Here is a 129,106-nt window from a genome sequence, read left to right as displayed (position 1 = left end):
CCACTGTAAGTCTATGGCTGTGTACAACTTCAAGACAATATTTGGCCACTATACTGTAATCCCCCATAAAATTAGAGATGAGCAAAAACATAGTCGTACTACCTTGGTCCGGCTTTACCTTCCATGTCCGGCACTCGAATGCTGACATTCTGGGCTCTTCTTGATATAGCATGAGGTCTGGTCATAATGTCATGCGGTCCTACAGATCCTAAGAAGCAACTTAATTTCCATAAGGATAATGTACATTATAGACCAGGGTGGGAGGAGCCCACCTGGTCAGCAGCAGCTCATGATGACAGTTATATGCAAAGGAGAACAATGAGCAAAAAATGCTGAATAAAAAGACTTTTTTTATTATTTATAATCAAAGTGCACAGTGCATAGATTATTTATAGAAACGTAATACAAGGGATGTATGCAAGAGGACAAGGGGATCAAACAACTGGACAGTTGTAATAAAGTGCAATTCTGCTATAAAGATAAAAATCCAACCCTTTTAGGGTTAAATGGGTAATTGATAACATACACATAAGAAAAAACATGGATCAGTACACTATCAGGGTGCAGTGGCTAGGAAAATCCAAATGCCAAAAATGTATAGAGAACTGGTCCAAAAAATCAGCAATGTGGATACATGAGAGGAAAAGTAACAAACAGGGGGGATCTCCCGAAGGCAGAACCATCTAAAGGACACAAAGGGTAATAAATAGCAGAGAGGCACATATAAAGGTAGTAACTAAATAATCAAGACATTACCGTTGTGTGGAGCGCACTGTGCACTTTGATTATAAATAATAAAAAAAGTCTTTTTATTCAGCATTTTTTGCTCATTGTTCTCCTTTGCATATAAAAATACTAAGAAGCACCTACAATTCCAGCATTGGGGTGACATAAAACCCATCCTATCATAATAATATTCACTTTGGGTCCCAAGATGCAAAAATATATAGCATCGGATAGCTGACCAGTTGTCACCAGTTTTATTCATCTATTTAAAGGAAACCTTTAATGTTGTACCTGGTGTCTGAGCAGATTAATATATACACCCCGATTCATCAAGAGTGATGTTTTGTATGCCAGTCTAAAAGTGAACACTAGTGATGAGCGAGCTCTACCATGCTCAGGTGCTCTGTACTAGTGATGAGTGAGCACTACCATGCTCAGGTGCTCGGTACTAGTGATGAGTAAGCACTATCATGCTCGGGTGCTCAGTACTAGTGATAAGCGAGCACTACCACGAATGGGTGCTCAGTACTAGTGATGAGTGAGCACTATCATGCTTGGGTGCTCAGTACTAGTGATGAGTAAGCACTACCATGCTCGGGTGCTCAGTACTAGTGATAAGCGAGCACTACCACGAATGGGTCCTCAGTACTAGTGATGAGTGAGAACTATCATGCTTGGGTGCTCAGTACTAGTGATGAGCGAGCACTACCATGCTTGGGTGCTCAGTACTAGTGATGAGTGAGCACTATCATGCTTGGGTGCTCAGTACTAGTGATGAGCGAGCACTACCATGCTCGGGTGCTCAGTACTAGTGATGAGCGAGCACTACCATGCTTGGGTGCTCAGTACTAGTGATAAGCGAGCACTACCATGCTCGGGTGCTCAGTACTAGTGATGAGCGAGCACTACCATGCTCGGGTGCTCAGTACTAGTGATGAGCGAACACTACCATGCTTGGGTGCTCAGTACTAGTGATGAGTGAGCACTATCATGCTCGGGTGCTCAGTACTAGTGATGAGCGAGCACTACCATGCTCGGGTGCTCAGTACTAGTGATGAGCGAACACTACCATGCTTGGGTGCTCAGTACTAGTGATGAGTGAGCACTATCATGCTCGGGTGTTCAGTACTAGTAATGAGCGAGCACTACCATACTCGGGTGCTCGGTACTAGTGATGAGCGAACACTACCATGCTCAGGTGCTCAGTACTAGTGATGACCGAGCACTACCATGCTTGGGTGCTCAGTACTAGTGATGAGGTAGCACTACCATGCTCGGGTGTTCAGTACTAGTGATGAGCGAGCACTACCATACTCGGGTGCTCGGTACTAGTGATGAGCGAGCACTACCATACTCGGGTGCTCGGTACTAGTGATGAGCGAGCACTACCATACTCGGGTGCTCGGTACTAGTGATGAGCGAGCACTACCATACTCGGGTGCTCGGTACTCATAACGAGCAGTGAATGCTCAAATGGACTTGACTCGACCACACAAATATAATGGAAGTCACTATACTTACTTGGGAAATCTACAAGAAAAAAGCTAGAGTCACCCCTTGACTTCTATTATACTTGGGTACTTAAGTCGTGCCTGTGACGACATGGACTCTCATGGGTTAAAGTTTCTTAACATTCCGCCAGACAGGATGATAGATTGTTTATAGACGGGGGATAAGTCACTCATTGTTTTTACAAGACTCTTTTGGACTCATGTAATTGTGTTGGCCACTGAAAGCCAGACGTATTGTTTCTCCAGACTTTTCCAGTAATCATTGTATTGTAGTTGTGTATTGCTAATGTGATTAACTTAGTAGCCATTGTCTAGTCGGTGACTCCCAGACTACATGTATACCCTCAGTCTTTCTGTAGACATCATTTGGATGAACATTGTCCATGCAGCTTGAGATTCATCCAATGGGAGAGGCGCTCTTGTCCAACCAATCGATGAGGACGCAGTGTATCTAAGTGGAAGCCTGTTGCTATAAAAGGGACTTCTTTAAGCCACCAGGTGGTTGATGGATGCTGATGGATCCAGTCTAAGCTCTCAGGAGCTGACTAGAGGATCAGGATATCTTATAGATTCAATCTAGGGGCTCCGGTTCCAGTTGGAGACCATATCCACAGCCTAGGGATTTCGACTCCGGCTGCCAGGATTGTAACATCATTCCAGGACTACCTAAGGAATACACTCAGGTTGGGACAGTTCAGTCACCTGGCTACAGACTTTGCAGACCTCACACAGCTTCCTAAATCTGGCGCTATTCCTTTCTCGGTGGGTGCCCGCCGAAAGCAGGGTGCTGCTGGATTGGAGTAAGCGGCCCTGGAAGCTCTGAGGCACGGACATTCTGAATCCCTGGTGAGCAGCGGAAGGGTGAAACTCTGTTGCCTGTTACATTTGTGTGTTTTGCTGGTTATGTTCTATGTGCCGTTAATTGTTTGGGGATCCAATAAAGTCTAATTATTGTGGTTCCCTCACCCTGTGTTGTCTGAGTAGTGTTACGCCCACGGTTAAGGAGGCCGGCGTTCAGTTGGGATGAGCCCTGAGCTACGCTGTCTTTTTAAAGGCGGCGGGTTTTAGTGGACGAGAGCACCCACTGAGCCCCGTATCTCCACAGTGCCCATTGGAGCATCCAACTGCTCTTAGCGAAGAGCACCGAGCACTCAAGCATGGTAGTGCTCGCTCATCACTAGTATCCAGCACCTGAGCATAACCGAGCACCCAAGCATGGTAGTGCTCAGTCAACACTAGTACAGAGCACCTGAGTATGGTAGTGCTCACTCAACATTAGTACAGAGCACCTGAGCATGGTAGTGCTCGCTCATCACTAGTACAGAGCATCTGAGCATGGTAGTGCTCGCTCATCACTAGTACCAAACATCTGAGCATAGTAGTGCTTGCTCATCACTAGTACAGAGCACCTGAGCATGGTAGTGCTCTCTCATCACTAGTACAGAGCACCTGAGCATGGTAGTGCTCGCTCATCACTAGTACAGAGCACCTGAGCATGGTAGTGATCGCTCATCACTAGTACCAAGAATCTGAGCATAGTAGTGCTCACTTATCACTAGTACAGAGCACCTGAGCATGGTAGTGCTCACTCATCACTAGTACAGAGCACCTGAGCATGGTAGTGCTCGCTCATCACTAGTACAGAGCACCTGAGCATGGTAGTGATCGCTCATCACTAGTACCAAGAATCTGAGCATAGTAGTGCTCACTTATCACTAGTACAGAGCACCTGAGCATGGTAGTGCCCACTCATCACTAGTACAGAGTACCTGAGCATGGTAGTGCTCACTTATCACTAGTACAGAGCACCTGAGCATGGTAGTGCTCACTCATCACTAGTACCGAGCACCTGAGCATAGTAGTGCTCACTCATCACTAGTACAGAGCACCTGAGCATGGTAGTGCCCACTCATCACTAGTACAGAGTACCTGAGCATGGTAGTGCTCACTTATCACTAGTACAGAGCACCTGAGCATGGTAGTGCTCACTCATCACTAGTACCGAGCACCTGAGCATGGTAGTACTCGCTCATCACTAGTACCAAGCCTCTGAGCATGGTAGTGCTCACTTATCACTAGTACAGAGCACCTGAGCATAGTAGTGCTCACTCATCACTAGTACAGAGCACCTGAGCATAGTAGTGCTTACTCATCACTAGTACAGAGTACCTGAGCATGGTAGTACTCGCTCATCACTAGTACCAAGCCTCTGAGCATGGTAGTGCTCACTTATCACTAGTACAGAGCACCTGAGCATAGTAGTGCTTACTCATCACTAGTACAGAGCACCTGAGCATAGTAGTGCTTACTCATCACTAGTACAGAGCACCTGAGCATAGTAGTGCTTACTCATCACTAGTGTGCAGGAATAAGATTTGCCAAACTCATTAAGTGGTGCATTACACTTAATGAATTTGGCATATTTTAACAGCCGTGTGCATCTCCTTGCCATCACTTTTCATTAATTTGTCAGCTAGTCATTGCCACACTCCGTCTCTCCCCAGCTCCTCCAGACCTACATCCAATTTAGCGGAGCTGGCCAAAAATGTAATTAAAGCCCTAAAAGTAGCAAATTCTTTTCACATCTTTTAAAAATTGCAACATTTTTGCTTAATGCAAAGTGTTTTATGCTAGAAACCTGAGGTAAACTCTTTGATGAATCGGGGCAATAGTTGTGTGGGATACATCAAGTTTGACTTGTAATTTTGTAATGTAAATTCTCGCTCATTCTGCACTTTGGAGTCCAGTGGACGGTCAAACTCAGTGATTGACAGCCTTCCCTACATGAGCATGCACGGAGGCAGCTGTCAATCATTGGGCAGGAACACCTACTTGACTCCTAAATCTAAAATGAGTCTGGATTTAATTCAGTATATTATAAATTCTACGGGCTATTTTGCCATAAATCTTTTGTAGATATTAATCCTCTTATCTCCCTACTTTTTTATACTCTAGCAGACTGGACTGCATGTTCAATGTGACCAATTCCCTAAACATGGGGTTTCTATTGTAACAACTTCCTCCACTTTATATTACTGATCCGTTACAGAATCTTATTACACAATACTTGAAATCAGAACAGTTGAGATAATGATCCTATTTCACAGCCCGCTCCTGCATTCTTCACATCAGAAGATACATTTTGTTATATCAAAGTATATACATAAAATGCTAATTATAAACAATTATGGTGCACATAATCTTATTATTTGCTGTGTAAGATCTTTAATACCCCCATCCAGGATACTCTACACTGAACATTTATTAGCGCTCTCAAATATCTGTTTGCATCCCATTAAAAAAAAAAAAAGGAAAATAAAATGCTGAAGATTTTCCATCAGACTTGCAAGAAGAAAATCCACAAAAAACAGATTATATTACCAGCAGATTTTACAAAATCTCATCCAGCTGCTGCGTAAACATATACACACGTAAATTGATTGTTGTATTCAATTCAAATTTGCATTGTGTCATTTAATTCACGGATGCTCACAGGTCTGTGGTAGAGCTTCTCAATGGAGTTCAGTGGGAATCAAAAACCATATCAAGCTACAAATGATGCTGACTTAGCTGTGGATTATTGGCTTTTGTATTTAGCTAAAAAGAAAAAAAAATAATACACCCCCAACGTTTGTCCTTCTAAGTCATGCAATACATGTCATCTCAGTGTATTGAGGGAGTTGAGTTTAGTAATTTGCAGAGCTCCGTAGCTCTTCGTCTTAAACTGTATTGTAAAACTTTCTGTGCAACTTGATTGGAGGATGGCTGACAAGGTATCAATATTCAAGAAGAGTAAGAAGGTGGATCCAAGCAATGAGATCCAAGACAGCAGAGGGGGGACAGATTGACAGGTAGTACCCCACACTGAGAGAAAGGAAGCAAAAGGAAGGCCATATTTGTAATAATGGTGTGAAAAATAAAGTGAACTTTCTGGTTGGCTAAGCGAGCTCTGGTGTTGTGTGTGATTCTGACTTGCTATGATGAGAATGGGGTGAAGGACACCGGCCTGAAGAAACCACTAATTGTTGTGCACCCCCTTCCCACGACTTCCCATGAGCACCCAGAGTCTCCATAGAGAAGGAGTGTGGTGCCTGTGTTGCCAGAGGTTGACACCTTCCTTCAAGTGGTGCTGCGAGCAGGGTCATTTCCCACATAAGCCGATAAGAAAAGCTGCAGGGATGCCTAAGAGTAAAGGACATTTGGCTGTGAAAACAAAGATGGCAGCACAGCATCTGGGACAGGAAATGAACCTCACTCATTGTGGGTGATACAGAGGAAAAAGAGCACGAAGCTTGACCCTGGGGATATAGAAACGCCCCTTGTTCAGTGTTGTCCATCTCTAGTGCGTGTACCGAAGAGAAGAGAACCCCTTTTCCCAGGATGCTTATGGGGAACGGGTGAGAGCTCTGAAAAAATGGGCGAAAGATCCAGAAAAGGCCCCACCCTGGAGGGTGTGGCCCAGAGGATTGAGCCGCCCCCAACAATTTAGAGTAGCGACATTTCAGTGGACAATGGAGAGAGAGACGAGTCAAGAGGTAGACATGCAGCCATTCCTAGCTAGAGATGACCACTGGTACGGGTTGCGCACCCGTAGTGGCCGCGGCCACTCTAGCTGATCCGATTGGGTCACCCAGATGACTGTAGAGGCGAAATGAGGTCAGCCGGGAAGTCTGCAGATGTGGAAAGTGGTTTCTTGAGAGCTAGATCTGTAACACTAGCTGGCAGCTGCTGAAGACTCAGTTTCACCATGTCCAATGGCGGTCTCCTACCAGGAGGTACCCCCGACACAACGGTCACCTCTGAACACATTGGCCACGCGTGAGTCCCCCAATAAAGCGACCCCACCCAGAAAGAATGTGGCCGAAAAGCCCCTGGCTTTACATCCTACAGAAGTTAAGTGGGGAAGAAGACGCAGGAGGCCGGGGTCTGGGCTCAGCTAGCGCTCCCTGGCAGTGGCCACATTACCCATGGGGTGATCCATCACCTTCCCTTTGAGCGGGAATACAGCTTCATCCGGGAGAAGGTGACTGGCATTAAAGTGTATGTTAACATCAGATCGGTGTGCAAAGGTCTCATTCTAATCTGGGGAGACCGCGTCCACTTTGCAATGGATGACAGACCCCAGGGGTGGTACGCTGTGGCAGTCGTACACACCATGGCAGAGGGAGCCTTTCGGGAGGTGCTGTGTCTCGAAGAACCCACACCGAGAGACACTACCTCGATGAAGCTGACCCTACGGACCTGCCATCCTAGCGGGGAGACGGAGACCAGTTTCCCCAGTGCCGCACTAGAGTCCCGACCCGAGGAAGTCCTGGCCTGGGGTCCCGAAGGTGGTGAGCACCACGGCGGTGGTAAAAATCACACAAGGGGCCCACCCAGCTGTATACATTATGATGGCTGAATCAAAGGCCACCTGGGTATGAGACCGGCCACAGTCTGTGTGGATCTGAGGATGTTTTTTGTGAACTGCCCTGCAGTTGTACTTGTTGCACCAGGATGTAAGCCACTGTTTCGTGTTCTGTGTAGGGGCAATGGATCAGGAGATCCAGCCCCTTAAGTTGGACCAGAGTGGCCGGAGTTTATGTTTGTTTTCGCCTCCCCCAGTTATTTTGCATATGTTGTGGCCCAGTCTGTTGGTAAGCAGAACCCTGAGGGGTGAGAGGACTGCCAGCCCTGCTATGCCAAGGACACTGCTCTTGTTCTTATCCCATAGACTTGTCCCCTACCCAGATCTAGTCAGCCAAGTTCTACAACAGTGGACTGGTATCTGCAAAGAGGGGATGAGGAAGAAAACTGTGGACCCTGGAGAGAGGGTCGCAGACTGCCATGCGGCCTGAGGCAGCCAGATGGATGATGCCGCCGACGGCAGAGGGAGACTGTTGCCTGTGAGTGACCACTTGTTTTAAGATTGCGCCCTTGTCCAGTACCCGCACAAGTGAAGTGAACTCTGGCTTATGGCCGAAACATATGCGGACTTTAAGGAAAATCACAACAGTTTTTATTATTCATTTTAAAATGCATTTATATGTTTGTATTAAAATTTATGGTCAGGGACTACCATATTTAAGCAGGGTCGTGTGTAGGAGATGGTTGAGCCCTGCAATGTGAAGTATATGGTTATGTAGAGTGCAATGTGTTATATCTATTGCTAAATGTGTATGATGATATGTTTTGACGCTACACTGTTTACCTATCAGATTAATAATTGATTTTGTATTTTTATATATTGGGCGTTTCTGAATGTGGCAATACCAAATATGTGTATATCTTTTCTTTTTTAACCCTTTAATTTTCAATGGAGCAAATGGGGGTGATTTGAACTTTAGGGTTTTTTGTTTTTTTAACTTTTTTTAACTGTTTTGTTTATTTTACTAGTTCCCATAGGGGACTATAAGGATCAGCAGTCTGATCGCTGGTTCATTTCTGTAGATCACAGCAGCATCACTCTGATCTGCAGAAAAGCTGCTCTCCTCTCACACATGGTGCTCTGCCGGCTGTAAGAGGAACTGACTCGTGATAGCTACAGGAGTCATCACATGACCCTGTGTTACCATGGCAACCATCGGCTCCACGTGATCACGTCACGTGACTTCCGATGGAGCCAGGTGAGTGAATGTTTACCGCGGCTGGGATGTACACTGCACTGTCACATTTTGACAGTGCGGTGTAATGTGTAACACGCACGAGTGGAGATCGAATCCACTTGTGCCTGATAACACCATATGTCAGCTGTTAAAATCAACTGACATGTGCGGAACTCACCGCCGGCTGCCCACGGCAGCCGGCAGTGAGTATACCGACATGAGGCAAGACGTACCCAGTACGTACAATGTCGGTAAGAGGATAAACAAGCCTTTCCTGGCTTAAAAAGAACGGCAGGCATCGCCACATACTATGGGCTTCCAGTACATTACTAGTCCATAGTGGAGGTATAGCCGCTTCCACATCCTGGCTCCAGCTGAGGTTTCTTCCTGCAGCCCCAGCACTCTCCAGCGAGGCTGCAGTTTCCTTCTAGTCTCACCCAGACAGACCAGTCTGTTTAAAAGTCCATTATGGAGGTACGGCAGCCTCCCCGCACTGGCTCCTGCCAGTGTATTTCCTTCCAGCAGAGGCTCATCCTTGCAGCCACAGCACTCTCCAGCCTGGCTGCAGTTTCTCCTCAGTCCTCACCCATACTGACTCCAAACACTCTCTGCCCATCTGAAAATAGCAGACTCCATTATACCTGCCATATGACATATCAGCCATATGTCAAACACACCCATGGCGGGGGTACGTAGGTAGCCAGATCTTTCCATCTCTCCATCCACCTGTGAACCTCACCCTTGTGAACACTGAAGCAACAAAAACTGTGGAACTACAAGCCAGCATTCCCAAGGCTCACACCACCCGTGTGGTACATACCTGCCATTAATGACATAATAAGGTCGCCTTCTCACATACCCTCCCCCTCTGCCCAAAGTCATGGGCTTTGGCACTTTGATATGTCAGACAAGAGACCCTACTCTGTCTATGTATATATATATATATATATATATATATATATATATATATATATATATATACATATATATATATATATATATATATATATATATATTTATATATATATATATAAATAAATATAAATAAATATATATATATATATATATACATATTTATAAATATACACTGTGTGCAGAATTATTAGGCAAACGAGTATTTATTTTGATCACATGATGCTTTTTATACATGTTGTCCTACTCCAAGCTGTATAGGCTTGAGAGCCAACTACAAATTAAGTAAATCAGGTGATGTGCATCTCTGTAATGAGGAGGGGTGTGGTGTAATGACATCAACCCCCTATATAAGGTGTGCTTAATTATTAGGCAACTTCCTTTCCTTTGGCAAAATGGGTCAGAAGAGAGATTTGACAGGTTCTGAAAAGTCCAAAATTGTGAGATGTCTTGCAGAGGGATGCAGCAGTCTTGAAATTGCCAAACTTTTGAAGTGTGATCACCGAACAATCAAGCGTTTCATGGCAAATAGCCAACAGGGTCGCGAGAAGCGTGTTGGGCAAAAAAGACGCAAAATAACTGCCCATGAATTGAGGAAAATCAAGCGTGAAGCTGCCAAGATGCCATTTGCCACCAGTTTGGCCATATTTCAGAGCTGCAACGTTACTAGAGTATCAAAAAGCACAACGTGTGCCATACTCAGGGACATGGCCAAGGTAAGGAAGGCTGAAAAACGACCACCTTTGAACAAGAAACATAAGATCAAATGTCAAGAGTGTGCCAAGAAATATCTTAAGACTTATTTTTCAAAGCTTTTATGGACTGATGAAATGAGAGTGACTCTTGATGGGCCAGATGGATGGGTCAGAGGCTGGATCAGTAAAGGGCAGAGAGCTCCACTCCGACTCAGACGCCAGCAAGGTGGAGGTGGGGTACTGGTATGGGCTGGTATCATCAAATATGAACTTGTGGGAACTTTTCGGGTTGAGGATGGAGTAAAGCTCAACTCCCAGATCTACTGCCAGTTTCTGGAAGACAACTTCTTCAAGCAGTGGTACAGGAAGAAGTCGGTATCGTTCAAGAAAAACAAGATTGTCATGCAGGACAATGCTCCATCACATGCATCCAACTACTCCACAGCGTGGCTGGCCAGTAAAGGTCTAACAGATGAAAAGATAATGACATGGCCCCCTTGTTCACCTGATCTGAACTCCATAGAGAACTTGTGGTCTTTCAGACCTTTACTGACCAGTATATGATCCAGCAAATATGATAACAGTGAGCACTTCCTACCCGAGTGTTAAAAGGAAAGAAGTGTCCTCTATCTCTAAGGCTGGAATCACACTTATGCTAGAAAGTAGCATGAGCTCTGTTCACGTTATGATCAGTGTGCAATTTAACTGCAATGCGATTGTGTGATTTTTCTCATGGTTGTAGTCCGTGTGCAATCCGTGTTTGATGCGTATGGGATCCGTTTTTATTCCCAGCAGCTATCAGCGGTGCCATCACTGAGGTTACCCGTGGCCACAGCTGAAGTCCTCCAGCTGAGATCTGTGGCCGCGGGTAACCTGAGTGACGTTATCGCTGATAGTGCGACTCACTTCAGTCGCTGCGGGGAGCTCACAGAGAGCGGTCATGTTCTACTGCCGCTCCTATCAGCTTCTGATGTAGCAGAGCTGAAAGCGTCGTGGGACCTCTGTGGATTACGTCGGACCTGGAGGGCTATTTGGGGACTTTAATAAAATGGTGAAAGAGGTTGTTGTTTTTTTTCATTTATTACAAATAAAGGATTTTTTTCTGTATGTGTTTATTTTCTTTAACTAACAGGTTAATTATCTTGGGGAGACGCCTGCCATGAATAACCTAGGACTTAGTGGCAGCTATGGGCTGCTGTTATTAACTCCTTATTACCTCGATTGCCACCGCACCAGGGCAATTCGGGATGAGCCGGGTACAGTCCCGGGACTGTCGCATCTAATGGCTGCGACAATTCCGGGCGGGTTCAGGCTGATATTTTTATGGTGGTGGGCTCCCCATAACGTGGGGTCCCCATCCTAAAAATACCAGCCTTCAGCCGTGTGGCTTTACCCTGGCTGGTTTCAAAATTGGGCGGGACCGCACGTCGTTTTTTTTTTTAATTATTTATTTATTTTACTTCATGATATAGACCCGCCCACCGGCAGCTGTGATTGGTTGCAGTGAGACAGCTGTCACTCATCGTGGGGGCATGTCTGACTGCAACCGATCATAGGTGCCGATGGGCGGGGAAAGCAGTGAATACTAGATAGAATAATGAGCGGCTGGCTTTTTCAAAAGAGGAACAGCCGCCGGAGCAGTGTGAACGCTGTGCAGCGCTGCGCCGGTGATCGGTGAGTATAAGAGAGGAGGTGAGGGATAGACTGACAGAGAGATGGACAGACAGAGAGAGAGAGACCGACTGACAGAGAGACCGACAAAGAGACCGACTGCCAGAGAGACTGACATTGACAGACCTCACTCATTTGCAGTGTTTTCTGCAACATGCGATAAACGTATTTATAAAAACGGATGTCACTAGGATGGTGTGTGTGCCGTCCGTGTGACATCCGTTTTTTTCACGCACCCATTGACTTTCATTGGAGTGACTCACGCGTGAAACTCACCAAAATGCAGCATGCTGAGATTTGTTTGTCAGTCCGATTTGGACTGAGAAAAAAATAGCCGATGGGAACTGCCTCATTGATTAACATTGGTCCGAGTGCAATGCGAGAATTTCTCGTATTGCACTCCTGCGAGTTAATCGCAAGTGTGAAGCCGGCCTTATATGAAGTAACTTTATGCACCGATTCTGCAGTAAATCTTGGCATCCTGTTCTAGAAGCGACTTTGTTTAGTGATGACACATCTTTCACACATTTTTGCATTGAATGTTTGCAATAGATGTTTATTCATTGGAGATACGTCTTTCTGAAGCCGAGGCTTGTGATGCTTACTCCTTTATACCAGCACAACTGCTTAAGATCCCAACTTAAGTTAAAACATCTGCCTGCGGAGACAGTTGCAGAATGTGAGTGCTGGAGAGATGCCCAGTTTTAGAAAAGGGAAGGGTGGTGGTGGGGGCTGAGATTAATATGCCTAGCTAAGTTCCCTTCGACGTGTGGTTTGGATGGGTGTGGGGTGGGAGGGTATAGGCTTCCATCAACTTTTAGCAGAAAGGAGGAGTGCTGTAGTGCAAACACTTCATGTAAACTCCCACTGAAGGCATCACTTCTATGTGAACAGAGGGCTACAGTGCTAAGGAGAAGAAGGCAGGAGAAGATCATCTCCTTGGAAGAAGTTACATCTTAGAGGTAAGATATTTACTATTTACATTAATGATTCCTTAGACCCGGCTTAGTCTCACGCTCTTCATTATTATTTTTCTGTAATTTCTTTCTAAGAAAAACAGGTTTGAGGTATTAAGGCAGAAGAAGCAAAGTTTAAGACTAGATTGTCTTGTAAAGAGAAATATAAAAAGTAAAAAAGTGACTTCTGAAGAGCAGACAGATGTTGGAGGCGGTTTTCTTGTGGGGCCCTGAGATGTGGAGGGAGAAGAGAAATGAACTCCAGGCTTGTAATAGAATGAACATGTGGTTTCTATCTTTTGCAGAAGTCAAGGCGCTCATTCATTTTGTCTGTTGACCATCTTGGTCCACGCTGACATTCTTTCCAGTGGTAAAACTATTTGTGCGTTCAAATGACTACAAAAAAATGATATGCGCCATACAGGATGAAGAAACATAAAAGGATGGCGTGTCTGCTATCCACATATGGTTCTGCTCAAAACTCAACTCTGAAAGAGGAATTTCAGTCTTGAAGTGTCATAGGCAATTCACTAAGATCTGCCGTAATATTATTATCAGAGGGGTCTGACCTCTGGATTTGTGTATGGAAGGACTACTGGACAAACAAAATGATGACCCTTTATTTGGGGCATCAGAAGGGTTCCCTACAGAGGAGACGCCAAAAATCAGGAAACGATGACATGGACTAATGTTCATACTGTGTTTCCCCCAAAAAAAGCCTTACCCCGAAAATAAGCCCTAGTTGCAGTTAAATAATGAAGTGTCCAGGCAGCTAGAAAAGTTAAAGAATACAGCAGGACATGTCATTAAAGAAATCAGATATCCCCCAAAAGAGAGAAAACAGACCCCACAATCACACTCACCAGACCCTGAACAGCTACAGCTGGCCGATGTCGATGGTGGATGAGCTCTCCCAAAGATCTGTGTCGCTGTCCGGTCTCTCACCGTTCCGCACACACACACACACACACACATCAGGTCCAGGATCTCTCCGCTCTCACACACACATATCCGATCGTAGTAATGTCACACACAACACATATCCGGGATACCGTACTTCATCTGACTGGCAGGGAGACCTGGAATGATGTGGAACACATTGAGGACCTGCGTTGGAACGCATTTGGATACGCGGTGGAACGCATCGGGGACCTGCAATGGAATGCATTGAGGAGCAAGTCTTGAATGCATTCCACTGCAGGTCCTCAATGCATTCCACAGCATCCCAGGTCCACCTGCAGCTGTTAGCAGTACAGTATCACCGGATGTGTGTGTGATGTTACTGCGATCGGATTTATGTGAGTGTGTGGCGTATGAGAGCAGAGGGATACGGGCAAGAGGCAGGGGAGGACTGCTGTGATACACAGGAGGACCTGCTGGGAGCAACCACTATTGGTCGCTGAAGGTCCTGGGAGTGACGCAGATGTCCAGGGTCTGGTAATTGTGATTCTCCTGGGGGGTGTCTGCCTTTTTTGCGGGCCCATGCCCCTCAGTCATTCATGGAAAATCCACAAACAGTGAGCATACCACTTTAATTCAGGGCTCAACTCATCAAGCAGTTTACGATAGTTTTCTGGCATAAGTGCTAGAAATTTTGTAAACATTATATGCAAGTCGTATTTGCAGAATTTGATTTGCAGCTGTGGGTTTTTACCCCAACTTTGGCCACCATTTGAAAAGTAAACCAAAAAGGAGGTGAAAAATGCACCCCATAAGTCATATATATATATTTTTTACAGAAAGTGACCCCAGTCACTAACTGGAGTACATGTCTTATGCTGCATCATGCCAGCTGAAAGGGAATCTGTCACCGGGATTTTGTCACCTAATAAAAGAGTAGCATAATGTAGCAACAGAGACCCTAAATTCAGAGATGTGTCACTTATTGGGCTACTGTCACGGGTGTGTCATGGTTGACAGACAGTCCCGTGGTGTCCAGCTGTAGAAGGTCACAGTGCTTGGCTACACAAACTGCTCCTTGACACTCTATTCTTCCTGCTCTGGTGTAAATGGTATCCTATGTATTTTCTCTGCTTGGGGTTTATCCATTTCCTTTTAGGACCCTGCGGATATCCTTACCTTTCAAGTTGCTAATCATCATTACTTTCCCTTGTGTACTTAAACTCACATTTTCCCTGGTTGTTTGCTGGTGATAGAGTTATATTCCTATACAGGCCTTGGATGCAAGCAGTCAGCTTGCAATTATGTGAAGAAACATCATTGTTTGTTGCAGTTCCTCTCCCTAAGTCTTCTTGGAGATAAGTTATTTGTTCACTCCTCCTGTTTGTCCTCCCTGTGTCTTCATTACACTTTAGTGGGGTTGACTAAGCGCTCATCCCATCCATTCCTTACCTAAGGCCCAGTTCACGGTCAGTCAGGGCTAGGTATCCTGCTCGATGCATAGGTGCGGAACCTATCCAGAGTGGTCAGTGAAGCCAGAGACCAGCAGAAGATTTGGTCAGAGATCACCATCTCCCCCTTCCATAGACACAGGGTCTCACTACCCTGTCACTATACTTACTTCCCCATATCTAGCGTGACAGCTACTTGCTGTAGTTTTGATAAAATCAATGTTATATCTGCAGGAGATTATTTAACCATTACAGTACTATTAAACCTGCTGCCATGTACTTGTTATGGAGGTACTTGTCATGATCTCTGTATAACCCCACCACTGATTAGTAGCTTTCTACTAATGCACAGTGTTCACAGAAAGCTGCCAATGAGTGGTGTTGGTGCGATTATATGTCGCGGGCGGAGGGGACGCGCTCGCCACGCTCGGGTCCGGGGCTTCTGCTGCTGCTCGATGGCTCCAGCGGTGGGCTGGACGCGGGGACTCGAGCAGCGCTCCTCGTCCACGAGTGAAAAGGGAGTGGTTTGTTTAGGGAGATCGTTCGTGACGCCACCCATGGGTCGTGGTGATTATTAGTACCACCTCTGCTGGTGACGGGGATCCCGGGAAGGATGGTAGGGAGCAGCTAGGATGTTGTCCCCTCCGTGGGTAGGGGTTGGTGATCCTGGGGCCCGGTGGTGATACGGGGAGGCTGTATGGTTGGGGGTGCAGTGTTCCAGGGACAGCGCAGTGCGGTGCCGGATGGCACTGGTGTACTCACTCAGACAGTCAATGACAGAGTCTATGGTAAACCAAACGGCTGGATGGACGGGTCCCACAGCTGGCTGCAGTGTTGTGCTCTCCCCGGACGGCTGATAGTGGCTGTCTTTCCCTGCACCTGTTAGAATGTTCTGACTCCTGTGGTTGCCCACCGGTAGTCCGCTCCCTGGTGTATAGGTGCCGTAGGAGCCCGTTTTGCCTGCAGGCGCTGGCCCTTGGATCTCTAGCCTATGGCGGTGGCTGTATATCTTCTCGGTGTGGACTGTTGCCTTCTGTCGGGTCTTGGTTGTTGGGAAACCCCTGGGGTTCCTGTCACGCTCGGATTTGACTATTGTCGGCGGCTCCAAGCCTGGTCGGGGTCCGATGGCCCTGCCTGTGTGCTTAGTTTCACTCCGCTCCCCGGTTCGGTACTGGTGGGCCAACGCCCGACCCCGGTCCTACGGCTCTGCAGAGATTCACTAACTCCTGCAGATGGCCACCACCGTCTGCCAACCTTGCTGTCAGTGCCTGGGCTCCGACCCAGACACTTGCAGTTTCTGACCTCTCACTTTCACCTCCAAACTCTAACTCACTGCTTTTTCCGCCTCCAGGCCTGTGAATCGCTCGGTGGGTGGGGCCAACCGCCTGGCTCCGCCCCACCTGGTGTGGACATCAGACCCTGGAGGGAGGCAATAAGGGTTTTTGTCTGACTGGTGAGAACTATCCAGGGGAGGGGGTGTGTAAGGTGTCATGTCTGTGACTACCTGGCTAGTCCAGGGCGTCACATTCCCCCTTGGCGAAATGCAGACCATCCGCGGGCTGCCCGACCATCACCGGTTTTATTTTTCTGTAAAAGAAATTAACATATAAAATATTCAACATAAGCATACTTGTAGTTCTTCCCTTACGGGAGGCATGGCACTTTAACGTTTCAAACATTTGTAAATACTTTTATTACTAATGGACGGGTTCATGGTCATCCACTCCCCCACCCAAGCAACCTAAACCTTGATGCTGCCCTAAGAAATGGGCAGTACCCCTTTACCCCAGTCCTGGTCCAGGTTACCCAAGCGGGAACGGGTACGGTATCTCGCACCCGGCTGTCACTTCAGGGGACCCCACGTCCAGGGGGACCCCTGACCCCCGGAGGATGGCCACCGGTCCTGGTGGTGGCCGGACCCCAGCCTGCTCCACTGCGGGTCCTCCCTCCAATCTGCCTCTCCGGAGGCGACACGGAAAACGACCCACAAACTATTTACAAGCCCACAAGTTTGTGGGTGGCCTGCAAGTTCTCAGCCTTGTCTCTGAACGGTCACTCGCACAACAGGGAACGAGGCAACAGTGGTCCCAACAGGGACGGGGCTCTTCATAGCCAACGGGCTACCACAAACAAAACTGTAGGGTCCCAACGGAGACTTGCTGTAGGGTCCCAACGGGGACTGTCAGTTGGGTCCCAGGGGCTATCCACAACACCTGACTCCGGTACAGCTTCCTCCTGCAGCTTTCCCACAGTCCACCACCGGACAGCACGAGCCCCCAATGCCACCCTCACTCAGGGGTGACACTGTCCCACAGGACTCCATTTTTAGCTGCCGGCGGTGAGGGTACGACTGCTCCTCCGACCGGATTCTTTAATCTTGAGGACCAACTGGAACATCAACATTGTCCCGACGGGGACCGGCAGCAAGGTAGCCGGGAACCACTACCGCATCAGCATCCTTTTTCTCCAAGCAGCAGTCTTATGGCACAGCTGCCGTAGCTGCCGCTCCGGGTCAGTCGGTGTGGGGGATGGGCCCAGCCGGAGTCCCTCCGTGCCGGCTGCGACCGGCACCTTCAGTACGGAGGGGCCCCGCTGTGACATGTCCTGCTCTGCCGCTTGGCAGCTACATCCCCGCGGTGCCTCGGCCGAGGCTGGGTGTCTGGGAGCGGTCAGCGTGACTTGCGGTGCTGGTGTCTGATTGAGGATCGCCTCCGTTGCAGCCAGGATGAAAGTCGGGACGGGTGCCAGGGCGGTGACAATGGTAGGGTCCAGGCCTTCTCCCACAGAAGCTGCTGGCTCTGCTACCGGTGACAGGGGTAACGGGTTGGTCAGGGCGGTGACCGCGGGCGTGGGCAGTGAGGAAGGTGGCGTAGTGGATGGCAGCAGGCCGGGCCCCTCAGACACAGCGGCCATTCCCTCGGGGACATAGGGGCGTGGGTCGCTTACCCGCTCCTCTGAGACCACCTCCACTCTAGATGCCCGCACGTTTGCGACCAGGCCCTTCTTCTCCGATGTCCACTCCGCCTTCATGGGATGGACCTTGGCCTGGAGCTCCTGGCACATCTTGCTGCTGGATCCAGGAACGTGTTCCGGCAGAGTCCTGGCGTCCGTGCACTCTGTAGCGCTAATTACATGCGGTTGTTAAGCACCGCCGCTCCTGCGGCCAGCGCTCCTCTGCCGGCTCTGTCAGGCGCAGACATCTTTTTCCCGTCCCACCTTGTTTTTTTCTAGCACTTCCTCTTTGGGGGCGGGGCTTCACTTTTGCGCCTTCCCTGTTCGGGGAAGACGCTCGAGCGGGAAATCTTCGCGCCAAAGATGGCGGCATTTCAAATTTTTCGGCCGGACGCCGCTGGCGGGGACTGCAAGGCGCACTTCTACCGGTAGGTAGATTGGTTCTATCCTGTTCGCAGACGCCAAGTTTTCGCGGGAGGAGGGGACGCGCTCGCCACGCTCGGGTCCGGGGCTTCTGGTGCTGCTCGGTGGCTCGAGCGGTGGGCCGGACCCGGGGACTCGAGCAGCGCTCCTCGTCCACGAGTGAAAAGGGGGTGGTTTGTTTAGGGAGATAGTTCGTGACGCCACCCACGGGTCGTGGTGATTATTAGCACCACCGCTGCTGGTGACGGGGATCCCGGGAAGGATGGTAGGGATCAGCTAGGATGTTGTCCCCTCCGTGGGTAGGGGTTGGTGATCCCGGGGCCCGGTGGTGATACAGGGAGGCTGGATGGTTGGGGGTGCAGGGTTGCAGGGACAGCGCGGCGCGGTGCCGGATGGCACTGGTGTACTCACTCAGACAGTCAAAGACAGAGTCTCTGGTAAACCAAATGGCTGGATGAACGGGTCACGCAGCCGGCTGCAGTGTTGTGCTCTCCCTGGATGGCTGATGGTGGCTGTCTTTCCCTGCACCTGTTAGAATGTTCTGACTCCTGTGGTTGCTAACCGGTAGTCCGCTCCCCGGCGTATAGGTGCCATAGGAGCACATTTTGCCCGCAGGCGCTGGCCCTTGGATCTCTAGCCTATGGCGGTGGCTGTATATCCTCTCGGTGTGGACTGTTGCCTTCTGTCGGGTCTTGGTTGTTGGGAAACCCCTGGGGTTCCTGTCACATTCGGATTTGACTACTGTCGGCGGCTCCAAGCCTGGTCGGGGTCCGATGGCCCTGCCTGTGTGCTTAGTTTCACTCCGCTCCCCGGTTCGGTACCGGTGGGCCAACGCCCGACCCCGGTCCTAGAGCTCTGCAGAGATTCACTAACTCCTGCAGACGGCCACCACCGTCTGCCAACCTTGCTGTCAGTGCCTGGGCTCCGACCCAGACACTTGCAGTTTCTGACCTCTCACTTTCAACTCCAAACTCTAACTCACTGCTTTTCCTGCCTCCAGGCCTGTGAACTCCTCGGCGGGTGGGGCCAACCGCCTGGCTCCGCACCACCTGGTGTGGACATCAGACCCTGGAGGCAAGGGTTTTTGTCTGACTGGTGTGAACTATCCAGGGGAGGGGGTGTGTAAGGTGTCATGTCTGTGACTACCTGGCTAGTCCAGGGCGTCACATATACAGAGGTAAACATTAAGAGAATTGGTAGATCTTGGAACTGGCAGCTTTCTACCTTTGCAAATCAGTAGAGTGTAAAACAGATTTTATGAATATAGACAACTACATGGCAGCAGGTTTACTAGTCCTGTAATGATAATCTCCTGCAAATAACATGATTTTATCATGACCATTGAGGAAGGATTCTCCAGTCGTGCTGTATGTGTGTTACCCACCAATACCATCTGTAAATCATACACGAACTGCATGTGACTTGGTTTAAAATTGGCCACAGCAGCCTTTATTACCTATTATTTACATACTAACACAAGGGGGCGCCGTCCAACGGGCGACCCCAACAAATAACAATAGGTAACACAGTAACCAATACAGTAAATATACAACCCTGAGTAGGCCCAGTCCAGGAACCACTTCTCACCCCAGTATCCCTGGCCGCAACACACCGACCCAGAGATGAGGTATTAATCACCTACGGATTAACCCCCCAACTTTGCAGAACCCCGTGCCTGCAACATCCCGGAACATGGAGCCACCATACCAAGATGGTGTCTCTCTGTCCAGTTACCATTGCCTTCAACCGCCTCTGGACCAGACCTACCGCCCGCTGCTGTGACAAAGAAACAACCCAGACCAAATTCCCCTCGGCATTAAACACAAGGGAGGGTGGGCGGGGATCGTTCCATATCCGGAAGTCAAGAGAGAGGGGGTAAGTCAAAGTCCTTTACTTACACCCCTCAACTGTCCCACCTCTTCCTCCAGGGAACTCCTCCTACCCACCAATCCCTTTACTCTGCCTTATAAACAAACCATTCCTGTTTCCATTAACCCCATCACTCCTTCCCTTCCCTCTAGTCATGTCGCCCCTCCACCCTATGGGTTCCATGGCTTTCTTGACCATTGAGGAAGGATTCTCCAGTCGTGCTGTATGTGTGTTACCCACCAATACCATCTGTAAATCATACACGAACTGCATGTGACTTGGTTTAAAATTGGCCACAGCAGCCTTTATTACCTATTATTTACATACTAACACAAGGGGGCGCCGTCCAACGGGCGACCCCAACAAATAACAATAGGTAACACAGTAACCAATACAGTAAATATACAACCCTGAGTAGGCCCAGTCCAGGAACCACTTCTCACCCCAGTATCCCTGGCCGCAACACACCGACCCAGAGATGAGGTATTAATCACCTACGGATTAACCCCCCAACTTTGCAGAACCCCGTGCCTGCAACATCCCGGAACCTGGAGCCACCATACCAAGATGGTGTCTCTCTGTCCAGTTACCATTGCCTTCAACCGCCTCTGGACCAGACCTACCCCCCGCCACAGGACAGGGCACGTGACTCCTTACGTGGCCTGGACCCGCCACACACCAAAAGCTTGTACCACACCTCCACGCAATCCCAGCGTCCACAAAACAGCACCAAGCACGTGAAGATGCACCCCCATCGCATCCCCAAAACCACCAGTTCAGCGCCACCAACTTTTGGCGCCGCCCCCCCAATAAGGCTCGATTGATACTGCCTATCGCACGAGCCACACGCCATTCCAACCTGGTCACACTATCAAAACTACCCTACGATTAAGCTCAGGTATGTCTTACACAATGCAACAACCAACAATTTTTTTTTTTTTTTTTTTTTTTAAAACATTCATAAATAACTTCTCGAGATACCAAATCGCTGCCTCCAATTTACTGGACCAGTACCATCGACCCGTCCAGACCCAACTGGCAACATTCAGGCGAGCCTCAGACCGTCGAGGCCCCGAGAACCAACGAATGCCCAAATATCCAAATGAGGCACACCCTCACCACAAAAACCCAGGGGTTATAAACCCACAGATAACACCAACCTGTTACGCCAACCCATTCCACTCCCAAAAGACTCAAATGCCCCCATTGCCTTAACCCGATAACAACTGAGGCCAAACGTAACACCGAAACAAGAGGACTCCCACCTCCCAATACTTCTCACAACCCCTTTTCTGAGCCCACCGAGGGGCCTCCGTGGCAGCCCAATCCAGAAGGAATACGACCCATAGTATTCCGGGCGCCCACCCCCGCCACCTGCAATCAAGTCTGCAGCACTGCCACAAAATGGTACCTTAACAAACGCGACACAATAATGAGCCTGGCCGCCCTCACAACATAATTCCGCACCCGGGACCGCGTATAACAACACCAACCTTCACCACCCGCCTAATCTAATTCGGTGAGCGACAAAGCCGGCGCTCAACCCACTGCACCACCTCGGACACATCCTCCAACATCCAACCTCCGCTCTTGACCGTAGATGGGCTGACCAACCCCACAATCTCAAAGCCCCCCAAAAGGCTAACACAAACCGTTTTGGACAAGGGAAACAAAAACCCGCTCGTGCTCAGATGAACATAGCCGCCACAAACCACTCACCAAACCCTGCCACAAAACAACGGAGACGGACCCTTGTATCCCGCTCCCTCACACCCTTACGACCAAACCCTTCAAGGCCTGCCGCGCCCTAAGATCCTGCGAAAACATCTCTCCACATCTAATCCTTAACAAGACAGCCACAGCCGCCACCCTCTGCTCCACTGCGGACGCCGGCCTAGCAGCCTGAAAACCGTTACTCACCACTGCCAACGCCACCATCAAATACTCCACCGGGCCTTCCTCACACATTGTCCCAAACGTTATCCGCGCCACCCATACTTCTGAATATCAGCCCCAAATAACCTCAGTCACTGGGCACCGAGCCGCTCCCCAACACAGCCACACCAGACTCCACAAGCCCTCCGGACACACCGTGCCCACCTCGTCTGCTACCCGGCCTCAACTCCCGAGACCTGCAGAACTGGAAGGAAACACAGCAGCTGCTATTCCCTTGGCGAACCCCAGTACTGGTTGCGCCACGCATAACATTTTTTTTTTTTTTTTTTTAAAACACATCCAATTGAGAAACCAACTGTCGCAAGTACGCCACCCTTGGCCCCAGGATTAGCAAACCAACTATTAATCGAATTCTCCACCAACTGATAGCCAGAATGACAGCACACCTTCCTCTTGGAAAAAACTGCCAACCTCCACCACCCGACCACTACCACCGATTGGAAGCGCTACCCCACAATGCCCAACCAGAAAACAACTGGACCCGCTGCCTCCGAGTACCGCAGCTACGTTCCATCAGGTAGCACCTTACCCAGCCACAATCCGCGGCCACTAAATCGCCGTAAGAAAAAACCTCCTACACCATCAGATCATCATTGATCTCCCTCGTGACCACACACAAAGGATCCGATGGCTGCACCCTTGGCGCAGCCATCGCCAGCCGTCCAGCAGACACGCACCCCAGCGGCGTAACTCTGCACCCGTGGTTCGACCGCCCCTGCAAAGACTGCACCGCCTGAAACCGCACCGTCTTAGCTGACCTAACTGCCTCTATCGCAGCCCATAGGACCACACCATTACCCACGAATCCTACCCCTCTGACCATAACATCAAACTTTATCCCCACAAACCGTATCACTGGCGTTGGACCCTCAGTCTTCGCCTGCGCCAACAGGCCCAAAAGAGTATCCACCACCATCTGTAATAAAACAATCAACCTCAACGAATCATCAACCCGCCAACCCGATGTAAAGAGAATCAACCTATAATGAATAAGAGGTGTAAGCTGGGACACACCACGCACAAACCACTCCACCAAGAAATAACCGCCTCCAAAGGAACATAAAATGGGACAACAACCCATTAGCACCCACCGATCAACATAATAATAACTCCCCTCCCCACCGCAGCACCAGAACTGCTAGCTAGCAGGGTGGACCAGTAACAACCTAAATGCCGCCTCCAAATTTGCCTTTGCCATCAATGCTCCCCGGCTCACCGCCTTTACCAAATCCCACCCTCTGTCAAACGACACATAATAAACCGCCGACAATTCTGGAGCCAAGCAGGCATACACCGATGACTCCTCCAGATAAGATACGTTTTGAACAAGCCGAAATATATACATCTATATACGGCTCATTTCCGGCACTACCCCCCAACAGAGAAACCCAATCGTGACAAGGAGGGCCCCGAATGGCCCACCCATCCTGCCCAACACCACTTCCTGACCCCTCTTTCCACTGACAACCACCAGGTGTCCCCTAGCCCAGCGCAAACTTCCAATAAGGAGGCAAAGATCCACCAATATAAATAGAATGACGCAGAATTACTATGTTCCTTACCACAACCCAACACTTATGCTTAAGACAACCGTCCGCGCCAAATCTGCACCACCCATCCTTCTATTCCCCCCAAAAAACCCTCATCGTCCGTGTCGCCGGGGTTCCAAGCCCCGAACAGCCAACTACCCCCCAAAAAGGGGGGGGGGGCTGACTAGGAGCCGCCATCCACTGCAGCCATAAGGATGTGCCCGTATGATCCTACCGCATACTGGCACGCAACACCTTCCCTTGCTGAAATTACTCGGCGTACTGAAGCCAGACTAAACCGCCATATGACCTAACAAGCCACCCCAAATGGATCCATATAACCGAACCATGCCGAACCAATTACCCAATTCCTTCCCCCGATACCCTTGCCAAAAAACGCAAATGCCCGCAGCCACGTTGCAAATGTACGAGGGTGAGCCTCCACCGGCGCTCCCCTCCCTCTACTTATCCTTCCTGGAATCACTTGGCTTAACCTAATCCAGGTGAAACTGTTCCCGGGGGAGCAGCGAAACTATTGCTACACGTTCCCCCATTCAAATCTTATCCCTCACATCCTCCAGCAAGTGAGCCCCCCCAGCGGGCCTTTGAAGCACCCATACCTCTCACACTTGGCCACTGTCAGCCAGACGCACCACCTCATCCCCCTCTTCGTTCCTCACCACTCACTCTGTCACAGCCCTTGCCGCCTCTGCCCGAAAATGCTCCCCTGCCGCCTCATGCGCCCTCACTCTGCCTGCCGCACCTGCGCCTACTAACCACCGATCCCGTCCATGCCGCCGGCGGTGCATGCGCACTCTCCACAACCGTATACACCACTTCAGTAAACCCCATACCTGGTCAAAACACCAACCCACTCGGCGCTGCCGTGTCCGCAGCCGCCCCCCCCAGCCCTGCCAAATCCACGGCCGTCTCACCCGACCCGGCATATCCTGGAATAAAAATCACGCCATCCGGACGTCTGATTCATCCGTCGCTGCTTCCTCCTCCTCCTCGCTGGAGCCGACCGCCTCTGGCTCATGTAATGCAGACGCCGCCGAAGCGCTGCCACCACCACGGCCGTCCTCCTGGTACGCCGCGTGGGCACCATCCTCCAAGCTCCATCTTCTGTCCCGCGGCGACAACCCTGGAAACCGTCCCGTCCTACGGGCTGCCACCGCGGGCCTTATCTTCTGGCCTGACCCCCCCTTGCTACCTGCAAGGACAGGGGGTACCTGTGGCCCGACCCGCTGCCAGCAGACTCCCATCCAGAGCCGCCAGCCTCCTGCCCTCCTGGGCCCAGAAGGCATCCGTCCGCCGGGCCCTCCCCCCCTTGGGGGAGACCGCTGCTGCCGGGAGCTGCACGCCTGCTCTGGGTGACCAGGCGGGGACCGCAGGGCCCCCGCCGTCACCCCCACGTACCGACGCCTCCCGGGCATCCGTCGCACCATGCTCGCCTGCCCTGGTGCCGGACCCCTTGCTGGCTGCAGCCCCCCGGCCCCCCCCCCCTCCACCCGCGGGGGGGGGTAACGCTGGCCTCCGTCCTCGCCGGGCGCTCTCCTGGCCAGGAGCCGCCGCATCCAGCCCTCCTGGGCCCCATGAAAGCCTCTGTCCGCTGGGCCCTCCCCCTCCTGGGGGAGACCGCCGCGGCCGGGAGCTGCAACCTGATCTGGGTGACCAAGCAGGAACTGCAGGGCCCCTGCCGTCACCCCCACTCACCGACGCTTCCTGGGCACCCGTCGCCCCAGGCCCGCCTGCCCTGGTGCCGGACCCACCACTGGCTGCAGCTCCGCGGCCCCCCCCCCGCCTTCCGCGAGGGGTAAAGCTGGCCTCTGTCACCGCCGGGCGCTCTCCCCGTCCGGGAGCCGCCGCATCCAGCAATCCAGGCCGCGGCTCGGACCGGAAGTAGGCCGCAGCCAAGCCACGCCCCCCTCCCGGCTGCCGCGGCCCGGACGGAGATTCCTCCCGCGGCCGGAGCAGCAGCTGAGTACTGCCCTGCCCACGTCCTACCGCGGAGGGTCCCCGAAGGGGCTCTCGCATCTCCTCCTCGCTCCCCCCGCACACGGCAAGTACCTGAGATATGAGGGAGGGGGGACGCCGCCCGCAGCTGACAGGGGAGCGAGGGGAAAGTGCCAACGGGTTAACCCCCAGCAGCCAAGACGTGGGACCGCGCTGCCAGGGGCCCGTGCACTGCCATGATGAATCCGCTGCTCCCGGGTAGCAGCCATCCTGTCGCACGTCCGGATCGTTCCATATCCGGAAGTCTGGTGATGTGAGGGGCTGGGGAACATCCATCATGACGTCCTTGTACAGATCTTTGTGTCCTTCTAAATACTCCCACTCCTCCATGGAGAAATAGAAGGTGACGTCCTGACACCTTATAGGAACCTCTCCAGTCAGATCGTTCCATATCCGGAAGTCAAGAGAGAGGGGGTAAGTCAAAGTCCTTTACTTACACCCCTCAACTGTCCCACCTCTTCCTCCAGGGAACTCCTCCTACCCACCAATCCCTTTACTCTGCCTTATAAACAAACCATTCCTGTTTCCATTAACCCCATCACTCCTTCCCTTCCCTCTAGTCATGTCGCCCCTCCACCCTATGGGTTCCATGGCTTTCTAAACTGCAGCAAGCAGGTCAGTAAATAATACATCGCTAGAATCAGGGTCTTTGCTCCTACATCATGCTGCTCTCAGATGGTGACAAGTTCCCTTTAAGAAGCACATGCCTCTCAAAAATTTGGCACTTCTTACTCCAGTGCACACTTCATCGACAGCAGCATACCAGTACTGATAGATCCAGGCCTTAACAGTTCCAAAAGTTCTTACTAGTAACACATTTGCCTAGGCTGAAATGGGCTCAGGGACTTGTGGTTTCTTGCACTGAGGTCGTGATGTCACCCCTGCAGCTTGTAAACAATCACCGGGAGCAGCGGCAGAGAGCCGGCCCTGGAGCAAAAGCTCTCACTACACTTTCATATACAATGAGAGGAAAGGAATGCCAATTTGAAATTGGCCAAGCATTTGCCAAAGACTCTTTTGATGTTCAATGAGTGTGTTTATAAGATGCCAATAACCCAACTAATATCATCAGTATGTTTTTGGAGTGTGTAAAGTGCAGTCGGCCATTGCCTCTACCGTTGGACGGTAACTTGTTTTTTCACATTCATGTTGTGATAATGTTTATTTGCAGATTGATTTAATGCTTGTCTTCTTGTTGGGATAAACCACATTGTGCCTTTTTATGAACAAGCGATTATAAGTTTGGATTCTGCTGTCGGTCAGTGTGATCCATTGTGGATGTAGTTGTGACGTTTTGTCCTCCACGCAGGAATTCTGGCCAACACCCTAGATAAATAGCGGTCGTCAGTGGTAGGATGGAGATCCCAATAAAGTTGTACTGGTAACCATGGACTCCAGTTTTTGCAGTGAAAAACATAAGTTTTATGGCTGAATCATAATGTAAACTTTCAAAATGATCAATATGGATGGCCAACATTTCGGTCCTCCGGGAACTTGATCATAAACTATCACTGCGTGAGGTATTGTCATCTGTAATCGCCGACAGCGCTCTGGTCTTTCAGGGCATGAGGAGAATTTGGTCATAATGGGAGACACATCTTCCTATCCCTTACCCAGCTGTAAGTTGATGCCTGGGTTAAGGGTCCATGTCTGAGATGAAATGACAAGCTAAATGGAGGGCTGCACCGAAGTATACTCTATTGTCCTGTAGATAGCCTGTGTTGCCTTCAACAGTGAGATCATGATGGCCGAGTTGTTATTGAAGGGTCTATGTTGCCCGTGTGTACCAGGATGCACTTGTCTGATTTTACCTAGTGGATGCACACACTGGTGTTGCATCTCTGTCAGCAGCCTAGAGACTCCACCACACCGGGAAAGGCTGTGAGTAATCCCCAGTTATCCCAGAGAACCTTACATGTGGGAATAAACCATAGATCCCAGAGGAGACCCACACAAATATACAAACGAACATGGTTTAATTCCAACCTAGGACACTAGCATTTACCACTAAGGCGGGCTTTGCACGTTGCGACATCGCAAGCCGATGCTGCGATGTCGCACACGATAGTCCCTGCCCCCGTCGCAGGTACGATATCGTGTGATAGCTGGCGTAGCGGAAATTATCGCTACGCCAGCTTCACATGCACTCACCTGCCCTGCGACCATCGCTCTGGCCGGCGGCCCGCCTCCTTCCTAAGGGGGCAGGTCGTGCGGCGTCAGAGCGACATCACACGGCAGGCGGCCAATAGCGGCGGAGGGGCGGAGATGAGCAGGATGTAAACATCCCGCCCACCTCCTTCCTTCCGCATAGCCGCCGGCGGCAGGTAAGGAGATGTTCCTCGTTCCTGCGGCTTCATACACAGCGATGTGTGCTGCCGCAGGAACGAAGAACAACATCGTACCTGTCACAGCACCGGCATTATGGAAATGTCGGTGAATGCATCGATGATACGATAACGACGTTTTTGCGCTCGTTCATCGTTTCATCTAGCATTTATACAGTACGATGTCGAAAGTGATGCCGGATGTGCGTCACTTTCGATTTGACCCCACCGACATCGCACGTGCGATGTCGCAACGTCAACGTTGCAAAGCCGCCCTTAGTCTCCATGATGCTCAGATTAGGTTACATAACTTACTTTTCCTATCCATTCCAGAATTTTTACTTTTAATTTCCCATCTAGAGTGGTGCTTAAAATCTAAGTCCCCTGCCCTCTGTCTAAAGCCCACTTTACACGTTGCAATTAGTTGTACAATCGCATTTGCGATGTGACACGCCCAGGTTGCATACGGGATCTTATGAGATCACACGTAGGTCGTTCATTTGCTGTCACACGTGCGTTAGTAGTCTATGTTAAATTGGTCAATTTTGTGTGCGATCCTTTAGATCATGTGTTCTGTGACGTATGCATTGGGCACCTTTTTTTTTTTTTTATTTATTGACTTGCCAAGCGTGTGTAATGTGTAGGGATGCGTTTTTACTATGTCATCTGCCATTCAGCTCTGCTACATGGCCGCTAAAAGCAGACACAGACAGCCATGTAGCAGAGCTGAATGTCAGATGACAGCAGACACAGACAGAGCCGCACTGTCAGAATGAACTCGGGTGAACTTCACCCGACTTCACGGTCATGCTGCGGCTCTGTCTGTGTCGCGCCTGATTAGCGGTCACCATTGAAGGACTCACCGGTGACCGCTAATCTCCTAAATTACTGAAGTTAGCAGCCCTCTCTCATATACTCACCAATCCCCGATCCCCGGCGCTGCACGGCGTTCACACTGCTCCGGCGGCTTTTACTGTTTTGAAAAAGCCGGCCGCCCATTAAACAATTTCGTATTCCCTGCTTTCCCCGCCCACCGGCGCCTATGATTGGTTACAGTGAGACACGCCCCCACTCTGAGTGACAGGTGTCACACTGCACCCAATCACAGCAGCCGGTGGGCGTGTCTATACTGTGTAGTGAAATAAATAATTAAATAATTAAAAAAAACGGCGTGCGGTTCCCCCCAATTTTAATACCAGCCAGATAAAGCCATACGGCTGAAGGCTGGTATTCTCAGGATGGGGAGCTCCACGTTATGGGGAGCCCCCCAGCCTAACAATATCAGCCAACAGCCGCCCAGAATTGCCGCATACATTATATGCGACAGTTCTGGGACTGTACCCGGCTCTTCCCGATTTGCCCTGGTGCCCATAGCTGCCAATAAATTTTAGATTAATCATGTCAGGCGTCTATGAGACACCCTCCATGATTAATCTGTAAATTACAGTAAATAAACACACACCCGAAAAAATCCTTTATTAGAAATAAAAAACACAAACATATACCCTGGTTCACCACTTTAATCAGCCCCAAAAAGCCCTCCATGTCCGGCGGAATCCAGGATGCTCCAGCGTCGCTTCCAGCGCTGCTGCATGGAGGTGACCGGAGCTGCAGAATACACCGCCGCTCCGGTCACCTCCACGCAGCTAATGAACACAGCCGCGCGATCAGCTGCTGTCACTGAGGTTACCCGCTGTCACTGGATCCAGCGGTGGCCGCGGGTAACCTCAGTGACAGCTCAGCTGATCGCGCTACTCACCTCAGTTGCTGCGTGGAGGTGATAGGAGCGGCGGTGAGTAGCGCGATCAGCTGAGCTGTCACTGAGGTTACCCGCGGCCACCGCTGGATCCAGTGACAGCGGGTAACCTCAGTGACAGCTCAGGTGATCGCGCGGCTGTCTTCATTACCTGCGTGGAGGTGACCGGAGCGGCTGTGTCTGCTGCAGCTCCGGTCACCTCCATGCAGCAGCGCTGGAAGCGACGCTGGAGCATCCTGGATTACGCCGGACATGGAGGGCTTTTTGGGGCTGATTAAAGTGGTGAACCAGGGTATATGTTTGTGTTTTTTATTTCTAATAAAGGATTTTTTCTGGTGTGTGTGTGTTTATTACTGTAATTTACAGATTAATCATGGAGGGTGTCTCATAGACGCCTGACATGATTAATCTAGGACTTATTGGCAGCTATGGGCTGCCAATAACTCCTTATTACCCCGATTTGCCAACGCACCAGGGTAAATCGGGAAGAGCCGGGTACAGTCCCAGAACTGTCGCATATAATGTATGCGGCAATTCTGGGCGGCTGTTGGCTGATATTGTTAGGCTGGGGGGCTCCCCATAACGTGGAGCTCCCCATCCTGAGAATACCAGCCTTCAGCCGTATGGCTTTATCTGGCTGGTTTTAAAATTGGGGGGGACCGCACGCCGTTTTTTTTAATTATTTAATTATTTATTTCACTACACAGTATAGACACGCCCACCGGCTGCTGTGATTGGGTGCAGTGTGACACCTGTCACTCAGAGTGGGGGCGTGTCTCACTGTAACCAATCATAGGCGCCGGTGGGCGGGGAAAGCAGGGAATACGAAATTGTTTAATGGGCGGCCGGCTTTTTCAAAACAGTAAAAGCCGCCGGAGCAGTGTGAACGCCGTGCAGAGCCGGGGATCGGGGATAGGTGAGTATATGAGAGAGGGGGATAGACTGACATGGACAGAGAGTGAGGGACAGAGATAGTGACCGACTGACAGAGATTAGTGAATGACAGACATTGTGAGGCGCTTCAGAATGCAGCTTTTCAGCTGCACTCTGAAGCGGACATTTTTTAAGGTGCGGTGCAGAGCGCACACCTGCGCACATAGCCTCAGACACCAAAATCGTATGAGGGATGTCACACGGTACAATTGACTAGGTTCGTGCAACAAAATGCTCAATTCTAGACAAAGATACGATGTGTTTGCGATCAACGGTTTTGCGTTCAATCCTGATCGCACGTAGATGTCACACGCAGATACCTCACAAACGATGCCGGATGTGCGTCACTTACAACTTGACCCCAACGACGGATTGTGAGATATATTGAAGCGTGTAAAGCGGGCTTTACACTTACCTGCCACCATCTTCACCTGTTTCTAGCTTTGCTCTGGTTGCTCTCAGGTGATTTGTGACTTAGCAGCAGCTCCAGTGTTTCATGGAAGGCGCTGGAGGTCAGAAATCAATACAAGTCTATGAGAGCATCATTCTGGCTCTCACAGAGTTTTATTGAGATCTTGTGACGTAACCTCTGAGTTCCAGCCAGTCAAAAGTTACGGGTACAAGATGGCGGTGCAGGACTGGAGTGGTGCCAAGAATAGGTGAAAATGCCAAACGGTGAATATAACACTATGGTAAGAGAACTTAGGTTTAAAGCAGCACTCCAGGGCCGAGAAAAGAAAAATGCCAGAGTGCTGCTTTAAAGGGGCAGTATGGTGAAAACAAGTTGTCACTTATGCACAGGATCAGTGATAACATGTCATTCAGTGGTGGTCCAACTGCTGAGACCTGCATCGATCAGCAGTATCCACAGGATAGGTGATAACATCTCAATCAGTGGTGGTCTGACTGATGGGACCCGCACTGATCAGCAGTACCCATAGGATAGGTGATAACATGTCACTCAGTGGTGGTCCGACTGCTAATGTGGCGCCCCTGACCTGGTCAGGCACCACTGAGTACTGCACCCATGCTGGGGACAGTACAAAACAGGTAATCCAGAAGGCTGACCGAGGTGTGACTACACAGGCGCATAGTGATCAGGTCTCACACATGTACCTTTGGGAGGACCCCTGGGGATCCCAGGAGGGGGCGAAGCCTCCATCTCCACTCGAGGGGTGTGGTAGAGAGCCTGGTTGCTAGGTGACGTAGGCAAGAATAGGAGAGGAGGGAAGAGTGAGCCGAAGACAGTTGAGTGGTGAAGTTCAGGGAGAGCAGAAGCAGACCCTGTAGCTCTACACAATTCTGACAACGTACGCGCAGTGACTACCGACGGGGGAGAACAGTCACCTGGTAGTGCTGCCCGAAATCCACCCACGACTAAAGAGAGAGCAACGGAGTGGAGAGTAAGGAGACTGTCATGGAGATACCAGGCCCAAACGGGTAGCAGGTCCCAGTGCAGGGATAGATCCACCTGTCCTTTGCCAAACCTGCATGAGGGGGCACTTTACACCCCCAAGACAACACCACAGAGTCCGCAGCCACGTAGCAAAGTGAGGGCCCATAGCTCACAGGAGGCAAGCAGCCGGAGTGACCTGGTCCAGGCTACAAGCAAACGGGCCAAAAGGAAGGGGAGAGAGGCACCAGCAACTTCCCTGGGCGACCCCAGCAGGGCTTCAAGCAGGGGTTACCCCAAAACACAAAGGGCTAAGGAAGGCGAGTCGGTAGCCACCCTCATCAGTCAGCCTGAAGGACACCTGGTTCCAGCCTGGTTCATCCCAGCTACGCCCGGGTTACTCACCCTGCCACCATCAGTGAGTAAAACCCCTGAAAGACATCCTGCTTGTGCGTGTGAGTCATTCTGCGACTTGTAGTTCCACACACCTACACGGGGCCCTGGGGCATGCCTCACTCTCAGGAGGCTATTACACCTGACTGCACCCACTATCGGCCCCAGGCACCCCTAACCTGCAGTGGCGGTCTCCACTGACCGCAATTCTGAGAGTGGCGTCACGACAATCAAAATAGAGGATTTCCTACCTGTGACAAGATCCAGCCGCGTGGAGTCCCTGAAGGTAATGCACAGCTGCACCGACACCGCACCTCGGGGCCCCACACTAAGACCCGCACTGATCAGCAGTATTCAAAGGATAGGTGATAACATGTCAGTCAGTGGTGGTCCGACTGCTGGGACCCGCATTGATCAGCAGTATCCATTGGATAGGTGATAACATGTCAATCAGTGGTGGTCCAACTACTGGGACCCGCACTGATCAGCAGTACACGGCACTTTTATTCCCGTTGGAGTGGAGCGGCAGGGCACAGCTTTTTCCGGTAGCCCTATCGAGAATGAATGGAGCAGCGATTGAGGGTCCGACTTGACATGTCATTTTGTCATGGGTATAAAATTTCCCTGTTTTGCAGATCGGTGCACCCCCTAGCGGATATGTTGTTTTCATTGGACACCCCCATTAAGGTCCAATGCTGAATGCAAAGATTGGATAATTCTGAGTAACTCCTGATGTTTTCTATGGACGCTACGCTTTGTAGATAGTCATACTAGCCGATTATCTGTTTTATCTTTTGGTTGTTATCTCTTGAGATTTTGTGTGATTTCTCAGCTCTATGTTGCTAGGAAATGTCAGATGGAAGATTAAAGGAGTTTTGTTTCAAGTGGTCACCGGTATTCTGTGACTACAGAGGAAAAGCAGAGTAATAACGAAAGAAATGTGCAATAATCAGATTTCATGGACAAGATGGAGATAAACATGAAGACGCCGAGTGATCTTAGCTGTTGATTGTTTGAGAAATAGTCATTGGTTCACCATGTGAGTGCAGCCCTGGCATGTGGGCAATGGGTTAAATGGATCATGGCAGTCACATGGCTGACATAAAAGGTGAAGGAGATGAATGGTAGGAGCGGCATACAGTCATTGCAGTCACAGGGCCGACATCAAACGCTCAGACTGATGTGCTACATGTATTAAAGTACCACTACAACTTTTTTTATTAAATCGCTGGAGTGGTACTTTATATGTAAGTCCCCTCACCCCTGTATTATACACACCTACTGCCATCTTCATCTGTTATTGTGATCTGCCAGCAGCTCCGGTGTTTCATGGAGCGCGCTAGAGGTTACAACTTAATACAAGTCTATGAGAGCCTCGTTCTGGCCTTCATAGACTTGTATCAAGAGCTTGTGACATAACTTCTATGGGCAGGAGCAGTGCCAAAAAAATATTAAGTATAAGACATGGGTCAGGGGACTTAAGGGGGCTTTACACGCAACGACATCGCTAACGAGATGTCATTGGGGTCAGGGAATTTGTGACGCACATCCGGCCTCGTTAGCAACGTTGTTGCGTATGAAACACACAAATGACTGTTAAGGATCAAAATTACTCACCTAATCGTTGATCGTTGACACGTCGTTCTAATCCCAAATATCGTTGCTGTTGCAGGATGCAGGTTGTTCGTCGTTCCTGCGGCAGCACACATCGCTATGTGTGACACCCCAGGAACGAGGAACTACATTGTACCTGCGGCCGCCGGCAATGAGGAAGGAAGAAGGTGGGCGGTATGTTACGGCCGCTCATCTCCGCCCCTCCACTATGATTGGACGGCCGCTTAGTGATGCCGCTATGACACCCAACGAACCTCCCCCTTAGAAGGCGACGTCGCTAGGCAGGTAAGTATGTGTGACGGGGACTAACGATGTTGTGCGCCAAGCGATTTGCCCAAGACTCACAACCGACGGGGGTGGGTGCTATCACTCATGACATCGCTAGCGATGTCGCAGCGTGTGAAGCCTGCTTTAGACTTAAAGCACCACTCCAGAGGTGAAAAATCCCCAAAACACTGGAGGGGTGCTTTAAAGGGAACGATCATCTGGTTTATTCTGCCCAAACCACATGAGATCTTGGCTCTACAGTTATTTGCAGGAATATTTTTCTCTGAAATGATCTGGAGTTTTAAAGACACTATATTTCCTCCACCACTCCAGGTGATTGACAGCTCTGTCCCGATATACATAGACTGATATTTAAAGGGTTATTCCCATCTCCAAGATCCTATCCCAATACGTAGTAGATGTAATAATAATATTATTAGCAAATTCCTTCAATTAAAAATGTAGATTAGTTCTTCTGATTCACATTGCAGGACATTAGGTATCCATGGTTAAGACCACAAGAAACAAACTAAATAACTGTCACTATATGCGTGGTCGAAACTATGGATACCTAAGGTCCTGCAATGTTTATCAGAAGAACTATACTACATTTCAAATTGGAGGTATTTGATAACATTATTATTATTATTACACCTACAACATATTGGGATAGGATCTTGGAGATGGGAATATCCCTTTAAGTTGCAAGAAATGCAAATCTACCAGACGTCTTGCCTCTAGTGTAATATGGTCTCAGCAACTTAAGAATCGCAACGCAAACCACAATCACATTCATTATGTTCTGATGCACGTTGCCATATTGAGGTTGTTGGCCAAGCAATAATGATCAAGATCGCTGTGTAGCTCCGGCTTTAAAGGAATTGTCTATATCTTTTTTATTATTTATAAAGGATCTAGCAAGACGTAAAGAAAAATAAAACATTGATTTTATGAAGATTATCTTTACCTTGTTTTTTACTTCACCAGTCGATATTATTTTTGCATAGTTGTCCACGTACAGAGATATCTGATTGCTATCGGATTCTATTTCCATTAGTACTTTGCCACAAGGAGATTTTTGCAGGCATCGCCAACTGTCATGGCGGCGTCAGGTTCTGTGGAAAGTACAGATTCTATCACTCTGCCTGCTAAGTTCTCTGAGGGTTGTGATCAGCTCAGGGAGATGCGAGTGTCAACCCACAGACTAAAGGTGGCTTTACACGCTACGACATCGCTAAAGAAATCTCGTTGGGGTCACGGAATTTGTGACGCACATCCGGCCGCGTTAGCAATGTCGTTGTGTGTGACACCTATGAGCGATTTTGAATCGTCGCAAAAACGTTCAAAATCGCTCATCGGTGCTAATAATCGTTGCTGCGGCAGGTACAATGTTGTTTGTCGTTCCTGCGGCAGCACACTTCGCTATGTGTGACACCGCAGGAACGACAAACATCTCCTTACCTGCCTCCACCGGCAATGCGGAAGGAAGGAGGTGGGTGGGATGTTCCGGCCGCTCATCTCCGCCCCTCCTTTTATATTGGGCGGCGGTTCAGTGATGCTGCTGTGACGTCGCTGTGACGCTGAACGAACCACCCCCTTAGAAAAGAGGCGGTTCGCCAGTCACAGCGACATCACAGAGCAGGTATGTGCGTGTGACTCTGCCGTAGCGATAATGTTCGCTACGGTAGCGATCACCACATATCGTGCCACCGACGGGGGTGGGTGCTATCGCACTCGACATCGCTAGCCGATGCTAGCGATGTCGCAGCATGTAAAGCACCCCTTAGACAAGCTAGTAAAAATTAATCTGTGCTTGGCTGTTTGTTAGTCTTTTTGATCACATGCTGTGAGGTAGCCAATTACGTTTGTCTCCTCCTATATGTGCTGGCTGGACTATTTCAATATTGCCAGCTATAGTTTACTGGTCTTGTGAGGTGTTGTTATCAAGACTTAATGGTGATTGTTGTGCTTTACTGCTGTGGGCGGTTGTGTTGTCTTTTTGTTGCTACCTTCCTACTCTTGCTTTTCTCCTTAATCTATTATTGTTTGTTCCTGCGAGTTTGCAGTGTGTCTGAGTTGTGGTTTACCCCTATCTGTTTAATCTGTGTTACCATCACACTCTTGCCCCTTCCTTCGCTGTGGGGGAGGGAGGTAACAGATTAGATCTGGTCAGGAGAATAGGCAGGCACGGGACTCCGGCGTTTCCATCATTCGAGGTAACCCTGAAGTTTTGTATAGCCTAGGGTCCCTTAGTATGAGGGACAGCATAAGAGACCCCTGTCCCATGGTATTCTGCAGTCACCTCGTGATATACTTTTATGCTTCTTTTGGTGTTTTACGAACCTACAGACTTTGTGTACCTTGTTTTCCTATGGAGACAGACTATCTTTACCGCTTCCACATTTGCACTGCTCATCATAGCGCCGCTTGTGTTGTCTCCACAGGCAACAAATACAACATTGACTAATATTGCTGGAAACTACAGAAAGAAGTCTGAATTATAGAAAGTCATCTTACGGTACAACGTGTGGGTGAAAGAACAGATTACTCACGGTGGAAATCCCTTTTATAGTGATGAAATGATTTATTCATCATACTTCCAGAATGACCAAAAAATGATAGAAGCAGATGAATGTGTCTCTGGCTTTCACTTTTTTTTGCACCTTCATTTGAGAAAATTCCTCCTGTATACATGTGGCTGCCTTGCTCCATGTAATGTGTGAACACTGCTTTACTTCTGTGGGTGCCGTAATACACATGTGGCTGCCGCTCTCATAGACTGTGAATGAAATAGTGGTCACACATGGGCACCACTCTTATAATCATGAGGATCCTGTGTCCCCAATGTGGATAATGTACATTTAACACCTATCCCAATGATATGTGATACTTGTTTGAGTGGGATAACCCATTTAAGTACATCTACCTCTTACTCGTCTTTCACCACAATTGCCATACTTTGATGTTTTGAGTTTGTCGATGCAGCATGGCTGACATATGGAAATGGAATGTGAAGACTACTGTATAGAGGTGGTGCAAGGATATTTTGGCATGATACTTTATCATAAGGAAGAAAGATAAGTGCAAACCAGGACACAAGCTGATCTTTTCTCCGTGCACCTATATACAGGTGACTAATAACAGACATATGATAGTCAGTTGGCATTAGATTACTAACACCTGTGATCTACACAATCATGGATGTCAACATTTCAATGCTTCAAATTGTCATAGAAAGGGGTATTCTTGTATTTAATTCAGTTAAACAGCATGAAAATAAGCAAGTTTGCATTTGACTTGCTTTTTCTGTCTGCTGTTATTCTCCTGCTGAGAGAGCTTTTATCTTACATAATGTACAGCTTGTTTCCAAGGAGCTTGGACATAAAAGGAGTAGTTACTTTCCAGGTTGAGAAAATAACTCCTAAATTCCCAATCAGCTCTCTCCAGCCCATAAAATCTAACACAGCTGTTAGCTGCTCACTTCCCTCTTCTTCCCTCTCAGTGTTGTGAATGTCATCCCAGGGGTTGATGGTTTGGAGCTTCCTCTGGTGGGCAGGACTGGGGGTGAAGCTGACTGTGCCTCAACAGGTGTGGGAGTTAATTGGGAGTTTGGGAAGCCCAATTACAGATCAGCCTTGGTTATACAGTAAAGCAGTGTCTGCTGGCTGGGGCCGGTGATAGATGTTTTTCCTCAGTCTCTGAATTGGCTTGGAGTTGTCCTTATATTTTTACTGTGCCTGTCCCATTCCAGATAAGTTGCAATTTATTTGCTTTAGTGCCTGATCCACACCTAAGGGTGTTTGTTTTTCTTTTTGTTTGCTTAAAGTCTGTTTTCTTGCAGGAGAGGAATTGTCTTTCTGTTTTGATGAGCATGGGGGTTCTCCCTCTGCAGGTCCCACTGCAAGAAAGGAAGATTCTCTGTTCTTTTTGATTATTTGCACTTTTGTATTTTTTGTGGGGTTTTTTTGTATTTTATTTCTCCCATTATTTACAAGAGTACCTGATATAGTGGGGAAGAGTCCAAATGTTTCAGTATTTTTCTTATCAGGAGATTGGTATTTTTCCACAGGGTTTTTGCACTGACCGCAATCAGTTATCTGTTCTATCCTATATAGAAAGTCGGGCCTCGCCTTTGCTAATCTATATTTCTTATCTGTGTATTGTGTTTTCTTACATCACCGTTGGCTTTATATGTTGGGGGCTTGCTATTCCTTTGGGGACTACTCTGTGGCAAGATAGGTTTCCTCATTTCTATCTGTGAGGTGTAGTAAGTTTCTTCGGCTGTGACATGGCTTCTAGATGTGTTTAGGAATGCTCCACGGCTACTTCTAGTGTGGTCTGACAGATAGGGGATTGCAGTCAGCTCAGGTTCCCTACTCTTGTGTTTATTCTGCTGATGGGATTTTTGTGATCATCCACGGTGACCATATCATAACACCAAGCTTCTGAGCAGTTATCAGACCTGTAGAATCACAATCACTGACCCCTGCGTCAGCAGTTTCCAGATCAGTTCCCCTAATCATAGCACTTGTTCAAAGTCGCTGTTATTTCTGTATGTAAATATTGTATTGTCATAGCAATCAAGACTCAAAACAGACAATGACACACCATTAATGTAGAGTAGCAGGATGAAGTTCTTGGACCAGAACTGTCATTTGAGGTCCAATCAACCAGGAAGTAAGGAGACTGCATAGTTCTGAGTTGCTCAAGAGATAATTTCAGATTAGCTTTTTAAATCCTCTCAAGAAAATATAAGGGATCACCCGAAAAGCCCAGAAGCACTCACTCGTGGCTAAGGTTTACATAAACCTAACAATTTGGTTGCACGGTTTGAGGGATTGTCCTGACAAAGTGTGACTGTTTCCAAAAAACATAGCTAAATCAATAAACAAGGCTGAACTGTAATACGAGACACAGATATACTCACATGGATAGAAGCAACATACAAAGAAGAAGCGCTCCATGGTGTAATTAGTCCACATCACCGAGACAAACTAAAAGTTCCAAAGATTATGCTCGTCAATGGCGCATGTTCTATCTCAGGCACAACTCGGTAGTATGGAACTCAGAATAAACCTAACCAGAGGGATCTTGAACTAAAGGAGATTTTGCTTAGGCCTCCAATGCACCAAGAGAAAAGCAGAGCTATCAACAGATGTTGTTACTGCAAGTAAATCCCAATCCAGGTTCCATCTCCAGTAATATTCACCTATTTATTCTCATACGTTTGTGCAGCGCCCTATGGGACAAATGGGTAACCTACTCATTGTCGGGCCGTTGAGGGTCGGGTCAGGCAATGTCACAGGTGGCCTTACCCGGTTCCGTTGCCCCGAGGCATGCAGCAAAAGAAAGGGAAAAAAGGGATGATTGGGAAAGTTTGTCATGACGCCACCTGTGGTATGCGGCCGGGATGGTGTCGCTCCCCACAGTCAGAGCAAGCCCCGGGTGGGATGATTCGCGTTGGCAGTCCCTTGGAAGTGCCAGAGCACGGGGCGATGGTGTCGCTAAACACAGTCTGAGTCAGCAACTGCGGTTCCAGGTTCTTTTACTCACTGATTTAAAGCTGCACCCAGGTGCTGGTCTCTGCCGTCATGGGCTCCGGTCAATCAAAAGCAAGTAAGGGGCCACCACCGGTGTTTGAAGAGAGAGAGAGTGTCCTTTTCCTAGGATGTCCCCCTCAGCAGTTAGGAACCCGGACTGAGCTCCCGCTCCAAGCTCCGGGCCTAGTGAAGTCCAAGAGTTCCTGAAGTGTCTTGTCAGAACTATGGTCCCCATTTGTCTGTCTGTATGAGTGGGTTGCACATACCTCCACCCACAATGGTGCCCTCCCCCTGGCGGTTGCCCAAGCGACTGGAAAATCCCATGACTCAATATGGCCACCTCCCCGTCTGCCCCAAGACAGCTCCCCAGTGGGAAGCACCTGACTGCATGTGAGATGAAATGTGGTGACACCGATGGTTAACCCCCCCCCTTACCTGAGATGGATACCATACCTTAACTGAGGCGCAGTACCCTGTGGGGACCAGAGCCTCAGGGGCACCACATTTGCATTGCAACAAATATTTAAACTTTATTGGAGAAAGAACTTGGACTTTTATTTGGATTGACCGTGGCACTGATACCCCTGCTTGTCTCCGGGTGCACTACAAACCTATACAAAATCTCATTATGATCTTATCGATGTCAGTGCCTCTACTGTGGCCATAAGTCTCTACCATCAATAATATAATCTCTTAGAAAATCCTTCAAAAGATGTTTACATGAGAACACAGGCTGCTTGTCTTCTTGCATAACCAAGAAGGACCCTTGAAGCTTTCCTTCACCCTTGTATACTATTGCAAAACTGAAGTCTAATTTATTTGTACTGATTGGTACAATTTGGAGTTTTAAGGTGGCTTTACACGCTGCGACATTGCTAAAGCGATCTCGTTGGGGTCACAGAATTTGTGACGCATCCGACCGCGTTGCAAAAACGTTCAAAATCGCTAATCGGTGACATCCCCCCTAATCTCAATTATCGTTGCTGCTGCAGTAACGATGTTTTTCCTCGTTTCTGCGGCAGCACACATCGCTCCGTGTGACACCGCAGGAACGAGGAACCTCTCCTTACCTGCATCCCGCCAGCAATGAGGAAGGAAGGAGGTGGGCGGGATGTTCATCCTGCTCATCTCCGCCCCTCCGCTTTGATTGGGTGGCCGCTTAGTGACGTCGCTGTGACGCTGAACGAACCGCCCCCTTAGAAAGGAGGCGCTTCGCCGGTCACAGCGACTTCGCAGAGCAGGTATGTGCATGTGACGCTGCCGTAGCGATACTGTTCGCTACGACAGTGATCACCACATATAGGCCGTACGATGGGGGCGGGTGCTATCACGCTCGACATCGCTAGCATCGGCTAGCGATGTTGCAGTGTGTAAAGCGGCCTTAAGTGAAGTTTAAGGCCACTCATATATGTATGTCCTTAATGCACATAGCTCCTCTGGACATCCAGTACAAGAAACACCACAGAGATTTCAAAAAAGAAGAGTTGCGGCCAAATGTTGCTCATAATTAAAGAAATCTATAGGAATAGTGTCTATAGCTACAACTCTACAATTTTATAATACTGTAATCAGCATGAAGATGACTCATGGGTAATCATTAGTGATGGCGATTACCTAGTGATACTGCTTATAATAGTCCATCTCTGTGCTATTAATATACCACTTATTACAATGCACTGCATCATATGGTCTTTACATTCAGCTGTATTTGCCAAAAATGGTGCATGGCACGAATTCAATTATTAAGAGAAGCCTAGAGCCAGGTTGCCAGTGCCAGCTGGCATAACACTGGAATTTACTAGGAACTGAGATTTACATCATCAGTTTTCATTTGTAGGAACTTAGGGTATGTGTACACAACATCATGCATCAACAGAACCCCATAAAATGAGCAAAGTGCACAGCAATGTCAAAACCGCATTGTTGTGCATGTTTCGTATTATGTCACTTCTTTCAATTGCCTCAGGGTTCGGAAACCCAGAAGCAAGCAAGAAGAATTGACAAGTTCATTGCTCCAAAGGCTTCTGCTATGAAGCTGAGAGCTCTACAATGTGTGCAGAATTATTAGACAAATGAGTATTTTGATCGCATGATAATTTTTATACATGTTGTCCTACTCCAAGCTGTATATGTGACGCCCTGGGCAAGCCAGGGGTCACAGGTCACAACACCACCACACCCCACACCCCAGGTAGGCACATCACAGCTAAACTACAAATGCTTGTTGCCTTCCTCCAGAGGCTGATGATTCACACCCAGGGGTGGGCCAGGCGGTTGGCTCCGCCCACCGAGGAGTTCACAGCTCTGGAGGCGGGAAGAACCAGGCAGTTGAGCCCAGGCAGGGCAAGAGTGAAGGAGAGTCTAGTCAGAGAGGGCTAAAGTAAACAGCTAAGTGAAAGGAGTGAAAGTAGAAAAGTGAAAAAGGAAGAAAGCAAGTGAGGTGACAGTAAAGAAAGAAAGCCTGAAGGGTCCAGCTTTGTGTAGGACCAGATCAGCAAGGTCAGCGACGGCGGTGACTGTCTGGAGGGGGACCGTTTGGAAGTTCCTGGAAGGACCCCGTTGGCTGTGTGCCCGTTGGTCTGGAGCAGTGTTCCGAAGGACAGTCAGCACCAGGGCAGGGGCCTCTCGGACCCCGGCAAGGCTAGGAGTCGCCAAATTTGCCAAATCCGTCAGTGAAGGGGACGTAGATCCCCCAACAACCAAGTCCCGATTGAAGGCAACAGCCCAACCGGAATAGGAGAGACACCGCCACCGCCACGGCACCAGTTTCTCAGGGCCAGCGCCTGCGGGCAAAGTGTAGGGCTTCTCCGGCCCAGATTGAAGCCGGGGAGCGGGTAACCGGAGGGAATCCACCGCTACCACAAGTCAACCAAAGGTGCAAGGAAGAGGGACATCACCGTCACCTACCGGGAGTGCAGGTGCAGCCGTCCGTGGGACCGTCCTACCAGCCGTTTGGTTTACCGTAAAACTGTGTCCACGTCTCAGGCTGAGTGAGTACCACAGTGCCGCAAGGCACAACGCTGCCCCCCCGCGTCCCTGCGCCCACCAGGCCCCGCACCTCCCAAACCATCACCGGGCCCCGGGATCACCAACCCCTGCCCACGGAGGGGCAACACAACACCTGGCTGCTCCGCATCACCATCCCCGGGATCCCCGTATTGAGCAGCGGTGGTGAAATCACCACAACCGTGGGTGGCGTCACGGACAATAATCATCCCCACACCCAACAAACCCCCTTTCACTCACGGGCGAGGAGTGCCGCTCGAGAAACCCCCCGGGACCCGGCCCACCGCTCGAGCCACCACTGAGCAGCAGCCGCCGGACCCGAGCAGAAGGGGTGAGCGTAGTGTGCTGACACCCTCCTCTCCGCCCGCGACAACTTGGCGTCACGAACAGGATCTTACCGCTCTGCCGTCTGGTGGAGGTGCGCCTTGTTACCGCCGGAGGTATCCGGCAGAAAAATTTCAGAAGCCGCCATCTTTGGCGCGAAAAGTTCCCGCTCGAGCGTCTTCTCGAGTAGCAGAGGCGCGAAGGCCAAAACCCCGCCCCGAGAGAGGAGGGGCCGGAAAGAGCTAAGGGGGACGCGATGGTGGCTGGCCGCATGTAGCCGCCGCTATAGAAGCAGGGACGCCAGGACCCTGCGGCCATTGACTGGTTCCTGGAAGAGGCCGCTGCTAAAGATGCTGAGTCCGACCAGCAACACCGTGGTCCCCGCGCCTGGCATTGCAGCGCGGGTGGAAGTCCGGACCGTCCAGCTAAGCAGCCGTCTGCAGGTCTGCATGCAGCTCCTCCTGGAGGAGTGGGAGGCCGACATGGTGGAAGTGGTGGCTGCTGTGCGGAGATGCGAGGTGGAGGAAGATTTGGAGGAACGGGTAAGAGACCCACGTCCCTGTATTCCCGAGGGATCGGCCGCTGCGGCTGAGGGGCCCGGCCTACACCCGTTCGCCCTGCTGCCTCTCCCGCTACCCGCGTTAGCTGCTGCTGCCCTGCCACTAGGCCCGCTACCACCACCACCGGTAGCGGTACCCTGCCAATCCGCCCCGGCGGACCGACCTGCAGCAGAAGCTCATGACCACCCTGAACCGCTTCTATGGAAGAAGCCAAAGGCTGAGCCCGTCAGCAAAGATGCACCGGAGGCACGGCGGGGATGCAGCTGCCAGGAGGCAGAGGAGGCCATGTCACAGCGGGGTCCCTCATTACTGAAGGTGCCGGTCGTAGCCGACACGGAGGGACTCTGGCTGGGTCCGTCCCCCGCACACGCTGAACCGGAGCAAACAGAAAGTACTCCCGGCTGGGAGCGGCGGCAACAGCAGCTGCGCAGGGAGATCGATGCCCGAGAGGGGTGTAGAGCGGATGTGCATGCCCGCATGAATATGGAAGAAGATCGCCTGCAGCGAGCTACCATTGGGGTCCAGAGCGGTGCACCATGTGAAGGTGGCACTAGAGCCCCACGAGTGAGAATGGACTGTTAAGCCGCAAAAGGGCAACGGAGCACCGTTGTCCAGTCCCCGTTGGGACCACCTTTGTGAGTGTTGTTTAAAAGTTGAAAATGAAAAATGATTGATCCAAGAAGAAGTTACCTGATTGTCTGTAGTGATTGAACCGGCCGGAGCCGGCACCGTTGTCCCTGTGGGGACCGTTTAAAGTTTTGCATGGAGGACTATCCATGGACAAGCCCGTGAACTTGCAGGGCACCACAAACGTTAAGTGGCTTGTAAATATGTTGTTTACCGTTACCGTTTTTCCGCAATGCCGCCTCCGGAGAGGCAGGTTGGAGGGAGGGCCCTCAGCAGAGCAGGCTGGGGCCCAGCCACCAAAGGAACCGGTGGCTACCCTCTGGAGGGAAGGACAGATCCCGCTCGGGTACCGTGTGCTGGACTGTGGGTCAAGGGGTGCTGCCTGGGCTTTAGGGGCAGCATCAGGGCCAGGTTGCTTGGGTGGGAGAGAGCGGAAACCGTAACCGTAAACCGTTTGCAACGTTAAAAGAAATGTGCCTCCCGTCTTGGGAAGAGTTATTATTAAAAATGTATATATGTTAATTTCCAAATGTTATCTTTTTCAGAAAAATAAAACCGGTGTAGGACGGCAGCCCGCGGACGGTCTGCATTTTGCTAAGGGGGAATGTGACGCCCTGGGCAAGCCAGGGGTCACAGGTCACAACACCACCACACCCCACACCCCAGGTAGGCACATCACAGCTAAACTACAAATCCTTGTTGCTTTCCTCCAGAGGCTGATGATTCACACCCGGGGGTGGGCCAGGCGGTTGGCTCCGCCCACCGAGCAGTTCACAGCTCTGGAGGCGGGAAGAACCAGGCAGTTGAGCCCAGGCAGGGCAAGAGTGAAGGAGAGTCTAGTCAGAGAGGGCTAAAGTAAACAGCTAAGTGAAAGGAGTGAAAGTAGAAAAGTGAAAAAGGAAGAAAGCAAGTGAGGTGACAGTAAAGAAAGAAAGCCTGAAGGGTCCAGCTTTGTGTAGGACCAGGTCAGCAAGGTCAGCGACGGCGGTGACTGTCTGGAGGGGGACCGTTTGGAAGTTCCTGGAAGGACCCCGTTGGCTGTGTGCCCGGTGGTCTGGAGCAGTGTTCCGAAGGACAGTCAGCACCAGGGCAGGGGCCTCTCAGACCCCGGCAAGGCTAGGAGTCGCCAAATTTGCCAAATCCGTCAGTGAAGGGGACGTAGATCCCCCAACAACCAAGTCCCGATTGAAGGCAACAGCCCAACCGGAATAGGAGAGACACCGCCACCGCCACGGCACCAGTTTCTCAGGGCCAGCGCCTGCGGGCAAAGTGTAGGGCTCCTCCGGCCCAGATTGAAGCCGGGGAGCGGGTAACCGGAGGGAATCCACCGCTACCACAAGTCAACCAAAGGTGCAAGGAAGAGGGACATCACCATCACCTACCGGGAGTGCAGGTGCAGCCGTCCGTGGGACCGTCCTACCAGCCGTTTGGTTTACCGTAAAACTGTGTCCACGTCTCAGGCTGAGTGAGTACCACAGTGCCGCAAGGCACAACGCTGCCCCCCCGCGTCCCTGCGCCCACCAGGCCCCGCACCTCCCAAACCATCACCGGGCCCCGGGATCACCAACCCCTGCCCACGGAGGGGCAACACAACACCTGGCTGCTCCGCATCACCATCCCCGGGATCCCCGTATTGAGCAGCGGTGGTGAAATCACCACAACCGTGGGTGGCGTCACGGACAATAATCATCCCCACACCCAACAAACCCCCTTTCACTCACGGGCGAGGAGTGCCGCTCGAGAAACCCCCTGGGATCCAGCCCACCGCTCGAGCCACCACTGAGCAGCAGCCGCCGGACACGAGCAGAAGGGGTGAGCGTAGTGTGCTGACACCCTCCTCTCCGCCCGCGACATATAGGCTGAGAGCCAACTACCAATTAAGTAAATCAGGTGATGTGCATCTCAGGAATGAGGAGGGGTGTGGTGTAATGACATCAACACCCTATATAAGGTGTGCTTAATTATTAGGCAACTTCCTTTCCTTTGGCAAAATGGGTCAGAAGAGATATTTGACGGGCTTTGAAAAGTCCAAAATTGTGAGATGTCTTGCAGAGGGATGCAGCAGTCTTGAAATTGCCAAACTTTTGAATCGTGATCACTGAACATTTAAGCGTTTCATGGCAAATAGCCAACAGGGTCGCAAGAAGCGTGTTGGGCAAAAAAGGCGCAAAATGCCCATGAATTGAGGAAAATCAAGCGTGAAGCTGCCAAGATGCCATTTGCCACCAGTTTGGCCATATTTCAGAGCTGCAACGTTACTGGAGTATCAAAAAGCACAAGGTGTGCCATAGTCAGGGACATGTAATGTGAGGAAATGGCCTGGCTCAACTGCAGGGGTGCTCAGGAGAAAACAGTAAGTACTAAGCAGAAATAAACTCCGGCACTCAATATGAATGTAAGGAAAAAAATTGGAAGTCCAAAAGCTGTGGTGCTTAACGGAAATAGTTTTATTCAAATAATAATTCAGTCCAATATGAAATAAGGATGTCGAAGTCCAACAAGATACATGGCCAAGGTAAGGAAGGCTGAAAAACCACCACCTTTGAACAAGAAACATAAGATAAAACGTCAAGACTGGGCCAAGAAATATCTTAAGACTGATTTTTCAAAGGTTTTATGGACTGATGAAATGAGAGTGACTCTTGATGGGCCAGATGGATGGGCCAGAGGCTGGATCAGTAAAGGGCAGAGAACTCCACTCCGACTCAGACGCTAGCAAGGTGGAGGTGGGGTACTGGTATGGGCTGGTATCATCAAAGATGAACTTGTTGAACCTTTTCGGGTTGAGGATGGAGTGAAACTGAACTCCCAGACCTACTGCCAGTTTCTGGAAGACAACTTCTTTAAGCAGTGGTACAGGAAGAAGTCGGTATCATTAAAGAAAAACATGATTTTCATGTAGGACAATGCTCCTTCACATGTATCCAACTACTCCACAGCGTGGCTGGCCAGTAAAGGTCTAAAAGGTGAAAAAATAATGACATGGCCCTTTTGTTCACCTGATCTGAACCCCATAGAGAACCCATGGTCCCTCATAAAATGTGAGATCTACAGGGAGAGAAAACTGTACACCTCTCGGAACAATGTCTGGGAGGCTTTGGTGGCTGCTGCACGCAATGTTGATGGTAAACAGATCAAGCAACTGACAGAATCTATGGATGGTCGGCTGTTGAGTGTCATCATAAAGAAAGGTGGCTATATTGGTCACTAATTTTTTTTGGGTTTTGTTTTTGCATGTCAGAAATGTATATTTCTAAATTTTGTGCAGTTATATTGGTTTACCTGGTGAAAATAAACAAGTGAGATGAGAATATATTTGGTTTTTATTAAGTTGCCTAATAATTCTGCAAAGTAATAGTCACCTTCATAAACAGATATCCTCCTAAGATAGCCAAATCTAAAAAAACCCACTCCAACTTCCAAAAATATTAAGCTTTGATATTTATTAGTCTTTTGGGTTGATTGAGAACATAGTTGTTGATCAATAATAAAAAAAAATCCTCTAAAATACAACGTGCCTAATAATTCTGCACAGTGTAGTCCGCATGTAAAAAGTTGCAGCACGCACTGCTTTGATCAATTTTTTGGATCAGACAATAGATGTACCATGCATATGGCATCTACTTTTTATGGATCCATTGCAACTATTAACATAGGAAACTATATTTTGCATTGTATTATTTAGTGCTTATTTGTTGATGTTACACCTGGATTCCAAAGGGATGTAAAATACGGACTTACTGATTGCATATAGATGGCAATATGGATGAAAAACCAAGGTGTATAACTCATTGATCTTTAAGGAACAACTTCTAAATTTGCATGAGATTTTGGGAAAAAAATTCCTAAACACAAATATTCGATGGATATGTTGTAGGCGGCATTATTACAGTGCCTATAGTCTTCTATGGGGCACTATGACCTATATTTCATGAAAGCGCTAAACGACCCCAGTATACAAACAAGGGTGTGCTCATATTGCATAGTACCATGAAGCCTGGTAATAAAATAATCTAGAAATCGAATTTTCGAGCGTGAAGCACATGGTTTGGGACGGGTCCCTGGCTGCGGTCAGATGACTCACATCTGCTTTTCATTTCAGCAGAACACAGGCACATTTTTGTGTAAGTCACAGGAAGTTAAATTCTATATTTTTTCACTATCTCTTTCTCCACATGCTGTGGGTTTATGAACATCCATTCATCTGAGTTTTCAAATGACCAAAATAAATCTTGTTGCCCTTTTTGCTTTTGGGTGGCCTTTGGCTGTAGTGCAGAATTCTTCAGTGCTGCTTGGGATACCCTGACATTGTGCACATTCCTGTCTGCGTCTAGAGAGGGGGGCACTGCGTATAGCAACCACAACAACTGTTACACCCCTGGATGATTGGGGGGGAGGGGTATGGTGTATGCTTTAACCATGACACTAGGAAATGTTTATTTCCATTTGTTTTAGAAGGAATGATTAACAATGTTTTACATCTCCCTAATTAAGTTTCCAGAATAGTTTGCAATGGAAAGACACAAATTGTGGAAAAATAATGGAGCAGTGCCTGGGTGAACTGTCCAGAAATGTTAATAGGATTATTATGTACAGGAGCATCTCAATAAATTAGAATACCATCAAAAAGTTCATTTATTTCAGTAATTCAATACAAAAAGGGAAACGAATATATTATATAGAGTCATTACACACAGAGGGACCTATTCCTATATATTATATAGAGTGATTACACACAGAGGAATGTGACACTTGTAGACCATGTCCTGGATACGTCTGTGTGTGGTGGCTCTTGAAGCACTGACTCCAGCACCAGTCCACTCCTTGTGAATCTCACCCAAATTTTTGAATGGCCTTTTTTTAACAATCCTATCAAGCCTGCGGTTATCCTGGTCACTTGTGCACCTTTTTCTACCACACTTTTTCCTTACACTCAACTTTCCATTAATATGCTTGGATACAGCACTTTGTGAGCAGCAGCTTCTTTAGCAATGACTTTTGTGGCTTACCCTGCTTGTGGAGTGTGTCAATGACTGCCTTCTGGACATCTGTCAAGTCAGCTGTCTTCCCTATGATTGTGTAATCTACTGAACCAGACTAAGGTACCATTTTAGAAGCTTAAGAAGCCTTTGCAGGTGTTTTATGGTAATTATGCTAATTTTCTGAGATAATGACTTTGGGGTTTTCATTGGCTGTAAGCCAAAATCATCAACATTAACAGAAAGAAACACTTGAAATAGATCCCTCTGTGTGTAATGTTTCTGTATAATGTATGTTTCCCTTTTTTTGTTGAATTACTGAAATAAATTAACTTTTTGATGATATTCTAATTTATTGAGATGCACAAGTATATACACATCAGTGAGCCAACTAATTAGGGGGTCAGGTACCCACTAATAGTGGTCAAAGTTAAGTAACATCACTTTTTCAAGTGTCATAGGTGATAGGTCTCAGGTGTATAAAATGGCCTGAGGAGTGGGCGAGAGATTGAGTCTGGACGCCCCGACACGCTACATGAAATACGTGGTTCCGCTGGGTGTGTGGACTTTGACCATGTGGGTTTGCCCATATAGGCTGCATATTGACGCTGATCAGCTGGCCATGACCAGATGATGACTCACACTCAAAAGGAGACCAACAGCTCTCTTTTAACCACAACTCTTTACTGGATAATTAATTATTGCTCATCACTGTCACTCCAGATAGCGGGCACATATCTTCCAGTACATTACATTTTCACTTTGCAACAGACAAGGGTTCAATTTCCCTCTGGGTTGCATTTGCCCTAACTGAACCGGTGATATTTAGTGCAAACCAGTCCTGCATTAGAGCACAAACATTGGACAGTCACCTTCCTTTCCTGCAGTACCATTCCAAGTCTCTTCAGGGGTCCCATAATGACAGGAGTAAAACTTTGCACACATGAACTTCTAGCAGGACACCACTCGGTTGGTGGACTACGTCACACGCCAGTAGAGGCTAACCCGGTACCTTTACGGTTAAGGGATCTGGCCATTAGAGTCCTGCACCAGTAGAAGTCACCAGTAGAAGATACCTTGACGGTTAAGGGGCCTGCATGCTATGGTTCCGTCCTCTGGCTCCTATCGTCTGGGGTCATTCCGTTCGAGGTTCGGTTTCTAGTTACAATGCTGTTCCTAACCTGTGTCTCTGGCCACACTTGAGTGTCACGCTATTTTGCCTTCTATCTCCTTTGCTCTGTTGTCCCAAACTACTCACTTTATGCGACCTTCACGACTGACTGACCATATGTGACGCCCTGGCAAAACCAGGTAGTCACACACTAGGCCCCCGCATAACACCATCCCTCACCTAGGTTACATACAGCCGACCTGAAACCCTAGTCACCCCCCACAGGGCAAGAAAGGCACACCAGTGGGCGGGACTAGGCATTGGGGAACACCCACCTAGGGGTCTAGACAGCCCGGGGCGGGAAAACAAACAAGCAGTTCAGTCTGAGGTAGTTGAAGTCTGTAGTTCAACTGGAGAGGAGTGTGGGCTGGAGCTAGGTGTAGCTCCAGCAGAGTAGAAGTTCAAGTTGGACGGTGCCGAGGAGGACCGGAGCAAGGTTGGAGCCTGCCGGTATCGACACCGGAGACCCTACCGGAAACCGTGCACAGAGGGGGTACTCGGACCCTGAAGCCAGGACCGGAACCAACGGCCTAGCTAATCAACCGATTGAGGGCAGGATTATAGGTCCTGTCCCAACCAAAGTCCCAAAAGGAGACAACCACCCACAGAGCGGGATAGGGCAACCGCCAGACCCATAGATCCCACGGGTCAGCGTCAGTGAGCACGGCTCTTCAGGCACACAGAAAGCCGGGAGCGGACTCCCGTGTTCCATACCGGGAAGTCTAAAAACACAACCACAACTAGTGCAGAGGAGAAGACGGCAACCAACAGCCCTGGTGGGGGACCAGAGTACAACCGGCCTCGGCAGCCAGCCAACAGCACCTTGGTTTACCAAAAGTCTTGTGTGATTCATTTAACTGTGAATAACCAAACATCCCCTGGTCCTTCCGGGCACGCAAGCCTCTGCCATCGCCATACCCTGCGCAGAGACACTGGGCCCCGGGGCAACCATCCCTACCCACAGAGGGGTTAACATCTGGCTGCCATCACATCTCCCCCGGGTATCCCACAACAGCAGCGGTGGTGTCCCACTTCACCACACACCGTGGGTGGTGTCACGAACCAAATACGGTCAAGGCTGTACAACTACGTCCCCCTTTTCATTCGGCATGTCCGCGTGACCCCCGGGTCCGGATGATCCATCGAGCCACACAGAAGGTCCGGATCCGAGCAGCGCCGGCTGCTGACACGGGGGCAGCACACATACACATTCTCTAACTAGGCCTTCACTGACTCTTTCTAGAATTAATTGTTCTTTCCCTGTCAGCTGACCCCTCCCATGGAGGGTTAGTCCCAACACTTAACTGTTTCTGTCCCTGTGGTCTGTTGCTGGGAAGATCTTTCTTAGAAAAGATTCTAACATAAAAACTGTATATTTCACATTACATTACAATTCACATATCACACTATTTACAAAAGACATGACATTATTTACATTACAAGACATGAATACGATTGCTGTTTTAAGGGTATGAACGTGACCACTATTGTCTACCACTCTTACATTCCTCCCCTCTTTAACCATGGTTGGCCTCGACCATATATCGACCTGGAGGACACCAACCACATCACACAAAACATAATATCAGTCGCTGCTTTGGGAGGTGAATGATGTCCTCTTCTTCTGGGTTGGCATGATCCCTGTCCCACTGGGTTGGGAGCCCGGAACTAAGTGTCCAGGTCCTACAACAGGGTGGCCCATTGGGCAATGCAACACAAAGCCCTCACGGTCTGAGGGCGAAGTACATAAGGGGATAAGTCCAGGATGGGGCATGGCAGAGTCCATGGAGTGCAGTATTGGGACACAGTCCATGAGGCATTGGGGCACAGTGTATGGCTGGCTGAGTAAGACCTAGGGAAAAGGGTGTGGGACCCTCTCATGGCTCAGAATCCCTCAATCCATCATGAAAAGGTACAACGCACAATAGAAACAAAGGAAGGGGTCACACAAACTTTGGACATCTGCTGACAACATTATTCACATTACAAGACAAGAATGCGATTGGTGTTTTCAGGGGTAAGAATGCGACCACCATTGTTTACCACTCATAGAGGGGCACCACATTAATGCCAGGCAGCATAGATCTTTACATGAGTGCACTTACCTATTATTTCCATTTATCAGAATCTTGTCTGTCAAGACGGCTGTAGGCAAAGCTTTTATGAAAATCACCTAGAGTTTAACCCTACCAGGCGGATCAGTTTTCCTTTTTGTCGCTTGCAGTCTTCCGAGAGCCATAATGTATTATTTTCCATAGGCATAGTCATATAACTGTTTGTTTATTGTGACGTGAGCTATCATTGTCAAAGACACCATTCATTTATGAGACTGACAAATTTTTAATTTTCAAAAAGATTGCGCTTCATTGTTTTTAGATCTTTTTGTTAGATGCGTCTATGGTTTCTTAAGTACAATTATCAGCATTTTCTAAGTTTTCTTGCCAAATACATCAAGTTTATGAAAAGACAGACCACAATTGTTCAAAGTTTTGATGCCAGAATTCTGGTGTAAAAGCCACAAAATTTAGGCAGAGTTGCACCTACGGTAAAGTTTGCAACTTTTGACATCTTTGCCCCAGTTTCTCCCCCTCCACAGTACAATCTCTGTAATTCCTGCAAAGTTATCTGATTTAAGCCCTGTGCGCACACTGCGTTTTTACCCGCGGTTTTAGCCGCGGTTTTGCTGCAGAAATTTCTTGAGAAATGTTTGTAATCTTTCTGCAGACATTTCCCAGCAAAACCTGTGGGGAAAAAAATAGCTGTGCGCACACTGCGTTTTTTTCTCTCTGCAGAATTTCTTGAGAAAATTTCTTGAGAAAATGTGCATGTCACTTCTTTTCCGCAGGTACCTGCAGTATTTCACTCCTTTCACTGTAATGTAATCGTAAAATACCGCAGGCATACCGCAGGTAGCAAATGATGTGCGGTATACCCTCGGTATAGTCGCGATTTACCTGCGGTAATGCTCATCACTGCCTGCGTTTTGCAGAGAAGTGATGTCATTATGACAGGAAGAGGAAGCTGAGCAGAGTAAACACACAGATCACACTTCCTGGACGCTGCACGGAAGCACTTCCGTGTGACCTCCGTCGGGTGCTCGTGCAGTCTGTGTCCCACTCCAGCCCCGCAGCTGCCCGCACTGCAGTGTCAGTGTCTGCCCGCAGTATCAGCAGCTTTTCACACTGCAGTGCTGGCAGCCGAGGGGATGACGAGCGCTGCTGTCAGGTTAAATGAGATCATTACCTGCTGTGACGATCTCCTGTACTCCTGACGTCACCGCTGTCACTGCCTTCTATGCTCGTCTCTCGGGCGGCCTGAGACTGTTACTAGCGGTGACGTCAAAGGCTCCTGCGATACTGCTGAGAACGCGGAGGGCATAGAAGTCAGTGACAGTGCTGACGTCAGCAGAGCAGGAGACTGTCACTGCAGGTAATGATCTCATCTAACCTCCTGACAGCAGCGCTCGTCATCCCCTGCAGTGACCTGGCCTGACCTATTGATGTTAGCTCAGGACACTGCACGGCTCTCCCAGCCAATAGGGAACATTTTGTTCTTCATTGACTGGGACATTGACTATGGTATGGATCGTCAGGGGACCCCTTATTGGATTACGCCAGACCTGGAATTGATTGTTCTTTTCAATAAATTGGTGAAAGAGGGAATGTTTTGAGGAGTGTTTTTTCAAATAAAACTTTTTTTGTTGTCTATTTTTTATTGCTTACTGACTGGGTTGGTGATGTCGGGTATCTGATAGATGCTTGACATCATGAACCCCAGGGCTTGATGCCAGGGGACATTACACATCTGGCATCAACCCCATATATTACCCCGTTTGCCACCGCACCAGGGCAACGGGATGAGTTGGGACAAAGCCCCAGGATTGGCACATCTAATGGATGCTCCACTTCTGGGGCGGCTGTGGCCTGCTATTTTTAAGCTGGGGAGTGTCCAATAACGGTGGACCTCCCTAGTCTGAGAATACTAGACCACAGCTGTCCGCTTTACCTTGGCTGGTGATCCAATTTGGGGGGGACCCCACGTTTTTTGTTTTAAATTATTTATTTAATGTAAAATAACAGAGTGGGGTGCCCTCTGTTTTGGATTACCAGCCAAGGTAAACCTGCCAGCTCTGGTCTGCAGGCTGCATCCATCTGCTTTACCCTAGCTGGCTACAAAAGATAGGGGGGACCCCACATTGTTTTTTTTAATTATTTATTTAATTTTTGGCTAAATTCAAGGCTAAGCACTCTTTAGGGCCACATGAAAGTCACTGAAGGGTGCCAGCTTAGAATATGCAGGGAGGTGGGACATTATATAGGTCTTTCTCATCTATTATCTATCTATCTATCTATCTATCTATCTATCTATCTATCTATCTATCAATATTCTATTCATCTATCCATATTTCCCTCTATCCATTATCTGTCTGTCTATCTATTATCTATATTATTTATTGCAGTTACAGCATAAAAAACCGCAGAGACCAACCTGCGGAAAAACCGCGGCAAAAATGCGGCAAAATCGCAGCAAAAACGCATGCTTTTTTCCTGCAGTTTTGGTGCGGTTTTTTACCGCAGGTGCGGTAATCTTCAACTCCCAGAAGTTTTTCAAAAAATTTTCTTGAGAAAAATCACTTTTCTAGTGCGCACATAGCCTTATACTGTTTAGGACATCTGATAGAATGATTGTCCAGAGAAAAAAGGTGAGTGTTTCCATGAGTCCTATGCCATGCCAAGAGGAAAGTATCCTAGAACTATTCATGTGTGGGTGCTTTCATCCATAAAGGGATTCACTCACAAATTTGCTTAAGAACACTGCCATAAATAAAAAATGGGATCTAAATGTACCGCCCCACGGCCTCGGCTGCGGCCGCCGAGCCGCTCGGATCCGTGCTCCTGTGCTGCGGGTGGTGGCTCGAGCCTCTTATGGACCCGGGGGTCACGTCGCTCTGAAAGGAATCGTGGCGGTGCACGCAGGGGTTTGGGTGATTGTTTGGTGGAATTGGTAAAGTTCGTGACGCCACCCACGGGTTGTGGTGATTGTTTGGTGGACACCACCGCTGCCGTTGACTAGGCCTCCCGGGGACGGTGTTATGCAGCTCGGTGTTAACCCCTCCGTGGGCAGGGGGCGATGGTCCCGGGGGCCCGCGAGAAGGTGAGGGCCGGGGTGCAGGGCGCAGTGTTGCAGTGCAGCGCGGTGCGGTGCCTGACGGCACTAGTGTACTCACTCTGACACAAGATAACGGACGGTAGAATGGATGGGGCCCACAGCTGGCTGCGGTGTTCTCCCTGGACAGGTTGGTGATGGCTGTCATTTCCCTGCACCTGTGTTATGTAGATATTGACTCCTGTGCCTGGACACCAGTAGTCCACTCCCCGGCGTGTCAGTGTCATAGGAGCCCATTTGCCCGCAGATGCTGGCCCTTTGGATCTCTTGCCTTTGGCGGTGGCACTTATCCTGGATGGTTGGGCTGATGCCTTCAATCGGGACTTGGGTGGGAATGAACCCCTGAGGTCCAGACTGCAATCAGTAAATTTAACTATCAGGGCGGCTTCTAGCCTAGTCGGGGTCTGAGTACCCTGCCTGGTGCTTGGCTCCAATCGGCTCCCCAGTTCGGTACCGGCGGGCCACTGCCCGACCCCGGTCCTACGGTTCCACCGACCATACACCAACTCCTGCAGACGGCCACCACCATCTGCCGACCTTGCTGGAGGTGACTGGGCTCCGACCCAGACACCTAAACAGTCCGTGGCAGGCCTGGTCCCAGGTCTGCCCTTGACCTTCCTTTCTCACTCCACTGCTCAACTCACTGACTCACTGTCTGACTCCTGTGTTTTCCCGCCTCCAGGCCTGTGAACTCCTCGGTGGGCAGAGTCAACCACCTGGCTCCGCCCCACCTGGTGTGGACATCAGACCCTGAAGGGTGGCAATAAGGATTTTTGTGTGATTGTTGTCACCTATCCGGGGAAGGGGTGTGTGTGTTGTTGTGTCTGTGACTACCTGGCTAGTCCAGAGCGTCACATAAAAATACTTCAATAGCAACTTCTCCGAATGGTCCAGGAGCAATTTGGAGATGAAGAATGATTTTCCAGCATGATGGAGACAATGTCACAAGTCAAAAGGGATAAGTGTCTGTTACACGGAGTTCTGCACAAACTTTGCTGACTGTCATGGCATCGGGCTCTGTTCGGATTGCAGATTCTGACACTCTGCCCTATGGTTTATCTGGTGTCTGGGATCAACACAGGCAGACTCGGGCATTGGCCTGATTCATGTGTGGGGATTCGTAGGAAGGCTAGCAAGAGTTAATCTCTGCTGGTTTGTTTGCTTCATTGATGATATGTTGTGGGGAGGCCTATCACATCTAATCCCCTACTATTTATGCTAGTTGAATCCTTCCACCCATGCCAGCTATAGTTTGTTATATGTTGGTCTGTGAGGTTGTTGTGTCCCAGACTTTCTGGTGAAAGTTGTGTTCATTACTTTGTGCAGTTGTGGAGTTGACCTCTGTAGTTTTGTATGTTCCTTCCTGTTTTTGTTTTTCTTCCTGAATATCTTATTTTTTTTACCTTTGGGTGTGAGTGCTGTGTGACAGTTTTGGTTTTCCCATGTCTGTCTTTATCTGTGATTTTATCACATTCCTATCCCTGGGGGAGGGGGAATCAGATCAGCACTGGTCAGGAGCAGAGTCAGGAAGGAGACTAAGGCCTCTTCACCATCAGGAGTATCCTTGAGGTTAGGGATAGTACAGGGCCCCCTAGCTTGAGGGACAGCTTAGGAGCCTCAGTTCACCGCTATCCCATAATCGTTGAGACAGTGACTCAGTGAACAAAACATTGAAATGTTAGGTCCACAGTCAGGAGGAGACTCCCCAGATCTCAGTCAAATTAAGAACCTTCAATCAATTCTCACAAGCAATAAATAAAAACACAGAAATTGATTTAAATTCCAAGCGCTGATTGGATAAGAATCGGTCATCAGTCATAATTTGGCCCAAAAACTGATATCCAGCTGCAAGGGTGAAGGGCAAAATTCTAGAAAAATAAGGATCAGTAATTTAAATATTAAGTCTTTACATAAACACTTGATGCATTTGTCAATAAAAGTGTAAAAACTTGTTAAATTCTGATAAGTGTGCTTCAATGATCACAGAAACATCTGACTTATAGATCTAAAAACACTAAAGTAGTTAACTTTGTGAAATCCAACATTTGTGTCAGTCTCAAAACTTATGGCCACCATTGTAATGTACTAAACAGGGAAAAAAATCCAAGTGGGGGTGAAACAGTGAAAATAAAATGCAATCCCTTTATTGTTTTTTGGAACATATTTTTACAGCTTTTAGTGTCCAGTAAAAATTACCTAGCAGCTTGATATTTCAGGTCAATACAATTAGAACAATACCATACTTACATTTTAGAGGTTTAAATAAAAAAAATAATCATCATGAAATAAAAACCATCGCGTCATGAGAGAAACATTTAGTAACACGCTTGTACCGCCCCGCGGCCTCGGCTGCGGCCGCCGAGCCGCTCGATCCGTGATCGCATTCTACGGGTGGTGGCTCGAGCCTCTCATGGACCCGGGGGTCCCGTCGCTCTGCAAGGGGGGTTTGTGCTACGCGCGGGGGATGCGGGTATTTGGTTTTGGGATGATTGTTCGTGACGCCACCCACGGGTTGTGGTGATTGTGGACACCACCGCTGCGGTGAAGGTACGGGGACTCCCGGGAGCGGTGTAGTGGCACAGCTAGGTGTTGACCCCTCCGTGGGTAGGGGATGTTGGTCCCGGGGCCCGGGTGGCGAGGGCCGGGGTGCGGGGCGCAGTGTTGCGGTGCAACGCGGTGTGGTGCCTGAGGGCACTGGTGTACTCACTCTGATACAAGAAACTGGAGGCACTGGTAAACCAAACGGGGTGATGAACGAGGCCCGTAGCCGGCTGCAGCTTCTCCAGTCTGGTTGGCAATGTCCGCCTTTCTCCTGCACCTTGTGTATGTGTTTTGACTACTGTGCCTGGGCACTGGTAGTCTGCTCCCCGGTGTATAAGTGTCGTGGGAGCCCGTTTGCCCGCAGACACTGGCCCTTTGGATCTCTGGCCTTTGGCGGTGGCTCCTATCTGGACGGGTTGGGCTGTTGCCTTCAATCGGGACTTAGGTGAGAATTAACCCCTGAGGTCCAGACCGCAATCAGTTGATTTGACTATGGTGGTGGCTTATAGCCTAGTTCGGGCTCCCTGGTTTGGTTCCGGCAGGCCACTACCCTGTCCTGGTCCCTTACGGTTCCACCGGTCGTATTCCTGGTCTCCTGCAGGTGGCCACTACCGTCTGCCTGCCTGACTGATCGGGGTTCCTAGGCTCCAACCCAGGCCCCACGCAGAACTGTACTCCTCTCACTTCCAAACTTAATCTCGATCCGCTTGTGTTTCCTGCCTCAGGCCAGCAGACTCCTCGGAGGGCGTGTCTATCCACCTGACTCCACCCACCTGGTGTGCCTGTCTGACTCTGAGGGAGGCAATTAGGTCTTTGGTTGACTGATGGTACCTTACTAGGGTGGGGGTGTATGTGGTGTGTGTAGTGACCTGTGACCCCTGGGTGTCCAGGGCGTCACATGCTCTTCTCATTACCTGAATGCTGCAGCAGTGCTGTGACTTCCAAAAGAGGTAGCCATTGCTTCCAGACCTGGCACACGCCTCCCGATTCCTGAGCAGCCTGTATTGGTTCATGGGGGCCCTGGAAGATGAGAATAGCTCTGTTTTTTATCATTAGTCAATCCATGCCTAAAAAAAGAGATTTTCTGGTGGACAACCCTTTTCTAAAGTGATATTCCAGTCTAAAACAATTATTATTTATCCACTGAAGAGATGATAACTGTCATATCAATTGTAACACCTGTACCGGCATAGTTACACTGTCCTGACCCTCTTCCCTGATGCGAACACCGCCACTCTTATCTTCCCAGTCCCCAAGCGGTGACTGACCCGTCCTTGGCTCCTACCACCCACACCCGGTACTTGCATACACTGCACAGGTTTCCTGGGAGTTTCCCTAGGGTGCGTTTGTGGACACGTCCCCTTTCTTTAAGGGCCAGTACACCCTAACCCAGAAGTACATCTTGGCAATTATCAGGTATTTAAGGCATCTTCCTCTTCAGGGAGGTCCCTGGGAAATGTGTTCCTAATGTTGCTAGTTCTCAGATCCCTTTGAGCTGGAGCTGCTGTTATTGTGCTGTGTGCTGTATTGCTGATGCTCGTCTGTGTTCCAGTGCATGATGACTCCACTGCTGCAACTATCCATACCTACTATTGCTTCTGCTACAATTGTCCATATCGGCTACTCCTACGATACCTGCCACCGCTGCTGCAATTACCCATCTCGGTCGCCGCTGCTGCAACTACCCATCTCAGCCACTGCTGCCGCATCTGTCTCTACCATACCTACGATATCAGCTGCTGCTGCTGTTCCTACTATCAGAGACTATTTGTGTAAATACCAGTGGCACCTGGGTACTCTGGGGCTGCACTTGTCGGCTACCTACCAGCGTGTTAACCCATCTCCACCTCCAGTTGCTTTAGTAAAAACTCGGTAGCCATTCACTTACGCTCCTCCAGGTCAGTGATCAGTGACTTGCCCACTGGATCCACTCACCCCATAAGCATTGCATCAATAATTGTCTCTTTGCGAGAAGCTCCAGCAATGGCCAGAACCGGAGACTTATGTGGGATAGCAGACAACAAATAGCAGCCGGGTATTAGATGTGAGGACATTTGAAGATTGTTTTCTACAAAGATTCTCCAAACTGCCTACCATACATGACTTGCTTTAAAACATAAGATCGGTTTATTGATTCACCTATTTTTTGGTGCCATGTATGAGGGGCTGCTGAAAAGTCTTTGGCTTTACCCAGAAAGAAACGAGATAGGATGATGAAACCTTACATTTATTCCACACACTCTCCACTGATGTCAACAACACACTTCTTACATCGGTATTCCAAGTTCTGTAAGCCTAACAAAAAGCAGGATTTCGGTTGTGCCTTAAACCAGCCATCTGTAGCAGCCATGGTATCAGAAATGATGTGAAGTTCGATACTCTTGAGGTATTTCTTCAGGTTTGGAAACAGATGATAGTCGGAGGGAGCTAGATCTGGTGAATAAGGTGGGTGGTCAACCAGCTGTAAGCCCAGGTCTGACAGTTTTGCTGTGGTCGCTTGTGCAGTATGAGCGGAGGTGTTGTCTTACAGGAACAAGATTCCTTTGGATAGCTTTCCACGCCTTTTGACCTTTAGAGCTGCCTTTATTTGGTCCAAAAGTTCAATGTAATACCTTGTATTGATGGTGGAACCCTTTTGAAGGTAGTCCACTAGCAGCACTCCCTCCTTATCCCAGAACACAGACACCATCACCTTAGTGACTGATTATTGCACCCTGAACTTTTTTGGATGTGGAGAACCACTGTGCCTCCCCTCTTCTGACTGCTCCTTGTTTTCAGGGTCATACAAATAAATCCAGGTTTCATCCATAGTGACCAGTCAATCCAGGAAGTTTTTATCAGTCCAGAAACGCTGACAAATGGACCGGGAAGTTTTCACTTGCATGCTTCTCTGATGTGTTGTCAAACATTTGGGGACCCACTTTGCAGATCGCTTCCTCATGTCCAAATGTTCATGGATAATGACACACACGTTCACTGGAAATCCCCATGATGTCTGCTATTGCTTTAGCTGAAATTCTCCAGTATGAGGTTGTGCACAGCATTGAGGATCTCCGGAACAAGAACTACTCTCGGTCGTCCAGGATATTACTCATCATTGGTGCTGAAGTCGCCCGTTTTAAATTTGGCAACCCAGTTCTTAACTATGGAAAATGAAGGGCATTGATCCTCTAATGTCTGCGACATATCACCATAAATATCCTTTGTGGACTTTCTTTTCAGAAACAAGAATATTATCACTCCTCTGCTCTCAGTTGCTGTGAATATTGCATTAGACTCTGCCATTTTGTTTTCCCGCTTGCGTAGAACACTGTTGCCATAAGCAACAAACACAACATTTTGAAAACATATATTAGACAGATAAGGCTGCTTTCACACTACGTTTTTTTAACAAGCGTCATGAGCGTTTTTTTGCTGTTAAAGCGGATCCTGTTTTTACAAAGAAAAACGCATGCAAACGCAAGTGTTATTTTGCAGGATCCTGTCACTTGAAGTTTATGGGCGGGCATTGGAGTCATGTGATCGGGAGTGAGGGGAACTGAACGTGACAGACTGCAAGTCGGCATCTGACAGCTGCAGACACTCGTAACCAAGGTAAACTTCGGGTAACTTGCTTGGATACCCGATATTTACCTTGGTTACGAGCGTCTGCAGCTGCCAGGAGCCGGGCTCCCTGCACACGTAACCAAGGTAAACATCAGGTATCCAAGCAAGTTACCCGATGTTTACCTTGGTTACGAGCCTCCGCAGCTCTCAGGTGGAGGAGAGAGAGAGGAGAGCGAGGGGGAGAGAGGGAGGGGGGAGAGAGAGACTGATCACACCAGGCTGGTTTCTGGGCATGCTCAGTAGAGCAAGCAGGATCCTGTCTATCAGCATGCCAGCGTTCACATACGTTTGCGTGCAGTATAGTCAGGATCCAGCAATTTGCAGTATTTGGACGCAGCTCAAAAATGCTACAAGTAGCGTTTTTGAAAAAAGTTAAAAAACTGCAAGTCGCTGGATCCTCACTATATCGCACGCAAACGCAGGTGAATGCATGTTGACGCGAGTCCATTGCAAAGGCATTGAACTAAAAACGCATTTGCACTGGATCCGTTTTTGTGTTAAAAAAAACGTTCAGGACGCATGTTAAAAAAACGTAGTGTGAAAGCAGCCTAAAGGCTGCTTTACACCAGACAATCTATCGTGCGATAGATCGTCGGGGTCACGGTTTTTGTGACGCACATCCAGCATCGCTGGCGATGCCGGCCTGTGTGACACCTCCTAGCGACGCAGTATCGCTCACAAATCGTGAGTCGTGTACTGCTCGCTAGGTTCCATAATATCGTTTAATTTAGTTGTTCATCGTTTCTGGGGTAGCACACGTCGCTCCGTGTGACACCCCGGGAACGATGAACAGCAGCTCACCTGCGTCATGCGGCCGCCGCCGGCAATGTGAAGGAAGGAGGTGGGCGGGATGTTTACGTCCCGCTCATCTCCGCCCCTCCGCTTCCATTGGCCGGCGGCCGTGTGACGTCGCTGTGACGCCGAACGTCCCTCCCACTCCAGGAAGTGGACGTTCGCCACCCACAGCGAGGTCGCACGAGAGGTAAGTATGTGTGACGGGGGTTACTGACTTTGTGCGACACGGGCAGCGATTTGCCCGTAACGCAAAAAGGACGGAGGGCGGGTATGATCGATTGTGAAATCGCACAATCGGTCGTACCATGTAAAGCAGCCTTTAGTCTTTCATGTGATGTAACATTCGTTACCATTGAAAAAAAAAAAGATTACAAAGCCAAAGACTTATCAGCAGCCCCTCGTAGACTGGACCCACATGTTCCAATTCTAGATGTAAAATGTGTACTGGATTTGTGGGGCGTGTGCCGAGTGCCAGGGGGCACCAACAAGTCATTCTGCTGTGAACATAGTTTTTCTACACTGAGCTAGGGCAGTGGTAAACAATATCTCTGCCCTCAGTTAATGCCTAGCTAATAGTGATGAGCGAGCATGCTTGTCACTACTCGGTACTCGCACGAGTATCACTGTACTCGGGCTGCTCGGCGGGGACCGAGTAATCTCGCGATACTCGTGCTTTACTCGTGGTCTTCATTTCTGCATGTTGGCGCTCTTTTGAGAGCCAGCCCTCATGCAGGGATTGGCTGGCAGACCACTGCAATGCCACAGCCCTGTTAGTTGTGGAATTGCAGTGATTGGCCGGCCTGCACAGCGTCACCGAGCCTTTATATAGGCCGGCGCGCTGTGCTCTGCTCACAGCTATTCTGACAGTGAGTGTAGGGAGAGTGTCGCTGATTCAGGGAAAGCTTTGCGGCCCTTTATAGCTTTTTCAGTTGCAGGGCTGCAAACAGTGTGACCAAAAGTCCTTCTCAGGACTATTCTAGTTGTATACAGGCAGGCAGGGTATAGCCAGGTCGGAGTACAGTAGCAGAGTCCTTCTCAGGACTATTGTTGCTATATACAGGCAGGGTATAGCCAGGTCTGAATACAGGCTAGTGACCAAAAGAGTCCTTGTCAGGACTATTGTAGCAGTATACAGGCAGGCAGGCAGGCAGGGTAGTGGTGACCGTATACCAGCCTTCATATCTGGGGCTGGTGTACACAGTGTAAAACAGTCCAGATAGTGTCTGACTTGTCTGTACTGTAATTGTCGCTCCCCAAAAAAACCTGTTAGGTTATTATTGCGTCCGTGCTTGGTTTTTAAAACCGCACGTGTGTGCCTGTTGGTGGCAGCGTACAGGTGCACTGGTGTGCGTTTTTACCAAACTATTATATAACGCACAAGTGTAGTGTATAATACACGTCAGTCAGCAGTGGCTGATAGTGTCAGAGTTCTTAATTTTTGCTCCTAAAACCTGTGTTAGGTTATTATTGCGTCCGTGCTTGGTTTTTAAAACCGCACGTGTGTGCCTGTTGGTGGCAGCGTACAGGTGCACTGGTGTGCGTTTTTACCAAACTATTATATAACGCACAAGTGTAGTGTATAATACACGTCAGTCAGCAGTGGCTGATAGTGTCAGAGTTCTTAATTTTTGCTCCTAAAACCTGTGTTAGGTTATTATTGCGTCCGTGCTTGGTTTTTAAAACCGCACGTGTGTGCCTGTTGGTGGCAGCGTACAGGTGCACTGGTGTGCGTTTTTACCAAACTATTATATAACGCACAAGTGTAGTGTATAATACACGTCAGTCAGCAGTGGCTGATAGTGTCAGAGTTCTTAATTTTTGCTCCTAAAACCTGTGTTAGGTTATTATTGCGTCCGTGCTTGGTTTTTAAAACCGCACGTGTGTGCCTGTTGGTGGCAGCGTACAGGTGCACTGGTGTGCGTTTTTACCAAACTATTATATAACGCACAAGTGTAGTGTATAATACACGTCAGTCAGCAGTGGCTGATAGTGTCAGAGTTCTTAATTTTTGCTCCTAAAACCTGTGTTAGGTTATTATTGCGTCCGTGCTTGGTTTTTAAAACCGCACGTGTGTGCCTGTTGGTGGCAGCGTACAGGTGCACTGGTGTGCGTTTTTACCAAACTATTATATAACGCACAAGTGTAGTGTATAATACACGTCAGTCAGCAGTGGCTGATAGTGTCAGAGTTCTTAATTTTTGCTCCTAAAACCTGTGTTAGGTTATTATTGCGTCCGTGCTTGGTTTTTAAAACCGCACGTGTGTGCCTGTTGGTGGCAGCGTACAGGTGCACTGGTGTGCGTTTTTACCAAACTATTATATAACGCACAAGTGTAGTGTATAATACACGTCAGTCAGCAGTGGCTGATAGTGTCAGAGTTCTTAATTTTTGCTCCTAAAACCTGTGTTAGGTTATTATTGCGTCCGTGCTTGGTTTTTAAAACCGCACGTGTGTGCCTGTTGGTGGCAGCGTACAGGTGCACTGGTGTGCGTTTTTACCAAACTATTATATAACGCACAAGTGTAGTGTATAATACACGTCAGTCAGCAGTGGCTGATAGTGTCAGAGTTCTTAATTTTTGCTCCTAAAACCTGTGTTAGGTTCTTAGTGCGTCCGTGCTTGCATTTAAAAACCGCACGTGTGTGCCTGTCGGTGGCAGCGTACAGGTGCACTTGTGTGCAATTTCCAGAAACTTTGATATAACGCACAAGTAGTGAATATACACGTCAGCAGTGCACAGCATTGCAAAATGCGCAAGGGCATTGGCAAGGAACAAGGAAGTGGACGTGATGGTGGTGCAGGCAGAGGCCGAGGTCGTGGGCAAGCTCTAATTTCGCCACAACAAAGGGCCACATCTAGTCGCTCGCACGTCCTGTCCCAAATTCTTGGGGACCGCAGCAGTACACCGCTCTTGAACCAAGACCAGTGTCAACAGGTTGTTAGTTGGATAGCGGATAATGCTTCCAGTCAGATTGGCACCACCACAAACACTCTGTCTTCCACACGGTCAAGTGTCAGTAGCCGTGATACTGCACCGCACATTTCTGAACCTGATCCTCCTTCCTACCACCAGGCTGAGTACACGTCCTCCTCGGACATTAATGATCCCACACTTGGACACTCGGAAGAGCTGTTCACGTTTCCATTCACACATTCTGGCCTCTCGCCAGCTCATATTGAAGTGGGTCATGAGGAGATCGTCTGTACAGATGGCCAAATATTTGAGCAGCCACGTTCTCACGAAGTTGGCAACGTGTCTCAACAAGTGGTGGACGATGATGAGACACAATTGTCAGCAAGTCAGGAGGAGGAGCAGGGTGCGGAAGAGGAAGACGACGTGGTGGATGATCCAGTAACTGACCCAACCTGGCAGGAGGATATGCAGAGCGAGGACAGCAGTGCACAGGGGGAGGGAGGCGTAGCATCACAACAGGCAGTAAGAAGCAGGGTGGTGGCCCCAGGCAGAAGTCAGGCAACCGTTCCCCGGAACAACACGACGACACAAGGTGCCTGTACAAATGTTAGGTCTTCACGAGTCTGGCAGTTTTTTAAGTTGGATCCAGATGATTCAAAAAAGGCCATTTGCAACACCTGCCGTGCCAGCATCAGCAGGGGTACCAAAACTAGCAGCCTGACCACCACCAGCATGATCAGGCACATGTCAGCCAAGCACCCGACTTTGTGGGAAGTACAACAGAGTCGAGGAGCAGTGCTTGCTGATGTCACTGCTACGTCTTCGCTGGTTGTGCATGCGAGCCAATCCTCTGTCCATGCTGCCTGCGAACAAGCCTCCTCCACTCCTGCACCTGCAGTTGCCTACGCAGAAAGAACACCATCATCAAGCACGTCCTTGTCCCAGCGCAGCGTTCAGTTATCCATTCAGCAAACCTTTGAACGCAGGCGCAAATACACTGCCAACACCCCACATGCCACAGTTCTAAATGCTAACATTTCGCGACTGCTTGCGCTGGAAATGTTGCCTTTTAGGCTGGTGGAGACAGAAGCATTCCGTGACCTGATGGCGGCAGCTGTCCCACGTTACTCGGTCCCCAGCCGCCACTATTTCTCCCGGTGTGCCGTCCCCGCGTTGCATAACCACGTGTCACAAAACATCACACGTGCCCTGAACAACGCTGTTTCACCCAAGGTCCACCTAACCACAGACACGTGGACAAGTGCTTGTGGGCAAGGCCGCTACATCTCGTTGACGGCACACTGGGTTAATATTGTGGAAGCTGGGACCCAGTCTGAGCGAGGGACGGAACACGTCCTTCCCACACCAAGGTTTGCAGGCCCTACCTCAGTCAGTGTTTCACCCACACTCTACAGCTCCGGAATGTCATGCTCTTCAGCCTCCTCCTCCTCCTGCGCATCCTCATCCACTGTGCCCTCCACACCAGTCACAAGCTGGAAGCACTGCAGCACTGCCTCGGCGAAGCGGCAACAGGCTGTGCTGAAGCTAATCTGCATAGGTGACAAACCCCACAATGCAGAAGAGCTGTGGACAGCTCTGAAACAGCAGGCAGATCACTGGCTCACACCTCTGAACCTAAAGCCAGGAAAGGTCATTTGTGACAATGGCCGGAACCTGGTGGCGGCTTTGAGGCGAGGCCAGCTGACACATGTTCCATGCGTGGCCCATGTGCTCAACCTCGTGGTTCAGCGGTTTATAAAGTCATACCCAGAGCTGTCTGATCTGCTGGTAAAAGTTCGCCGCCTGTCTGCACATTTTCGAAAGTCACCTACTGCTTCAGCCGGCCTTGCCGGCTTTCAGCGCCGTTTGCATCTTCCGGCTCACAGACTGGTGTGTGATGTCCCCACGCGTTGGAATTCAACTCTGCACATGTTGGTCAGGATATGTGAGCAGAAGAGGGCAGTTGTTGAGTACCTGCATCACCTAAGCCGTCGGGAAATGGGTCAAACTCCACACATAACACCTGAGGAGTGGAGATGGATGTCAGACCTATGTACCATCCTCCAAAACTTTGAGGACTCCACCAAGATGGTGAGTGGTGATGACGCCATTATTAGCGTCACCATACCGCTACTCTGCCTTCTAAAACGGTCCCTGCTGAAAAACAAACATGATGCATTGCAGGCGGAGCGCGATGAGTTGCAGCAAGAAACAGTAGTGGGTGTGGGTGATAACACACAGCCCAGCCTCGTCTCATCACAACGTGCAGTGGAGGACTATGACGAGGAGGAGGATGAAGACATGGAGCAACTCTCCGGCCAAATTGAGGATATGACATGCACACCAGTCATATCCTCGATTCAGCGTGGCTGGCCAGAGGACAGGGTAGATGAGGAGGAGGAGGAGGAGGAGGAGGACAGCATGTTCAGTCATCTTGTTGGTCAGGCTACTGAAGTCCTGGCTGTTAAGAGTCTGGCGCACATGGCTGACTTTATGGTAAGCTGCCTGTCTCGTGACCCTCGCGTTAAGAACATCTTGGCCGACAATCATTACTGGTTGGTAACACTGTTAGACCCACGCTACAAGGAGAACTTTTTGTCTCTTATTCCCGTGGAGGAGAGGTCAACCAAAATGCAGCAGTTTCGGAAGGCCATACTCACGGAAGTAGGCAAAGCATTCCCCTCACAAAACGCTAGCGGCATAGGTCAGGAATCAGTGGACAACCGAGGCGTACAGCCGAGAGAGGCACAAGTCCAATCCGCCAGAGGTAGGGGAACAGTCTTTAAGATGTGGGACAGTTTTCTCAGCCCCTCACGTACCACAGCCCCTGAGGTGCGGGGTAGTGCCACAAGAAATCCTAAGTTTGCCCAGATGCTGAAGGAGTACCTTGCAGATCGAACAACTGTACTCCGACATTCCTCTGTGCCTTACAATTATTGGGTATCCAAGCTGGACACGTGGCATGAATTGGCTCTCTACGCCTTGGAAGTCCTGGCCTGCCCTGCTGCTAGCGTTTTGTCAGAGCGTGTTTTTAGTGCCGCAGGTGGAATCATTACAGATAAACGCACCCGCCTGTCAACTGAAAATGCTGACAGGCTGACTCTGATAAAGATGAACAAGGGTTGGATTGGGCCAGACTTCACCACACCACCAGCAAATGAGAGCGGAATTTAAAGTTTGCCATGTACCTCCACTCACCCATGGGTACACTTCTCGACTTTGGATAATCGCTGGACTGCTCCTCCTTCTCCTCATGCGCCATCATGATGACCGTTACAATAGTTAGGTCTTTGTTTCAGGTATACCCCCAGTGGTAAATTTTTTCGCCCATTCTTTGCAGAATGGACATTACAACGACAGGAGACCCGCTCCTTTGCAATGGGAACAATGTTTTGAGGCCCTCATGCACGTCTCTACCCAGGGACAACGTGGAGCCTCCCAATTTTTGGCTGCCCTGCCTAAGGGCTATACTGAAATACACCCACTTCCTTAAAATGGACACTTAATGTTTTGAGGCCCTCATGCACGTCTCTACCCAGGGACAATGTGGAGCCTCCCAATTTTTGGCTGCCCTGCCTAAGGGCTATACTGAAATAGACCCACTTCCTTAAAATGGACACTTAATGTTTTGAGGCCCTCATGCACGTCTCTACCCAGGGACAATGTGGAGCCTCCCAATTTTTGGCTGCCCTGCCTAAGGGCTATACTGAAATACACCAACTTCCTTAAAATGGACACTTAATGTTTTGAGGCCATCATGCACGTCTCTACCCAGGGACAATGTGGAGCCTCCCAATTTTTGGCTGCCCTGGCAAAGGGCTATACTGAAATACACCCACTTCCTTAAAATGGACACTTAATGTTTTGAGGCCATCATGCACGTCTCTACCCAGGGACAACGTGGAGCCTCCCAATTTTTGGCTGCCCTGGCAAAGGGCTATACTGAAATAGACCCACTTCCTTACAATGGGCACTTCAGGTTTAAAGGCCATCATGCACGTCTCTATCCAGGGACAATGTGGAGCCTCCCAATTTTTGGCTGCCCTGCCTAAGGGCTATACTATAATACACCCACTTCCTGACAATGGACACTTAATGTTTTGAGGCCCTCATGCACGTCTGTATGCAGGGGCATTGGTGAACCTCACAATTTTGGACTGCCCTGGCAAAGGAAAATACTACAAAGACTCACTTCCTCAAAATGGGCACATTAGACTCAAGAGGCCTTCATGTACGTCTCTTCTCAGGGACATCGGAGTGCCACACAATGTTTTCACGTAAAATCTTTCATGTATTAATCTCAAAAAGTAACATACACCAGATCTATCTCACTATTGGGTATGTGCCCTTAACATTTCCGCCATGAAAAATCATTTTGGGGTCATTTTGGAAGGTTTTCTGGTGAGTCCGTAAAAATGGCGTAAAACGCGGACAAAATTGTTCACAGCTGTGACTTTTGAGTGATAAATGCTTCAAGGGGTCTTCCCCATGCTGTTGCCATGTCATTTGAGCACTCTTCTGAGACTTTTGTGCCATTTTTAGGGTTTCTCCATGCTGCCGGGAGGTCATTTCACAAAAATACTCGGGTCTCCCATAGGATAACATTGGGCTCGTTGCTCGGGCCGAGTACACGAGTATCTTGGGAGGCTCGGCCCGAGCTTCGAGCACCCGAGCTTTTTAGTACTCGCTCATCACTACTAGCTAAGTCTCTGCCTAAATGCATTGGCATCCCTACAGTGTCTCTGATGAAACCATTAAATGTAAATTATATATGGTGAGTGATGGCATTTTTTAAGAAGAGTTTATGTTCTGTTCGTCAGTGATGAATGTAACTGTGAACCCTGAAGATTCTAGCAAACGTCTCTGCCTTGGGCACATTTGGTTTCATCTGGCTCGGGATCAGGGAGGCATTCCTTCTTCATTGCAGTAAACAGTGGAGCAATTGACAAATAGTCATACTTTCCTTGCATGAAAACTGTTAGGTTTAGAAACTCCCCTGTTCCTCCACACAGCTACCATTCACTGAACTGCTCATGTATGCCAGTCATATTTGGGTTGTGAAGGTGCAGAGAGTTATAAATTAGTGCCTAGTTATGCTACAGATACAAGGCATCTGCTGGGTGCTAATACTTTAGATTTGGTTAGTAAATAGGGAACAATATTCCCCTAAATATGTATATAGATGTTTATTCCCCCTGCTAACTGTAGTATTTTGTTCTTTTTTTTATCCACCATACATTTCTAGAGATATATGTATTTGATCGTAGAGATGTGGTACAGAGGATCCTCGGGGGCGTGTCTTAGGCTGCTCTGCATTATTACCCTGTAAGCACTTCACCATAGTAAAATCTATAAAAAACACAAATAGGTAAAAAATCCATATCATGGAACCATATGGCAAGTTGAAAAGTACAAATGTCACGGGTGCGTCACGGTGACAGACGTTTGTGGTTTCTGGCAACAGAAGGTCATAGCGTTTGGCTGCGCAAAATGCTTCCTGACTTTCTATTGTATTAGGTAGCTTTCCTGCTGGGTTTTCATCTCTACCCCTTTTGGATCCAGTGGAGCTCTCCTTCCATCCAGTTGCTGATTATCAATATTCCCCTTGTGCTTAAATTCTCCTGTCTTCCCTAGACTGGTGCTGGTGATATTATTCAGTTCATTCTATCTCTAGTTGCAAGCAGGTGGCTTGTACTCATCTGATGCATCATTGCTGACAGTTTGCTGAACTTCTACTTGAGTCATCTGTGGATAAGTAGTTCATGCATTTTTTCCCGTGTGTCCTTTTGTGTCTTTTCTAGCAATTAGTGGGGTTGACAAAGAGCTAATCCCACCCGTTTCCTGTTTGGGATCCAGCACTAGGGATACTAACAATCAGGTAACTGGCTTGACGCATAGGTGTGGAACTTAGGGTGGTGAGGTATCCCAGGAACCAGCGGTAGGTTTGGTCAGGGGTCACCATCTCCCCCTTCCCTTTCACCATTTGCTTGGTACTTCCCCGTACCTAGCGTGACAACAGACCACCCACAAAAACTTTGGGCAACAGACACTATTCACTCATAAACTGGTGACAGGTCCTCTTAATGGATCTTATGATCACAAGAAGTACTACTATATCTCTAGAATGTCATTTATTTCTTAGTAGAAGTCTGACCTCTCCATCTATGCTGCTCACTGCAGTCCTTTTGGCTTCTCGTAGAACAGCGACACTCCAACCAGCCTGATTTGGGGGATTCCAAAACAACTCAACTTTGGTGAAAATCTGTAACAAAATCACATGGCTTAATGCGACCCACCACGCTTGCACTGAAAAGTGTCTATGCATTTGTCATGTATAGTCACACCTACATAGGGTCCTCTGTTTGCATCCCATTGCTTCCTCCTCCCAATTCCAAGACTAACATTCCAGTTCTCCTGCATCTAAGATGGCCACCAGAGCAACATGAAGAGTGCATTTCTAAGAGTAGACCATGTCTTCGCAACACAGGAAAGGCATGGCTCAACATGGTTTAGACTTACTAATGTGTGGCTTATGTTAATGCGACCGCCATATTGGATTCAGGGAGATTGTAACGCTGGTCTTTGTTGAGAAGGCAGCAGGAAGCAAACAGAGTGCACCAGAAGAGATGATCATTCATGTCAAATGAATAGTAATTTTTCAGTGCTGAGGGGAAGGGTTGGTAAGAAGAGGTATGTAATCCACTCCAGCCTTGATGTGTGTCATCCATACTATGTTTGCTCCTCCTGTGCTTGCTTGTTTCCACCTTGGCCTTGCAGTGTACAGAAGAGTCCAGCGTTTGTATGATCCGGCAGAGCTTGGCATCGATGCAGGGATAGAGTTACGAAAGTGAAATAATACAACATCAAGCGTATCAAGGTTCACACCAAATGTTACCAAATCCCAGGTAAAAGTAATAAGTGTAAATGAGAGGTCATCAATGGTCCATAGCCCATGGCACTGAGATGGAGGGGAGATTTCAGGATGTGAGGATAGTGTGGCTCTGACCTTTTGTACAGCCAGAAAACCTGCTCCCAGGGCTGTGATAGTACAATGGACTCTTCTACCCTCTAGGATAGTGCTTTGTGAGGTGCTCCCTAGTAGTTGGTAGGGTTCTGCAGGAGGATCAGTAATCACAAAAGGTGTTTAGTACTTTCTCTGGATGCTGCTGTCTCTAGTTTAGCAACATTATTAAATCACTGAATATATATTCTATATTGATATAGTTCAGGAGACATATGAAAAATAAATTGAGAAGTATTTTCAATTTTGGAGTAGATTTCAACCACTAATATGAGGCATAACCTTGGTTTATCTGGTGAGGGCCGAAGAGAAAAAGTTTGAGAAGCCGTGGTTTAGGAGATACACAAAAGTCACGTGAAAGACAACTGCTCTTAGTACAGTGAAAAAAAGACATTGGGATGAAGAGTTGGTGATGGTCTCCTAGAGTCTGCTGATTAGGACTGACAGAAATTAAGTCAGAGGTTTTCCACTTCTAATTTCACCTCCTTTCATTTGTCCTAACTCTTCCTAACTAACACTTTCCTAATATACTTCTACTACCTGCCCTTCTCCTGTTAGCTCATCTTTCTATGGTTCCTATATGTTTCTGTTGTAGTTCTGACTCTGCTACCTCAGATCTGGGGAATGGAATCAGACGAATTGAGCAGGGCCAGTGGTGGGGGTAAGGCTGCCTTTGTGAGTGTCAGCAGTCTGGGCACCCATGTTCAGATCAGACTTCACTCCTCTCAGCCTGGAGCTTGGTTTGCAGTGTGGTGTTTCATCTGACAAGCGCTGCGATGTTCTGATCATTAGATAGTATATCACAGGGTTTGTCAGCTGAAGGCGGTTCAAGGCATCATTCGGGCAGAGGAGAGTGAAGCCTGATGCGTTTGCCAACTGAATCTGCTGATAGTCTCTTCAAAGAGGAAGAAGACTGGAACTCTCGTGCCACCTATTAAACCTTGCAATCATAAAAGTCAATATTGACCCTTTAATAGCCCACCCATATGACTTAGAATAAGAACCAGACATTCCATTTGTAGACATGTGTTTTACCCTTGTCAGAATAAAGCATTGCATGGCCTAGAAGTTTTTTTTACACTGGCTTGGCACTCTACTCAAGGAAAAATGTTCCCCCTTAAATCTCCTCTTAGAGGCCTCTCACCAAGCTAAATAAAAACATCTTGCTTTGCACTGATGAGGGGCAAATCCTCCAAAACATATGTCTGCAAATGGAGGGACTTTTAGGATTTTTACATCCAATAGGTGGCATTTCCTCTCCGAAGAGGCAATTTGCATACTTAAATTCCCAGAGGAGCATTGCACAGCCTATAAGTCTCTTTACGCTGTCTGTAGACTCTCCAGTTGTTCTCTCATTTCTAATAGTGAAAACCGTCCTTTTTACAATAGTGTAGATGATATTAAAATCCACATTATGATCTTAAATTTACATAGAATTTTCCTAAACCCCATTCATATGCATCATCATATTGTACTGCAGATTTAATGTGCGGAATTTGTTCCAAACGTCTGTAGTAAATATGTGTGAATATGGCCTTACCACTTCTCCGTGAGATTCTGGAGTAGTTCAGTCATTTATCATAAGTTATTTCAGACTATCATGATCTCATGCTGTGTTTATACTTGTGGGCAGAGGGGTGTGACATTGGCATAGAATATATAAAAAAAGGAAAACACATTTCCAAAGGGATAAACAGGACCAAAGAGAAGAACTAAGAAGTAGGAGAGGATACACTGAGGTGGCCGAGCAAGAATGTGGTGAAAATGACCACTAGAACTTCCTAATCCGGACATGTGGGCGCTTTGCTATGGTTAGTGTTGTGTATGTAGATGTAGAGGAGAGCCATCGGTTGGCCGGCAGGGACCCGTTCTAGTTTACTAAACTGAGCTTAGGTATGTAATCTGCCCTGGCTTGGGGGTGCAACCCTTACTTGATTCTTCAGGGGTACGTCCACCACCCCACAACTTGTCACCATCGTAGATGTAGCAGGACAACACTTCCCACACAAAGATCCTTTACAAAACAATAACTGTTTTATTTGTTCTTCAATGTTCTGGTCAGACATGGCCATACATTCCTGTTCTGCTGCCGCTGTTTTTTAGGGTACGTTTCCTTTCTAGTCGTCACCCTGAGTATTAGCCTTCCAGCAGCCGAATCTAAACTTCTGTTTTCCCTTGTTTCTTGTCTCCACGGCTTGCCTGGTCCGCTCCACTACCTCAGACAGCTTTTAGCCTCTCAACTTGTAAATGGGCCCTCTGGCGGTATACTTACTCCAATGCCCAACTGGTCCCTGGACTCTTTTAAGCCCGTCACGAGGTGAGCCATTGGCTCCAGACTGTTGGAGGATACCTCATGGTTCCGTGATGGACTCTAGTACAGAGCTCGTTCGTTATGCTCATATATTCTGTTCATAAATTGCACAAGATTAATTGAATTTTATGGGTTTTTTAGCCTTTTACTGTGTAATCTTGGATTTATGTTGTCTAATAGAAAGTGACATTTGTAAATCTGACTGTGTTAATCTCCATAGATTAAAACCAGGCAGTTTAGAAAGTTATATATGAGATTACATTATCAAGTGATTGGTATTTTACTGATATTGTAATATTTGAAGGATTGATATAAATAGAAAAAATAATGTTTTTAGTGTAAGTCTGTGTCCTCTAGCAAAAAATACTCTAAAAGCCACCCAACCTTCTATACAAAACATGTAAATTTACTACTCTTAAAAGGAGTTTTTCAGTAGGATTTCACAGCCTAAACTAGTTATGTGTGACAAGTCCACAATACATGACCAGTCCATTCCTAAAGTATTTTGAATTATGTTACTGAGGCTGAAGAGATATTTGTATATCTGAAGCTTCTGTCACTCCAGCTCTATTCCCCGCTCTGTGCCTCCTCCTCCTTGGTTAATTGTCAACCTAAATACTGTGTGATATCAGGCAAAGGAGTTGTCAATCAAGCAGGAGGAGATGGCACAAGGTGTGGAATAGAGCTGGAATGACAGAGGCTTCAACTCTGCATATAGGTCTTCAGCCTCATTTGCAAGCAACTCAAATGCTAATTTCTCAGTAGCGGAGGAACAGACTGGCCATATGAATGTAATGCTGGATTTGTCTTTGAAAGAAACTCACCGAAAAGGACGTCAAATTAAAAAATTTACCAAAACCAAGTCACAATATTAATGCACTATAGGATGCAGCAGTACACTGGTGGACACAGACAAAAAAGGGCCCCTGTGCAAGAACAACATATGGACCCATTTCAGGTCAAAATCTCATCATAATACACAATTCCTCCTACTTTGGAAGTAGAAATGGACCCCCTTACCTCTTGGTGGGCCCCTGCAGTGCATTAGTATTGTGACTTGGTATGGGTCACTATGGCTGCATTTTTTCTGTGATTTATCTTTGCTACATGGACATATAAATAGTATGGAGTGTGAAATCCTGCAGACTGATTCCCTTTAAATGAGTTGTCTCAAGAAGGAATTCCAACCCCCTCCAGCGATCAGCTGCTAACACTGGGGGGGGGCAGCATCTGGGTACACATACTACACTACACATTCATGTTAATAAACACACAAGCGGTCTTTTTGTAGGAGGACACTTCCATTTCATAACAGTATTAATATTGTGAAAAAATATCTGTCCATAACATTTTTTCAAAAAGGAGCACAAACGTCCCAAGTAATAAATAATCTTTATTTAATCTATTAAAATCTAAACAGACAATAAAAGGGATGTATACAGAAAAAACACAAAATAGCAGCATAATAATATTGCACATCAATTCCACAATGGGTTAAAGTGACGAGTACTGTGCAAATATCTGCAAGACCACCTCCTCCCTAATTCAGTATAAATAGCACTGTTTATTTAATTCTATACTGTACATATAATAAATAGCATAATGCCCATTACAACAAATATAGAAATGAAGGTAGATAATTCACTGAAATATTGCTGGTTATAATAGCTGTTCAGTCACTAATCCTCTTGTGCACAATATCCCAGCTGTGAGTGAGAGGGGGATCAGTAACTGGGTTGCGTCCTGTTCAAGCGCTGTACCACGCCTACATGCAGGACTGTGTATACAATGTAACTTAGATAAGGATCCACCGGCCACTACTGACAACTCCCACCGGTCGGAGAAATGTAATGCCAACCAGGTGCCGTGTGGACCAAATACCCAACCCAATCCTCCAGTCACTCACAGTATGTTACCTGGGTAAATCAAGCAATAAGATGCTGCTATCCGCTTACCCCGACGTACGTTTCGCCTGATCGCTTCAACGGGAGGCAAGTTATTAAATAAAGATTATTTATTACTTGGGACGTTTGTGCTCCTTTTAAAAAAAATGTTATGGACAGATATTTTTTCACAATATTGATACATTCATGTTAATGCCTTGGATGCCATGAATACCTGACCATGTAATTTTTGTACAGGATATATCAGTCTGTATGTCTGTCTTCTGACTAATGGAGGCAAGCCCTGAGCAGGGGATCCCTCTTTGGTGGTAGTATTTTCCTGAAAAGCATATATGGACAGGGGTTGCCATTAAAGACAACCTTTTGACTGTATTTTTTAAATTTTAATTGACTATCCCTCCAATTGGTGTTGATTCACTGATTCTGGAACAGTTTTTCTTTTTTTTACGTGCCCCTCTATTCCAAAGTTATGCCCCCTAGAAATAAAGGTGTAAAGTTTCCCCTGAACAAACTGGGCGTATACCAGAGAACTTCTATGGGTGTTTGCGATTTTTTACTCTGACTCTAACCAATCAAAGCATGGCCACGCCCACAGAGGATTTCTGTGGTATACGCCCAGTTAGTTGAAGGGGAAATTTGAACTATTATTTCCGGGGGTCATAACTTTGTAATGGAGGGGCACAGAAGAAAAAGAAAAACTGTTCCCGAGTCAGTGCAGAAGCAACAATCGGATAACTTACTCAACTTAAATGTAAAAATCCAGTGGAGGGTCCCCTTTAACTAAATTGTTGCATCATTCTATACACATGATTTAATGTGTTATGTTAAATAGTTTATGTGATAATCATTTAATAAGCAATAAACCTTAGTGACAAGGTATGGACTTGAATTTAGTAAAGGTTCTCCCCTCATGAACCTTTGGGGCTTATAATTATGCAAGCTCATCAGGCCATCAGATGATGATTCTCTGGTAATGTTTGGGCAGCACGGTGCTCAGTGGTTAGCACATTTGGTTTGCAGTGCTTGGGCCTCCTGGGTTCAAACCACAAAGGACAAAATCTGCAAGGAGCTTGTATGTTCTCTGTCACACAGATGTGTTTACTAACTTCGCCAATTGTCATGGCAGTGCCGGATCTGTTCAGATTACTGATTCTCAAACTCTGCCTCATAACTTCTCTGATATCCGTAATTAGCGCAGGCTGATTTGAGTGCTGACTAACAGATAGATAGTTCATTGGCAGGCTAGCAAGATTCTGCTGGGATGCTTGTGAGTCATCTTTGATCACATGCTGTAGGGGAGCTTAGCACATCTGCTCCCCTCCTATATATGCTGGCTGGACGCTTCCAATAGTGCCAGCTATAGTTTATCTTAGCTGTTCTAGTGAGGAGTTGTGATCCAGATTAAATGGTGGCTGTAGTATGTGTTGTTGTGTGCAGTTGTGGAGTAAACCCTTGTTGTCTTTTGCCGATACCTTCCTGGTCTTGCTTTTCTCCTGAGTCTCTCATTATTGGTTACTGTGTTTTTGCAGTATTTCAGAGTTTTGTTTTTTTCCCTATTTGTTTCCATTTCTCCTCCATCTTCCTTCCCTGGAGGGAGTGGGAAATAAGATCAGTTTTGGTCAGGAGCTTAACCAGGCACGAGACTCAAGCATCTCCACCATTAGGGGTAACCCTGAGGTTAAGGATAGCATAGGGACAGCATTGGAGCCCCTGTCCCTCACTTTCCTACAGTTGCATTGTGATATTCTCCCCGTGTTTGAATGGGTTTCCTTTCACGCTACAAAAACATCTAGATTGTGAGCCCTAATGGGGACAGCGATCATAATGTCTGTAAAGCACTGTGAAATATGATGCATGATAAATAGGTATTTGCTTGTAATTTTGTCAGGAGAGATAAAACACATGGAATTAAATTTCCCCCAGTTCCCAATCTGAGCTATTACATGGATCCCTCAAAGGGAGAAATTCTAATATTAGAGAATAATTGTATATTCATTAATATTAAGTAGGAATATTCACTAAATTAAATTGTTAAATTTAAATTGTGTTGCAATTATAAAAAATTGTTTTTCATGTATTTTATTGTATCTTTAGCCACTAGCAAAGAACACAAGACTTTAATTTAATCAGATGACTACCTGACATATAGCCATGTATTATAATAATAATAATAATAATTATTATAATAATATAGTAATAATAATAATAATCCTTATTCATATAGGGCCAAAATGTTCTGAAGCACTTTTTGAATCTGTAAAATGTGATGGTGACAGCACATATACGTATAGCAGCATGTAAAAGTTTGGGCCACCCCATGGTCAAAGTTACTCTTATTGTGAACAGTTAAGCAAGTTGAAGATGAAATTATATTTACAAGGCATAAAGTTAAGAGATGATACATTTCCTTTGTATTTTAGGCAAATAAAAATGGATTTTCATCTTTTTCCATTTTAAAATTAACAAAAAAGGAATAGGCTGATCTAAACGTTTTGGCACCCTGCATGATTAGTGCCTAGTAGCACCTTTGTCACAGGTGTGTCACAGTTGACAGACAGTCCCGTGGTATCCAGCTGTAGAAGGTCGCAGAGTTTGCCTACACAACCTGCTCCCTGACATTCTATTCTTTCTGCTGTGGTGTAAATGGTATCCAATGTATCTTGCTTGGGGTTTATCCCTTTCCTTATAGGACCCTGCAGATATCCTCACCTTTCAGTTACTAATCATCATTACTTTCCCTTGTGCCCTTAAATACCCATCTTTCCCCTTGGTGTTTGCTGGTGAAAGAGTTATATTCTTATGCAGGCCTTGGATGCATGCAGTCAGCTTGCAATCATCTGAAGAAATATTGTCTCTTTTTTCTGTTTCTCTCCCCAAGTCTTCTTGGAGATAAGTTATTTGTTCACGCCCCCTGTTTGTGCTCCCTATATCTTCTTTAGAGCTTAGTGGGGTTGACTAAGCACTCATCACATCCATTCCTTAACTAGGGCCCAGTTCAGGGTCAGCCAGGGTCATGTATCCTGCCCATCGCATAGGTGTGGAACCTATCTAGGGTGGTCAGAGAAGCCAGAGGCCAGCGGAAGGTTTGGTCAGGAGTCACCATCTCCCTAGACACACGGTCTCCCTTCCCTGTCGCCATAAGCCTGGTACTTCCCCATATCTAGCATGAAAACCTCTTTTGGACAGTATCACAGCTTGTAAACGCTTTTTGTAGCCAGTCAAGAGTCTTTCAATTCTTGTTTGAGGGATTTTTATTCATTCTTCCTTGGAAACGTCTTGCAGGTCTGTGAGATTCCTCAGTCGTCTTGCATGCACTGCTCTTTTGAGGTCTAGCCACAGATTTTCAATAATGGGACCTGAAATGGTCATTGTAACTTGCTTAATTGTTCACATAAACAGTAGTTTTCACCAGGGGTGCCCAAACTTTCATATGACAGTATATACTCTCTGTTTTATGTCTGAACGTGTTCCTTCGTGATTTTTACCTTGTGTAATAACTGTCACTGATCATTGTTTTTCTGCAGGTTTCTTATAAAAGATAGGAAGATGAGTCTTCTACTTTTTGGTATAACTGCCCTACACATCATCATCTTGATCATTCTCTTCGTTGCCACCCTTGACAGTGTAAGTAAATCAATCAATCTAAACAGAATCAGCCATCTTTCACTATGATAAATCAGTCAGATCGAGCTGATCACAGACCCCGGGTGAAAGGAGAATCTTCAACAATCCTTATTTCCATTGAACTATACAACACGTTTCTACCCCTTATGGGGTCTTCATCAGTGCTAGTGGGCACAAACAGCCAGAAAAAATGTACTTATGATTTGCTCATTGTTTGAGTCATACGAGACTTGGTTCATAACTTCATATTTTATGGTTCTTTGCAAAATATCAATGAAGAGATTCAAGTGGTGTGAAGAATCTTAGTCTTGAGCTGCTGTCTTGCATTCCATATTTAATACAGTACTTACAGCCATTTCATAACACACTCAGTGGTTGGTGTTACTGTAAAGGTTTTGTTAAAACATTTATGTAAAGCATCTGGAGTATGCACCGTCATACTGTTAATCATTGCTTGCAATACAGTTACTAGGTGTCAGGTATCCGTAGACTTTAATGGTATTCTTGTATTCCGAGTTGTCCTCCATTCACAATTATCTTCCAAAATGTTGTCCATTTAAATACAAGAAACATATTCAAAATGTTTGACATGCTTTATTACTCTCATAGTCTGATGTTGTATAGTGACTGAGAAGGCAGAAAAGTCAAAGACTATAGGCAAGTTGTGATATTATATAGACATATCCATAAGGCCACCTTCTACTGTACAATATGGTGCCACATGAAGCCATCATAATATGAGAGAACAAGTATAAAGCCCTTGAGTGGTCATCAACTGGTTAAAATAATTAGAATGTAAGAACATTAGAGTACATTTATTTCTTTAGAAGTGGACATGGACTTGTTTTTAAGCATTAAACAAGAAAAATAATAATGGAGTGGTCCTTCTTCATAGTTACATAGGTTGAAAAAAGACCTAGGTCCATCTAGTTAAACCTTCCCCCACCAGTTCTACATTTCTCCATCAAGTCTTGATATAAAGATGTCAAAATTGATCTATACAGTACAATAGACTCCCATGATCAAAGTTCTATCCGTGTCCGGCTGTCCTGGTAAAAATCGGTCCCGGGTTTTGTCAGCTCCACTTTTGTGTTGAGCTCAATGCAGGAGAAGGCTTTCTATGTCAGGCCCATTCCAGTAGGAGTTGTCCGGGACTTTGCTTATTTTTCTCTATAGGGCTAAGAACTTACAGGCAGGTAGTTGTTAACTACATGCCTGTTCTCCCTGACACCTCTCTCTTCCGGCTTAAGGTAGTTATGGACTGCTCCTGCTGCCAACTGTGATGCATTATTTGACCTCATGTCAGTAGAGCAGCGTCTTCTCTTCCTAGCTGCTCTGTCAATGGGGTGTCATTGTTGATGTCATACTGATTGACAGGTGGCTACCCGCAGTTTGGAAGTGTGAAGATGGCTGTAAATCAGCATGACATCGGCAGAGATGCCAGGTCGATAGAGGAAATCAAAGGTTGCCCTGTTGATGAAGCATCATAATCTCTGGCATGAGTGGTCCATGACCACTCTGAGCTGGCAGAGACTGGCAATGTCACGGATGTGACTAGGGATCCAGGGGAGACTATATTGGCCCTAAAGCTGGAGTCCATGCACTCACCCTAACCCTGAATGATAGGGAAACCCTTAATGGTAAGGAGGTCCAGGTCATGAACCTAAGCCCTATGTCCTGTCCTCATCCCTGATGTTATGACCCCCCTAGACAACCCACCACCCAGGGGGAATGGGCAATAACAGGAGCCAACACCCCACCAACAAATATAGACCAAACAGGGGTAGCAACAACAACAAAACCTACTCGTACACACGGCAGTCACACACAAAAGGAGCCTCTAAAAGTGCATGAGGAGAAACCACATAAACAGGGAGGAATAATTCCAATGTTGCAGCCAACAGAACAACAGAGAGTAAATACACAGCTCCTTCCACCTCCTGGCCAAGCTTCCTAATGATAAAAAATAACTGGCAACCTCTGTTGGATGTAGAGGGTATTTATAGAACCTGGGCGTGGTCCCCTCCGGAAACACCTGACAAGGAGTCAGGAGCTGCTGGAATTAACCCTCTCCTCCCCAAAGGAAAGGGAATTCATCTCATATGCAGAGTCCCACAAGACAAAGTGAGACTCTGACCCAGAACATGTCACAAACTCCGCAACAGGGGAAAGTCCGTGACAGGCACCAGTCAGAACAAGGCGTTATTTAGCAACTCCCTGCCTGTGATTTCTTGGCCCAATAGGAAAAATTAGCAAAGTCACAGATAACCCTTTAACTAATAAAATGAGCAAATCAGTCAGTCCTTGATATACATCACAAATTATGTGGCAAATTCGGAAGCTCCCACATGTGTTCAGCTGAATGCAGAAATGGATCTGCACTGACAGTATATTAGTACATTGTACAGTGGTGTTAAGGCTCCTTTATTATCAAAATATTCAGGCTACATGTTTCAATACCAAATTGGTATCTTCATCAGGGTTAAGCTTAACACATTTGGAAACGTTTTTAGTATTTATACCACATGCATATGGATTTTTACTGTACTGGGCCTGATGAAGATACCAATTCGGCGTCGAAACACATACCTCAATATTTTGCCATTAAAGGAGCCTTGGCTGTATCTTCAATAGCAGTGTCCATGTCCTGCAATATTTTTCTACATTGTGTAATTTATTCTAGTGATCATTGAGAGTCTTAGAGTTCTGAACCTTGATGATACATTTGTCATATGCCATCAATGTGTAAAGTGATACAACCCTTTTAGGAAGACTAATGCCTATGTTATAACTTAATTCTGCTTGGCTGCTATTAGAAATAATTTGAAAAAAATGGCATGTATGAAAGTGAAGATGCCGTGTAACCTGCCGTCTTTATTATTTCTCCAGTCTTGGTGGGTGCTCTCACAAGATGAGACTCTGAACCTATGGCATGACTGCATCTATAACAACAGCTCGGAGAGCTGGATGTGCACCTCAGTGTCTACAAACGGTAAGTTTACCTGATACACATCTTGATATATTTGTTTGAAAACTATTCCAGAACTACATCAAATATGGAGGCATATAGAACCTAATTTTTCATTTTTACATTTTTTCCTGTTATTGATGATGATCAAAGAACATTTAGCTCTAAAGAAAGTAAACTCCTATGCATTAAAAGATTAAATAACGGTTCAAGTGACATTAAAAGGGTATTCTTATAATGTTCTGATCATTCGGGATGAAACCACTAGGGCCCACGGTCACGCCAAGAAGAGGTGTCTAAATCCGGAAGCTGGGCTCTGCAGATATTCATCCTTAAAGGGAATCTGTTAGCAGGTTTTTGCTATGTAATCTGAGGACAACATGCTGTAGGGGTTTAAAAACAAAAATCAACTGTGCCTCTCTTATCAGTGTGCGATTGTTTACTTAAACGAAAGGCTTTATGACCAAGTGATTATCATTGCTGGACTACAATGTCACGCGCACAGCAGTCTGGCATGCCCCCTGCTATGATCGACACCTCATTGTCAATGCTCAATGTCTATTGAGAGCTTGATGCTGGTGGGACAGCTCACTCAGCTCTGCTACATGGCTAAATCTAAAATTTCTGAGTGTGTCAGAATGGCTGCAGACAGTAATCTAAGTGATACATCATTGGATTTAAAATCTCTTTAAAAATTCTGAATGTGTCAGAAAGGCTGCAGATAATAATCTAAGTGCTACATCGTTGGATTCAGAATCTCTCTAAAAATTTCTGAGTGTGTCAGAACGGCTGCAGACAGAAAGCTAAGTGATACATCATTGGATTCACAATCTCTCTCAAAATTCTGAGTGTGTCACAACGGCTGCAGCCAGTAATCTAAGTGCTACACCGTTGAATTCAGGATCTCTTTGCCTACATCATGCTGCTCTCAGATGAGATAGCAAAAAAAGATTACCTTTTTCTAGAATTTGTCCTTTCTTGGGGTGCAAGCCTGCAGTCACTCTATGCAACTGCAGACTTGTGCACCCTTAGAAGCGCGAAGTCAGGATTCAACGGTGCCATTTGTGGACAGTCAAGTGACCGCATGTAAGCGATATGCCACCAGAGAATGAAAGGAGGCCCCAAAGAAGCAGAAAAGTCCAAACTACAGCCGACTGTGGTACACTTGATACTAGGTTCATTATATAAAGGGAGGAAGTTAGTAGTCCTATACAAGTGTTACATAGCCTTGTACGCGGATCCTCAGATTATTGGTTCTCAGCCACACAATAGTTTTGTAGTAAAATGGTCACCGTAGCAGTAATAAAATGAGACATTCATCTTGAATAGTCTTTACCTGGTCTTTAGTGGCAACAGCAAACGAGCAGAGATTTATAGACGGTGGAAGAAATAAGCCCTCTGGTCTGTATACAACAACGCAAATCAGCCATAGCCTTGACCTCACCATCAAAGCTGTTGGTTTTCTATATATTATGGGATGACTTTGCATCTGTCAGACTTCCTAATATATCCTGTATGTAATACGACCAAGAAGACTGGGTTCTCGGAATCATTTCCTGCGATGGAGATACAGAACCTCAGTCTGACACTGCTGGGTACAGACTTTTTTCATGGGAAAACTCCAACCAACTTTTTTGTAATCTTCGCAAGAACCTAGTAAGATCTGTAACCATGCTACCCACCCTACACTGGGAGTAACATACTCTTACTTATATAGGACAAAAAAACACAGGTCCATTAGGTTCTACCTTTCTCCCCCAGTTATACATTTTCTATTACTGGATTATCTATAACCCATAATGCCATTTGTTGTGAAAGAAGCTTCCAGCTCTTTTTTAAATGTTGTTTAGTATCTGACATTACTACTGCTTATGGTCGAGAATTCCACAGTCTTACTGCTCTAACTGTAAAGAATCCTTTCCTATTTCCTTCCAGAATAACATTTCCTAAACATGAATGCCTCCTAGTACTTTGTATAGTCTTTGGAAGTAATAAGTCAGGTTAATGGCCGCCACCCCATGAAATAATCTAGCTATCTGCCTATAGCTTTTCAATATTGTTTTTAGAAAGTGGAGCACAAGACTGGATCACATATTCTAAATGTGGCTTTACAAGTGGCTTGCTGTATAGAGGGGTAACAATACGTTGGGATCACAGGATTTGACTTTCTTTTTATACACCCTAAAATCTTGCTTGCTTTACCAGCTGCTGCCTGACATTGAGTGCTGCTGCTCAACTTACTTGTAGCCAGAGTACGCAAGTCCTTCTCCTGTTCTGTAGTCCTGAAAATATTTCCATTTATTCTATATCAGAAATAGAGTTACTCCAACCTACTATACCTAATTACTAGATGCATTACTCTACATTTATCAACATTAACCCTCATCTGCCATGCATTTGCCAATGCAAACATCTTAGCAAGATCATTTTGTAATATTGTACAGTCTGACTCAGTTTTTATTATCCGACATAATTTGTAGGATGTGTCATCATCAAAGACTGACTCTGAATGCCATCTACAAGGTTACTAATAAAGAAAATAAAATTAATTGGTATTTACACTGATCTTTGCAGTCCCCACTGCTGATCTTTGTGGTCCCCACTGCTGATCTCTGTGGTCCCAACTGCTGATCTTTGTGGTCCCCACTGCTGATCTCTGTGGTCCCAACTGCTGATCTTTGTGGTCCCCACTGCTGATCTCTGTGGTCCCTACTGCTGATCTTTTTGGTCCCGACTGCTGATCTCTGTGGTCCCTACTGCTGATCTCTGTGGTCCCTACTGCTGATCTATGTGGTCCCCACTGCTAATCTCTGTGGTCCCCACTGCTGCTTCATTTGGTCCCCACTGCTGATCCTTGTGGTCCTCACTGCTGATCTCTGTGATCCTCACTACTGATCTCTGTGGTCCCTACTGCTGATCTTTGTGGTCCCCACCTCTGATCCTTGTGGTACCCAATACTGATCTCTGTGGTCCCCTCTGCTGATCTCTATGGTCCCCACTGCTGATCTCTGTGGTCCCCACAGCTGTTCTTTGTGGTCCCCACTGCTGATCTCTGTGGTCCCCACCTCTGATCCTTATGGTACCCAATACTGATCTCTGTGGTCCCCTCTGCTGATCTCTATGGTCCCGACTGCTGATTTCTGTGGTCCCCACTGCTGGTCTTTGTGGTCCCTACTGCTGATCTTTTGTAGTCCTCACTGATGATACTTGTGGTCTCCACTGCTGACTTTATCTCATTTAGAGAATGTACCTTTTACAACAGCTCTTTAATTCTTGTACCTTAATTATTTCTTTACCCATCTGCATATAAAGTCCCATAGTTTTTCCTTTTGAAGCTTCAGTACAAGGCTGTTGAGTGTGGTCCAATATCAAATACCTTTATAAAGTTCAGATAAATCGTATCAGCCACATGTCCATATCCATATTTGCACTTACATCATCATAGAAATGCAACATATTTGTTAGTTACGACTTGTGTAATGAGGACTAACAAGTTTAAAACAGATGATTACAGAGAAATAAAGGAACAATTTGCTTTTCCATTTATTGTGGCTAAATTATGTTTTCACTAGTTTGAATTTAGGATGGAATTCAGCCATATTTGTTACCAGATTCAGGAAAACTCTTGAGATTTGCTTGAAATCAATATCAATAGCCAAAGTGTCCTACACTAACCCCCCAGGAATAGTGCAAAAAGTTCCCACTAAGAGGGTCTGAGAGTGTAACATATAACAATTAGTTATTACATTGAGCACCATATACAAGTGCATCTCAATAAATTAGAATATCATCAAAAAGTTAATTTATTTCAGTAATTCAATACAAAAAGTGAAACGCATATATTATATAGAGTCATTACACACAGAGGGATCTTTTCCTATATATTATATAGAGTCATTACACACAGAGGGATTTATTCCTATATATTATATAGAGTCATTACACACAGAGGGATCTTTTCCTATATATTATATAGAGTCATTACACACAGAGGGATCTATTCTTATATATTATATAAAGTCATTACACACAGAGTGATCTATTTCTATATATTATATAGTCATTACACACAGAGGGATCTATGCCTATATATTATATAGAGTCATTACACACAGAGTGATCTATTCCTATATATTATATAGAGTCATTACACACAGAGGGATCTATTCCTATATATTATATAGAGTCATTACACACAGAGGGATCTATTTCAAGTGTTTATTTCTGTTATTATTGATGATTATGGCTTACAGCCAATGAAAAGCCAAAAGTCATTATCTCAGAAAATTAGAATATTATATAAGACCAACTAAAAAAATTATTTTAAACTCAGAAATGTTGGCGCCTACTGAAAAGTCTGCACAGTAAATGCCTCAATACTTAGTCAGGACTCCTTTTGCATCAATTACTGCATCATTGCGGCACTGTGGCATGTAGGCGATCAGCCTGTGGCACTGCTGAGGTGTTATGGAAGCTCAGGTTGCTTTGATAGCAGCCTTCAGCTCGTCTGCATTGTTGGGTCTGGTGTCTCTCATCTTCCTCTTGACAATACCCCATAGATTCTCTATGAGGTTTAGGTCAGATGAGTTTGCTGGCCAATCAAGCACAGTGATACTGTGGTTATTAAACCAGGTATTGGTACTTTTGGCAGTGTGGACAGGTGCCAAGTCCTGCTGGAGAATAAAATTTCCATCTCTGAAAAGCTTATCGGCAGAAGGAAGCATGAAGTGCTCTATAATTTCCTGGTAGACGGCTGCGCTGACTTTGGTCTTGTTAAAACACAGTGGATCTACACCAGATGACATGACTCCCCAAACCATCACTGATTGTGGAGCTGTGACACCCTGGCCTATCAGGTCGTCACGGGGTATTGTGCAATCTGCCCTTCGGCACAGTATCCACCCTCCTTGGTTACGGGTCCTGGTGCTTTAGTGTTGCTAGCAGCTGAGCCAATCAAAACCCTAGGAACACTTTACACTGTACCCACCAGACACACTATTGGGGGGCCTGAAGGGAATAGGGCTGCCCACATGGGGGGTTGGTAGGGGAGATTGGGAAAGTGAAAGGAGAAGTGAAGTGGTAGTGGAAGGAGAAGGAGGTGAAGTGACTCTCATGAGGAGAGGTCACAGGTGGAGCAGGGCTCCTGAGTACTAGGTGGCAGACGTTGGTCTGGGCCTGGTAGGAGCTGGAACCCCGGTCACAGTGGATAGTGTCAGGGGAAACGGACTGCCGAGAAGGCCGTCCGGCAGCTTTGAGCTATCACCGGGCAGGGGCCAGGGCACGATGGGGTACGTGGACCCTAGGCCGGGAAGTAGCTTCATGCGTCCTGGTAATTTACCCGACGGAGGTGAAGACTTCAAGTGTCATCCCCAACCCGCTACAAAATCGGGGTACTAGCGCACCGATGGGATAGGACTTTCCCAATACAGTCCAAAGAAATCCTACGCATGAGCCCTGAGAGCAAGCTCACTCCGTTAGTCATACGGGTGAGCGGGACCCGAAAAGTTTCAGACTTGAGGGTCCAAAGAAGAAAACACAGGTGCCAAGGAAAGGGTCACAGACTAACCGCAACACCAAGGACACGGACCCAAGCGTACTCCTTCCCAGCTGCAGTGGTGCTCAGAACTCTGGTTTACAACCTGTCGGTGTGGTTATTTCTGGACTGAGTGAGTACACTGAAAAACCCTTCAATCCCCAACCGCACCCGTACACCACCATCACTGGGCTCCCTGGGCAAAAACCCCCTACCCCCGGAGGGGTTAAAACACCTTGCTGTCATACCACCGCCACCAGGTGTCCCCAACAGCAGCGGTGGAACCCTATCTTACCACGCACCGTGAGTGGCGTCACGAACTTTCCTAATCCCGTGTATATACTCCCCCACTCCTTTTTAATTCGACTGTCTGCGCGGACCCCCGGGTCCGGAGACCCCTCGAGCCACCACGGCTCCGGATCCGAGCGGCTCAGCTGCTGCTACAGGGGCGGTAAACCTCCTTCACACTAGACCTCAATTAGCTTGGATTGTGGCCTCTCCACTCTTCCTCCAGACTCTGGGACTGCGATTTCCAAATGAAATGCAATATTTACTTTCATCTGAAAACAACACCTTGGACCACAGAGCAACAGTCCAGTTATTTTTCTCCTTGGCCCAGGTAAGACGCATCTGGCATTATCTATTGGTCATTAGTGGTTGACACAAGGAATGTGACACTTGTAGACCATGTCCTGGATATGTCTGTGTGTGGTGGCTCTTGAAGCACTGACTCCAGCAGCAGTCCACTCCTTGTGAATCTCCTCCAAATTTTGAATGGCCTTTTCTTAACAATCCTATCAAGGCTGCGGTTATCCCGGTTGCTTGTCCACCTTTTTCTACCACACTTTTTCCTTCCAATCAACTTTCCATTAATATGCTTGGATACAGCACTCTGTGAACAGCCAGCTTCTTTAGCAATGACCTTTTGTGGCTTACCCTCCTTGTGGAGTGTATCAATGACTGCCTTCTGGACATTTGTCAAGTCAGCAGTCCTCCCTATGATTGTGTAGCCTACTGAACGAGACAAAGGGACCATTTTAAATGCTTAGGAAACCTTTGCAGGTGTTTTGTGGTAATTATTCCAATTTCTTGAGATAATGACTTCTGGGTTTTCATTGGCTGTAAGCCATAATCATCAACATTAACAGAAATAAACAGTTGAAATAAATCCCTCTGTGTGTAATGACTCTATATAATATATAGGAATAGATCACTCTATGTTTGTAATGACTATAATATATATATATATATATATATATATATAAATAGATCTCTCTGTTTACAATGACTCTGTATAATATATAGGAATAGATCCCTCTGTGTGTAATGACTCTATATAATATATAGGAATAGATCCCTCTGTGTGTAATGACACTATATAATATATAGGAATAGATCACTCTGTGTGTAATGACTCTATATAAAATATAGGAAAAGATCCCTCTGTGTGTAATGACTCTATATAATATATGCGTTTCACTTTTTGTATTGAATTACTGAAATAAATTAACTTTTTAGATCCCTCTGTGTGCAATTGTGGCACCCTAAACTAGCCAGGTCGTCACAGGTAACACACTCCCCCCCCACACGCCCCAGGCAGTTACACTAGAGAAACACAAAACCCTTGTTGCCTCCCTCCAGGGTCTGATGTCCACACCAGGTGGGGCGGAGCCAGGCGGTTGGCCCCCGCCCACCGAGGAATTCACAGGCCTGGAGGCGGGAAAGGGAGGGAGTTGATTTGAGGAGGTGGAAGTGAGAGGAGTAAAGTGGAGAGTGTCTGGGTTTGTGGCCCAGGCACTGACAGCAAGGTTGGCAGATGGTGGTGGCTGTCTGCAGGAGTGGTGGATCAACGCGGAACCGTAGGACCGGGGTCGGGTGGTGGCCCACCGGTACCGACCGGGGAGCGAAGTGAAGCTAGCACACACAGGCAGGGCCATCGGACCCCAACTAGGCTTGGAGCCGCCGTCAACAGTCAAATCCGAGTGTGACAGGAACCGCAGGGGTTTCCTAACAACCAAAGACCCGTTAGAAGGCAACCGTCCGCACCGTGAGGGTATACAGCCACCGCCAATGGCTAGAGATCCAAGGGCCAGCATCTATGGGCAGAACGGGCTCCTCTGGCATCCATACACCGGGGGGAGTGAACTACCGTTGGGAACCCATCGTGGTCAAGACAGTACACAAAGGTGCAGGGAAATACAGCCGCCATCACCTGTCCGGGGAGAGACACTGCAGCCGGCTGCGGGACCCGTCCATCCAGCCGTTTGGTTTACCGGAGACTTTGTGCCTCTTTTGCTGAGTGAGTACACCCGTGCCATCCGGCACCGCGCCGCGCTGTCCCTGCAACCCTGCACCTCACCAACCCTGCCTCCCCGTCACACCACCGGGCCCCGGGACCACCAACCCCTACCCACGGAGGAGGAAAACAACATCCCAGCTGCTCCCTACCATTGCTCCCGGGATCCCCGTCACCAGCAGCGGTGGTGCCCATCTTCACCACAACCTGTGGGTGGCGTCACAAACTAAATCCCCAAACAAACTAACCCCCTTTTCACTCACGGGCGAGGAGCGCCGCTCGAGTCCCCGGATCCGGCCCACCGTTCGAGTCACCGAGCAGCAGCAGCGCCGGACCCGAGCGTTAGTGAGTGCAGTGCCCCGCCGCCCACGACAACTTGGCGTCACGAACAGGATCCTACCCATCTACTTACCAGTAGAAGTGCGCCTTGCAGTCTCCGCCGGCGGCGTCTGGCCGAAAAATTGAAAACGCCGCCATCTTTGGCGTGAAAATCTCCCGCTCGAGCGTCTTCCCCGAGTAGGGAAGGCGCGAAAGCGAAGCCCCGCCCCCAACAAGCATAAGTGCTGAAGAAAACCAAGGGGGGACGGGAAAAAGATGTCTGCGCCCGACGGAGCTGTTGGAGGAGTGGCGATCGCAGCCGCAGCAGCACCCGTAGATGGAAACGGGATAGCCCATGCTCTGGCCGCAGGAGCGGGGGAGGCCGCGGGCCCAGCGGTCGCCCAGGTGATGCCATTCTCCCTGCCTTATGTGCCCAGTGCTACCTGGCTACCGCAGTACGATGGGAAGCCTGATGCTTTGCAGGTGTTCTGGAAAAAGATTAGCCCGGTCCTCGATTTATATCCCTTGACTGATAGGCAACGGGCAGCGGTGGTGCTAGGGCAGCTAACCGGCGCGACTGAGCAGGAGACGGTGACCTGGACCGACGCGGACCAGGCCTCAGTGACTACCATTTTTGAGAAGCTACAAATCGCTTTTGAGACCTGCACGGAAGCGGAGCTGCGGATGCAGTTCTATCAGTGTCGACAGCGGCCTGCGGACAATATAAGAGACTATGCCTTGCGTCTGCAAACAGCTCTCCATACGCTGAAGCGGGTGGATACTATTAATGATGCGGATAGCAATAAGATGCTAGTGGAACAATTCCTGCAAGGGTTGGGGTCTGCAGAGGACAGCAAGCAACTATGGCTGTGGGCACTAGAACACCCCAATCTGGACTTTGCAGTATTGAAAGAGCGGGTCATCAAGGCCCTGCAGGCCCCAACACCAGACACTCCTGAGGCGGCCTCATGGCCGGCTGAGACCGCTCCCATCACAGTGCCCTACCGGCCCCAGCAGCGCCCGTCGGGATTATGGAGGAGCTAGCTGCCCAGGTCCGCCGCATGGATGGAGACCTAGCCAAGATCCTCGCCGCCCTCCAGCTTCTGATGAGAGTCAAGCCCCCAGGAGGGATCCAGCTCGCCGACAGCCCGGAGGACGTCCCTTGGATGCAGCAGAGAAGGACCAATGACTTACGGTATGGGCCTCCTATTTCTTACAGGTGCAGCAAGCCTGGCCACTACTCTAGGTGGTGCCTGTTAAACGAGCAACCCCTGGGGCCAAGGGCCAATCCTCAGGAGTAGACACCAACAGCCCCCCCGATTGGCGAGACCGGTACGTCGGAGCTCGCCCCATCATTCCTCTGGCAGTGGATGGCATCCCGCTCATTGCCCTCTTGGACACAGGATCAAAGGTAACCACTATACCATACACACTGTGCCAACAGTATTGGGGTACTGACGAACTTGCACCCTCTGATGATAGCCTGACCCTTGTCGCAGCTAATGGACTCACGCTAACCCAAGTGGGATACAAACAAGTGACCCTGACCGTGGGACGTGCGGAGTTAAATAACCAAGGGATGATTGTGGTGATGAATGAACCCAGTGACCATAACCCAAAAGTGATCCTAGGGACCAATGTGATGGAGCATTGTATGAGTGAGGTGCTGAGACTGTTGCAGCAGTTGGCCGCCACAGCAGCAGGAGGCAGACAGAGGGCTGTGCAGCGTGAGATCCGGGCCCTTCTGTATCGGCAGAAAGTGAACTCAACCGGTGGAGAGATTGGTGGAGTATGGGTGATGGATGTGGCCCCCTTGGTAGTGCCACCCCGAAGTGAGATGATGATTTGGTGCAAAACAGCAGTAGGCCCCCAGGGGCACGACTACGTGGTGATGGTGGAACCCACGCCTTCTGAGCACTGGCCCACGGTGATGGCAGCCAGAGGGGTGGTTGACGTTAAAAAGGGGAGAGTGCCTGTAAGAGTGCTGAATTGTGGAGAGGAGGAAGTCAGGCTCCCCCGTTACGCTACCTTTGCCAAGTTGCTCACCCTAGATCCTCGCACTATTCACGAAGCCGTCCCTCCTACCTAAGCATCCCCTGCTAGTAACCATACAGCCCCTGAACAGTTAGAGGAGTGGTGCCAGGAACTACACGTAGGCACTGACACCATACCCACGCATCACAAAGAGGGGGTATACAGGGTGGTGCAGGAGTATGAACAGGTTTTCAGCAAACACCCGTTAGATTTCGGGAGGATTAAGGGAGTTAAACACCATATCCCTACAGGCCTACATCCACCCATCAAAGAGAGGTATAGGCCCATTCCGCCAGCACACTATCAATGCGCCAAAGACATGTTGAAGAACATGAAGGAGGCAGGGGTCATTCGGGATAGTTGTAGTCCCTGGGCAGCCCCACTGGTGCTGGTAAAGAAGAAGGATGGCACCATGAGAATGTGTGTGGATTACCGGAAGATCAACCAGATCACGCATAAAGATGCCTATCCTCTCCCCCGTATCGAAGAGTCGCTAGCTGCGCTGAGAACTGCTAACTAGAGTTGAGCGCGGTTCGTGGTTCGAGGTTCTCCAGTTCGCGGCTCGAGTGATTTTTGGGGGCTGTTCTAGATAGAACTAGAACTCGAGCTTTTTGCTAAAGCTCGATAGTTCTAGATACGTTCGAGAACGGTTCTAGCAGCAAAAAGACCAGCTAATTCCTAGCTGGCTTTCCGCTGTAATAGTGTAAGTCACTCTGCTACTCACACTATTATGACATTTCAGTGTATAGTGTGCGGGAACAGCGCATTCAGATCACTGCTGTATGGATGATGGCGATCGCCATTTTTTTTTTTTTCCCTTGTCTTCCTTCCCTAAGCGCGCGCGTGTAGTGGGGCGGGCCAGCATGTCAGCCAATCCCAGACACACACACAGCTAAGTGGACTTTTAGCCAGAGAAGCAACGGCATGTGTGATAGGATGTCCATGTCACATGTCCCTGCATTATAAAACCGGACATTTTCCTCCAGCACGCCATTATCTGCCTTCTGCGTCCTTGGTGTCAGTCATCACTGGCGCAGCTCCTATCGCCGATACTGCTGTATACGCTCCATACACAACGCTGTACAGCATAGGGATAGCACTTTCTATCAGTCCTTTTAAGGGCTCATACCGGCAGGGTCAGAGCCATAGGTGACAGGTCCGTGAAAACAGAGTTTAACAGCTACACAAGATGACAGCGTCTGTGTAGCTAAGGTCAGGGATTTCCTCGCTGCATTTCCCCATTAGGAGGGATAGAAAGGCAGGCTTCCTTTCCTCTACCCAGACCCACAACCCTGCCACTGTACCCTCCTGCCCTTTGCACACTCCAACTCATTGTTACTAAGCCAATATACTTGCAAACACTGAGTGAACTTCGTGGCATCCTAAACGTGGCTGTTGGACTTCTGTATCGTCCCACAAGTGCAAAGATATTTGCAGCACCTCTGCATTGCACACTCAAACTCATTGTTACTAAGCCATTATACTAGCAAACACTGAGTGAACTTAGTGGCATCATAAAAGTGGCTGTTGGACTTCTGTATAGTCCCACTAGTGCAAAGATATTTGCAGCACCTCTGCATTGCACACTCAAACTCATTGTTACTAAGCCATTATACTAGCAAACACTGAGTGAACTTAGTGGCATCATAAAAGTGGCTGTTGGACTTCTGTATCGTCCCACAAGTGCAAAGATATTTGCAGCACCTCTGCCTGCATTGAACACTCAAACTCATTGTTACTAAGCCATTATACTAGCAAACACTGAGTGAACTTAGTGGCATCCTAAACGTGGCTGTTGGACTTCTGTATCGTCCCACAAGTGCAAAGATATTTGCAGCACGTCTGCCTGCATTGCACACTCAAACTCATTGTTACTAAGCCATTATACTAGCAAACACTGAGTGAACTTAGTGGCATCCTAAACGTGGCTGTTGGACTTCTGTATCATCCCACAAGTGCAAAGATATTTGCAGCACCTCTGCCTGCATTGCACACTCAAACTCATTGTTACTAAGCCATTATACTAGCAAACACTGAGTGAACTTAGTGGCATCCTAAACGTGGCTGTTGGACTTCTGTATCGTCCCACAAGTGCAAAGATATTTGCAGCACGTCTGCCTGCATTGCACACTCAAACTCATTGTTACTAAGCCATTATACTAGCAAACACTGAGTGACCTTAGTGACATCCTAAACGTGGCTGTTGGACTTCTGTATCGTCACACAAGTGCAAAGATATTTGCAGCATCTCTGCCTGCATTGCACACTCAAACTCATTGTTACTAAGCCATTATACTAGCAAACACTGAGTGAACTTAGTGGCATCCTAAACGTGGCTGTTGGACTTCTGTATGGTCCCACAAGTGCAAAAATATTTCCAGCACCTCTGCCTGCATTGCACACTCAAACTCATTGTTACTAAGCCATTATACTAGCAAACACTGAGTGAACTTAGTGGCATCCTAAACGTGGCTGTTGGACTTCTGTTTAGTCCCACAAGTGCAAAGATATTTGCAGCACCTCTGCCTGCATTGCACACTCAAACTCATTGTTACTAAGCCATTATACTAGCAAACACTGAGTGAACTTAGTGGCATCCTAAACGTGGCTGTTGGACTTCTGTATCGTCCCACAAGTGCAAAGATATTTGCAGCACCTCTGCCTGCATTGCACACTCAAACTCATTGTTACTAAGCCATTATACTAGCAAACACTGAGTGAACTTAGTGGCATCCTAAACGTGGCTGTTGGACTTCTGTATCGTCCCACAAGTGCAAAGATATTTGCAGCTCCTCTGCCTGCATTGCACACTCAAACTCATTGTTACTAAGCCATTATACTAGCAAACACTGAGTGAACTTAGTGGCATCCTAAACGTGGCTGTTGGACTTCTGTATCGTCCCACAAGTGCAAAGATATTTGCAGCACGTCTACCTGCATTGCACACTCAAACTCATTGTTACTAAGCCATTATACTAGCAAACACTGAGTGAACTTAGTGGCATCCTAAACGTGGCTGTTGGACATCTGTATCGTCCCACAAGTGCAAAGATATTTGCAGCACCTCTGCCTGCATTGCACACTCAAACTCATTGTTACTAAGCCATTATACTAGCAAACACTGAGTGACCTTAGTGACATTCTAAACGTGGCTGTTGGACTTCTGTATCGTCACACAAGTGCAAAGATATTTGCAGCATCTCTGCCTGCATTGCACACTCAAACTCATTGTTACTAAGCCATTATACTAGCAAACACTGAGTGAACTTAGTGGCATCCTAAACGTGGCTGTTGGACTTCTGTATGGTCCCACAAGTGCAAAGATATTTCCAGCACCTCTGCCTGCATTGCACACTCAAACTCATTGTTACTAAGCCATTATACTAGCAAACACTGAGTGAACTTAGTGGCATCCTAAACGTGGCTGTTGGACTTCTGTTTAGTCCCACAAGTGCAAAGATATTTGCAGCACCTCTGCCTGCATTGCACACTCAAACTCATTGTTACTAAGCCATTATACTAGCAAACACTGAGTGAACTTAGTGGCATCCTAAACGTGGCTGTTGGACTTCTGTATCGTCCCACAAGTGCAAAGATATTTGCAGCACGTCTGCCTGCATTGCACACTCAAACTCATTGTTACTAAGCCATTATACTAGCAAACACTGAGTGAACTTAGTGGCATCCTAAACGTGGCTGTTTGACTTCTGTATCGTCCCACAAGTGCAAAGATATTTGCAGCTCCTCTGCCTGCATTGCACACTCAAACTCATTGTTACTAAGCCATTATACTAGCAAACACTGAGTGAACTTAGTGGCATCCTAAACGTGGCTGTTGGACTTCTGTATCGTCCCACAAGTGCAAAGATATTTGCAGCACGTCTGCCTGCATTGCACACTCAAACTCATTGTTACTAAGCCATTATACTAGCAAACACTGAGTGAACTTAGTGGCATCCTAAACGTGGCTGTTGGACATCTGTATCGTCCCACAAGTGCAAAGATATTTGCAGCACGTCTGCCTGCATTGCACACTCAAACTCATTGTTTCTAAGCCATTATACTAGCAAACACTGAGTGACCTTAGTGACATCCTAAACGTGGCTGTTGGACTTCTGTATCGTCACACAAGTGCAAAGATATTTGCAGCATCTCTGCCTGCATTGCACACTCAAACTCATTGTTACTAAGCCATTATACTAGCAAACACTGAGTGAACTTAGTGGCATCCTAAACGTGGCTGTTGGACTTCTGTATGGTCCCACAAGTGCAAAGATATTTGCAGCACCTCTGCCTGCATTGCACAATCAAACTCATTGTTACTAAGCCATTATACTAGCAAACACTGAGTGAACTTAGTGGCATCCTAAACGTGGCTGTTGGACTTCTGTTTAGTCCCACAAGTGCAAAGATATTTGCAGCACCTCTGCCTGCATTGCACACTCAAACTCATTGTTACTAAGCCATTATACTAGCAAACACTGAGTGAACTTAGTGGCATCCTAAACGTGGCTGTTGGACTTCTGTATCGTCCCACAAGTGCAAAGATATTTGCAGCACCTCTGCCTGCATTGCACACTCAAACTCATTGTTACTAAGCCATTATACTAGCAAACACTGAGTGAACTTAGTGGCATCCTAAACGTGGCTGTTGGACTTCTGTATCGTCCCACAAGTGCAAAGATATTTGCAGCTCCTCTGCCTGCATTGCACACTCAAACTCATTGTTACTAAGCCATTATACTAGCAAACACTGAGTGAACTTAGTGGCATCCTAAACGTGGCTGTTGGACTTCTGTATCGTCCCACAAGTGCAAAGTTATTTGCAGCACGTCTGCCTGCATTGCACACTCAAACTCATTGTTACTAAGCCATTATACTAGTAAAGATTGAGTGAACTTAGTGGCATCCTAAACGTGGCTGTTGGACATCTGTATCGTCCCACAAGTGCAAAGATATTTGCAGCACCTCTGCCTACATTGCACACTCAAACTCATTGTTACTAAGCCATTATACTAGCAAACACTGAGTGAACTTAGTGGCATCCTAAACGTGGCTGTTGGACTTCTGTATCGTCCCACAAGTGCAAAGATATTTGCAGCACCTCTGCCTGCATTGCACACTCAAACTCATTGTTACTAAGCCATTATACTAGCAAACACTGAGTGAACTTAGTGGCATCCTAGACGTGGCTGTTGGACTTCTGTATCGTCCCACAAGTGCAAAGATATTTGCAGCATCTCTGCCTGCATTGCACACTCAAACTCATTGTTACTAAGCCATTATACTAGAAAACACTGAGTGAACTTAGTGGCATCCTAAACGTGGCTGTTGGACTTCTGTATCATCCCACAAGTGCAAAGATATTTGCATAACCTCTGCCTGCATTGCACACTCAAACTCATTGTTACTAAGCCATTATACTAGCAAACACTGAGTGAACTTAGTGGCATCCTAAACGTGGCTATTGGACTTCTGTTTAGTCCCACTAGTGCACAGATATTTGCAGCACGTCTGCCTGCATTGCACACTCAAACTCATTGTTACTAAGCCATTATACTAGCAAACACTGAGTGAACTTAGTGGCATCCTAAATGTTGCTGTTGGACTTCTGTATCGTCCCACAAGTGCAAAGATATTTGCAGCACCTCTGCCTGCATTGCACACTCAAACTCATTGTTACTAAGCCATTATACCAGCAAACACTGAGTGAACTTAGTGGCATCCTAAACGTGGCTGTTGGACTTCTGTATCGTCCTACAAGTGAAAGATATTTGCAGCACCTCTGCCTGCATTGCACACTCAAACTCATTGTTACTAAGCCATTATACTACCAAACACTGAGTGAACTTAGTGGCATCCTAAACGTGGCTGTTGGACTTCTGTATCGTCCCACAAGTGCAAAGATATTTGCAGCACCTCTGCCTGCATTGCACACTCAAACTCATTGTTACTAAGCCATTATACTAGCAAACACTGAGTGAACTTAGTGGCATCCTAAACGTGGCTGTTGGACTTCTGTATCGTCCCACAAGTGCAAAGATATTTGCAGCACCTCTGCCTGCATTGCACACTCAAACTCATTGTTACTAAGCCATTATACTACCAAACACTGAGTGAACTTAGTGGCATCCTAAACGTGGCTGTTGGACTTCTGTATCGTCCCACAAGTGCAAAGATATTTGCAGCACGTCTGCCTGCATTGCACACTCAAACTCATTGTTACTAAGCCATTATACTAGCAAACACTGAGTGAACTTAGTGGCATCCTAAACGTGGCTGTTGGAATTCTGTATCGTCCCACAAGTGCAAACATATTTGCAGCACGTCTGCCTGCATTGCACACTCAAAATCATTGTTACTAAGCCATTATACTAGCAATTACTGAGTGAACTTAGTGGCATCCTAAACGTGGCTGTTGGACTTCTGTATTGTCCCACAAGTGCAAAGATATTTGCAGCTCCTCTGCCTGCATTGCACACTCAAACTCATTGTTACTAAGCCATTATACTAGCAAACACTGAGTGAACTTAGTGGCATCCTAAACGTGGCTGTTGGACTTCTGTATCGTCCCACAAGTGCAAAGATATTTGCAGCACGTCTGCCTGCATTGCACACTCAAACTCATTGTTACTAAGCCATTATACTAGCAAACACTGAGTGAACTTAGTGGCATCCTAAACGTGGCTGTTGGACATCTGTATCGTCCCACAAGTGCAAAGATATTTGCAGCACGTCTGCCTGCATTGCACACTCAAACTCATTGTTACTAAGCCATTATACTAGCAAACACTGAGTGAACTTAGTGGCATCCTAAACGTGGCTGTTGGACTTCTGTTTAGTCCCACAAGTGCAAAGATATTTGCAGCACCTCTGCCTGCATTGCACACTCAAACTCATTGTTACTAAGCCATTATACTAGCAAACACTGAGTGAACTTAGTGGCATCCTAAACGTGGCTGTTGGACTTCTGTATCGTCCCACAAGTGCAAAGATATTTGCAGCACCTCTGCCTGCATTGCACACTCAAACTCATTGTTACTAAGCCATTATACTAGCAAACACTGAGTGAACTTAGTGGCATCCTAAACGTGGCTGTTGGACTTCTGTATCGTCCCACAAGTGCAAAGATATTTGCAGCACCTCTGCCTGCATTGCACACTCAAACTCATTGTTACTAAGCCATTATACTAGCAAACACTGAGTGAACTTAGTGGCATCCTAAACGTGGCTGTTGGACTTCTGTATCGTCCCACAAGTGCAAAGATATTTGCAGCACGTCTGCCTGCATTGCACACTCAAACTCATTGTTACTAAGCCATTATACTAGTAAAGATTGAGTGAACTTAGTGGCATCCTAAACGTGGCTGTTGGACATCTGTATCGTCCCACAAGTGCAAAGATATTTGCAGCACCTCTGCCTACATTGCACACTCAAACTCATTGTTACTAAGCCATTATACTAGCAAACACTGAGTGAACTTAGTGGCATCCTAAACGTGGCTGTTGGACTTCTGTATCGTCCCACAAGTGCAAAGATATTTGCAGCACCTCTGCCTGCATTGCACACTCAAACTCATTGTTACTAAGCCATTATACTAGCAAACACTGAGTGAACTTAGTGGCATCCTAGACGTGGCTGTTGGACTTCTGTATCGTCCCACAAGTGCAAAGATATTTGCAGCATCTCTGCCTGCATTGCACACTCAAACTCATTGTTACTAAGCCATTATACTAGAAAACACTGAGTGAACTTAGTGGCATCCTAAACGTGGCTGTTGGACTTCTGTATCGTCCTACAAGTGAAAGATATTTGCAGCACCTCTGCCTGCATTGCACACTCAAACTCATTGTTACTAAGCCATTATACTACCAAACACTGAGTGAACTTAGTGGCATCCTAAACGTGGCTGTTGGACTTCTGTATCGTCCCACAAGTGCAAAGATATTTGCAGCACCTCTGCCTGCATTGCACACTCAAACTCATTGTTACTAAGCCATTATACTAGAAAACACTGAGTGAACTTAGTGGCATCCTAAACGTGGCTGTTGGACTTCTGTATCGTCCCACAAGTGCAAAGATATTTGCATAACCTCTGCCTGCAGTGCACACTCAAAACTAAGCCATTATACTAGCAAACACTGAGTGAACTTAGTGGCATCGTAAACGTGGCTGTTGGAATTCTGTATCGTCCCACAAGTGCAAACATATTTGCAGCACGTCTGCCTGCATTGCACACTCAAAATCATTGTTACTAAGCCATTATACTAGCAATTACTGAGTGAACTTAGTGGCATCCTAAACGTGGCTGTTGGACTTCTGTATCGTCCCACAAGTGCAAAGATATTTGCAGCACCTCTGCCTGCATTGCACACTCAAACTCATTGTTACTAAGCCATTATACTAGCAAACACTGAGTGAACTTAGTGGCATCCTAAACGTGGCTGTTGGACTTCTGTATCGTCCCACAAGTGAAAGATATTTGCAGCACGTCTGTCTGCATTGCACACTCAAACTCATTGTTACTAAGCCATTATACTAGCAAACACTGAGTGAACTTAGTGGCATCCTAAACGTGGCTGCTGGACTTCTGTATCGTCCCACAAGTGCAAGGATATTTGCAGCACGTCTGCCTGCATTGCGCACTCAAACTCATTGTTACTAAGCCATTATACTAGCAAACACTGAGTGAACTTAGTGGCATCGTAAACGTGGCTGTTGGACTTCTGTATCGTCCCACTAGTGCAAAGATATATGCAGCACCTCTGCCTGCATTGCACACTCAAACTCATTATAACTAAGCCATTATGCTAGCAATTTATGCTGCCAGCTTAAGGGCCGTAGTTGCATTGTCAGGGATAATTATTCTTTATTATTCTGCTGTTAATAAAGCTAGACCACCGCTGAAATCTACACCACCTCTCAATTTTTACTACCACATTTTAAGTGCACAATGTTGTCGCAATCAAAATGAGTGGCAAAATGACAGATGCTGGTGGAAAGGGTAAGAGGCGTGTTGGAAAAGGAAAAAAAGGGTTTGTCCGTGGGGAAGGTGGCAAAGCTCCATTAACATCTGCTGAAGATAGACCATCTTCCAGCAAAAGTAAGATGTCTACTACTTACCGTGGACAATCCGATGTGCTCCCTTTTTTACGGACACGGACAACTGGAACAAAGGTAGATGATGGCCAAAAATGGAAAATGCTTGAATGGATCTCAAGTGGTCCAACAAGTGCCCTCTCCGCCACCTCAACTACCGCATCCAAAAAACACCAGTCCTCTGAGTTGTCATCCCAATCAAACTTGCTTTCTCCCAGCTCTGAAGTCTCCATCCGCCCTGCACAGTATGGTGGAACTGAGATGGCTGAATCTGCAGAGCTGTTCAGTCACACTATAGCCTGGGAATCAGAGGTCTGCTCCCAAGCTACAGTGAGTACAGACCAGGAAATGGTCTGCAGTGATGCCCAGAACCTTTGTGACTCTGATTCAGTCCGTGAGGACCAGGTTTCTGAGCATAATGTTGACCCTTTTTCACCAACTGTAACACCTGTTGTTATAGACAATGAGGAACATACTGATGACGATGAGACGCAGATACCAGATTGGGATGACAACTTAAATATTCGGTCAGGGCAAGAAGAGGCTCGGTCTGAGGGTGAGGGGAGTGCAAACACAACAATTGATGATGAAGTTCTAGATCCCACCTACTGTCAACCCACAGTCAGGCACTCGAGGAGGTCAACAGAGGCGGTGGAGGATGCAACCGACGACGAAGTTACCTTGCACCTTCCTGGACAGAGTCGGAGTACTGGTAGCACGTCTACAACTGCATCCTCAGCCACCACTCTGCCTCTGAGCACTAGTCGGGGTGGATCAACAGATTGCATGCCCTCTAAGCCTTGCCTAGCCTGGTCCTTTTTTGACATAGCAAAGGATCGCCCAAATTATGTGATCTGTAAAATTTGTCATGATTCTGTTAGTAAAGGTCAAAACCTCAGCATTTTGACAACTTCTTCCATGAATCGTCACTGCATTTTTCCAGGGACACCCTACTCAACACCGTCTACACACAGCATCCAGATCTCTGTCCTTCAGATGTGGACAAATAAAAGGCCATTTCCTGCGACCCATGACAAAGCTAAGAGGTTGACTCTATCCCTCTGTAAGCTCTTGGCTACCGAAATGCTGCCTTTCCGCCTGGTGGACACACAGGATTTTAGAGACCTTATGTCTGTCGCTGTGCCCCAGTACCAGATGCCCAGTCGCCACTACTTCTCTAAGAAAGGTGTGCCCGCGCTACACCAGCATGTTGCACACAACATCACCGCTTCCTTGAGAAACTCTGTGTGTGAACGGGTGCATTTCAGCACCGATACTTGGACCAGTAAGCATGGACAGGGACGTTACATGTCGCTGACTGGGCACTGGGTAACTATGGTGATAGATGGTGAAGGGTCTGCTGCACAAGTCTTGCCGTCCCCACGACTTGTGTGTCAATCCTCTGTCTGTCCAAGTTCCGCCACTGCTTCTGCCTCCTCCACCTCATCTGGGTCCTTCACCTCCGCCCCAAGCATGCCTGGTCAGGCCACCAGCGTTCTCACTGCGCAGAAGGAATCACGCACCCCTCATTACTATGCTGGCAGCAGAGCGCAACGGCATCAGGCAGTCTTTAGCTTGACTTGTCTTGGGAATAAGAGTCACACAGCTGAGGAGTTGTGGTCAGCTCTGCGGTCCGAGTTTAATAAATGGTTGTCTCCACTCAACCTGCAGCCTGGTAAGGCCGTGTGCGACAATGCTGCAAACCTGGGTGCGGCCCTTCGCCTGGGCAAGGTGACACACGTGCCTTGTATGGCTCACGTGTTGAACCTTGTTGTCCAGCAATTTTTAACACACTATCCCGGCCTAGATGGCCTTCTGACCAGGGCACGAAAACTGTCTGCTGACTTCCGCCGTTCAACCGCCGCAGCTGATCGACTTGCATCGCTCCAGAAGTCTTTCGGCCTGCCGGTTCATCGCCTGAAATGCGATGTGGCGACACGCTGGAATTCGACTCTCCACATGTTACAGCAACTGTGGCAGCACTGCCGAGCCCTGGTGCAATACGTCATGATGTATAGCCTGGGCCAATGAGATGCAGAGGTGGGGCAGATCACCCTGATGGAGTGGTCTCAGATCAAGGACCTATGCACCCTTCTGCACAGTTTCGACATGGCGACGAATATGTTTAGCGCTGACAATGCCATTATCAGCATGACAATTCCAGTCATTTACATGCTGGAGCACACCCTAAACACTATTCGGAGTCAGGGGGTGGGACAACAGGAAGGGGAGGAACTACAGGAGGATTCATATGCGCAAGGGACAACAACATCACTAAGGTCCAGACGTTCATCATCACCAACGCGGCAGGCATGGGACCATGGGGGACAGGGATCAACAAGGGCACATGGTAGCAGGTGAAATGTTGAGGAAGGTGCAGGAGAACATGAAGAAATGGATGATGAACTGTCCATGGACATGGAAGACTCAGCGGATGAGGGAGACCTTGGTCAAATTTCAGTTGAAAGAGGTTGGGGGGAGATGTCAGAGGAAGAAAGAACGGTTAGCACCTCTATGCCACAAACACAGCGTGGACTTGGTCCGCATGGCTGCGCAAGACACATGAGCGCCTTCTTGCTGCACTACCTCCAACATGACCCTCATATTGTCAAAATTAGAAGTGATGATGACTACTGGCTTGCCACACTATTAGATCCCCGGTACAAGTCCAAATTTTGTGACATAATTCCAGCCATAGAAAGGGACGCACGTATGCAGGAGTATCAGCAGAAGCTGTTACTCGATCTTAGCTCGGCTTTTCCACCAAACAACCGTGCAGGTGCAGGAAGTGAATCTCCCAGTTGTAACTTGACAAACATGGGACGGTCTCGTCATCTTCAACAGTCTACCCGTACCAGTAGAACCGTATCTGGTGCTGGTAACAGCAATTTTATGGAATCTTTTCATAATTTTTTTAGACCGTCCTTTGCAAGGCCACCAGAGACAACAAGTCTGACACATAGTCAACGGCTGGAGAGGATGATACAGGAGTATCTCCAAATGAACATTGATGCCATGACTTTGCAAATGGAGCCTTGCTCATTTTGGGCTTCAAATCTTGAAAAATGGCCAGAGCTCTCCAGTTACGCCTTGGAGATTTTGTCGTGTCCAGCTGCCAGCGTTGTCTCTGAACGTGTCTTCAGTGCTGCTGGGTGTATGCTGACAGATAAGCGCACACGTCTGTCCAGTGACAATGTGGACAGACTAATGTTCATCAAAATGAACAAGTCATGGATCCACAAGGAATTTACTACCCCTGTGTCATCCTGGGGAGAGTAAATGCTTGTGGATTTGGAATGTGCTTGATGCAAATCAAAACATCCTGTTTGCAACTAGGGCACAAATGCTGCCACTGAAGGGGTGGGTGTCTGTGTGGCCCAATTTTTGGAAAAAAGGGAGACTCCGCTTGGAGTAACCCTTGCTTACATTGTTTTTAAAAATGATCCAAGATGAACAAGTCATGGTTCAGCAAAGACTTTATCTACCTACCCCGGTGTCATGCTGGGGACGGTTAATTATGGCGTATTTTTGAATGTGCTTGATGCAAATGTAGCTGTGAAGTGTACAACTGGGGCACAACTGCTGCCACTGAAGGGGTGGGTGTGTGTGGGGCCCAATTTTTGGAAAAAAGGGAGACTCCACTTGGAGTAACCCTTGCTTACAGTGTTTTTAAAAAGGAGCCAAGATGAACAGAGCTGGGATCAGGAAAGACTTTGCTACCTACCCCGGTGTCATTCTGGGGACGGTTAAGAATGGCGTATTTTTGAATGTGCTTGATGCAAATCTAGCTGTGAATTGTACAACTGGGGCACAACTGCTGCCACTGAAGGGGTGGGTGTGTGTGGGGCCCAATTTTTGGAAAAAAGGGAGACTCCGCTTGGAGTAACCATTGCTTGCTGTGTTTTTTAAAAGGAGCCAAGATGAACAAGTCATGGTTCAGCAAAGACTTTGCTACCTACCCCGGGGTCATCCTGGGGACGGTTAAGGATGGCGTATTTTTGAATGTGCTTGATGCAAATCTAGCTGTGAAGTGTACAACTGGGGCACAAGTGCTGCCACTGAAGGGGTGGGTGTGTGTGTGGCCCAATTTTTGGAAAAAAGGGAGACTCCGCTTGGAGTAACCCTTGCTTGCTGTGTTTTTTAAAAGGAGCCAAGATGAACAAGTCATGGTTCAGCAAAGACTTTGCTACCTACCCCGGGGTCATCCTGGGGATGGTTAAGGATGGCGTATTTTTGAATGTGCTTGATGCCAATCTAGCTGTGAAGTGTACAACTGGGGCACAACTGCTGCCACTGAAGGGGTGGGTGTGTGTGGGGCCCAATTTTTGGAAAAAAGGGAGACTCCGCTTGGAGTAACCCTTGCTTACATTGTTTTTAAAAAGGAGCCAAGATGAACAGAGCTGGGATCAGGAAAGACTTTGCTACCTACCCCGGTGTCATTCTGGGGACGGTTAAGAATGGCGTATTTTTGAATGTGCTTGATGCAAATCTAGCTGTGAAGTGTACAACTGGGGCACAACTGCTGCCACTGAAGGGGTGGGTGTGTGTGGGGCCCAATTTTTGGAAAAAAGGGAGACTCCGCTTGGAGTAACCATTGCTTGCTGTGTTTTTTAAAAGGAGCCAAGATGAACAAGTCATGGTTCAGCAAAGACTTTGCTACCTACCCCGGGGTCATCCTGGGGACGGTTAAGGATGGCGTATTTTTGAATGTGCTTGATGCAAATCTAGCTGTGAAGTGTACAACTGGGGCACAAGTGCTGCCACTGAAGGGGTGGGTGTGTGTGTGGCCCAATTTTTGGAAAAAAGGGAGACTCCGCTTGGAGTAACCCTTGCTTGCTGTGTTTTTTAAAAGGAGCCAAGATGAACAAGTCATGGTTCAGCAAAGACTTTGCTACCTACCCCGGGGTCATCCTGGGGATGGTTAAGGATGGCGTATTTTTGAATGTGCTTGATGCCAATCTAGCTGTGAAGTGTACAACTGGGGCACAACTGCTGCCACTGAAGGGGTGGGTGTGTGTGGGGCCCAATTTTTGGAAAAAAGGGAGACTCCGCTTGGAGTAACCCTTGCTTACATTGTTTTTAAAAAGGAGCCAAGATGAACAGAGCTGGGATCAGGAAAGACTTTACTACCTACCCTGGTGTCATCCTGGGGACGGTTAAGAATGGCGTATTTTTGAATGTGCTTGATGCAAATCTAGCTGTGAAGTGTACAACTGGGGCACAACTGCTGCCACTGAAGGGGTGGGTGTGTGTGGGGCCCAATTTTTGGAAAAAAGGGAGACTCCGCTTGGAGTCACCTTGCGGTGTTTTACATGATTTTAGAAGGGCGTGCCATGCCTATATCTGTGTCTCCTCCTCTTTTTCCTTGTCCAGCTCTTTTGTTTTCGCATGAGTATATGTCCTTGTCACTTTCCCATGTGTTTGTGTTGTGTTGTGAGTTGTTTGTTACCTTTTGGACACCTTTGAGGGTGTTTTCTAGGTGTTTTTATGTGTTTGTGAATGCCTGCCATTGTTTCCTATGCGGTTCGAGCTCGGTTCGTCGAACGTTCGACGAACCGAACTCGAACGGGACCTCCGTTCGACGAACCGAACTCGAGCCGAACCACGACCGGTTCGCTCATCTCTACTGCTAACTTCTTCTCTACCCTTGACCTTACTAGCGGATACTGGCAGGTAGCGGTTGCACCCGAGGACCATGAGAAAACTGCATTTACCACTCCCATGGGGCTCTGCGAGTTTAACTGCATGCCGTTCGGGCTGTGCAACGCCCCTGGAACCTTCCAACGGCTCATGGAGTGTTGCCTGGGACATCTCAATTTCGAAACGGTCCTACTGTACTTGGACGATGTAATCGTGTATTCCCAGACGTACGAGGCCCTCCTGGAACATCTGGCTGAAGTGTTCGCATCCCTGGCCAAATATGGGATGAAACTGAAGCCCTCTAAGTGCCACCTACTATAACCCAGGGTGCAGTACCTCGGACATGTGGTGGGTGCAGAAGGCGTCGCTCCAGATCCCGAAAAGATCACTGCCATTCAGGACTGGCCGAGGCCGACCACGGTGAGAGAGGTGAGACAGTTCCTGGGCCTGGTGGGCTACTATCGCTGCTTCATTAAGGGATACATGAAGATGGCTTCCCCCATGCAAGACCTCCTTGTGGGACAGACCAAGGGTGGCAGGTCCCCTGGAACTCCGTTTGTGTGGGAGAAGAAACATAAGGAGTCCTTTCACCAGCTGAAGACGGCCTTGATGGGAGAGGAGATCTTGGCGTACCCCGACTACAGCCTCCCGTTCGTCCTCTACACCGACGCCAGCAATGTGGGCTTGGGAGCAGTCCTGTCCCAGGTTCAGGGCGGGCGAGAGAAGGTGATCGCCTATGCCAGCAGAAAACTGCGGCCCACGGAAAGGAACCCCGAGAATTACAGCTCCTTCAAGCTTGAGTTCCTAGCCCTGGTGTGGGCCATTACCAAGCGGTTCCGCCATTACCTCGCAGCAGCTAAGTTCACCGCCTATACGGACAATAATCCGTTAACCCATCTGGACACGGCCAAGCTGGGCGCATTGGAGCAGCAGTGGGTGGCCAGGCTGTCTAACTATGACTTCACGATCAAGTACCGAGCAAGAACACCAACGCGGACACGCTATCCCGGATGCTTCACCTGCCGGATGAGGAGTCGGAAGACGATGATCTCGAATAAATTGAGTTGCCCGCGTTCCATCGGCCACCGGTCGAAGGGCTATGTGTCAAACAACAACAGGCGAACCTGGACCCGCTACCCAGTCAGGGATAGCAAGAAGCCCAGGACCAGGCGCCTGCCGTCCAATTGATCAAGACCATGATTGAGCAAGGCTCTGCTGGTATGGACCCTGCTGCTCCTCCCGAGGCCCAATGGCTGTGGAAAGAATGAGCCCGGCTGCATCTGTGCCAGGGGAAACTGTATCGGGAACTGATCAACCCGAAGACTCATGAGAAGGTTCGTCAGCTGGTGGTTCCCCAGGCTAGTGTGCCCACAGTTCTACGGGCTTACCATGATGGTGCCGGGCACTTTGGGTGGAAGAAGCTGGAGATGCTGTTGAGAGAACGGTTCTATTGGAGTGGGATGCGGGAGTCTGTAAAGGCTTGGTGCCGAGAGTGTGGTCCCTGTGCACTGAGAAGAAGGGACGAAGCCTGCCAGAAGGCCCCTTTACGACCAATCATTACCCATCAACCGCTGGAGTTGGTCGCCCTGGACCACGTCAAACTCACCCCTAGCCGAAGTGGGTACACCCACGCCCTGACCATCGTAGACAACTATTCAAGGTTCATGGTGGTTGTCCCAGTCAAAGATCTGACTGGCCGCACCGCAGCTAGAGCGTTCCAGGCCTACTTTTGCCGTCCGCATGGGTACCCGGAGAGGGTGCTTACCGATCAGGGCCCGGCTTTTGAAGTGGAGGTGTTTCAAGAATTCTGCCAGTTATACGGCTGCAAGAAGATTCGGACCACGCCATACCATGCCCAGACGAATGGCATGTGTGAGAAGATGAACCATCTGGTCCTGGGTCTCCTTAAGACGCTACCGTTAGAAGAGCGGAACCTGTGGCCAGAAAAGCTGCCTGACCTGGTAGACATGTACAATAACATTCACTGTAGCTCGACCAAATGCACACCAGCGTATCTGATGAGAGCCCGACCGGGCCGGTTGCCGGTGGACCTGGAAATGGACTTGGAAGCTCCAGAGGCCCTTCCTTCGACTGCTGGTTGGGACACTCGGCGGAGAGCGCAGTACCGACAGGTCCTGGAGTATGTGGAAAGGAACCTGTGTCGGAGCCGGGAACAGCAAGAACAGTACTTCAACAGGCGGGCTCCAGCTGGTCCCTTTAAACCTGGGGATGTAGTGCTAAAACGGAAAATAAGAACCCATAAGCTTGATGACCAGTGGGAGAAAACCCCATATGTCATACAACCCACTGAATGGGAGAATGAGAAGGCCTACCAGATAAGTCGTGACCAGGGGAAGACTTCAGCCACGGTGTCCAGGGACCACCTGAAGAGGTGCCCATCTCCATTGAGGGTGGCAGCTGAAGTTCCGGCCCCCAGACCAACCGGGGAGAAAGAAAAAGAGGTGATCCACACAGTAATGGGTGACTTCCCAGCGGACTGGCCTACGCAGAATGGCGCGGTGATTAATCCGGTGATAATGTTCCCACAACCCGTGGAGGAAAAGGAGACGAAAGTAACCGCCAGTGAACCAGTGCCCAGGGCTGCACCTGTACCTAGTCCCCTTGGGTCTCCACCTGCCCCACACGATATACGGGAAGAGGAACAGGTTGTCTCCTCTGTCCCCTCGCCTGTTACTACTGACATTGGGCCCCGAAGGTCCACACGTTCCAACCTAGGTAGGCCCCCGCTTAGGTATAGGGAAACCGACATTTAGGGGTTGATTGTGTAAATATGTGAGTGACTGAAAAAGAATCAAACCGAAAAATCATCTGATTATCGTCCGAAAAGAGAACCGTCACCATTGGGACTGGAGTTGTCATTGTTCAGTTAACACCCCCTCCATACCCACATGAGAAACTCCTCATGAACATGGCCGAGAACTGGCAGGCCACCCACGAACTGGTGGGTTTGTAAATAGTTTTGTGGGATGGATACCATTGCCGCCTCCGGAGAGGGAGATTGGAGGAAGGGCCCGCAGCACAGCAGGCCGGGGCCCGGCCACCACCAGGACCGGTGGCCATCCCCTGGGGGCCAGGGGTCCCCCTGGACGTGGGGTCCCCTGAAGTGACAGCCGGGTGCGAGACACCGTACCCATTCCCACTCGGGCAGCCTGAACCTGGACTGGGGTCAAGGGGTGCTGCCCACTTCTTAGGGGCATCATCAGGGCTAGGTTGCTTGGGTGGGAGAGCGGAAGACATCCGTCCGTCCGTCTGTGATTTAAAATGTTTATATGTGCAACGTTAAAGTGATCAAAAGAATGCTTATGTTTTAAATGTTTACCGTTACATGTTATTTATCTTTGTACAGTTGGAAAATAAAACCGGTGATGGACGGGCAGCCCGCGGACGGTCTGCATTTTACCAAGGGGGAATGTGGTTCCCTGGACTAGCCAGGTCGTCACAGGTAACACACACACACCCCCACACCCTCCCAGGCAGTTACACTAGCCAAACACAAAACCCTTGTTGCCTCTCTCCAGGGTCTGATGTCCACACCAGGTGGGGCGGAGCCAGGCGCTTGGCCCCTGCCCACCAAGGAGTTCACAGGCCTGGAGGCGGGAAAGGGAGGGAGTTGAGTTCAGGAGGTGGAAGTGAGAGGAGTAAAGTGGAGAGTGTCTGGGTTTGTGGCCCAGGCACTGACAGCAAGGTTGGCAGATGGTGGTGTCCCTCTGCAGGAGTGGTGGATCAACGCAGAACCGTAGGACCGGGGTCGAGCGGTGGCCCGCCGGTACCGTCCGGGGAGCGAAGTGAAGCTAGCACACACAGGCACGGCCATCGGACCCCGACTAGGCTTGGAGCCGCCGTCAACAGTCAAATCCGAGTGTGGCAGGAACCCCAGGGGTTTCCTAACAGCCAAAGACCCGTTAGAAGGCAACCGTCCGCACCGTGAGGGTATACAGCCACCGCCAACGGCTAGAGACCCAAGGGCCAGCGCCTGTGGGCAGAACGGGCTCCTCCGGCATCCATACACCGGGGAGCGGACTACCGTTGGGAACCCATCGTAGTCAAGACAGTACACAAAGGTGCATGACAAGACAGCCGCCATCACCTGTCCGGGGAGAGACACGGCAGCCGGCTGCGGGACCCGTCCATCCAGCCGTTTGGTTTACCGGAGACTTTGTGCCTCTTTTGCTGAGTGAGTACACCCGTGCCATCCGGCACCGCGCCGCGCTGTCCCTGCAACCCCGCACCTCACCAACCCTGCCTCCCCGTCACACCACCGGGCCCCGGGACCACCAACCCCTACCCACGGAGGGTGAAAACAACATCCCAGCTGCTCCCTACCATCGCTCCCAGGATCCCTGTCACCAGCAGCGGTGGTACCCATCTTCACCACAACCTGTGGGTGGCGTCACAGACTAAATCCCCTAACAAACCAACCCCCTTTTCACTCACGGGCGAGGAGCGCCGCTCGAGTCTCCGGATCCGGTCCACCGCTCGAGCCACCGAGCAGCAGCAGCAGCAGCGCCGGACCCGAGCGTTAGCGAGCGCAGCGCCCCGCCGCCCGTGACACAATGACTCTATACAATATACAGGAATAGATCCCTCTGTGTGTAATGACTCTATATAATATATAGGAATAGATCACTCTGTGTGTAATGACTCTATATAATATATAGGAATAGATTCCTCTGTGTGTAATGACTATAATATATAGGAATAGATGACTCTGTGTGTAATGACTCTATATAAAATATAGGCATAGATCCCTCTGTGTGTAATGACTCTATATAAAATATAGGAAAAGATTCCTCTGTGTGCAATGACTCTATATAATATATAGGAATAGATTCCTCTGTGTGTATTGACTATAATATATAGGAATAGATCACTCTGTGTGTAATGACTCTATATAAAATATATAAATATATATAAATAGATCCCTCTGTGTGCAATGACTCTATATAATATATATGAATAGATCCCTCTGTCTGTAATGACTCTATATAAAATATAGGAAAAGATCCCTCTGTGTGTAATGACTCATATAATATGCGTTTCCCTTTTTGTATTGAATTACTGAAATAAATTAACTCTTTGATGATAGTCTAATGTATTGAGATGCACTTGTATACAGGAATATTGCACGGTCCATTAATAATTTGTGTTCTGTCTTCCTCAGAGTGGTTCCACGCGGTACAGGCTCTGGTTGTCCTCTCAGTCCTGTTTTCCAGCTTTTCCTTCATGCTGTTCATGTGCCAGCTCTATACTATGGAGAAAGGGGGACTCTTTTATGCAACAGGCGCCTTTCAAATTCTGGCTAGTAAGTATTACTACACATCTTCAATTTCTACTTAAAATAAAAGTGGATATACTGTATTGCTTGGTTTGTTCTTTCTCGATACCCACTCCTGCGTTAATTATAGTGATTGTCCTTGGCATTGTCGGAGCAAAGTTTGGATTAGATCCTCATAGTTAGAAATGATTTTCAAGAGTCTTTGTCTTGATGAAAAATCAGAGACATTGCAGGAGATGATGACTGATTATTTCACACTACATTAGTATTGTTAGTTTTACAGACCCAAAGGGAATTTAATTAACGTGCTACTTATATACAGAATTTGTTGAAGTTTTACATAGATATTCATGAAATATGAATGACATTGAAATACTGGTTCTTGAACAAGCACACAAAAATAAGACTTTTTCCTCTGTGTCTTGGCAAAGAAAAAACCTTTAGAGCGGGACTTCTCCATTAATATATGTTTTCATAGATCGAGCCAAGAACTGGATGAAGCACACAAAGAAATATCACAGAACATAGTTTCCATCACTATAGTGACTATAACATCCTTCCAAGACTGTCATGGGATGCGATGAGGTAACATGGAACAGGGGCACCTAAACTGGCTCTAGGACTAGCGGTGCTCTAGCTGTCCCCATTCCCAAAGATACGTCTAATGGTGTTGATGCTTGGGCCACCTTCCTAACCCTAGCTCCTGAGTAGCCCTGGTCTATATCCCGTCTACGGGGACCTTATCTGTCCCTGTCCCCAAAGATACGTCTAATGGTGACGATGATTGAGCCGCCTTCCTAAACCTAGCTCCTGAGTAGCCCTGGTCTATACTCCTTCTAGGGAGGCCCTATCTGTCCCTGTCCCCAAAGACACGTCTAATGGTGACGATGCTTGAGCCACCTTCCTAAACCTAGCTCCTGAGTAGCCCTAGTCTATACCCCTTCTAGGGGGCCCTATCTTCCCTGTCCCCAAAGATGTCTAATGGTGACAATGCTTGATCCGCCTCCCTAACCCTAGCTCCTGAGTAGCCCTGATCTATATCCCCTCTAGCGGAGCCCTATCTGTCCCTGTCCCCAAAGATATGTTTAATGGTGACAATACTTCAGACACCTTCCTAACCCTAGCTCCTGAGTAGACCTGGTCTATACCCCTTCTAGGGGGCCCTAGCTGTCCCTGTCCCCAAAGATATGTCTAATGGTGACAATGCTTGGGTCGCCTTCCTAAGCTTAGCTCCTGAGTAGCCCTGGTATATATCCCCTCTAAGGGGGCCCTAGCTGCTTCTGTTCCCAAAGATACATCTAATGGTGAAGATGCTAGGGCCACCTTTCTAACCATAGATCCTGAGAGGTCCTGGTCTATACCCCCTCTGCCCCACCCCCAGGGAGGATCGGGACACAAATATAGAGACAGGGAAACACCAAACTCAAACTCACTGCACACACACATACAGAGGTAAGACAATACATGCTCAGGCGAAAATTAAGAATTAGGGAGGAAATAAACAAACAATGAGAATATTTCCACAACATATCAAACAACGCAGAGGAGATCACCAGAACAAGATCACTTCAGCACTAGGACTGGTATCGCAAATAAAGCTATAATTGACTTGGGGGATCAGGCTCCACCATCTTTTAAAGTGCAGAGTCGGCTGTGATAGGTCTCCTGTAACCTGTGACCCCATCAGCAATCCACAGGCCAGCAGAAATTAATTCCTGCTAGATCGATCACTAATAAGCACACAACTGGTCGACGCCCGTGTCTGACTGCGCAACTCTAAAGCACCTGGGAAACCATAGTGTGACCGAAGCCGCAATAACACTCGGTGAGCTTAGAGCTGAACACCGTGTGACAAAGACATGAGGAATACATGTATATTGTGCGGGTGGCCAACTTATACGTTTTTCTCACCAAGGCCTCATAGCCACATAGTAAGATCATGACATCATTAGGAGTCACTGACAGTAATAAACCATCTCTGCCTTGTCTTTGGGGACTCCGGCTGTCTCTGACACCAGCATCTCTGCTCCTGCAGGTATACGATTGCATGAGGTTTTAGAAGAGTAGGAGCTGGACTTCTCAGATATTAACGTTAATGGTGGTCCTGAAGCAGTTACAGTCATCACCCAGTTCTTGGTTATTTTTAATTGTTCTAGAAGTGTGATAATGGGTTTCTCATATGTTCTGGGTTTTTTTATGCTGAACATTTGTACTGAATCAATTAGATATCCCGAATAACTGACTTCTTGTACCATTTGTGCAGGTCTGGCTGTGTTTTCTGGAGCCGTGATCTATGCGACCCATGTAACAGAGTTTCATAAAGATAAAGGTGAAGGAGGATCCTTTGGCCACTGCTTTGTACTGGCTTGGGTCGCCTTTCCCCTTGCCATGGTGAGTGGCATCATGTATATCCACCTAAGAAAACGGGAGTAACCAAAGAGACATTTTCCTTACCACAAATGAAGAGATATAATCGACAAATATTGGACAGATTCGGGGATAGCTGCCTGTTGGGTTTGTCCTGTGAACATGTGGCCCATTAGAGTATTAATAATATTCTATATTACCCCCACTTCATGGATCCCCACATACCCAGAAATCATCATTCGACATTACAAAGTCTCATTCGGCAAAGTGGGTTTCATGAAGAGACCCGACGTCTGCACCCATTAGTCTGAAAATAAATATTCTGTAGAATTACCTCTCATAAGAGACCTATAATGCTTTATAAGATTTCTTTTTTCTTTTTTTCTGTCATATTGTTAGCATTTAAGACTGAAAAAGTCATCGTACAAGAAATGCATCATAGATGCCAATATAGTTTTTTTCGAGATGCCATAGAAATGCTATAACAAGGCACTGGAAGGTAAGACGCCAGGAAGGAGATGCTTCAGAAATGACCTTGAAAATGGCTTCTGGTTTTAATGTATATATTATATATATATATATATATATATATATATATATTTAGTACATTCAGATTGAGAATATAAAGGTGGTGAATGCAACCAGATTATAAATCTGTTAAATTACATTTGAAATATTATATTAGATAAATACACAACTGGCAATTTCTTGATATAATGTGATAATCAAAACTGCCCCTTCACAAGCAGAAATAATAGCGTTATGGGGGGGCGGCGATTACAGAATACAGTCGCCATTTATATGACGTCCTAATATGCTGACAGTATCTGGTGCCTGTGTTCTGTTGACCTTTGCCAAGGAATCGGAGCCCCTTGCCATGTGGCTCATCATAATGGAAAGAGGTCTTCTTCTTGTGATGGCTTCCATTAGCCCAAACCCAAGATAGGCACTAAGAAAGCACAACTCTTGCTTTGGCAGACCTGTATGGCCAGATGCATTTTCCTCATTAATAAGAGGGTTTCCAAACACCCATGAAAGTTTTCTGATCACTGGATCAGGTTGCATGGCACTAGCATATCCATGACCTCTCATTAGGATAGGTCATGAATACCAGACCAGGGGGGGTCCAACACCTGTACTACCACCTATTGAATATTATTTTTCCTTCGGGGGCCAGTTGAAGTTTCTTGGAGCAATCACTAAACAATGTTTAGAGCCGCACTGTTCTGGTTTCATATATTGTTCACATCCTGCCACTGCCAGGGCAGTTAATAGCTAATCATAGAGGTCCTGTAGCAACAAGTGAACAAGTCCTGCACCGCCTGCCCTCAGATTACCTCCAAGTTCAGTGGCTCACGTGCTGATGACTGCCATGTAGCGCTGGTTTGCAGGCGCAGCGTGCTGGTCGGTATTGAGCAGCTAGGAGATCCAACAACAGGAAGATGAAAAATCGACCGCAAACAGCTGCTATGCCAAACAATTTCTTTTTTATTCAAGCGTTCTTTTCATCGGTGCAGATAAAAATGCGGGAGGTGACTAGGATGCGAGTCCCTCCAAAGGACGACGGCCGTTTCGTCTGTAAGCCAGACTTCTACGGGTCCACGTCGGGGAATGGCCGCACGCACCTTATAAAGGGGAGTGCATCCAGGCCACATCACCGCACATTAAAAACAGAGGAATGCACACATGATAGTGATTAACATAAGGGTTGACACTATCTTTGTGTATCTTAGGTATAGCATACCAATGGGGTTTTGTGGGAAATTCTGGAATTAATTTTTCGACCTGAGTGCTAGTGAGAAAACCGAGTGTTACATATCTCCCCAATAAGCGTGTTAATTGCTTCTTATACTCAGTAATGGGGTTAGATTGTAAGGGAGTGTATGTATCACGTTCCTGCAGATGCCTTAAGCATTCTTTAATATAAGCGGTGCGCGTTAACAACACAATATTACCGCCTTTATCCGCTTGGCGGAATACTGTGTCATTCCACGTGCGCAATATTTTTACCGCTGCCGCTTCTCCCTCATTAAGATTATTATCCATTTTGGGATATAGCAATGCCTCCACATCCTTGACAACTGCTTCCTGAAACACATCAATTAAATTACCATGGGCCACCGGGGGGAAAAAATTAGATTTCACCCCCTTAGTGAATCTACCACATTCATTAGTGTCACCACCTGGGTCAAAAGGCTTTTCGCCCTCGGGGTCATTTAGACTCAACAGCAAACCAGCGGCCTGGGTTACAGTGGAGTCAAAAGCCCCTGTGATATCCCAATCGCACCCCTCAGTTGTGCAAGGTTGGTGACCCTCAGGGACTATAGTCGAAGTGGTCGACGTCTGGTGAAAAAACTTATGCAAGTGCATTTTCCTTGTGGCTTTATATAAATCAATTCTGAATTCAGAAAAATCAAACTCTTCTGGCACGCAAAAATTTAAACCTCTAGATAGGACGGCTACCATATCATCGGTCAACACATGTTCAGACAGGTTAACAACATTATTGGCAGAAGGAGAGAGAGAGGGTGACAAATATTCTAATTCTTCCATGAGACAAATTTTCTCTTGTGACCCCTTCCCCTTGTGCCTCTTCCTGCCCCCCCTACGGATGCGTTTCCTAAAGGGGCAGGATTTGGCCCAACTTGAGGGGTCACCATTCTAGAGGGGCCTGGAACCACATCCTCAGAGCCACTGGACTCCGATTCAGTGGTCCAGTACCCTCTTTCCTGGTTACCCAATTTTTTGTTTTTTATATAAGGTTTTCTTTTATAATTTTTAGTGCGATCTTTTGTCCAACAGAAAATTTGTCCCATTTCGTAATCTTTTTTATCTCTCATAAACTTTTCTCTTTTTTTAATTTTAATCTCTGTCTGAGTGTCAATCAATTTTTTGTCCAAATTCTGTATGAATGTTAACCATACACCCTCAGTGACACGTGAACGAGTGTCTTTTTTCAAAACGTCCAGCTGTATGTTCAGAGCTGAATATTCCTCCTCATTTTTCTTCAAGACCAGCTGTAGCAGCCTCATGGAACAATCATGCTGAATGCTCTCCCATTCTTTAGTAAAGTTTTTATCATCTTGAAAATGGGACAATGTTTTTATCACTCAGAGGCCCCTAGGGACCCTGCCGCAATCAACATAGTAACGACTTTATAGTCCAAAATAGACGCACCTCTCTGTCAGGGTGACCTGTCAGTCCACATGGCTCGAGAAATGTTCGCCCGTTGGGAATTTTCGCTGCGGTCACTGCAAGTTTTGCGCCTTACATCTCACTGGTACATCTCTTCAAATTGGTTCCTTTTCTCACCAGGTCAGGCAGTTTATTTCCTGCAAGACGAAGTATGTGGTTTATGTGATTGTATGCCCCTGTGGAAGATTTTATATAGGGAAGACAATAAGGTGCATGTACATACGCTTTAGGGAGCACTATAAATCGATCTCCACAGGTAAAGGTTCTCCTAGGCTAATAGAACACATTCGCACAGCACATGAAGGTAATCCCAACATCTTGCGCTTTGCAGGACTAGTCCAGGTTTCCCTGCCTCCACAAGGGGGCGATCTCCATAAGTTATTGCTACGTAAAGAAGCAAGTATGATAATAAAATTTGGAGCGCAGGGAAACCTGGGTTTGAATGACCGTAACAACCTAGCGGTATTCTTATAATACCGGCTTGCATAAAACTGATTTTTTGCAAATTATTTTCGAGTGATGGATTCATTTTGGATCTTTTGATAAATGAGTGGTTATGTCATTAAAAAGAATAATATGAACATAATGGGTTATGTATTGATATGACATTGATAAATGCCTCTGTACCTTTCAGGTGAATTTTTTCCTTTTTTTTTTTTTTCCCCTGTTTTCATGTTTGTTTTTGAAATGTGTGTCACATTGATTGTATGACCATGTTTTAAATGGGATGTGTTGTCTGCACTTATGTTAATCACTATCATGTGTGCATTCCTCTGTTTTTAATGTGCGGTGATGTGGCCTGGATGCACTCCCCTTTATAAGGTGCGTGCGGCCATTCCCCCACGTGGACCCGTAGAAGTCTGGCTTACAGACGAAACGGCCGTCGTCCTTTGGAGGGACTCGCATCCTAGTCACCTCCCGCATTTTTATCTGCACCGATGAAAAGAACGCTTGAATAAAAAAGAAATTGTTTGGCATAGCAGTTGTTTGCGGTCGATTTTTCATCTTCCTGTTGTTTAATCATAGAGGTCCCATGTGTCAGACCAAGACCATTCTGATATTAATGACCTATCTCATTCATAGATCATCAACAACATGTTAGGGCCAGACAACCCCTTTGAAATGGAGTCTGACCCCCTAAAAACTACTGACAGCACTAGATAGGTGAAGGGTGGTGTGGTATAAACTTGTTTAGATTATTGGTCATGTATCTGCATGTACTGATACCACAAGTGTCCAGTGGCAATCCCCTCATGGCTTTTCGGCACTGAATGGTCCACAGCCAAAATCTCTCCCCCCCGTACTTTGGTCTTCAATGTCAGCAGCATTGTTCATTCAAGAAACCAAAAAAAGCTATCTTTTGCTTGTGGAGGGAGGTTACAGGGTTATTCCCATCTCCAAGATCCTTTCCCAATATATAGTAGGTGTGAAAATAAAATACCTGTGTTTCCGCAAAAATGAGACAGGTTCTTATTTTAGTTTTTGCATCGAAAGATGGGCTAGGGTTTATTTTAATTGGATTTTATTTTGTTCCATGAACAACAATCCACATTTATTCTTGAACAAAAAAATCAACATGTATTCAAATAGTCATATTGCATTCTGGAACATCAGCATAACCCTGCGTGTAACACATGTGTTTGTATCTATCATCTATCTATACACATACACGCCAGCCTGCTCCTCTTCTAGTCTAGATTCCGCAATTAACAGAGCTTTGGTCACATGACGTGATGTCACAAGGGTCCATAAGGAGTCCTATCATCAGTATATAAATGCTGAGGCTTCTAGGAGAATGAGGACCCTGTGAAATTGCCCAGCTTGCTCTCCCTACTCGCTAATACCAGTCCTGTATGCCAGCCTGTCTCCTACTCAGATCTTTTAGACTCTTGCAATTAAGGGACCTTTGGTCACATGACATGATCTCACAAAGGTTCATAAGGAGTCCTATAATCATGATATAAATGCTGAGGCCCCTAAGAGAATGGGGGCCCTGTGAAATTGCCTAGTTTGCTCTCCCTTCTCCCCTAATGCCACTCCTGCAACCAGCCTGTCTCCAGTTCTTTTAGACTCCTGCTATTAAGAGACCTTTGATTATATCATGTCACATGACTGTGAAGTCATCAAAGCTCCTTAAACAATCTTAACCTTGGAATAAAACTGTGGGGGCCCTATGAGAGTGGGGGGTCCTGTGAAATTGCGCAGTTTGACTCTCCCTAACGCCGGCCTTGACTGTAAGTAGGACTTATTTTTGGAGTAGGGTTTATATTACAAGCATTCTCTAAAAATCGTTTAAAATCATGGTAGGGCTTTTCTTCGGGGAAACAGGAAATTAGCAAATACCTCCAATTAGAAATGCAGTATAGCTCTCCTGATATGGCCATATCTCTTACCTTATGTGCAGGGCTGAGGCATCCATGGTTATAACCACCAGCAACAAACTAAGTGTTACTATATGAGTGGATGTAACTGTTAAGGAGAAATTCCATAGTTTTCGGGAAATCTCCTTCTTCTTCATTTAAGCATATGAAGAAAACCTGTGACGTTTCTCCATTTTTTGTGACTTCCCTTCCAGCCCCTCCTGTGTTCCAACTCCATATCTTGCGGAGTTTTTGGCACGTAGCTGCACAGATACAGTCAGTCTTTGTTATCAACATCTACATTCCATTCATTTGTATCAGTCTACAGCTGCTGACCTTGGTATACACATACTTTTCTTGATACACAGCAGTAATCAGAAAACAGAATCTACCTTTGTACTCATATAAAAGAAAAAACTTGGTTATAGAAAAGTATATAGAAAAATATATTGTATTCTCACATAACCAAGGATACCTACCTAACTGCAATGCCCTGCAAATGAGGTAAGAGACATAGCTAATCAGGAGAACTATACTACATTTCTAATTGGAGGTATTTGCTAATATAATTATTATTATTATTATTACAAATACTATATATCGGAATAGGATCTTGGAGATGGAAACATCCCTTTAAGGATTGTTTGTAGAAAAAACCCAAGACATTTCTCATGACGGTACACTTGATATTGCAGCATGAAGAATATTACAATTTGCTTTTCTAGGTCACATTTTAACTGCTTCATCGCCACCAGAAAAACTAGTGCCAGGCTCCCTTTAAAAAAAAAATGAATGCGACAATCCCTGTAAAATGACTGAAATTAAGTGACAGGTGTTATAAAATGTTCGGGTGTCTTAAAAGTGAAACGTCTTTGATGCAGGTAAAAATAAATCCTTGCTCGCTCGATGTGAAGAGCATGTATCACAGACGTGTAACATTCTGCATGGACTTAGTAGTTTAAGCTCCAGTTTGAAAGGAAATCCTGGAATGTCCGAAAAGTTTCAAAGGGCATCCGAGGTTCAAAAGTGGCAAATTCCACAGAGTCCCCAAAACAAGAAAGCAACACAATCCAATGTATAATAATAATAATCCAACTTTATAAAACCTCGTATTTTTAAATAAATGTGTTTTTGTAATCTGATATTTTTATGATCAAAAAATGTGTTTTGTTATTTCAGCACAGTCCTAAATAGAGACACTACTTGCTATCTTTATTAATATAATAAAGGAGCACGTCAGCGGTTTTTTGGTGCCCACTCTGTTACCATTGAGTAGTAAATTACCGTGGTCGCTGTCATTTGCCGTTTCCAGCGCTGCTCCGTTACTTCTCCCACACCACATAATTGTCACCAGCCAACTCACCCGTCCTCTCTGTGGACCTTTAGTTACTTTTTTAATATAAGTCTATGAGACCCAGAATGAGGCTCTAATAGACGTACATTAAAGGGGGTGTCCACAAAAAGAAGTTAATTTTAATCAATAGATCTTGGAATAATAATAATTTCCACAATTAAATGTGTTTAAAAAAAATGTTCCTGTGCTGAGATAATCTTATATATGTGTCCCTGCTGTGTACTGTGTAATGCCCGTGTCTGACCGTACAGGGACATGGTCTGATCATACCACATCTCCTGGGCGGGGGAGGATGCTAAAGATTATGAAGTAATTACAACACGGGACCACAAATTTTTCCTTTGAAGTAAAACATTTTTTTATTTTTTAAAACCAGGCAAAGAAATGTTTTACCTCACAAGAAGAATCAGATCTGATCCCATGCTGTAATATCTGTTTACTCTTTTGCCTGTTTTTTAACCGGTATTTTAATGCACTAATTAAACACAAATTACTGATTGTTAACAGAGAGGGCAATAGAAGACCTGTTGTAATGCTCATTTAAATTCACTAACTCTCTTAAAGGAATCTGTCACCAGATTTTTTTCCACCTAATCTAAGAATAGCATAATGTAGAGAAAGAGACCCTGATTCCAGTGATGTGTCACTTACTGGGCTGATTGATGTTGTTTGGATAAAATCGCTGTTTTATCAGCAGGAGATTATCACTAGAGGACTAGTAAATCTGCTGCCAAATAATGCTCCATATTCATGAGCACTGTATAACCCTACCCCCTCACCACTGATTGGCTGGTTTCTGCCTATATACAGTGTGCACAAATAGCTGCCAATCGGTTTTATGGGCGGAGTTATACCAACTTCAGAGAAATCGTAGATCTGCATCAGATAAAACTGTGATTTTATTAAAAATACAATACACAGATTAGTACAATTGATACATTGCCGGAAACAGGGTTTCTGCCCATACATTATACTGCTCTCAGGTGGGGTAGACAAAATCTACAGATTCCCTTTAAGCCTCATTCAGACATTGGTAAAACATGCTCCGAAAAAAAACCGTGATGCGCGGACCGGTGCTGGTCTCCTGAGAACTCAACGGCCTCATATATCCCTAAGGGACTGTCAGATTTGTGTGACCCGCGGCCGGTCTGTGGATCACGGTCCATGCTCAGACGTCTGAATGAAGCTTTATCCTCTACTGTCAGTGTGTGACCTACGTCATCCAAGCTGGTCCATTCTCCTTGTGTAGGTTCAGCACAGACGACTTTTTGTAATAGTATTTATTCCTTCTCTTGCTTTAGGCTCCTGTATTGTGAGAACATTAGACGTGTGTACCTGCTATTGTATGTTTGCTGCATATTGAGCTTTGGAAGAGTCTATACCTTGACAAACCTAATAATTAATAAATCTATTTTTCTTTACTCTGACCTTCACAGTGCTTGGTTAATGTGTCCTCACTAAATGTCCTCCCATCTTCAGGGACCATGGTGGCTTTTAAAAAGCTGGTAAAGGTGAAAAATTATATATATTTCTGAGAACAGATCGGTACAAATTCGTAGATAGCAAACATGTATACTTTTACTTTTATCTAAGACATGAAAAAAAAATTAGAAATTTGCCCATAAAAAGAATTGCGCTTTTGTTGCCATTTTCCGAGACCCGTAACATTCTCATTTTTCGGGATCTGGGACTCAGTGGTGGCTTATTTTTTGACATTTTTAATTATACCATTTTTTTGTAGATGTGATGTTTTGATCGGCTGTTATTGCATTATAATGCAATGTTGTGGCGACCAAAAAAAATGTAATTCTGGCATTTTGATTTATTTTTCTCGCTATACCCTTTACAGATTAATTGATTTTATATTTTCTTAGATCGGGCATTTTTGACCAAATATGGAACATTTTTTATTTTTTGTTTTATTTTCAATGGGGCAAAAGGGGGGTGATTTGAACGTTTATTTTTTTTATATTTTATCATGTTTTTAAAACCTTTTTATTTTTATTATTGATTTTATTAGACCCTTTAGGGGACTTTATGCCTGCAGTGTCCGATCGCTTCTCCTGATCAGAGTGATGCATCGCTCTGATTAGGAGAAATGCTGATCTCATGAAACAAAAAAAAAGAGTATACTCAACAGGGATCACCAATGAGTCATTATATAGAAAAATACAAAAAAAAACTTTATTGTGATGACATATCAAGAACACACATTTGTCTGGCTCAGAGAGCAATCAAGACACACAACAAATCAGCATTAAAAACACTTAAAAAGCCAATGGAAAAGAGAGATAAACTGATACAATAAGTGAAAATGGCAGGCCTGCGTGGGGAGGGGGGAAAAAAGGAGAGTAATGGTAACAGAATGGGGTTTGGACGGCGTGCACAGACCCCACGTGTATCGCCACCGGGGGCTTCCTCAGTTTATCTCTCTTTTCCATCTCCAGATGCTTAGCAGTGAGCGGACTGTTTATTACAGGTCTGGATCCTTCACAAAATCTTAGAAACTGTTGGTTTCTCAAGGGTTTTTATTATATAAACTAGCAGACTATAATCATTAGTGATTGTTATGTGTAACCCTTTACTGTAGTACGTGATCGATCGGTAGTTTTTGATTACTCAGTCATGAGAATTGGTATCTAACCCTATATTGTTACAGGTGACATTGTGGTCCTTCTAGCTAATATACTACTCGAGTCGCCCCGTCTCAATATACAGTGGTGGCCACTCGGTACACGTACTTATTTATTTATTACTAAGGTACCAATTTTCCCACTCTAATGGGTAGGTGATACCAGTGGCGTAGCAACTGCTTTTGCCGCCCGGGGCGGTCGTCAAATTTGACGCCCCCCTCCGTTGGCTGTCAATAATCCAGAAACCTTCAAAAATCCGGAAAGCCATCAAAATATTTATTTTTCATAGAACTACAATCAAAGATCTAATTGTACACTGCTGCTATTAGTCCTAGACTTTCACCTTTTTACACACATATGTAGGCCTATAATACACACACACAGCTCTGCTGCATACATACAGAGACACACACAGCTCTGCTGCATACATACAGAGACACACAGACAGCTCTGCTGCATACATACAGACACACACACACAGCTCTGCTGCATACATACAGACACACATACAGCTCTACTGCATACATACAGACACACACACACAGCTCTACTGCATACATACATACAGACAGACACACACAGCTCTATTCTGCATACATACAGACACACACACAGCTCTGCTGCATACATACAGACACACACAGCTCTGCTGCATACATACAGACACACACAGCTCTGCTGCATACATACAGAGACACACACACAGCTCTGCTGCATACATACAGACACAAACACACAGCTCTGCTGCATACATACAGACACACACACAGCTCTACTGCATACATACAGACACACACACACACACAGCTCTACTGCATACATACATACAGACAGACACACACAGCTCTATTCTGCATACATACAGACACACACACAGCTCTGCTGCATACATACAGACACACACAACTCTACTGCATACATACAGACAGACACACAACTCTGCTGCATACAGACAGACATACACAGCTCTGCTGCATACATATAGACACACACACGGCTCTTGGGGGCCCACACACGCAGCTCCGGGGGGCCCACACATGCGGCTCCGGGGCCCACACACGCGGCTCCGGGGGGGCAGGGCATACACCATACACCTGGGGGGGGCCCATACAGCTCCCTGGGGCCCATAAACCGGGTGGCTGGGAGGGAACATACAGGTCGAGTGTGGGGAGGGGTGTAGCAAATACCGCTACTACTTGGTCACGGAGGAGAGGGGGCCCACACAGCGCCAGAGGGAAGCGCTGTGCTGGGGGTCGCTGGCTGGCACTGCGCCTCCTTCATCTGTGGGACTGAGCAGGATGCCGCGCGGTAGCTCCATCCACAGATGAAGCTCAAACCAGGAGGGCACAGCGAACGCTGTGGTCTGCGCGCCTTAAAGGGACGGCAGACACAGTTTCCTGCCGAGGACTGCGGTCCCAGGAACTCGTCCCGGGGGCAGCAGAACTGAGAGCGAGTGGCCAAAATGCCGCCCCCCTGACACGTGCCACCCAGGGCGAACCACCCCCTCCGCCCTCCCTTTGCTACAGGTCTATACACAATAACATCTGTTACTGAGTAGCAACGGATACTAGGGGGTTTTGCATATGTACGTACGTACCCATTTGGGCTTATTGTCATAAATCTATTATACACATTGCCTAGTAGTTCTAATAATTACTTTTATATGTGGGTAATGATGTGAGTTATTGATAAAAGGCACTTATTTTTGTCCTGCATGTCACACTTGCATTTTGTTGGGGGATGGCGTGTTTGGGGATATAAGCCGTGATTGGCTTTTATAAGTGTTTTTAATGCTGATTTGTTGTGTGTCTTGATTGCTCTCTCAGCCAGACAAATGTGTGTTCTTGATACTGTATGTCATCACAATAAAGGTTTTTTTTGTATTTTTCTATATAATGACTCATTGGTGATCCCTGTTGAGTATACTCTTTTTCTTTCATGTGGTTATATGTATACTGGGAGATCCCAATGGGTGGTGCCCTTCGTCTAACTTAATCCGAAAAATGCTAATCTCCTGTGAATGCTGGCACTCATCATTCACAAGAAACACATTATGGTTGTAATATGGGTCCATATTGTCCCCATGTTGTCATGACAACCCATCAGCACCCAATGATTGTGTCATAGGGTGGTGGATAGTGGCAAGGAACAGCGAGATCCCTGTCGGAGCATTAGATCTCACTGTTAGAGGTTGACAGCGCAATCTAACTAGTTAACAGGCGCAGCCAGATCTCTGATCCACCCTCGCCTGTTATCTGCACATGTCTGCTGATCAGATCAGCAGACATAGTCAAGTAATAATGCGGGCTCACCGCATGAGCCTGCATTAAAGAGCTAAATATGACCTATGATGTACAGGGACATCCTAGGTCGTAAAGAGGTTAAGAAACGTGTTCCCATCAAGTATCAGATTAAATTTATTAATTTCCGCAGCCCTTTACAGACATCATTATCATCATCGCAGCTCACAATCTAAATCCCTTATCAGTATGTCTTTGGAGTGTGGGAGGAAACCGGAGAACCTTGAGGAAACCCACGCAAACACGGGGAGAACATACAAACTTTTGGCAGATGTTGTTCTTGGTGGGATTTGAATCCAGGACCCTAGTGCTGTAAAGCTGCTGTGCTAACCACTGAGCTACCATGCTAACCACTGAGCCACCGTGCTAGATAGTCTGTTCCTCCATTACTGAAAATTTGCTTTTAAATTAAAATGGAACTGAGGCTGAAGTGCTTTTGACATACGGAAGTGTGGCGCCCTGGACTAGCCAGGTCGTCACAGGTACTACAACCTACACCCCCCACCCTGAGACAGGCGCATCAGCCAGACACAAAATCCTTGTTGCCTCCCTCCAGGGGCTGATGTCCACACCAGGTGGGGTGGAGCCAGGCAGTTGGCCCCACCCACTGAGGAGTACACAGTCCTGGAGGCGGGAAAGGAAGTCAGATCAGTGAGTGAGGAGTAGAATTGAGTTAGGGAAGTGGTAGGAGAGGAGCACACTTACCATGTCCGGGTGTGTGGCCCGGGCACTAAGAGCAAGGTTGGTATACGGTGGTGGCCGTCTGCTGGAGAGGCAGATCAACGCGGAACC

The 129,106-nt window shown here is 47.3% G+C and overlaps 1 protein-coding gene across 2 annotated transcripts; it reads left to right on the top strand.

Moving 5' to 3' along the window:
* The first annotated feature begins 12,929 nt into the window (after window positions 1-12,929).
* Window positions 12,930-124,808, top strand: EMP3 (epithelial membrane protein 3 (MAM blood group)). Of its 2 annotated transcripts, XR_012727593.1 has the most exons (6): window positions 12,930-13,061; window positions 80,821-80,920; window positions 83,810-83,912; window positions 113,992-114,132; window positions 116,369-117,759; window positions 120,696-124,808. XR_012727593.1 is itself a non-coding variant. In XM_075329225.1 (5 exons), the coding sequence occupies exons 2-5, from the start codon at window positions 80,843-80,845 to the stop codon at window positions 116,536-116,538; spliced, it is 492 nt and encodes a 163-aa protein (XP_075185340.1). In that variant the 5' UTR covers window positions 12,930-13,061; window positions 80,821-80,842; the 3' UTR covers window positions 116,539-117,944. The 2 variants fall into 2 exon arrangements, 1 of the variants encoding a protein (XP_075185340.1); XM_075329225.1 differs by lacking the exon at window positions 120,696-124,808 and having other exon boundaries at window positions 116,369-117,944.
* The last annotated feature ends 4,298 nt before the right edge of the window (window positions 124,809-129,106 follow it).

Source organism: Anomaloglossus baeobatrachus, chromosome 11 (genome assembly GCF_048569485.1).
Source record: "Anomaloglossus baeobatrachus isolate aAnoBae1 chromosome 11, aAnoBae1.hap1, whole genome shotgun sequence".
Taxonomy (NCBI): Eukaryota; Metazoa; Chordata; class Amphibia; order Anura; family Aromobatidae; genus Anomaloglossus; species Anomaloglossus baeobatrachus.
This window is presented reverse-complemented; position numbering and strand designations above follow the sequence as displayed.

What these genes read in the sequence shown, in the direction of transcription:
- EMP3 (XM_075329225.1), top strand. Translation starts at nt 80,843, where the DNA reads ATGAGTCTTCTACTTTTTGGTATAACTGCCCTACACATCATCATCTTG. An exon ending in TCGTTGCCACCCTTGACAGT is followed by an intron (nt 80,921 to 83,809) that starts GTAAGTAAATCA and finishes TTATTTCTCCAG; the next exon opens with TCTTGGTGGGTGCTCTCACA. An exon ending in CACCTCAGTGTCTACAAACG is followed by an intron (nt 83,913 to 113,991) that starts GTAAGTTTACCT and finishes TGTCTTCCTCAG; the next exon opens with AGTGGTTCCACGCGGTACAG.